This window comes from Amblyomma americanum, chromosome 5, assembly GCF_052857255.1.
Source record: "Amblyomma americanum isolate KBUSLIRL-KWMA chromosome 5, ASM5285725v1, whole genome shotgun sequence".
Lineage (NCBI taxonomy): Eukaryota > Metazoa > Arthropoda > Arachnida > Ixodida > Ixodidae > Amblyomma > Amblyomma americanum.
Window position 1 is genome coordinate 84,308,375 of NC_135501.1, and position 144,179 is coordinate 84,452,553.

General features: G+C 48.3%; 2 protein-coding genes, 1 non-coding gene and 1 pseudogene across 4 annotated transcripts; all 4 read right to left on the reverse strand.

Moving 5' to 3' along the window:
* Positions 1-3,636: 3,636 nt before the first annotated feature.
* LOC144134018 (uncharacterized) lies at positions 3,637-4,863 on the reverse strand (annotated as a pseudogene).
* A 543-nt stretch (positions 4,864-5,406) lies between these two features.
* On the reverse strand, positions 5,407-5,478 carry TRNAP-CGG (transfer RNA proline (anticodon CGG)). Its single transcript has one exon. It is a non-coding gene; the product is annotated as a tRNA-Pro (tRNA).
* Positions 5,479-27,183: 21,705 nt separating this feature from the next.
* On the reverse strand, positions 27,184-99,781 carry LOC144132573 (peroxisomal ATPase PEX6-like). Of its 2 annotated transcripts, none has more exons than XM_077665065.1 (23): positions 98,630-99,781; positions 97,029-97,168; positions 94,344-94,571; positions 89,578-89,749; positions 88,341-88,474; positions 81,672-81,712; positions 77,526-77,571; positions 75,543-75,633; positions 73,871-74,022; positions 69,620-69,731; positions 64,432-64,504; positions 63,020-63,100; positions 60,657-60,811; positions 57,179-57,280; positions 55,633-55,703; positions 54,579-54,859; positions 44,125-44,209; positions 42,839-42,900; positions 40,171-40,279; positions 37,271-37,387; positions 36,415-36,492; positions 29,124-29,263; positions 27,184-27,417 (listed from the first exon to the last, which is right to left on the reverse strand). In XM_077665065.1, exons 1-23 carry the CDS (start codon positions 99,212-99,214, stop codon positions 27,257-27,259), a joined length of 3,216 nt encoding a protein of 1,071 aa, XP_077521191.1. In that variant the 5' UTR covers positions 99,215-99,781; the 3' UTR covers positions 27,184-27,256. The 2 variants fall into 2 exon arrangements, with proteins under 2 accessions (XP_077521191.1, XP_077521192.1); XM_077665066.1 differs by having other exon boundaries at positions 54,579-54,838; positions 98,630-99,774.
* Positions 99,782-123,274: 23,493 nt separating this feature from the next.
* Positions 123,275-129,316, reverse strand: LOC144134854 (BTB/POZ domain-containing protein 2-like). The gene is made up of 4 exons (XM_077667665.1): positions 129,290-129,316; positions 126,645-126,868; positions 125,742-126,050; positions 123,275-124,366 (listed from the first exon to the last, which is right to left on the reverse strand). The coding sequence occupies exons 1-4, from the start codon at positions 129,314-129,316 to the stop codon at positions 124,081-124,083; spliced, it is 846 nt and encodes a 281-aa protein (XP_077523791.1). The 3' UTR covers positions 123,275-124,080.
* Positions 129,317-144,179: the final 14,863 nt, after the last annotated feature.

Sequence of the window (144,179 nt, forward strand, 5' to 3'; positions counted from 1 at the left end):
GTTTCTGTCTCAGCTCGGCGTTTTCTGCCCTGAGCGTCTGAATTATTTGTCTTAGCTCTTGAACGTCCTCGTTAGCTTCCCCATTAGCGTTGTTACCTATCACTGTTTTCTGTGTGTTTGTGTTTTTTGGAGCAGTGGGAGAGGTGGGGAAAAGATGCTCTTTCCAGCTCACCCTGGTTGCTTCCTCCTTTTTTGGTGCGGTCTTCTTCTGCTCCTGCTTCTTTTTGGTTTCTGGATCCTCCCGGGTCCTGGACGCCGATCTCGACTTTGATCCTGATCTCGATGCCGATCTGGACTTGGATCTCGAACTGGAGTCCTCGCTGAACCAGCGTTTCCGGGCCCGGCCGCGTCCGCCGTTGTCTCCGCCGCCTGGTTCCTCTTTTTTTTCTCGTCCGTGGTCTCGGTTTCCTGAGGCGTTCCTTGCACTCCTTTGCCCCCGTAGGATGCGCTTCCGTGTATAGCACACCTGGGCTCGCAGGAGTGTCCGTCCTCGATCACTGGCTCGGTGCATTTAGAGCAGACGACAACGTCAGGTGTCGGGCATACGTCTGCCCTATGTCCGGCCTTTAAGCATGTATAACACACTTGACGCGATGATCGATAGAGGTAGCAACGTATCTCGCCGCCGTAGTAATAGACGTAGCGCGGAACGATCTTTCCCTCGAAGGTAATGACCGCGCTTTGGGATTTGCCAAGCATTCTTGCATAAAGTATTTTGACTCCTTGGGTACGTACCCGGAGATGCGATAGTAGTTCAGTTGGCGTTGTCCCGGCGTCCACTCCATGAATGACACCTTTGCACGAATTGTCCGGCGCGGCCACGTAAGCTGTCACTGCATAGTTCTTTGCAGCAAAGCGTAGACTTGAAATACACTGCACAGCACTGGCAGTCTCCATGCTTGGCGTGCTGAGTATAGCGATGTTGGATCCATTGTGCAGCCGTATAAGGAAGCTGCCTTCGTTGCAGATGTCTGGTTTTCCGCATGCTTTGGTTATAGCCCGGGCCATCTGATGCGTGCTCAGTTCGCTGATGTTGAATTCATTCTTCAGTCTAAGGATGACTTTGAAGTCGTTTTTTGGCAAAGGAGGTAGCTTCTCTCGCCGAACGGGATTCCACTTGAGTTTGGGTTGGCTCAGCGCTGAATTGTCCGCCGCGTCTGTCCCGGCCTCTGGAACGGCGAAGAAAGAAAGGGGAACTCCCTTCCACCTGTCTGCTTTTTCTCGCGTTTCGTGCAGCTGGCTTAGCCAGAGGTCGTCATTGTTTTTGTAGCATTCCAGAGGGACACCTAGTTACTTCGCTGGGGTGTTCACCCACGTCACGCTAGCAAATGTGTCTAGGGTTGTCGGCCATTCTCCATGCCAGAATCCCAGGCATTTACCCCAGTTAATTAAACTGCCCGTGAGATCCCGGAAACACTTCACTACTTCAACCGTTGCTGTAATACTTCCTTGGTCGATGCAGCATACGGCGACATCATCGGCATATGCTAAGAGCTTTACTTCAGAAGCTTGCAGTCGAAACCCGGGAATCGAATCATTCTGGATAATAGCCAAGCACAGTGTTTCAATGTAAAGACAAAATAAAAGTGGACTGAGTGAGCAACCCTGGCGTACAGAACGCTGCACGGCAATGGGGGGCCCCCAGACTCTTGTTTATGATAAGCTGCGTGGTGCAATTCCTGTACGCCATGGCCACTCCAACTTTGATAATCGAACCGACATTAATATGATCGAGAATAGCGAACAAAATAACATGTGGGACACAGTCAAAGGCCTTCTCTAGGTCGAGCTGCAGCACAGCGACACAAGCTTTCATGATGTCACAGCACTCAAGCACGCACCGCATCTTATGTATGTTAGTCACTATAGACCTGCCCCTGATTCCACATGTCTGGTGGCAGCCTACTAGGTCTTTAATCACTGTTTAGAGTCTTCTCGCTAAAACTTTCATTAAAATTTTGTAGTCAACATTAGTTAAAGAGATTGGTCTGTTATATGTCACCAGTCTAAGTTTTTCTGCGGCATCAGTCTTAGGTATAAGAACAGTGTGTGACGTACTATAGGACTGCGGTAAAACTTTCATGTGGTACGCCTCATTGAACACTGCCGTGAGCACTGCAGCCAGCTTTTCTTTGAAAAACTTATAAAACGAGGCGGATAAGCCATCGGGCCCAGGCGACTTTCCGTCGTTTAAGTTTTCAATAGCTAGGCACACTTCACTTTCACTTATTGGTCGCTCCAAGAATTCTCTTATCTCATCGTCCAGTCGCGGCATATGGCCAAGAAATGTCTTTTTAAATCCGTCCAAGTCGGCATGATGAAACGCAAATAGCGCCTGATAATGCTCAGAAAACTGGCGCCGAATGCCCTCGTTATCATTCATCACGACGCCATTCCGCTCTATCTCGGCTATGTGGTTTCGTCGGGCGTTTGTCTTTTCAATCCCTAAAGCCCGCTTCGTAGGTACCTCGCCTGCTTTCAGTGAATTTGTTCGTGCACGCACCAGCGCACCGCGATAGCGCTCTTCTTCGATCAACTGCAGTCTCTGCTTTACATTCCTGATATCATCTTTGAAAATGCCGGGCGTTTTGCACTCCTCTGCTATCAGTTTCTCCAATATTGTGCGCAGCTCGGTTTCCTTCATTTTTTCTTGGAAACGAATCGCACTGGCCCTGTCAATTGCTGTGACTTTAATCTGCTGCTTACATAGTTCCCACTGCTGACCCAGATTAAGGCTAGTGTTTGGTTTTATTCTGTTAATTTCTTCTAATGCTTTTGTTACAAATTGTTCGTCGCCAAGTAGCATAGAGTTCATTTTCCACATGTCCCATACAAAGTGTTTCAGTTGTTTCCTTGTTCCTATTGCGCATTTAACGAGGCAGTGATCAGTAAAACATATTGGTACAACATCGTAGCTACGGCACATCGGGATCATATCCAGAGCAACGTATATGCGATCCAGGCGTGCGTGGCTAGAACCCTGGAAATGAGTGTACTTTACCGCACATGCGCTCTGTAGGCATTCAGCCACATCTGCTAATTCCGCTTCGGCAACGACCTCAGCTAATAAGTCCGTACTCCTGTCTCGAAAAGCTATGCAGCTGGTTTTGTCCGCAGAACTCAGTACGCAGTTAAAGACCCTCATAATAATGAGGCGTTTCTCAGGCATCATGTACTGTCTAACATAAGCAAAAAAATTGTCTTTCCTCCAATGTGTTCGGCGCGTACACACAAATCACTCGATATTCCGCGTTACACAAAGGAAATCACACACTATTAATCTCCCAGACGGGCATGACATGATGCTTTGAACAGTAAGACCGGGCAACTTTTTCGGAAAGAGTACACATCCTGCTGACAGTCCTACAGCGTGGCTAACTACGCCGTAGTACGTTGCTGTGAAACGCTGCACCATGCTCCCGGTCTCCCCCTCTCCCTCGACTTTGGTCTCCTGGACGGCGAAAATGTCATTGTCATTTTCTGTTACCAGCCGATACAATTGACTTTGTTTTCGTTTCTGCCCTAAACCTCTGACATTCAACGTAGCTACACAGAGGGCTGGTTCAGGAGCCATTTCGGTTCGCAGTAGGCGGGAGGCCCGGAGCATGGTGCTCACCTTTAGCATCTAGCGTACCGCTAGACGCCTCCGGGGCCGTCCGGTTGTCTGCTCTCGCTTCTCGACGGCGGTGGCTTGTCGGCAGGCTTTCTTTCCGCGTTGACGTTTGGCCGTGGCTTGAAGGTAGCCCGCCGTCCTTGCACCGCTTTCACTGGCGGCTCGTCAACGCTGCTTGCGAGTTCCTGGTCGTCGTGGTCTCCGGAGACTTCGTGGGGGCGTTTCGTTGCAGTCCCAGTACCCGTTGTAACGGGAGCGTCACTGGCTGGCGGTTCCTGGCCCTTAGACGATAGAGACGGCAGTGCATGAGTACTCGCTCCGCTTTTGTCGACACTCTGCTGCACCAGTGGTGGACCAGGCGACGGTTCACTCGGACGTTCCGCGCTTGTGTCCTGCGGTTCACCAGCGAGGGCTGCTTGCTCTGCCGCAGCGGTAGGCAGCGGCTCGCCAGTTCCCTTCGCCGCGTCCTCTGCCTCGGTCGCGTCCATTAAGTGCTCGGCTTCATCGCTTTCCCCCGGGCCCATTGCTGAGGCATACGTGCGGACGCACTGGGAGTCCTCGTGTTCGAAACGCCGGCAGTTCGAGCAGCGCGGCACCTTGCACTCTCTTCGGACGTGGCCAGTGCCGTGACAGCGCAAGCACTGCATCGGACGACCGGGTGCCACGACTAAGGACAGTTATCCTCCCACCCGTATTTGATGCGGCAAATCTTCGACTGTCATGCCCTTCTTGAGCTTCAGGACGACCGTCCTCGTCATGGAACCCTTGTCGCTCATACCTTGCACACGCCACCACAATCTGCTAACGTCCATGACAGTCCCAAACGCCGCTAGTGCGCTCCGCACATCCTCGTCGGCCACGCCGTGCAGCAGCCAGTGACGCCTAAGCCTCACCTGATGATCCTGCGGGTCGATGATGACGCAGCGACGGTTCTTCACCTTCAGTTCCTTAAAGGCGAGCAGCCGCCTTGTAGTCTCCGCGCCGTTCAGGGTGACTGCCCACACGTGGTTGACCTGGTAGGCTCCCAGGGCCACCACGTCCGGCAGCAAACCGGTAGGCACGAGAGCATCCCTAAAATCTTCGACCCGGTAGGGCCTCGCTCGCACGTCGCCGTGCAAAAACACGGTGTTCAAAACGATGCTTCTTGTTGGCAGTTGGGGCAGTATCAGCTGATAATCCGTGTCGTCGCTATCGGTGATCCTGTTTCCGCGGCCAGCAAGGGCCGCCGTCGCCGCTCCGCTGGAGCTCATGATTCTGCGTCCGTCACGCTCGGTGGCCGGAAGTAGAATGTCCCTAGACCAACGATCCGAGGACGACGCCGTGTGTTGGCCATTTAGTTTCATGGAATGCATTTGGTGGCTAAAGAAAAAAAGACGGGCTCGTCCGGGATTTGAACCCGGGACCTCTCGCACCCTAAGCGAGAATCATACACCTGAACCAACGAGCAGAGGACGACGCGGTGTGTTGACCATTTAGTTTCATGGAATGCATTTGGTGGCTAAAGAAAAAAAAGACGGGCTTATCCGGGATTTGAACCCGGGACCTCTCGCACCCGAAGCGAGAATCATACCCCACACCAACGAGCCGAGGACGACACCGTGTGTTGGCCATTTAGTTTCATTGAATGCATTTGGTGGCTAAAGAAAAAAAGACGGCCTCGTCCGGGATTTGAACCCGGGACCTCTCGCACCCTAAGCGAGAATCATACACCTGAACCAACGAGCCGAGGACGACGCGGTGTGTTGACCATTTAGTTTCATGGAATGCATTTGGTGGCTAAAGAAAAAAAAGACGGGCTCGTCCGGGATTTGAACCCGGGACCTCTCGCACCCGAAGCGAGAATCATACCCCTAAACCAACGAGCCGAAGACGACGCCGTGTGTTGGTCATTTAGTGTCATGGGATGCATTTGGTGGCTAAAGAAAAAAATTACGGTGATTTAGCTTTGGTTAAACCTGGAGTGACGTGATAGCTACAGCTGGCCAAGTGGAGCTTGGTCACGTGACCAACCACGTGATCAGCCACGGCGCTGCGCCGCCGGCAGCTGCTCCGCACCACGTGACCAACCAGGTGACAGCGTGGCGGCGCAGCCACAGGGTGGTGGCGGCGCCACGCTGAAGGCTCGAAATGCTACCGTAATGTAGCTATCGCTACAAAAACGACGGGCTCGTCCAGGATTTGAACCCGGGACCTCGCGCACCTTAAACGAAAGTCATGCCCCTAGACCGAAGAGCTTTTTTTGCAGCACTGTATTACGGTGATGCAATGTTTTATGTACATGAACTATGTACAAGCGTGAGAAAAACACTGCCAAATCAAAACTATGCATAACACGACACACCTTAACAAACACAAGAGGCAATTCAAAGCAACTAATAGATCACAATATGATACACCAAGAAACAAAGGACTATAAAAAAGGCAGTGAAGATCCCGCGGAATCAAGAGTGTGTGCCATCCGGTTCAAACTCGGTCTGGGCATACTCTTCTTTTAGGTGTACACTCACTCTACTGAAGTTATTTTTTTTTTGCAGAAACAATTCAGATTCACAATGTTGGTCCATCATGCGTGTTTTCAAGAGCCTGTGCAATCCTATTAGAAAGAACATATCTAAGGGTTCACCAGGAAATGGCAATGCAGGGAGATATTGTACAGAATGCGGTGTTAAAATGTCTGTTTTTTTCAGTGTCGGTTGCATGATAACCCATAAGAGTATTGCATTTTTGCACTTGATGAAACAATGATCAATCGTTTCGGGAGTACCACAAAGGCGGCCACTTACCGCAGAGACAAAAATACCCTTTTTGTATAAGCATGTTTTAGTGGCTAATATCTCTTATAAAAAAATGTTTTGTACACAGTGAGAGGGACATTTTACATACTTTTCCGTACGTCATGTCCCGGTAAACCAAAGTACATGGAGGGATCAATTAGCGCAGGGAAGAGCATGCAAATTAAGTTCTTCTACAACCGTTTCTCTGGCACCGAAAAGAGGAACTCTGGGGAAAAACGAACAAGTAGGAAACGAACAGCCAAACACACCTCATGCATGAATTCCGACAAACACAGACGATCAGCAACATTAAAAGACACAATGAAACTCAGTGCAGCATTTTCATTCTTTCACAGTCAAGCAAGATTACAAAGCTATCGTCACTCGCTGCTGTGATATAGTGTGGGTTCATCGTCGCACCAGGGACATTTGTCCGCGCATATCATAGGGTGCATTTTGTTTAGTATGTGTAGGTTTGGGCAAAAACCTGTCTGTAATAGTCTCCAAGTGATAGCTTCCTCTTTGTTGAGAGATGCGTGCGGCGGGCGATATCGAATTCTTCTGCCTCTATAGTTTTGTAGTATGGCCAAGTATTCCTTGGGTGCTGGCACGAGTTCCAGTATCTCGTCGCATGCTCGGAAAATAGTGTATCCTCGAGCTATCTTGTCGGCCTCTTCGTTCCCTGCACTCCCGCGTGTCGCACTTCCCACACAATTGTGTGTGTGGTGTTGTCCTTTTCTTCTTCGTTGTTTTTAATTATGTCGCTCGCTGCGAGGATTACACGGAGCATGTGAAGACGTATCCTGCCATTCATGTAATTTCGGCAGGCTGTTTGAGAGTCCGTGAGTACTGTTAGCGACCGCCCGCTTCTATACCCCTCCGCTACCTCTAGAGCAACGGCTACTTCCACGACCTCTGCTACCGTGTAGTCTCGCATAGACGCGCTGGTGATTTCGAGTATGGACGAATCGACCACCTTGGCCACTGCAATTTCGGTGTCTGCCCCTCTCGAGGACGCGTCTGAATCACATGGGCCTGTCGAAACATAGACTTGGTCCCCAAATTATAAAACCCAAGTGCGGAGCAGTGGGAGAGACTGCTGTCCAGCGACCGCTGTGAAGGTCAACAGGGTTTATTACTCAACGGGCGGCAGTGAACTGAGGGCAGCCGATCCGTGGTTAAAAGTGGACAAGGACCACACCGGACTCCTGACTATAAAACCTGGGAGAGAAAATCTCTGATGAAGCCCCAAAACCACAGGGCACAATAAAGTTTTCTCTTCCTCCTCCTCACTCGCCGCCTAAAGTCTTCCTTGTTTAGCAACGAAGAATTAAGATTCCACAACGCCCAATGTCGCTGAAACGTTGGACGGGTACATCTCCAGTCCGCGCAATGACAATGAAAATTGGTTTTTGAGGAAAGGAAATTGCGCAGTAATTGTCTGAAATATCTCGGTGGACACGCGAACCGAGCCTTAAAGGGGCCATGACATGGTCGTTCTTCATATTGCAGTTTTTTGCTTCAGTAACTAATGCAAGAGTTTATGTTTCAATTTCCGAAATTTGGCTGCCCTGGACGCGCTGTGTTTTCCAAAAAATACAATCGAAATTGAGACCGGAAGACTCCTCCCACCGGCAGCGACCGCCATATTGAAAGCTCTCGTGAGGTCACTAGCACATGCATGGAGCAACGTAGTCTGCTCTCGTTGCTGCAATATGGGCAGCGAGGTCTCATTCCCCCCTGTAATTTCGCGGGCGATCGAAGTAGCAGTCGTCCCCCATGTATGAATGACTGGTACTTCAAAAGCGATAATAACAGCGACGCAGTTTTTCTTCGGTATAGTATGGTCCGGTAACACTATAGGCCGATGCGACGGCGATCGACGGTCGGTGGGCTGGTCGGTACGCAAATGCCGTCGCTGACGCACTGGTCTGCCACGCTAGACCGACGACTACGCCAGCACGAACAACGATCGCGCATCGTAGTAATGTTAAAGAGTCAGCTTAGTGGGAACCAGAAAAACTTAAAAAAACAGCAGTTGTTAACACTGGGCCACGGTCCGCGGCGTATTACTCCGCTAACGAGTCACAAAAGTGAACGAAATCAGTTTTTAATATTTGACTTTATTAAACAAGCCAGGTATCAAAATTCTAGAGCTTATAACATTTTTCTCATGGTTAGCTTCTTGTTTAGGTGGTGGTGGTGGTAGTGGTTTTATTAAAAATAATAGTAAAAAGGAAGGAAAAGATTTTTGCTAGCCCCGGCATCTGCCATCGATACTGAAGCACCTGAGCTGGGGCAGCGGAAATAAAGGACAGCAGGCAGAATGGAGAAATGAAATGAAAGAGGTGAGGGGACAGGAATAGAGGACAGGGGGAGAAGTAATATGTACAAACTATTTACACAATAAGAAATGTGTCCAGGTTGTGCGCGTTATTAGTTCATTTTAGAGGAATTAAATCACACACGCGCACAGCACTGTGTAGGTTACAACTGGAGTGGGGCGTCCAGTTATTAATCGTTCAAGGTAGAACTCGCGGAGCGTTCGGTCACTGCGTGTAACTACCTGACGGAGAACAGACGGGACGTCAAGCCCGTGTGTTCGAGGAATGCACAGAGGCTCACCAAAGTTTGCTCACGAGTGCGCGCACTGCCCTGCGGCCACAATAGCGTCTTGATGGAGTCTGGTAGTATGCCCTGCGCCCTATAGGCCGCGAGCATATCGCGACGAGCATCGGCGAACGCGGAGCAGCGAAGGAGCAGATGTTCTAGTGTTTCCACTGCACCGCATCCGTCACACACATCACTCGTCGCGATTCCGTGACCCACCCGTCGTTCCCCGGGCCACACGCAGCCAATGCGCGCGCGGAGGATCATTGCACGTTGTGACCGTGTAAGTGCGCGACAGCCGGTGACACTGTCGATGCGCTCACCTCCCGCGATGCGTGGGTCGGGGTGCTGCTTTCGGAGATGGTCGTGAATGGCCGCACGCACGTCCTCCAGCGCAAGGGGCAGATCGCTGGCAGGTAGTTGGTGTGCAGCGGTCGCGAGGTCGTCAGCTTCTTCGTTGCCGGCGATGCCGCAGTGACCGGGCACCCACTGTGCACGCACGGCACAACCTCTCTGCGCGAGGCGCTCGATGCGCGAGCGAATTTCCCGCACTAGTGGGGTACCGCGGCCATTAGATTGCAGGCGGCTGAGGGCGGCGCGGGAGTCGCACAGCAGAGCACTCCTGGCCGGCGGAGGGCCTAGTGTGAGCAGCAGGTCCAGCCCGAGCCGGATCCCCATCAACTCCGCCGTGGTGGAGGAGCCCAGGAAGGCTGCGTGTTGCTGGCTGTGCAGTCGCAGGGCGGGGATGGTGGCCGCCGCAGCAAGGGAGCAGCTGTCGCGGGCCACTGAGCCGTCGGTGTACACGAGGAGATGGTCCCGGAGCTCCTCGTGTATGACGGCTCTGGCCAGCTGCTGCACAGCGCAGAGGGGTGTGCTCCGCTTTCCCGCGATGCCGACGATCTCTCGCTGTACCTCCGAGGCAGCAGGCCAGGGCGCGCAGGAGCCGTAGGGGGGTGGGCCTTGGGTCAATTGCTCATACTCAAGCAGCGCCGCGCCCATTCGTGAGCGCGGGTGCGAGCGCATACGCTGCAGAAGCGAGCCGCCGTCCGGTGCTCAGTGAAGCCGGTCGATGTGATTCAGTGCCCTGCGCGCTGCTTGGAGCTCAAGGGGCCACGCTCCTGCCTCGGCCAGCGTTGCGGCGCACTGCGAGTTTTTGGGCAGGCCTAGGCACACGCGCAGGGACTTGCGGTGCTGAAGCTCGAGCTTCTTCTAGCACGGCTTGCGCACCGTGACGAGCGGCAGCGCATAGAGCACCGCCCCCAAAGCTGCGGCATTGTATAGACGCAGCGCGGCTTGCTGGGAGATGCCCTGGCCTCGAGCGGTGAGCTTGTGCACGGCGGCGGTGATCCTCTTCATCTGCAGACAGGCCTTGGTCGCCGCAGGGCGGAAGGAAAGGCGCCAGTCGATGTCCAGGCCAAGGTACCGCACCGATTTACGCCAAGGAATCGGAGTCCCGTCCAGTGACAGTGGCGCAAGGTGCGCGCGCGAGCGCGAAACGCAGGCCATGGCCACCGATTTGCCCGCACTCAGCGACAGACAAAGGCCGCGCAAGCTGGCATCGATTGCGGTCAGGGCCCCCTGAAGGCACCCCCGCACGCGGAACGCCTCGCCCGGTGGTCCCCGGCACCACAGAGCTATGTCGTCTGCATATATGGACATGTACACATGGTGTCGCCCGCTCGTGGGGAGGGAGGCCGGCACCACCGACATGGCCACATTAAACAGAAATGGTGATAGGACAGAGCCCTGCGGCACGCCCATGTCAACCGGGCGAGGCTTAGAGAGCTTACCCCCTACTCGTACGCGCATGGTGCGCCCGCTCAGGAAGCCATGAACGTATCGCAAAAGGCGGCCGCTCACACCGGCCCCCTCAAGCACCGCGAGAATTGGTGCGCGGTGATCGGTGTCAAAAGCGCCCGAGACGTCCAGTAGCAGCAGCAGCGCAACCTGGCCTGCTGCCCTGGCATGCTCCAGCGCTGTAACAACGTCCGATATAGAATCAGCCGTGCACCGCATCCCACGGAAACCCGTCTGCCGCTCGTCAAACAAATCAGCCTCCGCAGCCCGCTCGTTCAGACGCTGCAACGCCATATGCTCCATGAGCTTACCTGCCGCCGATGTTAATGCCACTGGCCGGTATCCGCTCAGCTCCGTAGGTGGGCGCCCCGCCTTTCGTATGGGACAAACGACCGCGGTTCGCCAATCCTCCGGTAGCTCCCCGCGTTCCCACACCAGGTTGATCTGCTGCAGGAGGATCTGTCGTTGCTGCGCATCCAGGTTTCGCAGCATTTGGTATGTCACCCCGTCCGGTCCGGGCGCCGAGCGGCGGCGGCAGCGCTGCAGCGCATTGTTCAATTCCGCCGCGGTGAACGGCGCATCACATGGACCTTCCGAGGCGACGGGCGAGGGACTGGCGTCGCTTCTGGGGCTCTCAGAAGCAGCTATGTTAGCGGCGTTTGCGGTGACAAGAGAAGTTTTAACAACGACCTACATTTTTGTCGTGGAGGAATTCTGTGCGCCGGTCCTGAATGTTGACGGAGCTTCATTGCAGACTGAAGTCGTATCCGACTATAGTTGGTATTACATTCTATAAACTTAAGAATTTTAAAACTTATTCGACCTCATGCTAGCCACGGCGACATATGCGAGGTGCGTGCACCAGCGAAGATGTGCTTTCATTCAGTGCCTGCGCATAGAACTGATCGGCGAGGCAAGCGACACGTGCACAAAACGCCGCACGACGGTGCCGCTCGCCGCCGTCGCCTGGGCTTGTGCGGCAGAGCGAATGCTTCACGCCCGCTGAGGCGACGGCTGGAAAAACTGCGCTTGTGTACCTTATCCGTGCCTAAAAAAGCGAAACAAGTGGCTACATATCATATCTTCACACTTTGTTGCTAATCAGTGAGGAACTTTTGCCATATTCTTGAATTTCGGTTGACGGTGGACCGCCGGCCCATTTCGTGACGAGGCCTATAGCGAGAACGCAGGATTCGTGTGTGTGATTTCGGCGATTGCGGAGAGCGAATTCGCAAGTTTTAGCGCCTGCAAATAGCTGTCGAGCGTAGTTTTGACTACAGTGCCCTCAAAGAGACGACTGCCTACATCGCAGGACGCGAGTACAATAAAGGGGAAGTGCCGATATATGTGACCCGGTCTGCATAGCATGAGCAGAAGGCAGCCGTCGGCGTCGACTGTGGACAACAAATCTGGTTGTTTTCATTAATTCAAGTAATGTCCGAGCGTATTCCTAACTAAACAGGTCTAAAATTAAATTTTGGTGACATAAGAGACAGCAGATACAATTAGCGGAAAGCGCCGGCATCCCACGCGAAGCGTTTCCCCAGCAGGCGATATAGCATCATCGGCGCTTAATGCAGTGTTATCATGGTGTGTAAATGAGTAAAAGTGCAATTTGTGAGCAAGAGTACACCCGCCGCGGTGGCTCAGTGGTTAGGGCGCTCGACTACTGATCCGGAGTTCCCGGGTTCGAACCCGACCGCGGCGGCTGAGTTTTTATGGAGGAAAAACGCTAAGGCGCCCGTGTGCTGTGCGATGTCAGTGCACGTTAAAGATCCCCAGGTGGTCGAAATTATTCCGGAGCCCTCCACTACGGCACCTCTTTCTCTCACTCCCTCCTTTATCCCACGGCAATGTTCAGGTGTCCAACGATATATGAGACATATACTGCGCCGTTTCCTTTCCCCCAAAACCAATTATTATAATTATTAGCAAGAGTACGTAATATTTAAGATAAGGATAACCCACCTGGCGTTTTATGCCACGCAAGCGAGCAGTACTGTTTGCGCACAGCCATGTAAACAACCTCAGCGCTGGGATGCAATTGTAATCGTCGCACTCCTGGGGCACAATGCGCACGCACAGTGAAATGGTGTACTATTATTTCGAAGCACACATTTAGACAGCGGCGACTATTCTTGACAATGAAAGCATTCGAATCACGTCGGGTTTTGCAAGCGGCTTGGTTCCTGCAAAAAGGTTCTATGAGTCGAAGGAAATGTATGTTCGATTTACAAACGGGGCGGAAGTCTCCGCACTCGGCACTTTTCTCTGCCCTTTTAGTGCCTCAAGGTTACTGTAGTGCACCTTTTGATTGTTGAGTTTAATTATCGAGCGACGAATAGCGGACAAGAACTTGGTAGCTATATATACAAAACGCCGAGGCTTTCACGGCGCACATCGGCGAAGGCATGCACGGGAAGTGCCGCTTTTCACATACTGGAGCACTTGACCGCTAAAAAGAGACCACACTCATAACATACGAACCGCATGCTTCTAAGCGTAAATAATAAAGCAGGCGTTCATGAATTTCTGTTTCCTCAACAATCAGAAAATGGGTGCCACGAGCAAGTCCGCTTTCCCAAGGACCACTCAGCTCGCGTACTAAGTTGAAGGCTTCCCAAAAGAGAACACGGAAAATGCATTTTATTTCGCTAGGCTAAAAGAAAAAACTTTTCGAGCGACTGCTGTCTACTGTGTGCATGCAAGCACCTCAACAGCTCGCAGCAGACGACGCGTGGCGTGTATGCGCTCGTGACGTCAGCGATCAGAGGTTGCCAGACCAGCAAGCAGTTCGCAAAAAAAAAACGAAAAAATTTTGATTTAAAAATATTTATCGCACAGAACCAACTGAAAACGGGGGGAATTGTAATTAAACCTGTTGGGAATTAAAGGCGATAAGCAGGGTATGCGTTAAAATAGGCTGTCATGGCCACATTAAGGAAAGGGATAGAAGGAGTGAAAGAATAAATGAAGAAAGAGGTGCCGTAGTGGAGGGCTCCGGAATAATTTCAATCACCTGGGAATCTTTAACGTGCATTGACATCGCACAGCACGCGGGTGCCTTTTGAAGCGAAAGCTTCTCTACGCTAGGCAAAGCCGATTTCGCCGTGCGTTGCTGGTTGACCTTTAAGTAAGCCAAAGGTGAAGTGTGGTTACAGGCCTTACCATATGTGATCCACCATGGTGTCGCACCGCTTGACCTTCTAGCTTTTGATTCACCAGTAGAGGGCGGTAGAATAGGCCGCAGCGTTCATTGGATGACCAACCTCTCGCGATGAGCCATTGCTTTAACTGCCACTTGCCAGGGCGTCAGGGTGGGCGCACTGCCTATTCAGTGTGCGCAACGCACTCAACGTTACAGACGCCAAGCTGCGTCTACTTGCCCGATACACCACAGCTTTCGCTCTTTAACCAGGTTCATCATGATCATCATTAGCCTGGCTACACCAACTGCAGGGCAAAGGCCTCTCCCATGTCTCTCCAATTAACCCAGCTTCAGCAGTGGTTAAACCACAGATAATTTTTTGCGTTTCGCCTCCACCGAAACGGGGCCGCCGTGGTCGGGTTCGAACCCGGGTACTCGGGCTCAGAGGACGAGCGCCTTAACCACTGAGCCACCGCGGCGGATCCATGACCAAGGCATGGCGAGAGAAATAAAGACATGACATCGCAGGACATTCGCCTTTTAAGGAGACCTGCGGCAACGTAAATCCGATCCAGACGCGAATGTGAAGCTCCTCTATACATGCGAAGGTGGGTGACAATCCGGCATCAATTAAGCCAGCGTTTTTTATGTCTGCGATATAATACCAGGTATCTTATCAGCGTTTTCGCTAGGTCCTGTATGGTCGAGTGGGTCACACACGTAGTTAGTCACCCATGAATGCTGCATACAAGATCACAGTCTAGAAGAGTTGCAGTACCCTGAAAGAAAATTTTTCGCTGCACCTGATTATTTGAAGCATACAAGTTGAACCTCCATGATTCGCCATGCAGCCGAAACTGACATATCAGGCGCCCTTGTGAGTTTCGGCTGCATGGCGAATCGTGGCGAAACGCTAAGGCGCCCGCGTGCTATGCGATGTCACTGCACGTTGAAGATCCCCAGGTGGTCGAAATTAATCCGGAGCCCTCCACTACGGCATCTCTTTCTTCCTTTCTTTAACTCTCTCCGTTATCACTTCCCTTGCGGCGCGGTTAAGGTGCCCGCCGATATATGAGACATACTGCGCCATTTCCTTTCCCCAAAAAGACCAATTTTCATTTTCAAGCCGGTCTATGCCAACAAAGATGTTACAACTTACTATCAAGATATATTCATCGCTTTTACCCTCGCCCGTGTAAGGCCCCAAGAAGGCGGATGAGCGGCTCCTTCTCTGCCTTCTCAATACATTGCTGTGCCCGGCAGCACTAAAACATTTTGACTCCTCCTTTAACGGCAGCTGCCCCCCCCCCCCCTGTGGAACGGTGTCTTCTGACACCTATCACATGGTGTGGGCCTGCCCATCCAACCCGGTTATCTCCCCCATTCCCAACTCAACCCGGGAGGACTGGGAGGAGACCCTGCTCGGCTGCCACAGCTGAAAGGCCCCACAAGCCTTAGTCGGGCGTGCTCGGGCGGCGGCCACCGCCACTGGGGTCCCAAACTAGTGCTTGTAAGGATCGGTGCCTTACGGGTTGATCCAAACGTACCCCCTGTCCCTTCCTACTACATGTTTTCACCACCACAACCACTAACCGCACCGTAAGAAAAAAAAGGGAGGTGGGAGTGAAAGAAGAGAAATAGGTGCCCTAGATCTGATTTATAGGGTTTAACTTCCCAAAGCGACTCAGGCTATTAGGGACGCCGTAGTGGAGGGCTCCGGATAATTTCGACCACCTAGGGATCTTTAACGCGCACTGACGTCGCACAGGACACGGGCGCCTCTGCGTTTCACCTCCATCGAAGCGCGGCCACCGCGGTCGGGTTCGAACTCGGGTACTTGGAATTAATGCACAGAGCGGGCCAGCTAGCTAATAAATATCGACGAGGCTTTCCTCGGGACACGAAAGCTACGGAGTAAGAAATTAGCAAATTGTCTCTAGGTAGTGCGCTCGTCGTGTGTGCGCAGCTGGAGCAGAAGACTACTCGCATTGCCAGCCGTACTTCCGCTAACACACACACGGGCATTTATGCTATCGCTTGTTCCGCATGTATTTGTTGCACTGCAGCTTTCCGAGCTTCCAAAGTCTAATTACATATGACCATGGCCACGACCTCTCCTTCGCCAATATGCATCCACAGCTGAAGGGAGCACGATGTGATTGACCTGACAATGCGACAGAGAAGACGCCAAGGGGCCGAGGAGCAGCGAGAGTGGCGCGAGTCTCCCTCCAAATCTTATTCGGAGGGAGAAATTTTGGGAAGTGACTCGCAAATTGCAGTCGCCTGTGTAAAGACCACGTCACTCGGCGCGTCACGAGTCCACCATGTAGTAGTGGTAAAAGTCTTTTTCAGGTGGAACTGGAGCATAGGGGCTGAAGAAGAGATATAGCTTCGGTGGTCGGTCTTCCTTAAGTCCAAGATCCCGTTGGCCTCCGAAGCCGCCTTGGCCCTTGCCACCAGCATGAGCTGAGTGTTCGAGTCGGAGTCGGTCAAGATGGCCCTCCGCTTCTCTAGACCAGAGTTATTAATCTTGGTCAATAAAAGGGTCCTTTCGCAGACCCAGGTGAGGTGGCACTTCGTGGCGTAGCCCTACACCACATGCATCCTTTCATGTATCCAGTCAGCCAGATTTCATGAAACATGACTCAACTTGGAGATGTGTGTTTGAAATCACATGAGCGTGGTTGCCTGCTCTCCATTGACGTAACAGGCCGGAACCGCGCTCTCAGGAACGGCTTCCTTTCTTCCTCGTAAGATTCTGGCATGCTGAAGGGTTCGACCGGCAAAACTGCCATCCAGTTCGTGTGCCCTCGGACAACGGTATCTATCGTGACATTTCTCTCAACCCCAGTGTATCGAATTTTTTGGTGTGTTGAATTTTTTATTTCAATTGGAAACACTGTAGAGAATGCCCACTGGTAAAGCACTACTGCTAAAGCTAGGATACCGGGCGGAAGACGGGGCAAAGACAAGATAGACATTGAAAGCAATATAAGGGGCACTTTCCTGGTGAAGCCGGTGCCCATCAAAATAGGACTCGAATAACCATGAGAGGAAAAGGGTGGCGAGATCGTCAGAGTAAGACACGTGCCTCAAGAAGAAACAGATGGTTCCGTATGTGGACGCGTCCAAGTAGAGAAAGGAGGAAAACGCGAGGGCGGTAGCAGTAGTGAACACCAAAGGAAAGGCCATCATCACCGGTGCGTCTGTACGCACAAGGGCCGCAGGAAAAGAACGCCGCAGCCCTGACTCCGACGGAGGCTAACCGGCAGGGACTGAGCTGCTGGATAGCGATGGATTCTCACGCCGAGACGAGGGCATACGGGGACGGAAGGATCGGCCGCAAAGCTGAAAGGACCCTCTCCGATCGAAAACAACCCATACAAAGAACTAACGACGAGTCGACCAAAACCAGTCGTTTTTCGCTAAGCGGCAGAACATTCGCAGCGCCGCCTGAACACCGCAGGTTCCCTCGAGAGAAAAGACGACGATCTCCGCAAGCAGCGTGCGTGGCGGGTGCAAAGCACACATCACGCGCTAAGTGGATGCCTGCCTGAAGATGGAGAGTGAACAGGCGACGTGGAAGCGACGAAACATAACAAGAGACGGCCCAGCTACAGCAGCCACCATGGACAGCGAGGTCCGACATTTACCAGGGGGCGGGAATACAGGTTGTCCTTCACTGCCGAGTCGTCGCGGCTGATTACAGCAGTCGATTGGCGCGCCGTGCGACCGACATGGGCCATTTCGCAGCCCAGACGGCTTCTGGTGACTTGTGACGTTCAGCATTTCCCGATGTAAGTAAGGGCAATATGTGCTGCATATCACGTCCCCGGGCAGAATACGACGGTCCAGACAGCACTCTATATGGTGCGGATGCAGGACCGGCGACATCACCTGTTTTGCCAGCAACACCTGCACGATGGTCAGGATGGCGCCCCCGGAGTTTTCAGGAGCGGCAACGTCTTCTGCTGCACAAAACTCATGTCGGGCAGCTAGTATAATCTGGAAATGAAAGGACGAGCAACAAAGCGCACACAAGCGGACGCACAGCTCACCGCCGTACGACCTTCATAATGTTAGTACAACAAGCGGCAGAAGATGCACCGAAGAGAAGTCGAAGCAAGGTGTCATAGGCACACTGAATACAGGACCAGAGGTCGAAGTGAATCCAGGACCAGACGGCGCCGTGAATCCAGAGCCAGGCTGCACATTTCGGCGGATGTTACAAAGCATGTTAGTAGGGCCATGAATGCGCCACCTGTTTCTGGAGCACCACAGGTCATGGAGCACAAGCCCTCAGATGCTACGAAACCGTTTGTGTCTGCTCACCTAAAGACACACAAGCATTGCCGTAGTAGACAAACTCAAAGCAAGGCCCACAGGAATAATGGAGAGAGGAGTGGCGCACTTTCTGACGATACTGCAAAGCAAGCGTCAGGGAAGAAAAAACTGAACATATCTGGTCCCTTACGAAGGAATTAAAAGTCGCCCTAACCAATGAGTATTCGCTGTTTTACCCACGGCGGCGACAAAGGAAGACTGTTCTCGTATTTAAGATAATGGCATAGAACAAGCACAAGATGCCGGCAAAGCTTACGTGCCCTATGATGGTTCGCACACCTTGGAGCGCACCATTCTCACCAACGGGTCTGGCCTTTAAGCTTATCCATGCACCTTACTTCTGAAGGTTTTGTAGGCTCCAACAGTTTTACCTTTTCTCTGCCTTGTCCTATGACACTGATATCTTACGCAGACGCGCAGCTTGCGAGGGCGAGAGACATGATCCAACAGTTCCTCGCGCCACTCCAGCCGATGAGAAGGCTGCTGCAACTCAGCTTATGAATTCCCGAAGAACCTAGCTAAACGTACGGGTCGCTCAGAATGCATTCTGAGCGATATATACCCCTCTTGCTGAACTGCTGTTACCATTCTTCAGAAGAGCGGGAGACGTGAATCCCACGGTTAATCAGTGCCTGAAGGGTTCATTTCCTGGCGAAAACGGTGCACGTGGCCGGCACGTAGGTAACCGAGACCGGTGGTGAGGATGGGGGGGGGGGGGTATCTCTGAGTAAAATTGCCTCTATCCGTTTGGTGTGGATGGATGGATGGATGGATGGATGGATACGGCTGAACCCTTTACATCGGGCGGTGGCTCAAGCCACCTAGCCATGTCTTGTGAAATTTTACTCCTGTCTTGCTTTTAGCCACCAATCAGATAACCTTCGCTTGGTTACTTCTAACCTCTTAAAATCCACTTTCCCTTCACTATCCCTAAACCCCAATGCCTTGGGTAAGTCAGCTCCGCTGCCTTCCACTGTAGGGTGAAGCCCTTTACAGAAAAGTATCAAGTGTTCAGCCGTTTCCTCCTCCTCTCCGCACGCAATGCACAAAGTGTCTATCTCCTGGTACCTGACTCTATACTTCTTAGTCCGCAAAACTCCAGTCCTGGCCTCAAACAACAAAGAACTTCCCCTACAATTATCATAGATATTTTCTTTGACAATTTCCTGTTTAAAGGTCCGGTATGTTTCTAGTGCCGATTTCGTCAGCATCCCTGTTTTCCACAAAGCTCTCTCTGTTCCTTTAACCTTTTTCTTAACCGATAATTGCTGATTTGCCCCCTTACTGCTGTCCAGATATTTGCTTGTCAATTTTCTAGTTCGCTTTCTCCATTTCGTGTCAACATTCATTATATACAGGTATCTGAAAACTTTCCTAGCCCACCGCTTTTCCTCCATCCTTCTCAATCGTTCCTCAAATGCTATCTTACTGCTAGCCTCTCTGCTCTCGAAAGACGCCCATCCCATATCACCCTGTACCCCCTGATTTGGTGTATTGCCATGTGCTCCCAAAGCTAACCTCCCTACTCCCCGTTGCCTAATTTCCAGCCTTGCTTGAACATCTGGCCTCATACACAGGACCGCATTCCCGAAGGTCAGGCTAGGGACCATCACCCCTTTCCAGATCCCTCTTACCACCTCATACCTATTGTAATTCCACAGTGCCCTATTTTTCATGACAGCTGCATTCCTACTAGCTTTATTCATTACATATTTTTCATGCTCTGTCAGATACTCAGCACTGTTATTTATCCACACCCCAAGATACTTGTACTCATTCACTACCTTTAGCACGAACTCCTGTATTCTATGCTCGCCGCCCTCTTCATTAAATGTCATGACTGCAGATTTTTCCTTACTATACTTGAAGCCTAATCTATCTCCCTCTGTACTGCATATGTCTAACAACTGCAGGTCTTCCTTGTTGTCAGCCATTATCACTATATCGTCCGCATATATTAGTCCCGGTAATGTCTGTTTAATCAATTCCCCTTGCTTGAAAAAAGATAGGTTGAAACCTAGTCCGCTCCCCTCTAGCTTGGCCTCCAAACCTTGCAGGTACAACATGAACAACAAAGGGGACAGAGGACATCCTTGTCTAAGCCCCCGCTGTATCTCTACAGGCCCTGATACATTTTTTCCCATTTTATGAGCACTCTGTTACCTCTATATATATCTTTTAAAAGATTAATTACTCCATTTTCCACATCCAATGTGCCCAATATGTCCCACAAATGCTCCTGAGTAACGTTGTCATAGGCTCCCCTAATATCCAGAAATGCTAGCAATAAGGGCCTATGTTCCTTTTCCGCAATTTCTATACACTGTGTCAATGAAAATAGATTGTCCTCCAACCTCCTTTGTTTCCGGAACCCATTCTGTAGTTCCCCTAGCACCCCCTCGTTCTCCACCCAAGCCTGCAGTCTATCCTTTATAATTTGCATCACCACTCTGTAAACCACAGACGTCACTGTTATGGGGCGATAGTTACTTACGTCTGCTTTGTCCCCCTTTCCCTTATATATCATGTTCATTCTACTTAATCGCCATTCATCGGGGACTTTCTCATCCACTATCATTTTGTTCACTACCTGTATTAATGTTTGCTTGCATTTTGGTCCTAACTTCTTTATCAACATAATCGGGATACCATCTGGTCCTGTTGATGTGCCACTAGGAACCTTCTTCTCTGCCCTTTCCCACTCTCCTTGCTCAAGTGAAGCTATTGCTGTAACCGGTCTATCCTCCTTCGATAAATTATGTACCACGTGCTGTGCTGAAAATTTTTCCGTCATCCTTGTTCCTATGTGTTTTATTGCTTCATCCCCTTCTAGTCGAATACCCTCATTGGTAACAATAAACCTTTGTTCTAGCCTAGTTTTATTACTCATTGCATTTAGATGTTTCCAGAATTTTTGGGCTGCTTTTCTATCCTTTTTATTTACTTTTGACATCCATTGGGCACCCTTTCTTCTAATTTTCTCATTAATCAAATAGGATGCGTCCCTTCTACACTTTATGAAGGTATCCCATTTTCTGTCTACTTCGGGTTTTGGTTCCCCCCTCTTCTTGGAATATCTGTGTTCCCTGGATGCTTCCTTGCGCTTTTCTATTGCCCTCTTGACCTCCTCATCCCACCAACTCTTGGGTTTGCATCTTTTCCCTTTTAGCTTTACTCCCACCTTAGCTAGCTCTAGCTCCAGTAATCGAGTTAATTTGGTATAAGTCCATTCTGTTTCACTATCCTCAAAAATTACTTTCTCGATTACGGCCCTCGAGCGGCCAAAATCCGCATGAACCCTTGACCATCGTTCCTGTATGGCATGGGCTGCTTGGCTGGCGGCATGTTGCTCCATTGGATGCGTATCGGGAACAAGCTCACCATTTCCTTCAATGTCCCGGTCGAGCCCTAGATAGTAGAAGAGTGCGCGAGTGGTCTAACCTTTTCATCGCTATGGTTCCCTGACGTCTGTCGTGCAACATGTCTGTTATTGCTTGCCGCGCGGCAGTAGGTATAACGGCTCGATGACAAATAAGTCCGTGGTTGAACGTTACCTCGTCTCTTTTTTTAATAATCATGCAGCAGTTCTTGAGACGGCTCCAACTTTCGAGGCCAGCCATTCAGTGTGCGCTCGATCACTTGCGTCATTACCACATCGCAGGCAGTTAGCCCTTGAAGACTAAAGTGCGGAGTTGGCACCAATTGTATAAACACGTACAGGTGCGGCCAAAATATCGCGGAGCATGCTTCGGCGTTTGAAATTTGTCTCACGTGTTCTCAAGAACGACATTCAGTACGTCACAAGGCCAATAAATGACCGCAGTTCTCCCACGTAAGTTGGCCTTATCGTCACAAGGCTGATAAACGACAGGAGTCCTCCCACGCAAGTTGCCCTTGGCGTTCTTAGAACAGCACGTTACCGCCCTTTGGAAACAAGCCCTCTGTATTGCTACGGTGGACTAAGTACTCGATTTCCGCCAATCTGAGTATGCACTTTCTGGATGCAACTTGACCTGTAATGACGGAATCTGCTGAATACTTCGCGAAAAGTGTCTCAGTTTTTCTGCTACCACAATGCCATCCAAGTAAGCAGACCTTGTGAAATTTCTTCCATACACCTCTGAAATACCGCCATGGCAGAAGCCACACCAAACGGGCATCCTGTTGGAACAGTATAACCTTTTCGGGGTATTTACCTCCAAGCTTTGCTTTGAGGCTTCATCCAACGGCAGTGGATTGTAAGCGTCCTTCAGGTCAATAGAACTCAAAACCTCGTCGCCGTTCAAACCAGCAACAATATCGCGGACTCTGCGGCGTGTGCAGTCACCTTTAAATCCCCACACAATCGCAGGGACCTATGTTTTTTTTTTTACTACGGAAGCCAGAGGCGTCGCCCATGGGGCACTGGATACTGGTGAAAGAATGCCTTCTTTGACCAGGCGATCCAACTGCTTGCTTGGAAAGCTGGTCGCGCATTGCGTAAGGCAGTGACAGTGAAGCATTGCGTGAAGCGTCAGGCTCTGCTTGAAGCACCGAAACTCTGAAAGCGTGGTTTGCCATATTCCAGGCCTCAAGCCCCTTTCTAGCCAGAATAATGTGACATGCCGCAAGCCTTTGCTTTGTAGTCGTCCATCATTCGTAGCCTGGTTCGGGAGAGGACGGCGCGGCCGGAGTAGCGAGCCGGACGATGCTGGAGAAGACTGCACAAATTTATTTACATTTTTTAGAGTAGTCAAGCTCGGAACGAGAGGAAAGGCGAGAAGTAAGCACATGAGTAGCACGCCATACTCTCCACAGTCCCTCTGCTTAAATATAGTCCAAGAGTCTGAGTGGGGAATCTCTGCACTCGGTCAACGTCCAGTCAAGGAGCGATTCCTCAGGATGACTTGGGGAGCCGCCCACTACAGCAGGCCACGACTGCCCTCTTGCAGCTTTCTCGCGTGAGGGCGCGCACTTCCGATGGCGATGCCGATTCTGTTGGTTTGCCCGCTTCGCCGATGGTGGCGGAGAGAAATTCAGTACTACATGAATAAACGGCGCTGGGTGCATTGGTCGTTGCCGAAGTTCAACTGGAAGTACTGCGTCCCGCAAGGCCACCAACTTTCAACCCCGACGATTCGTGGAGATGGGAGGCTTGGAGCTGTCGTTAATCAAGGAAGAGGGATGGTTGGCTTCCCACACAGGGCTTCTCCCAGCGACGCTATTAGCCCCGAGCGGTTACGCAACGGAACGTCCACCTCGTCAGGCTACTGGTCGGAAAACCCTTCCTCCCGCGGATAAAGGAAGACTCATCCGTTGTTGACACTGTTAAGCCCGGCGTGCCCTCCAGACTAAAAGGATAAAGGCAAGGACTCCCTCATACGGGCCGGGCAACCATGGCGGCGGCAACAGCAGCAGCGTCAAGTGGCCGAGTCTGACATCGGCTCGCCATACGGCGTGATGCTTAGTTGAAAGGTCACGCTGGAGATGCCAAAGGCGGCTACGACCTCGACAGAGATCCCGTGTTTCGGACAACAGGCGGGAAGTGCAAGGTTGTTCAATCACCTGCTGGGAGACTGCTTGACATTCCTTTCCCTCGAACGCTCCGAAACCGCCAGAATGCTGAAAGAGACGAGTGTTCAATGGTCTTTTTTCCATCCACCTGCCAAGAATCGGCATGCCATTCCTTTCCCACGGAGGCATCGACATGACTGCAGTGAAGACGTCAACGCGACAGTGTTCAAGAATTCCCCTTTCCTTCGACCAAGCTGCGAGAGAGCATCAGCACCGGCCCCTGCCCTGGGTGGCACCACCAGTATCTACATCTGCGCTGCTTGATTGGACATCGTTCTGCAAACTTTATTCCCCAGTCAGGGATCTGGGGAATATGAAGGGTATTTAACAGGCTGCTGGTTTGTAACCGAGGCACTCTCGTTTGTTAAGAAGTTCCTTTAACTGAAAGCCATTCTCAGTTGCTCTTACTTGTACATTATGTAAATAGTCTGGATGTTCTCCTTTTCTCTTCGTAACCACGTCTCCGATAATCCTAATCTTTTTTCCAGCCTGACCACGCTCCTCTGAGTCCCAACAACACCACTGCTGTGGGTGTTGGCTCCACGCTGGCGCCTATTTTAAGCATGCCTATTGACAGGCCACGGGAGGTCCAGCTTGACAATTCTCTTTATTCTTGAGCTCGGTGCCCGATCATAACAGCCTTAAACCCCTGCCTGGCCCGATGCGCCAGCCATGTCGCAAGCCCTTGCAAAGACCCAGAAACCCAGAAAAAAACCCAGTCGGAAGCGAACACAAAAGCTCTCCTCTGCAAACAGAATGCTTCAGGTTCCAAAGCTGCAAGTGCCATCTGTAAGCTCAACAGCTGGTGCCAACGGTGTCTTTCGCCCGCGTGAGTAGGAGTTCGGGTTTCAAATAAAACTCCCAGAAAAGCGCAACCATTCTGGCCAAACTGGACACTGTCAGAATCCGACCCACCTGCGAAGAACTTGAACTGTCTGCCTAGAGCACGTGTACTGATTGCATAGCCTCTTTGGTGATCTTTGGTTTTGCTTTGGAGTCTTTCTACTTTTGTATGTTGCTAGGAGTACGCTATGCCACAAGGTACTTGTCTATAAAAGCTGGGGTCATACAGACCTATTTTCCAAGCATTTTATCCCCCCCCCAGGTCGAGCACCATGCTAAAGGAAAGCTTGTACCCATTCTAGTACCACCGGTGGCTACCGAGCACTGCTCAGGATGGAACTCCACACCTCCTGCATACGAGGCAGATGCTCAAACCACTAGGCCACTGCTGGGGTCGCTGTTTATGTGTTATTGTCAGCTTCTTTGCCATATGTTCCACATCATGCTTTGGCGTTTTGCTACTTTTCCCTAGCCTTCTGCTATTCCTTTGCTGTGCCCCTTTTTGGACCCCAGTGATAGAATGGCACTTTGGCTGGAAAGGGGGATTTGGACGTGAGATGGCAGCCCCCTCTAGCTGCCCATCCATTCTTGGCCAAGAGCCCACTAGATGGCAGCAGCAGTATTTGCCCTTGTGCTTCCCGCCACTTAGCCCGCTGAGACGCCGCGAACAGTCATAGCCTAACCGTCGAGACGATGGTCTCGCGTAGCCTCAGCCTTTGACTTAGCGACAGCCCTTTTGCCATGCCCAATGTCACTGTCCACTAAACGATGCCTAATCAAGCAGCTTCTGCCTTGGTTGTCTTCACATCTGACACAATCATCAGCCCAGCCCTCTTGTTCACCATTGGCACAATCGCTCACAATAGTGCGCCACGTATCTCCAGCTTGAATACAACGAAGTAAATTTTGCTGCACTTTCAATGTAACGAAATTGCATTGCTGACTATAAACGAACCCAATGGAAAATTGCACGGGCCCGAGGCCGGCAGATGCACAGCTCATAAGCAGACTGAAATTCAATGGTCCAAATGGGGCCGTGAGGCAAGGATGATCAAAGTGGGGCGCCATCTGGGGCAGCACAAGTGTCGGTGCAGCCAGCCAGTAGCTCTCATAAGCTCTTGCCCAAAATCTGCACCGAGAGTCTGTGCGCCACGTTTATCGATCCCTAAATCTCGGCAAAAAAACTCTGCAAAGGTCACTGCCATTGGTAAATGCATTGGCTGCAAAGGCATAGATTAGTACAGCGTGACCCACGGCTGCGGAGCGCCACTATGCATGCAGAGAGCACCCCTACGGCGCGACCAACCAGCATGTGCGCACTGGCAGCGTGCGGAATCAGATTGCGCAATGCTAAATCTCTCATTTTACGCTTCACACCTCACAACCTCGTTTCTTACTCCAACAATGCACGCACACGCACAAAAGCGCATGAGATATGGCATAGCGCTATCAGTGTTCCACTACTGTGATCCACTTGAGAGGAGACCCAGCGCAGTACGCATGTGTAACCGCTTCTGGCCGCTGGAGTCCATCTGCGCATGCACAAAGAGCGCTGCGCTAACCGCGGTATGCGAAAACTCTTGCGCTTACAGTGGAAAAGTGACAAGGCGCGGAATGGACCTGATTTCATTTCATGACAAGGGCGTTCTTCTCGCTCTCCCTGAAATTTAAAAAAAGGGGGCGTGGGCGTGGAGGTGGTGACGAAATGCACCATCATGGTTTGCTGCGTTGCAATGTGCTCTGTGCTCGGGGACACGTAAGAAGACGAAAAATGCAAAACCAAAATTTAAGGCAGGTTTGCCATTTCCAACATCCGCAAGGTGCTTTATGTGATATACGTGCTGACGCGAGCTTGCAAGACACCATGGAATTTCTATAGTCATGCAAACGACGCGTAACGCCGTTGAAGCATCAATGGCGAGGACAGCGTGTAATTAACAGCCTACTTTCACTGCAGACAAAGTCTTTTCCAGTGGGTGATCCAGAATAAGTTTTGAACGATGTTTTGCATGCTACAAGATGAACCTCAACGTAACGAAATTTCAATGCAGCATGTGAATTTCACTGACTTCGTTATATCAAGGTCTAACTGTACACACCTTGAACTTCTGGCTGTGCGAATGCGACATGCACTACTTTCGTGTACCATGCAGATAACATTTTTTGCTGTACTTTGTTATTTGAGACACTCCCATGAGGCAATTATTTTGTGCTTTTCAATTGCTTGTGTAACAATGTGCCATTTGTAGGCATCAACATCTGTGGAGCAACACATGGTGCAAAACATTTAAACCAGACACTAGTGAGGAATACATATAATTACATGTTTTGTCAGGCTCCTCCACTGCAGAAATTTAAAACACACAAGAGCAGGCAACATGGCAACAAGGTTAAAATGCACGATCGCTAAAATATAAAAAAGTTTGCCACAACTACAGTAACACTCTGTAAATGTTTTAGGAAGTGCTATAACTGGCTCGAAATTGACACAATGCATCATCTAAAAGAGTAATCAACACCTCTGTATTATACAGAAAACCAACGTAATGAAAAACATTCTAGTCTTCTGTGCTTTTACGTAGTCACGGCAACTGGTTTTGGCCCAGCCAACTTTTGCTGTATGTCTTGGTAGCGTGCCAGTTCAGATGGTGAGACGGAGGGCACAAGCTCTTTCAGGGCAGCCTGGAAGTCTTCTAGGGTCACCAGAACATTGTGATCGTCCATTGGTATAACACCTGCACGAGGAAAGTCGAGAGAAAACAAGACAACGGAAGCGTAAACTCCATTGCTATCTACAAAGCTTGACATAATATGACCAGTTTCTAATCTGCAGGCACTCGAAGCGTACTGTGCAATGAAGTGTCACCTGGCTGCACATACACAACATGTTCCGAGAAGGAAAAACATAACGGTGGCATGTGTTTTATATTCGTTTTCACATGGCTCTACTTCAGGTAAGCAGCGTTACCGAGCTGGTCGTCCAGCGCTGGTCACCCTGCAATGTTATGTTACTTGCACAGATCCTCGTAAAAAGTGATTGGCTAAAAAATAATATAAAACCCAATTCCACTAGAATGTACGACGATGACAAACCAAGAAGAGCAGGCAGTTCAGAATTAGCACAAGCCAACAGACAGTCAAGAAGCGTGCTAGCTTGTTTTGGAGCAGCAGGGTCTCTTGCGGCAGGCAGAAGCTCACTCCACAAACAGCACGCTTTCTTGCCCGTCGAATACAACTCTGTGAGGTCGCAACAAGCAACAGACAAATCGACTTTGTATGCTGTCTCTGCTGAGATGCAGTAGTGACAGCAGTAACATCTGAGGAGCACAATTTGCTTCCTGCCATGTGGAACAGATCATGGATAGACTGAGTGATGCCATTATTGCTACCAACAAGGAATGCATTTGTTCCCTTTCTCATTTTATGAAGGTCTACGAATGCAAAACGCAGAGATGTTAGCAGTGCCACTTGATCAATGCGATGCCATGTGCTTAAGCGGCTGTTATGGCATATGCACAGGATGCACTGGACATGTCAAAAGGTGGTTTGGGTGTTGCTAAAAAGAAGCAACGGAATGAAGAAAGCGTTTACAAAGAGCAACGCCAAGGCACAGGCTACTTGGATTACACAAGGTAGCACAAAACAAAGCAAAGCAAAAAAACCCATTGTGAAAAGTAATGAACGAAAAGAACCTAATATGCTATTCAAAAAGTTTACTGAGTCCCTTAATTATGCACAAAAGAAAAGCACATAGGTGAGGTAACTAATGACTATACTTGGTTGCATACATAGCAGTCAACGCTGCCGAAGTTAGCATGCCTGTTCGCACAGGCTAGGTAAGTCCCCACCCGAAAAGTAGTTCACCCTACAACCAAAGTGAACGCATGCCTATTTCGTTGCTGCAAATCTCAAGTACCACGACTGGCAACCTTCTGCAGTTCATTTTACCTTTCGTCACAATTCCGTAAAGTAACTAATTCAGATTGCAAGAAGTAAGAATGTCATGTGGCAGTATGGTATGCAGCTGGTAGGGAGAATCACTTAAACTCTATCCACACCTAAAAAGTAGTTCACACTCAGTGAATATCACAGCCAGAGGGCCAGAACGCAGAGCGCCTCACAGCTTCGACCGTGGTTCCCAACGCTAGTACTCAGTTTTATACTACTCTTTGTTTTCGTCCAATCATTCGCTGAGGCTTGGAGAGGAACGAATGATACGTGGTGGAGTAACAGCATGGTTTTGCAGGCACACTATTTCCACAGCGTTGACTGCTAAGTATGAAACGAAGTACAGGATTGCTTTAAGCATTCCGCCTTCCTTCTTTCCTGATGTATGATGACTCATTGTTATGCGGTGTGAATCCGTATTGCTGTTGTCAACTGGGTGTCAAGGAGCTGCCATTAAAGCCAAGTGAGCGTGATTCTGCCAGAGTCGGCTCACCTTGTTCTAGTTGATCAATGTGCCTTCGTGTGGCATGCACCACGGCGGCCGAACAGAGAGAGTAGAAGTCGGCACCGGTCAGATTTGGTGGACATTCTTCCACCACCGAGGCCAGATCCAAGCGCTCGGCCAGTCGAAACCTTCAAGGGAATGGTATATTTTACATCTGAAACTGGCACCAAGGTTATGAGAGATTTAGCAGTAGTGCAAGGCCCTAAATTATTACACTCACTTATCTGGGGAGTTCCACGTGGTGCGCCGAAATCTCACCAAGGCTGCTTTGGCATTTTGCTACTATAAAATGTCTTTACCTAGCCAGGCATCACACATGCCACCTCATCACGCTCAGCAGCCGAGCACGAAAGCTACCAAATAAATGTGCCACACAAAATGCAACGAAAAATCTTGCCCTTATGTTCGGGAGGAGGCACTGAGTTGTAGTGGTGTATCCCAAATTAACAGGTGGGTTATGAGAAATGCTGTTGTGGAGGGCTCTGGATGAATTTCAAGTTTAAAATGCACTGACATCACACAGCACACAAAGGTGCCTTGCACTGGCACATTGTTCTGAATGACAGATATTTGTTTGTGCTCTTTATGTTCACCTGCTCTTTTATCACCAACTTGCACACTTCCACACAGAAAGTACATGAAATGCTTATATAACCATGAACACATGAACATGAAGACTGATATCACTATCGTACACATAGTAGTATCTCAGTGATACAAACACGGCTGATAAGAATTTCAGGACGACATAAATTCGTAAAATCCCTCAGTTGGACAGTGCTACGTACAATGTGCCCAATTTCGGATGTCCCATACACTCTCTCAAGCCACTACAGATGACACGTATGCACAAGCAGTGACCGTACTCTCGAGCCCTAAGTGCTGCCCATACATTGCTGACTCCGCAATTGCTAGTTGCACTGCATGCACCGCTAACAGTGAGCGGCAGCATGCGGCCCACACATCACTGATGTTGCAATCACCAGTCTCGCTGTAAGCACCACAAGTAGTGACTTATGGCCAAGAGACCATAAATAAATCCCGTCAGCCATAAAGAAATATGAGTGAATTCATTTCCCATGCATCTGTATATGGAAGAAGAAGAGCGCTGCGAACGGCAGCATCTCTTGATCGAGCTCCTGTTTTTTTGAAATACTTTGTGCTTCTGTAGCCTTCAAGGCAACCTCGCCGTCCCAGGCGATGGCGGATGACCCGCCGCCTCTGCTGCCTTCTGTGGCTAGCAGTGTGAACTGCACAGATCAGCCTGGATGCAGTATGGATCTCCCCTCAGAGCTCCCGGGATCGTCCAGTTTCTCTGACTCGGATGACATGGAGTTCGACGGAGGCTACACCGAGATTGTGAGTCGGCGCCTGAAGAGGAAGCTTTCCAAAACCCCGACTGAGTGTGGGCCCAGTGTGTGTACGAAGCGGGCTAACAAGTCCATTGTGCCAGCGAAGATGCCTCACCAATCCAGTGTGAGCAAGAAAACAACCAACGAGGCCAATGTAAGTGAGCAATCTCTCACTTACACAATTTCATACATGCCTGTTGAGGAAGAGAATCTCAACTCCATCAACAGGCAGACTTTGACTCTTCTTCTTGAACGACTGGTTCCGGGCCAAGTCAAAGAAGTGCGTATTAACGCAAGAAGGAATATCCTCTCTGTTGATGTCTCTAGCCGGGCAACCCTGGATAAGTTGAAGACCGTGTCTGTCCTTGGCAACATACGAGTCCGCTCGTTCTTCGCTCATGGACTTAACACTACTGCTGGTGTGATTTCTGACGTGGACATACAGATCAAGGATATGGGCTTGGTGCAACTGCTATCAAGTTCTGTTCGCATAACTGACATCCATCGTTTCGGCAAATCACGGTGTGTCAAACTAGTGTTTGAGGGTACTACTTTACCATCGCATGTGAAAGTGGGTTTTGTGAGGCACCCAGTGCGTCCTTATGTGCCCCGACCGGTGCAGTGCCGAAAATGCCAAAAGATTGGACATGTAAGTGCTGCGTGCACGAGCACGAAAACATGTCCGCGTTGTGGTGGCGTGCACGATGGACCTACATGTACGATTGAGTCTCCAGTTTGTGCCAACTGCAAAGGTCCTCATGAGGCAACATCTAGGGAATGTCCGAAGGTGAAAACAGACATGAAGATCTTGAAGAAAATGGTGAGAGACCATTCTACTCACCGAGAAGCAGCAATCGCAGTACGTCACTCCAGGAGGAGGACACGAAGTCGGCAGAAGAAATTGAGCTCAGTAAATGACGTGTCAACACATCAGGAGGACCGAGACCGCTCTGCCGCGCAAAAGCCACTGCCTCCAGCTCCGCAAGAGCCAAGACTGACAACCCCCCAGGAGGACCCCGCAGAGTGGCCACTTCTACCATCGCGTACTGTAAGCTCTGTGACACGTCCGCCTGTGCGTCCGCCGGCTGTGTCGACAACAGATGATCAAATCAGGGCGATGCTGAAACAGCTGATAGGCACCTTACGGCTGATAATTGCTGGAGTGGACACGCCAATTGCTAAGGCTGCTGTCCAAATTTTAGACGCTATTGAACCGGTGCTTGCCACCCTTTAATAGCAGTCAAAATTATGGCTCTACCGTCGTCAGCACCCTCACTGCAGGAGAGAATCTCTCGATCGGCAGTATTACAATGGAATGCTCGAGGTCTGCGAGGCCGCCTAGCAGATCTCAGGCAGAGGATCTTCAAATACCGATTTCCGGTGCTTGTAATATGTGAGCCTAATATCACATCTCCTTTTCGACTGTCCGGTTATGAAAGTTTCCTCTCTGAAGCGGCTGGGCATTTGAGCAAGGTACTACTATGCGTCCGTCGTGACCTCACTTACGTTCGGCATCAAATTCCTGGGGGCAGTAGCAACGAGTATGTAGCAATCACTGTGACTTTGAATGGGCGCACAATCTCTATTATAGGTGGCTACATACCACCAAGGGGTCGATTTGATGCCCTACGACTACAATCGCTACTTGACAGCGTTTTGGAACCCCATATAATAGTAGGAGATTTCAATGCGCATCACCACGGCTGGGGAAGCGCCGTTACGAACGTTCGAGGACGGGATATCGCCACGTTCATGAACAATGCAGGTCTCGTTTTGCTCAATGATGGCACGCCGACATTTCTACGCGGGACTACCTACAGCAGCTGCCTGGACCTTGCATTTGTATCCAGGCACCTGTCATCGTTCGCAACGTGGTGTGCTGATATTGAAAGTTATGGAAGTGACCACATACCGACGTATGTGCAGCTACGGTGGTTTCACCGTCTTCCAAATGCCAAAATACGTTGCACCGACTGGAGTGCTTTCCGCATTGTTCTAGAAAAAACCTGTGGGAAACTCGCTGATCCAACAGATGTGGAACAGCGTATTATTTCGGCCATGCACGATGCAACACGCAATATCTCAGCGCCAAATTCCACAGCACCAGTGGATGTGATCTACGCGCAGCTTCGGGCGATTCGTCGGCGCGCAGAAAGAAAATACCGGAGGACAAAGGATGTCTCGGATCTCCGGGCCTCTCGACGTGCCCAGAAGCAAATACAGCGCTATTTGGAGAACCTAGGCAAACAACGGTGGCGGTCATTTTGCAGCAGATTGGATCCCCGCAAACCACTCTCCACAATCTGGCACGTTGTTCGAGCACTGCCGACATTTCCCCAGCAGAAACACCCTTTCCGTGCATTGGCACTTCATGATAGACGGCAAGAACTAGAGGTGGCGGAGGATTTCTGCTCGAGAATTGCCGGAAGCGCTTCTTTACCTCGGCAGCATCGATGTGCTCCCCCCACGATGGACGATCGACTGGACATCCCCTTCACAATTCAAGAACTGAAAGCAGCTCTTTCTGCTTGCACGCATCCTTCATCCCCAGGACCTGATGGAATAACATACAATGCGCTTCGTCATCTAGGCCCACAGGTAATGGAAGCCCTCTTAACATTGTTCAACCACTCTTGGGCCTCTGCCACTGTACCACAGCAGTGGAAAAGAAGCCGCATTGTGGTCTTGCTCAAACCAGGGAAATCGCCACTCACATTAACATCCTACAGACCAGTAGCTCTGGCAAGTTGTATTGGCAAGACGATGGAGCGTATGGTGCTAACCCGTCTAGAATGGTTCCTTGAAAAACATGGGCTATACCCTTCCACAATGACGGGTTTCCGCAAAGGCCGGTCTGCCATCGACAGTGTAATTGATCTCGTGTCAACGGTAGAACATGAAAACCGCCGTCACAGGTTGACTGCTGCTCTTTTCCTCGACATAAAGGGCGCATTCAATAATGTTCAGCATGATGCAGTACTAAATGCACTCGAAGAATGTGGTATAGGCGGACGTCTACACAATTGGATTGCAAGCTATTTGACAAACCGGACAGTCTACATGGAGACTCTTGAAGGTGACACAGCAGATCATCATGTTGCTTGTGGTGTTCCTCAGGGAGGAGTGCTCAGTCCAACGTTGTTCAATCTCGTGCTCATTGGCCTTTTGAAACAACTACCGAAGACTGTTTCAATATCCGCCTACGCAGACGATATTTGCATCTGGACATCAAGTGTCACGCGTCCCCAAGTGCAAGCAAGATTGCAGCGTTCGGTGTCCATTACGTCTGCGTACTTGCGCCGTCAGGGGCTTGAACTTTCGCCAACTAAAAGCGTAACATTGGCTTTCACACGCAAGATAATGGCGTGGTATCCGGTCACAATCGACGGGCAAATTGTTCCATACGTAACACATCACAAATTCTTAGGTGTTACGATAGACCGTGACCTGTCCTGGACGAAGCACATTTCTGTGCTCAAGAAAAAGCTCGACAGCTTTGCAAGCATTGTGCGGTGTATGGCAGGAAAATGTTGGGGTCCCTCTGAGCGATCTTTACTACACGTGTACCAGGCGCTGGTAGTCGGCCTTCTCAGATACAGTGCACCCGTTCTCTCGGGGGTCAGACTATCAGGCCTGCGTGTGCTTGAAAGCGCGCAGGCTTGTGCTTTAAGAGTATGCTTGGGTTTGCCATGTAAAACTTCTACATGGGGCACATTTTATGAGGCCCGCGCCTGCCCAGCACGAATTTATTTTCAACAGGAGCCACTTCGTGTGCATTTGCGGCATCTGACCAGGCATCGTCATCACCCCCTGACTAACATTAGTGCGGTGCGTCCAGATGCAGCCTTTTCCAGAGCCCTTTGGATGCAGCGCAATGCGCTGCCTTCGAACTACGCGCCACACCAGATTGCGGAGGTGCCACTTTGGGCAGTGCCAAAACCATCTATACGGACAACAATCCCAGGGATAACAAAGAAAACGCACATTCCAACAGTCGGACTGAAACAGCTGGCGCTGTCATACATTACATCTATGTATACTAACACCCAGCATGTTTTCGTGGACGGATCCGTTACGACCACTTCTTCAGCTGCAGCGGTGATAGTGCCAGGAAATGCCTCATGTCACCGTTTCAGGCTCATGCACAAAACGTCCTCTACGGCAACCGAATTGGCAGCCATACGAGAAGCCGTCCTTTATATTGGTCACCAGCCAGCGCAGCAATGGACTATATTCTGCGACTCGAGATCGGCATTACAGGTCGTACAAACTTATCTAAAACCAAGAGCATGCGAGCAGCTGGTTCAACAGATTGTGCTTTTGTTAGCCGAGGCTTTCCACCGCGGCCATATCATAAAGTTTCAATGGATACCGAGCCATTGCGGCATAGCGGGAAACGAGCGTGCTGACGCCGAGGCTCGGATGGCACATAGTGATGGTGCTTTCATTGAGATAGCCTTTTCAAGATCAGACATTGGAGCCTTGTTGGCGCATTTAATGCAGGCGGCAATGCAGTCGCACTGGCATGATCCGAGTCATCAACAGGACTGCGTGTGTAAGCTTGACGCTGGCTCACGATTACATTTCCCCTCTGTGGTGGTGCGACGTCATGGGACTTTACTCCACCGGCTACGGCTTGGCGTTGCCTACACCAAACACTATCTTCACAAGATCGGCATCGAAAGTAACCCAAATTGCGCACAGTGCAACACACCAGAGACTATTGGACACCTTCTTTGCGCGTGCCCGAAGTATACTTCTGAAAGAACAACATTGGAGGCGACCGTGAAAAACCTGGACTCTCGCCCTCTCTCTGAGGAAACTCTTCTGGGCGCAAGGACGAGACGTTCTGATTGGTGGCGTGTGACAAAAGCCCTGCTCAACTTTTTGTGTGAAACAGGCCTGGATACTCGTTTGTGACCGCCTGTGCACAACCTACATGGTTAATGACATGTGTCGGTGTTGTGTTGCAGACACCAGTTTTGAGTTTTATGTGTGTCCAGTAACCGCGATGCGAGCGCCAGCCAGTGTTGTGTGTGTGTGTGTGTGCGTGTGCATAGACATCACCCGTGAAACTCATTGTATTATGCCATCATCAGCCTTCATTCACACTTTCCTTTTCCTCCTCTTCCCTTTCCCCTGTGTGGAGTAGCAGGCCAGGGCCCTGTTACCACCGGCCGACCTCTCCGCCTTTCTTTCATTAAAATTCCCTTTCTTCTTCTTGTTCATTCTGGATGATTATAAATTTCAGAAGATACGAATTTTTTTCTGGGCCCTACGAGATTAGTATCAATGAGATTGTACTGTATATGATAGTTTACTCTCTTGCATTAGGACCACACATCGAAACAACACTGAAAACATTATTTCGAGACGCCATCTAGTTGGGCACCAGGGACAAGACTGGTGCTTCAATACAAAAACATAGAAGAAAGCACCTTTGGCAAACCCCGAAAGGTGGCGTGCTCTTCACACCCTTTGTTGCACTCCACTCCTAGTCAGCAGTTCTGCTAGCAGTGGCATACAGCCTCCATGCACAACTATACCGGTTGTACAGGAGCAGGGCTTCTGATGCACGGGCATGGTTGTTAGCATCTGATGCTGGCATGCTCTGTGCTGAAGCCCCTCATGAGTCCCATCTTGCATGTCTACACAAATAACTGAGCCTTCGTCAACCCAGGGATCATAACCTTGGTGGATATTTACAAGCTAAAACAGCACAGAAATCGAACTTCTACAGAACTAGGCGTTTTTGGGTAACACACATTTGGGGAACGCTGTGGTGCAGCCTCTTCACCAGAGCCCCTGTCTCATGGGGGCTCAGATATTTCAGGTGCTTTGTTGATATACTAATCAAATTGAAGAAGGACCACATGGTACGCATTAGGAACAAATATCAAGGAACAAACGAAAACCAGACAACTTGCTTTCTGGTCAGGGCCTTGAGGATCTTGAGCTGCGAGTCCTTGTCAGAGGGAATGCCCACGTACAGGAGCTGGTCAAACCTGCAACATGCAGTCGTGGACGCAATAAGAAAGTGGAGACTTCCACCAACCTTAACACACAGCCAAGCTTTGAAACTGCCAGCCACGTGAATGCCACAGCCATTTGGCACCTCAGCCACTCCCGAAAAGACATACTACAGTAGGAAAACTGCGCTCAAATGTGTCCATTTTACAAGTGATCAGCACTGAATGGCAGGAATCCTGGCTGAAGAAATGAAAGCAGGCTCACAAAAGTGACTGCTCTAGTACAGAACATCAATTCTCACTGCCACTGCAGATGCGCTATGGGGATTATCTGGATGCTGAGCACACTGTAGGGCTCTGCCACCTTTGCTTTCAAAGTTGGTATAACAGGCACGTGACTAATTTACATCCTCAAAGTTGTTGCACACCTATCCAGTGTTCACTTAGAGTGACAATCAGAAGTTCAGACTTGAGAGGAAGGGCGAATGACAAAGATATGAGAGAGTAATTAGATTTACCAGGGTAGTTCGTTCATACTGACAACAGGTGTAACTGCATGAAAGGGTTAGGGCAACACGAACGAACAGACACGACATATAGATTGCTCAAGGAACAGGTGGATAACATGTATGGCACCTTATCAGAGCATCACAGAGAGCACTAAAATACACCTTGCGCTTCAAAGTGCCTTGTGTGTTCCTTTGCGTTGGCCTAACCCTTTTTCGCAGTTCCACCTTTCATGAGAGAGTGCCTTTAAGCAGCAGAGCAGCGACAGCAGCTAGACAGAGCAACGACAGCATCACTGCACACTCGCCTCCCCGGCCGCAGAATGGCTGGGTCCAGCAAGTCGGGCCGGTTTGTGGCGCCAATGACAAACACGTCCGCCGACTTGTTGAGGCCATCCATTTCGGCCAGCAGCTGGGACACCACTCTGTCAAAGAGGGAGAAAGAAAAAGAAAATCCACCAGATTGATACACTGTGGCATGGCCATGCAAAAACAGGAACTCGCTGCCTATGAATGACTGCGAGTCAACAACCAGATATCAGCTTGTGCACTGTCCACATTTTTTGTCTCTTTATTTCTTTGGTGTATGTTGTTGCTCTTTGCAAGCAATCCTGCTACATCTTCTATTTCCCAGCATTTCACAGTGAGGTACCTTGGTCACAATTCACAGTTTTGTTTTCAACTAGATATATGTTGCTATTAAATTCTAAATTTAATTACTTAGCATCATCAACCATTACCTTTTCATTCTGACCATTTTGACACCTTTGGGCCCTCCTTATTCCAATTTTTTTTTCATTCCTTCAATTAGTCAATTAACTGCAATGATTTTATTTACTTGTCACCGCCTATCACACACCAATCACTCATCAATCACTAGAAGCACAAATTACCATGATACCATTTTTTTTATGCAGCCACCGATTATTTCCGATACACAGTGCTGATGACTACTACGCCAACGACTTTTCAACCGAACAAGCTATATACGCTACCGTGCAATAAATATGGAGGATATGCCAGTGCAGAGCATGCAAAATGCAGTAGCACCTGGTCATGTGGATTTCAGCATCCCAGCACAGCAGCTGGCTTTGGGGCCAATACCAAGCCAGGACATTACTGTGCACGAGACTCTGAGTTCATCTCCAACACAGCTAGGCTCCACAAGGGCATAGAATTCGCACTGCTGCATACTTTATGCTTTGCAGATAAAATTAAAGACGTGGCAACAGTTTTCATCTGCACCAATTGACAGGCAGCAATTCATTTAACACATGTTCCATTATCTCTGCCATTATGTCATGTGCACATTGCTCCCAGATTTGGGAGTGCATCTTTTTGAAGTTCATTCAATCCACGTGAATATGATAACACTTAAGAGTAAAGCATCATCATCAGCTTTACTACCCCCACTGCAGGGCAAAGGCCTCTCCCATGTCTCTCCAATTAACCCTGTCCTGCGCTACAGCCACTGTATCCCTGCAAGCTTCCCAATCTCATCCGCCCATGTAACTTTCTGCCGTCCCCTGCCACGTCAGCCTTATCTTGGAATCCACTCAATTACCCTTAAGGACCAGCGGTTATCTTGCCTTCGCATTACATGCCTTGCCCAAGCCCATTTCTTCCTCTTGAATTCGACTAGGATGTCATTAACTCGCGTTTGTTTTCTCATCTACTCTGCCCACTTCTGGTCTTCAAACGTTACACCTATCATTTTTCCTGCCATGGCTCACTGCGTTGTCCTTAACTTAAGCTCAGCTCTTTTCGTTAGCGTCCATGTTTCTGCCCCGTAGTCGGTACCGGTAACGTAGAGTTGTGCACTTTTCTCTTGAGGGATATTGGTAACCTGTCATTCATGATCTGGGAGAACCTGCCGTATGCGCTCCACCCCATTCTTATCCTTCTAATTATTTCCCTCTTATGATCCAGATCAGCTGTCACTGACTGCCCTAAGTAGACCTTTACAACTTCCAGGCTCTCGCTACCAAATGTGAACTGCTGTTCCCTTGCTAGGCTGTTGAACATTATTTTGGTTTTCTGCATGTTAATTTTTACGCCCATCGATCTGCTCTGCCTGTCTAACTCATTGATCATGATTTGCAGTTCATCTCCTGAGTGACTCAACAAGGCAATGTCATCGGCAAATCGCAGATTATTTAGATATTATCCATTAAACCTTATTCCCAACTGCTTCCAATCCAGGTCTCTGAATGCCTCCTGTAAACAGGTGGTGAATAGTCTCATGTAGTGGTGACGGCATTCCGCCAGTCACAAAGCCAGAAAAAAAAGGGCTTTCAAAAGAAACTGTTTCTTGGGCTAACTCACACCCACAAAAAATGTCAGTGCACTTTAAAGTTGACCAGGTGGTTGAACTGAATGACTCGACAGCAGCATTAGCAACAAGTGTACTCAGCGGTTGCAGAACGGAATGCCTATCGCTCTCCGCCACAGTGAAGTGCTCCGGAAATTTCTACAACCTGGGGTTCTTTAATGTGCACTGACATCGCACAGTACATGAGCCTCTAGAATTTCGCCTCCATCGAAATGTGACCACCACGGCTGGGACTGAACCAGTGTCTTCCGGGCTAGCAGCCAAGCGCCATAACCACTCAGTCACCGCGGCGGCCAGAGCTAAAAACAGTAGCTTGTAGATTATCAGTTAGCATTTAAAGGGTTAAGCAAATCAAACTGTGAATGGGAACTATGATAAGTATCTGCTCTTCAATAACAATATGAGATCGTTCAATAAACATGAGCATTTTTTGACTAAGGTGCTTCTCTTTTTTCAGCACTGCGAGCTAGCATGGCGGAAGGTGGAAGCTGTGGTGCTGGGTCAAGCCTATAACATTATGCTGCTTGTATTGTATCTTCTCTTTCAACCAATGCTTCATAAACATGCCTTCTTTCCCTCCCAACAAGATAACTCTCAGTGGCAGAACCACACCTTCAGTGAAGCAATGAAGTCATGAAGGACAGCAAGGTATAGAAAGGGCCAAAAAGCATTTTCCATTCACCGCCCAAGCCAGTGCTTGAGAGCCAAAGAAATGCGACACGATAAAAACACAGAGTACAGGAGAGAAGCTTTTCAACACCGCAATGGTGCAACAAACACACTGTTACCAGTTTCCTTCCCATGAAATAGCACTTCAACACATGCAACTTTGGCAAACCAACACTGCCTTGAGCCGCATGCTGCATGAAGACCCACCTGTCCATGACGCCTCCAGAGTCTCCACTGCGGCCACGGTTGGGAGCTAGGGAGTCCAGCTCGTCGAAGAATATGACGCAGGGAGCCGCACTTCGGGCACGGGCAAACACTGGGAAACACAGAGCACACAAATGTGGCGCTCCGATTTTGCAGCAATAGGAAAAAAAAAAAGCAAAGTCCACGCTTGGTGGAATGCCAGCAATTACCTTCCTTCAGCCCTTATTCTTGCAATAAGCTGTGCTGATTTCCAGTTCACAACAATCGCGGGCATGTGCCATAGGGAACAAAGTATTCAAGTGCAATATAACTGGCACAGCATCATGCCACCCTGGCCCAGCATGCACAGTTTTGGCCTTACAGGGCAACACAAGAGGTGTTCAAAGGTTTGCGTAAGATAAATGCTTGTTGCGCACTCTCCTTTTCATGCAGATAAACTATGCAGCTGTCAAGTCAACTTTCCCCCCTCTGGAAATCAATTTCCAAGACTGGTACCAATCAATCGCACGTCAATGCGTCAAATGGTCGAGTGTGGTCAGCACCGCCACCACTCCTGCCACCTGTCACCCAGAAGTATTTCTGAGCTCTTGCTCGATGAAAAAAAATGACACACGTGCCTGTGTTCAATCACCTTATGCATTTCACGGATAGAGACTATAGTTCCGGTCAACACTGTAGCCTATGAGTGCCCGCACAAGACCTTTTTTCTACCATGCCGCCCTATTTGGTTTTCGGTTGTCTGCTTAGAGCTGCTTTAGCATTGTTTCACACAGTATTTAAAAAGAAAACACTACACTTAAAGTAACAACGGAAGGGAACTCCAAGCAGTGCAATGCAATCACACACTCAAAATGACTGAATGAGAAGCCTGTATAAAACACTCAAGCCAATCGTTGTGGGTAAACTTTGGTTCCTGTGTGATACAACTACACCCCAGAATGTCGATTGATGGTGCCCAATGTCATAACAACTACGATGGGCCCAAAACACTCAAGTCCTATGTCGTCAATAGGCACATAGCAAACGCAAATTCCATTAAAAGCTCACAGCCAATGAAATTTACAGTGGTGAGGTTCCGTTTAGTGAAAGAAGCCCATTTTTTAATGATAGCATGAACCAGTATTAGCAGCGCAGTAAGCATTTTGTTCACAATGAAAAAATGGCTCTTGCAGCACACTCTGAATGAGTAGCATAGCAAGCTCCGAGATTCGTAATTGTGAAATGATCCGGTAACACAAATCTACACGATTCGCACATGCCTTTACAAGATGGAACCAGAAGGAAACTTTCACAGACAGCGCTCATGTCTGCAACTGCAGGCAATGCAACAAGCAACAATGTCTCAAAGACCACTTGGTACACCTAAAATAGCCTAAATTGGACAGCCTTGTTTGGTATTCTGCTTTACCGAATCTAAAAACCACCAGCAAAAACTAATTATTTTGCTGTCTATAGCAAAGGCCACTGTTTGCTTCTGTGTTAAGCCTATTTGAAAACAACAGAACAGCAATCAAGAGATGTCAAATTATCCCAGCAATAAAGAAAGGTAGCACTGCTCTCCAGTCACATTCGAGGCTAAGGCCCGTTTCCTATGCTGCGACTGGACCGAAAATACTCGGTGCAGTCAGTGAGGTCACACTGCGATTTTGGGTCACTGCTTTCATATGCAACACCGACACAGCGAATTCGGTCGGAGGGACAGGCAATGTTTCTTGATATTTGCATAGGCAACCCATTAATAAATGTGGCAGAAACATTACACGGAATGTGTTGATGATTTTATGACCAGCATATTTTTAGATACAAGGCAATATTTCTTTTGATTAGAATAAACAGTTTTGCTTCCACCGCGGCAACAGCTACCATGTGATCCGAAGTTGCACGCCGTCTTGGCGCTCCCCACTGGTCAGTCGCAGACCGAACACACCAACGCTGCGACTGAATACCAACCGGGCGGAACTTGATCGCAAGCTGTCTGCGGCTAGACCGACGGCCCTCCCCAGTCGCAGACCGACAGAATTCGCAGTGTCGCAGGAGAAAATTGCATGTGAAACGGGCCTATTACACTTCTTCAATAGACTATCATACTCTGGCTATAAAAGATGCCATGTAGAAGTGAATCTGATCAATTATGACATTCCTAAATTTTTTCTTCGGTGTGTTGCAATGCATTACACACCAGTGAACAAGCAGTCTTAACCTAGAATTTTGGGCTTGCTGGTCACACTGCAGGACGAGGAGAGGTAGTTCGGACAGACAAGCACAAACACAAACCAGACGACAGGACAGGTGCCGTTTCATAGCAAAAAACAGACACAACTCATGTTCCTGGAAATTACTCAGAGATACACTTGTTGGCTGTGGCCAGGCAGGTGTTGCAGAGAGCAGGCACAATGGACGACCCAGAGCAGATTCCAGTCTTTTGTGCCACCACGTTGTGTTATCGGTTGAAATGATTCTTTCTGCTTCCGTTCATATATGCACCCATTGCAGCTGGATGGCAATGCATCACTCGTGATCTCGCCAGGACCTCGAGCCTCTCAATCCACGATCTCAGGCTTGGCAGAATGATGTCACAGCCCCACAGCTACAGCGGCGAAATTTTTTTCTGCTTCATTATGCTTTCTTGTTTTTCCATTCCTCTGTTTTCTGAAAGACGACGGGGACTCACCGGCCCGGACGTTCTCCTCGCTCTGCCCAACGTACATGTTGATCAACTCCGGCCCCTTGACACTGCAGGAGAGAAGAGGGAAAAACAAAAGAACGAAAGCCAAAACATTGACTGCTGTTTGGGAAAAAGACTCCGGTAATAAATCATTTGTCTCAGCCTTTTTGAAACAGATGTCCCTGGGGTGCAAGCTTATCTCAAGAATGAGAAGAAAAAACTGCTGAGTGATCAATAAGCTCAGGAAAGCGACACTGCGAATGTTTTGTAGTGATAGCTACATTACGGTAGCATTTCGAGCCTTCAGCGCGGCAGCACCGCCACGCTGTCACGTGGTGCGGAGCAGCTGCCGGCGGCGGGGCGCCGTGGCTGATCACGTGGTTCGTCACCTGGTTGGTCACGTGACCAAGTTCCGCTCGGCCAGCTGTAGCTATCGCGTCACTCCAGGTTTAACAAGAGGTAAACCATAGCCAATTTTTTATTTACTCATTTACGTAACTATCTGAAGTGTGCTCTAAAGAGTAGATAGAGCACCGTGGCAACAAAAAAGAAAGTGGTTAGCAAATTTATAGGTAACCATTTACAATTTTGTCCCTTGAACCTGTATCGACAGACCGGTGTTTACACTTCTCAAAGTTTGTAATATATCCTGCAGAAAGAAAATGCAACAAATGCCCATTAACAACCTTATGTACTGCGCAGCTTTTAAAAATTTTTTAGGAAGGTGCCACCTTCTAAACTATGTGTTATTACCCAATTCATGACGCATTTGTTTAAATTTATTAACACTATGCATCATACAACAAACTGGCCTAGCCATTTGCGTAGTATCCCTGATGTCTTTTAGGTTTAGTCACCAGTAATGTTGCACCTCCTCCGTTCACTAACCTCAAAAATAGTGAGTAAGCAATAATGCAAAAACCACATGGCAATTGTCTGGCTTAGCTGTCACACCAACTGTTTTGCACAAGGATGGCTTACATTCCTGTCACAACAATATCACGCACTTCAAACCTTATTTTCATTTCTTTTGTTATTTTTTAACAGCCTCAATATAACCTTTGTCTCCAAGCCCCGCACCTTTAACAATTCCATTAACAGCCAGACCCCTTACATAAAGAGAAAACTGCCCCGCCACCTGTAATGCAAACTAACAGAGTTTAGCTTCAAAGCCATGAAGTCAATGCAAAGAAGAGAAATATGAGGTGCGAACAAAGATGCTTACTCTACACCCAAAACCTCCCTCAGATGCACAAACAATGCGGTGAACAAGTCCAGGGGGGGCAACCTGCCTGAGAAAGCTGAGGGCACACTCGGTGGCGACTGCCTTGGCCAGCAGCGTCTTGCCCGTGCCAGGAGGACCGTACAGCAGCACTCCTGCATCCCCACACCATGGCCACTGAGGTAAGCAACGGCCTCCAAACATTGCACTCAAAACACCTACCGGTTTCTATTCCTGGAAAACCTTACGCTAGCAAGTCACTGCATGCTGCACACTTTGGAAAAGCACGAATAGAAGAGCAGGAAACTTTTTTTGGTCTCCCTCGAGGTGACAAAGACGGGGAAATACCTGTAGTACACCCCTGTTCACTGCATGCATCCAATTCTAAGGCCACTGCCCGACCAGAGCCCCAGACTTAAAAGTCTGAGCCTGGCCCAGGCCCAGGCCTTCGGGCAGTTATATGAAGGTCTTTTTCTGGTGGTTCTTATGAAGATTCAAATGTGCAGTCATTAAGATTAACACAAAGCAGACCAGATATGGACTGCCTTTGGTAGATCCGGTGGTATGTGCTCACTGATAGCTGAAACAGCCCAAGCCAGCAGTGCTCTGTACTTGAGTAGACAATTGCACTTGTGCAGATGAGCCATGTGTAAGGTGTTACAACGGTCTACTAAGAATGCCGCAGTATAGCATAGCCCACTGCTGCATTTTGCACTTCAGACCCTGCAAGAGCAGTCTTTCGATGCAGGTCTTCAATCACTGAAAAACGTAGCCTCTCGTGTATCATTCAACATGGCCAAGCATGCACATGCGCAGTTACCTGACTCTGATTAGACTCAGCCCACAAATGATGCAGTTCAAATTTCTTTCATTCCATGCAAATGACAAACACCCTGCAAGGACTCTAGCGCAAGGATTCTTATATGTCCAAGACATTCTGGACCATGAGGAGAAAATAATAATAATAAAAAAAACATTGTCTAGCTGTTCTCACTTGTTCGAGAAAAATGCAACCATAACAGACACTATAAATAAGTAATTAAGCACTGAGTAATTTTGTTTCTCAGTTCCCATCATGGCTGTTTCATCCACGTCATTCACAGAGCACCCAAAATGTACTTCATTTTGCAATGATCAATCAAAAGCCAGACAAAGGACCTCTATGTACGGGCCTGAGTCCACCCCAGACCCACAGCTTCAAGACCAGATCCAACCCAGGGCCGGCGAAACAGCACATTTTCCAGCCTGGCTTTCTTGGGCCAGGGGAATTTTATTCATGAAGTTACAATTCTGCACTTTAGGCTCATGTAAAACAAGTCCTGGTGCACAAGAAATTTTGCTGCATGGAACATATGAAAATACATGACATTGGTTTGTCTTGACATCAAAGAATGCAATCATATAAACTTATCATCCTGCTAGTCACAGAAGCTGAGTTATGAGGTTTTAAATTTGCCACTTCAGAAACAGGGGAAAAATTCTGTACTATTCCTGTGTCTGGAGTGGCAACTTGAAAATCCTATAAAGCAACTTCTATGATAGGCAGGATGCTCTTATTGCATTGATGACATGAAAAAGCAGCAATGGCATGCATTTCTTCAAGTTACTTACAGCACAATCTGTTAAAAGCTCCTGACAAAAAGTTACATAACATATTACATCAGTGCACAAGTATTAGCGTTACATAAAACTAAATGGCACATGTACCGTATTTACACGATTTTAAGTCAACCTATTTTTCAAATTTTGAAAACCCAAAGTGGGTGGTCGACTGAAAAGCGAAACCAAAGCATCGCACCATTAAATAAGGGCAAGACAAACGAGATATCAGGCACGCTACGGCGTCGTTGCATTTTTTTTGCTGCGCGGCTCCGTCGCATCGCTCTTGGCGCTGGCCTTGAGCAGCTGTTAAGTCAACGCGCAGAACCAGCATCCCCACCACGTGCGAGGCGGCCGATGGTGGCTGTCGATAAGCAGAAGCCCACTCCCCACACGTGGCCACAGATTGCGTCTGCTGATAAGCAGGGGCAGCCCAATAACACATTCGTGTTCTACTCTTAATAGGCGTCGTCAAAGTTTTTTTTTTGTTGTTTACTTTCAAACCTCAAGGGAGCACTCAAGGGAGCGTCGATAGTTGATGGAAGGGCCACTGTTCCAATGGTGGCACCACCCCCACTCGGAACTGCAGCGGCGCTGAGGAGTGTCGGTAGCCAACAGAAGAGCCAACGCCACTCACGCGTAGTTTCTCTTTGGCACTGACGCATTTGGCTACTGCCGGCCGCATTTTGAAAAGTTTTTAATGTAGTGCTTCGTCATTCGTTATTTGTGCTCCGAGTCCAGTAAGCAACTGGTGCTCGTTCACAGCCACATTCAAGACGGCTGTCATTCTTTATGCCGACCAAATGAACAACTGTGCGCCGGGCCACAAGTTTGACGTTCGCAACGGGTGATCAGATGTGGCAGCTGCAGCGAGGCAAAAAATTTTAAGCTGTTCCACGTGATGTCATGATGTGGCTGTTTGCGAAGTGCGGGATTTCACCGCACGACGATGTTAGAACAATGAGCTGTGGGACGGCAGCAGAAATCACGACGGCAACGCTAGTGAGGATGATGGCGCAAGCGTGGACGAGTAGTCCAGTGACTAATACATTTTCGTTTTGAAATGTGCCCACAGGCACTCCCGCGCGCGGCAGCCGATAGCCGCTGGCGATAAGCGGAGGCCGCAGGATAGTGCTATCATGTTCTAATATTAAAGACATTTTTTTTCCAGAAATGTGGTGTGGGGGGGTCGATTTACATTCAAATCGACTTACAATCGTGTAAATACGATATCTGAAATCAGCATACAAAAACATGCTCCTTAATATTTTAATAGGTGTGACAATGATTTTAGCAATATTTTTTAAGATCAGCCCCTCAATTAAGATAAACTCCAACTGTGTGATGATTACGTGATGTAACCGAGTGACATAATCTAAGCTTTACCTTAAAGGGACAGTGAGGAGAACTCTATCAAATTTTTTTTGTTACCAAAATCTGATAGTTCAACATTTCATGACTTTGTTGCCGCTTGTCCGGGAGTGAAAGATGCATTTATTTCAAAAAAATTTGGATTTCAAGTTGAAAAAGTTTTTCCCGCCGCTCCGATTCAAACTCGGGGCACTCTTGTGATGTCACGGCACCCTCTTATGACATCATAGGACGGAGTGACGTCAAACGTGACATACACGCAGACTCCGTGATTTCTGGAAGCTAGTGGTGCAGTCTAGCAGCAGCCGAAATGAAAGCTACTGCCACCGCACGTTGAAGGCATCTATCGGGTGTCGCTACCGTCGCTTCGTTTAAGTTTGCACCGGCGTCTTGCCAGCGTTACGATGCATCCCGTTCCCTAACCCGACGAAGTTCTCGCAAAAACTACGCCCTGCATTTCAGCGACCTACGCCCTACAGAGCGTGCGATGCTTTTGAGGGTGCACGGTTAGGTTAGGCGCCGACGGGTCGTTTTCCTCTTCCGCCGTAAGCAGCCATTGCTAAATATTGTAAACTCAGTGCGGGGAGTCGCGAGGGGCGAGGACAAGGTCGGCGCGTCGCGCCCATCGGAGGCTGGCTGGGGCTTTGGGGCCAATGGATTGTGATTCCTTGAATAGCGCTGTTGCACGATGCAGCAGGCGGCGTCGAGGAGTTTTCCCACAGTTGCAAGAGCCAGGTTATCTATTTATTTTTTTTCCAAAAAAAAACCGGATGGGTGCTCAAGGGTGCTCGCGTTTAAAGTTGGCGGCTTCAAAGTAAAGCCGACGCACGACGCTTCAACGGGCTCCGTGCATTTCCGGAGGAACGGGGTCCACTGGATCGGGCTCTTCGTATGTGTACTGTGAATGGATTAAATTAGCCGAGAGCTAGAATAGAACAGCTGCGCCCAACTGCCGAAGCTATTGAATGGAGCCGCAGACAAACGAGTTGGAGGAGAGTGGAGTCACGGTCTCTGCAGGTTCCAAATCTCTTTTTCTTAACCGCCTTGTATCTTGTCTCCCGCCCCTAATAACTATTTCCGTTAAGTAGTTCGAAATTGACTGGCACTGCCGGGAACGTTTCGCCAGGAGAGCGCACGAAGACACAAGTGCTCTTTATACTGCTAACTACGTTGTATGATCACCAACCATCATGGCCTGAGCAGCCTTAACAGGCTCCTTCAAAGGTTAACTAGCACTTGAAGCGGCACTTGGAGTTTCTCTGCTGTTCGGTGCTTGTACATCGCGGCGCGTCAAAACCAAAACCATGGAGTACTGAAAGCTCATCAACGCGAAGCGCCATAAAAAATCGAAACTCCCCTGGCCGCCTGTGGCGCCGCCAAGCATCGGTTTTCTTTACTTCCAACATTCAGGTTGTCTTCTGTCTGTCTTCCTTGTGTGATAAAAGTGCACTATCGGTTTCAAAACAAAACTTACTTCAATACTGAACCACGCAACCTTCCTTTGTCAGCCTCAGAGATTCCATGTAGGAAGGAAAATTCCTCCAAGGTGGCATCTCTTGTCCTATGACGTCATCACGCCTGTACTTGCGAGATTTGCCCGTGGCGGTGATACCTGTACCTTGATTCTTGCTATTTTCTACCTTACAAGAGCATTGTTTTCAGTAAGAGCGGCGTTTTTGTGATCAGAAGCTGGTATTCTATCGATACAAGCCAACTTCAATTTCTCCCCAGTGTCCCCTTAAGGTGGATAGAAGGCTCAAGAGTCAACTTAAGCACCACAGTTCAAATTTCATCATCATTATCAGCCTGACTACACCCACTGCAGGGAAAAGGCCTCTCCATTGTCTCTCCAATTAACCTGGTCCTTTGCCAGCTGCGCCCACCCTATGGCTGCGAACTTCTTAATCTCATCCGCCCACCTAACCCTCTGCCGCCCCCTGCTATGCTTACTTTCTCTTGGAATCCACTCCGTTACCTTCAAGGACCAGTGGTTATCTTGCCTTCGCATTACATGCCCTGCCCGAGCCCATTTCTTCCTCTTGATTTCGACTAGGATGTCATTAACACGCGTCTGTTCCCTCACCCACTCTGCCCGCTTCCGGTATCTTAACGTTGCGCCTATCATTTTTCTTTCCACGGCTCGCTGCGTTGTTCTTGATAGAGCAATTTATAATAGAGCTTTCAGGGACCATGCATCTTTATGCCATTAGAACGCAGCATAAATTCTAATACTGTATCCTGAGTGTCAAAAGCACTCACATCACAATGAGCAAGAATGTCGCGGTTTAGGAGAACTTATTTTACAGATACTGCTAATGTTTCCTTTTCCTTGGCACATTTTCACCCAGAAAAGTCCCTCATACAGAACAAGTTTCAGACATTGTTTCGTGAGCACATTTTCTGAAAATCACATGACTTAAAAGCAACTTTGTTTTTTGATACCACTGGTGACAGTGCGCCTTTTTTACGAGATGTGGCACCCTCTTAGGAGTGTGCAAGAACTCCTGCTACTTGCAAAATTGGTTGAAAACAAACACACAGTGGGTGACTCAGGTGTCATTGAGGTGCCAACTGCACCTGCGAAATGGCAGCTGCTGCCACGTGATGCTCACACCCGTCACTAACAAGAACTGCGCATGCACAATAGAGGCAGGCAGTTTGTTTTCAACCAGTGGAGATCAAGGAGGAGGCATGTGCACAGCAGTATATACAGTCGAACCCGGATATATCGAACCCGCATATTTCGAATTATTGGCTATATCGAACACACAGATTACCCCCTTGAAAATACTATGTAAAAGTATAGGACAATTGCGTAGTATATCAAATTCCATTTTCGTTGGACATTCGATATATCGAACGGCGCGCTGCGCCGCGCCCCTGGAAGGTGCGCTTTTCCCAAAGACATTCGTGTCCGGTCCTCAGAGGTAAACTTTTCCGCAGAGTCAGTCAGCAGGCTCCTCCTCTGCGCATGCGCGGCCGTCGTCTAGCGACGGAGACGCAGAGCCTTTCTCCCGTTCTTGCGCCCCACCGGCGCGAGCTCTCTCGCTCCTCCTCTACCGCCGGCGTGTGCATTGGGCAAGGGCATTGGAGCTCATCGAAGAGAGTGGGCGGCATGGAGACGCGGCGACGTTTCCAAGCCACGCTTCCTGGGAAAAGGGAGAGAGAGAGAGTGAAGGGTCGGCACGGTCGCTCGTGGGCCAGGTGAGACGAGAGAGCCAGAGAGGGCTCAAAAAACGAACATAGCGCCTTCGACGGCATATTCCGCAGATCTTTTTCCCCGCTCTCTTCTTTCTTTTCCCTTTGTCGTTCCTTCGCAGCCCCGTTGACTGTCGCTCGAACAGGCTTCGCTCGGACTGCTCCATCTGCACATCGTGCGTGTTGTTGTGCGTACCTCTGTTTCAACGTGCCGTGTGTAGCGTGTGTGATTGCAGTCATCTGGTGAGCTATGGCATCCGCGGACATAAAAAAAGAGGAAGAATCTGGACTTTGCAAGAAAGCTTGAAGTAATCCGGCGTGTTGAGAATGGAGAAAAGAAGTCCTCCGTGGCAGACGCATTCGGCATTCCGCGGAGTACTTTAAGTACGTTGTTAAAAAACAAGCAGGACATCAAGCTTAAAGCAGGTGAGGAAAGTCGCTCGGGAGCGTGTCGTGTGCGCCCTGCTGCTCTTGACAAAGTGGAGAAGGCACTCTACATGTGGTTTCTTGAAATCCGAGCGAAAAATATTCCCGTGGATGGCCCGACCTTAATCGAAAAGGCCAAATGGTTTGCTACGGCTCTTGGCGAAGAGAACTTTTGCAGTGGCACTGGATGGCCGCAATGGTTTAAAAACCGCCACGGCATTGTAGGAAAGGCCATTTCAGGCGAAAGTGGGGCTGTCAGCAGCCAGGAGATGCAGCAGTGGCTTTCTGAGGAGTGGCCGAAAATCACTGAGAAGTTTTCGCCTGCAGAAATCTTCAATGCAGATGAAACTGGTCTCTTTTGGCAAATGTTGCCGAATAAGACACTCGCTCTTCGTGGAACCACATGCCACGGTGGTAAAATGAGCAAATTGCGTGTGTCGGTGCTGCTTGCAGCCAACATGGATGGCTCGTGCAAGCTACGGCCATTCGTGATCGGGAAGAGCAAGTCACCGCGCTGCTTCAAGAACTTTAAACAGCTTCCCATCCGCTACGGCTGTAATAGGAAGGCCTGGATGACACGTCAACTTTTTGTTGAATGGCTGCAGGCTTGGGACGCTGAGTTGGGCAAGTCGGGCCGCCGAGTTTGCCTTCTGGTAGACAACTGTTCGGCCCATCAAACAACTTGCAAGCTGCAGCACATCGAATTGAAGTTTCTCCCGCCGAACACCACAGCGAGACTGCAGCCCCTCGACCAGGGTATCATAAAGGCATTCAAAGTAGGCTATCGGAAGCGACTTATTCAACGGCTCCTCATAAACCTCCGCATGGGAACTGATCTCAAGATTGACCTGCTTGGCGCGATCCAGATGATTACCGGCGCTTGGGGCGACGTGAAGCAGGCCACGGTAGCCAACTGTTTTGGCAAGGCAGGCCTTGAAGTGGCCAGAGATGAATGTCCGGAAGCTTTAGATGACGATGAGTGCTTGGAGGACGCGTTCCGCGACTTGTCCAATTTTTCCGGCACCGTCCCGCCCGAAGTTACTGTTGATGACTTCATTAACGCTGACAGCGAAGTTCAAGCGGTAGCCGACCTCGCTGATGAGGACATTGTGGCCAGAATAGCTGGCGTTCAAGACAGCGATTCCAGCGACAACGAGGGCAACTGTGTTTTCGAAGAAACGCGTCCGTGCACAGCCACTGAACTGGCGTCAGCGTTCAGCCTGATTCGGCGCTGTTGCAGCGAAATGGAAGGCACTGGGCTCTCGCACCTAGACAGTCTCGAGAAGATTGAAACTAGTGTTTTAAACTTCATTTCCCAGAGGAAAAAGCAGCCCAAAATTAGTGATTTTTTTTCCGTGAAATAAAGCGCTTTCATATTGTGTGCACATGCTATGTGATTCGCGGCTGTTCCAATTGGTAAGCCACAATTTTTTATGATTGCGAGTGCTTTTTTGGCCTTTATCTGTATATCGAATTTTCGCTATATCGAACTATTTTCCGATCCCCGTCGAATTCGATATATCCGGGTTCGACTGTAGTGTGAAAAAGGCAACTGAATGCAATAAGTAGATAGTCTTGTTCTTAATAAAATTCTGGTCTAGAAAGCCCCTCTGACGTTATATTTTGGCTATACAGTACAACAGTTTCCCTAAACATTCCAAAAATGTTCAAAGATTTGTACATCCCTGATTTTATTTTCTGAGCTTTTTTTCACTGCAACAACTGAAAGCCCTTGCTACTAAACAGGTACGACCTCCTTTGAGGCAACGCTTCTCAGTGGCAAGTGCTCGTAGTTCTGTTTCTTTTTCCTTTCGCATACGATCTATGCAATGAGTTTGAGAGTGCTTGGGAACATGCGGAAATAAGTGCTCTCGACAGCTATTAAGCTAGGGTTTTATGGAGAACGTAATGTTAGTGTTGCTCTCTTGTTTTAATTCCCTCCAATCTCTCATCCAACACTGCTCGAGAAGTGAACAAACAGCTGTTGCATATTGCAGTTTTTTTGTGCCTCACATGGTCTAACATCTGCTTGCAATGTCACAGTCACGGCTCAACTGATGAAACTGAAACAACCCTAGGGAAAATTCTAAAAGCAGAACTAACATCCTATTTGCTTATCGACAGCTAATTAAGCAATTAGTGTAACAAAAATCAATAGAAAAGAAAAACGGTTAGGCTATTAGATTTTCCGATGCTGGGAGGCAGCATCTGCAAGGCCACTATCGTGACAGAGACGTCCGATTGAAGAACAAGTGAATTAGCGTCCTCTGCTAACACAGCGGCGTCATAAAGACATGCAGAGCTTAAAGGCACACTGAGGAGCCAGGTCAAATCAAAGACCTGGCCTGTATCAACAAAATACTGCATTTTTAGACGCAAAGAGAATACTCTCATTGGAAGCGGAGCTTTTATAAGGTAAAAAATAACAAAAGACATAATACAGGAGGTGCCATCGCTCCCCAGTTTCACAAGTAAAATGCGTGTGTGGATGTCGATTTCGGATGTCGTCACTCACTTCAAAAGATGTCACGAGTTTGAATCGACTCATGGGAAGTTTATTAAATCCAATTTTCTCAGCGATAAACGCATCCTTCGCTCCCGGAGAAGCGGCAGCACAGCTAGCAAGAGCCAGGGAATTGATTTTTTACCAAGAACAAGAACTGGATGGAGTTCTCCTCGGGATTAATTTTAATCCTGTAGCTTAACAGTGCATAAATAGGGCCCTTCATTGCCAGGTCAAGCTCAATTTTACGTGATTCTTGCACCCCAAACACATTTTTCAAGAAATGAATTAAACATGATTTCTACATGAAAATTCACCTTTTGGAGAACATCATTCCCCAATACACTAACTGAAGCCACCTTTCGGAGTGGTGTTTTGCAGTTAAATGGTGTTTTGGACATCTTTTAATGCCTATTTTCATGATGTGGTTTAATTATAAGGCAAGCTTGAACAGTATGCCACAAAAGCAAGAGGCCAAAGCACAATTACTGACCAGACATCTTACCAGCATGTACAGTTGCGAGCAAAAGTGGTGTACAACACGCACCCAGTGGCGGAGCTCAGGAAAACTGCATTGCAACACCATCTAGCAACAGCTATCTAGGATCGAGACGATCGTGGTGATGCTCCAATTTATCAACAAGCATGTCAGTTAGCTCAGCTCGATGGGTAGTGCTCCATCTCGCCTAAATGCTCCAACGCGATAAAAGTCACACGGGTGGCATTTTTCTTCATATTTCGGTTTACACTGCATGTTCGAGATATGGCAAGGTAACCGGCGCATGACTGCCGCTCGCCACTCTGCGATATTGCTAGCGTAATGGTCGTTTGCGTGACACTAACTCGAGGAACAAATAGCCATGTCTGTGGTGTTTAATTTTAACTCAACGTTTTCGCCAACGTTACAGGTACGGGTACTGCTGCAGCACTGCTCGGCATTTCACCGAACAGGAGCACGGCACACCGAAGGGGCCAAATGGCATGCCTGCAGATAACATAGGTTGCCCTTGAGCTGTCTCGACCCGTCGCTCTCGCTAGGTGGCATTTCGATGCAGTTTTCAAGAGCTCCACGACCGGCTGGGTGTTGTTGTACACCACTTTTGCCCATGACTGTACATTGTAATTGCACGTGCTGCTGCTTCTAAGACTAAGTGAAATCCATTTAAGACTAATCCAAGACCTACACGGCAAATACAGGAATGGATTAGACCAATACATACTTGTTTTAAAAATTTCGCTAGTGAACGTAACAGCGGAAATTCAACCATAAATTATTTACTGGGTGCAGGCAAATTCCACATGGTGATGCATGTTTACTAATGCTTCATGCATACTTCCGAAGAAAAAAGCACACCATAAATTATTTGGCGTCTCTGCCCCCTTCACATGTCCTGTAGGTGGGGTATGCTCTATCCCCTTCCCCTTACCGGATCGCTTCAGTCCCGCTTCGAGCAGCTGTGGGTGGCGCAGGGGCAGCTGCAGGGTGTCGGTCAGGGTGCGCTTGGCGTCCGCCAGGCCCCCCACATCCTCCCAGTGGACGGCCGGAATGCGGGGCGCACCGACTGCCTGCGCCTGAGTGCCCTGCAGCCACTCCAGGGACGACACCAGGTCGCCCTGCAGCAGGAGGGGGCCTGCCACACACAGGCCAGCCTCCTCCTCTCCTCCTTCCTCCTCCCCTCTCCTCCTTCTGCCGAGAACATCACTTCGGCTGCAACACAGTGTGAGAGAGCTTTCCCTTCAGCGGAGACATCATGGTCGCACACTTCATTTAATTCAGAAACAAATGGACTCCTCAGCATCATCACTCTTTATTCTGTGGTGGTTCCAACTGCTTCACCTCTGCACGGCTAGAGAGAGCCTCCACCCAGCCCCACAGATGACAGAACTGAACCACATGAATACATAAGCAACACTCTGACTGAGGGGCAGGTAAATACAGAAGGGCATCCTCTTCGCTGGTGAGAAGGGCATGGTCTCAGTGCAGTGATGTCAACAACTTATCACAGCTTACAAACAACCAACGTGCAACCAGCCAAAGAAAACAAAAAAGCAGTGGGAGAACAAGACTTCAGGACTGCTCCAATGTTGTCCTCCTCTAGGCGATTCTGCTCGTCTTTCCCATTTCGCTTAATGTGGACAGAAATGTTCACAGAAACACCCATCTCATGCTTGCTATGCACCATCCATAGCCACTTCATGTGTGCCTTCCAATTTCCAAGTCCTTCCTTGCGACTGAATTAATTTGTGGCACTAAAAACACATGGAGGGGCTTGTCTCTGTGGCTTCGTTTGATTCCACGTGACAAAGGAAAGCTTCGGTGTCTGCAAGTGTAAGCCGGGCCACCTTGCCTGAGGCTGCACCCTTGCCCCATCACCGAGGTAACAATGTATGCAAAGTCTCAGAACAGCCAGCTGGCAGGCCCAGCGGAAGCAAAAAGGAGCGACGAAGCGAAACCACAGTGCAAGGAGTTTGCATACTGACCCTGTGAGCCTCTCGTAAGCCTTCATGGTGGCCTGACCGACCAGGGCGCACAGGTCACCCAGGTTGAAGCCCTGCAAGAGACAAAAACACTAATTCAGGTGCTTGAAGGAGCAAGCAGTCAATCAATGCGAATTCTTCGGAGGACACACTGTAGCCGAGGCCTTTCATGCATGAAAACCTACTACAGTCACAGAAACCATGGAAAGCATAGGGGACCCCTACTTTACAGTATCACTGAAATGGTTTCTAAAAAATGCGGGGCAAAGTACATTACCTAGGAAACCGTATGATCCAAAACAACTGGGGTTCTGAAAAGGGCGACTCAGCAACAACTGCAAAGGCATATAGCCGGTCACCGCTTGTTGGCGCGACATCTCAGTGTTTTTTCTAAAACTTGTAGACTTCTACCCACATCTGAGTTGCTCTCATAATGAAAGAAATTTGGTAACACATGCAGTCTGGTGGACGCAAAGGCGTCAGTAGCCAAAATCTCTTTGTTCTGACGGTCGTTGTTTTCAGATGGTTCGCCTCATGGCACGTATTGCAGAGAAGCCACTCTGGTAGCTGACTACTACTGCGGCCCAATGTTAGGTTAACACACTGTGTTCATTTTTTTGGACGCTTCACCCCACTGTACTTTGCTACTGCTACTCTGCAGATCTCTAGTTTAATTTCAACCCTTCCAGCCATTTTATTGCACGCTTGCATGCTGACATTGTGCACACGGACATTTTATTTTTTGCACTTTGCTTCCATAAAAATGGGGCCTTTGTATCAGGATAAGAACCCACAAACTTGTGCTCGGATGCAGAAAGTATGAGCCATTGGACAAGACTGGTAGGTACCCAGAGGACCACACCAACGTCAGTCTCCCACACATCTTAGATGTACAGAGAGGTAACATAATCAACGGCATAGGATTATGTGAATCACAGTCACTGACCCTGTCTGAGAATGAACGGACGGATGTCTTGGAACCACGTCCGTGTTACGTTGCTCATTGAGCAGGACAAGGCATCATCGTCACTTATGTACTACTGGGGACAAAAGATTCCGAGACTCATGTTCTAGGAAAAACGTCTATAGCAGCTTCACCTCGCTACCCAGTCGCCTGATATTGTGAAGAAAAGGAAGGAGCATTTAGGCCTTTAATGCCTTCATACAATATCAGGCGACTGGGTAGTGAGGTGGAGCTGCTATAGACGTTTTTCCTAAAACTCGTGTTCCGGAGCCATTTGTCCCCGGTAGTACGGAACACTTCATGTAATGAGCATAAGTAGCCCTTCCGTCTGGCTCATCGTAGCCGGCATTAATCATCAAGCAGATGCCAGCTACAATGAACTGGGCAAAGGGGAATATTAATGGTCGTCTACGGGCCTTCATTATGTTGCACATGCAGGTGGAAACAATGCCCTGTCCTTCTCAGTGAATAAGGTATTCCCGTGAGCAGTTCCGAAACGCCGGTCCACCTTCAGAGCGGGTCGGCAATCGTGATTCCCTCAAGCCCACAGGGTGAGGAGAGGAGATGGGAAGAGAGCGTCCTCACGGCCGTCCTCTGGGCCAGGTAGGAGATGTCCACCGAGTTGCTCTTGGGCAGGCTCCACAGCAGCGCATCCAGCAACTGGGCACGCCCATCTTCGTCAGGGTACTGCACAGCGCAAAAGCACACCCAACTCTCAACTAGCGTGCCAGAAGTGAGCACCACCCACACGCTCAGACCAAACAGGTCGTGGCACAATCCTGTGATGACCGGTGGCGGTGGAAGACAACGCCATCCAACTGTTGCTCTGAGTATAAATCAAACTTTAAGCTCTCTATGGGCATGCTTTTTTGGCTTTTGCGATTTCTTCAAATTTGCTGCTCACAAAATGGAACTAATACTGCAGAAAGAAGTCCCCCCCCCCTCTTTATTCAGGAGGCGTGTGTATAGTATACACGCATGCTAGCTCAAGGGGAGCCAGGCTGGTGGCACCATAACTGAACTGTGGAAAACTCTGCGGGGACAATTATTTGTTGACACTGCATCAACAGAGAATTTTGTGCATAAATTGGAAATGCATGTTAAATAAGAATTTTGCTCCCTTGCATACCTGTCAGTTCAATGGTTGTCGTCTAGGCATTATTGTCATTCCAGCCATTCCAAACTGACTAAGCACCACAGAAGAAGAAGAAAAAAAGAAAACATGACATGCACAGAAATGTAAACTGCTTCATTAGACAACATGTAACAGTATGCAGCCTATAATGTGGTCTTGAACTTACACATGACTGGCAGCCAAAAATATCATGATCACAAGTAAAACCTCATTAATTTAGCCTCCAAAGGATCAGTAGAAATGCCTGAATTATTCGAAGGTCACATTGTCAAATTCCTCCCCCCAGTGAAAAGAAATTTTTAAAATACCAGACAGCTTACCACGGCTAAGAGAGGAATATCATGCCGTAACACTGGGGCCTTCAGCGTGAAGGCCTTTAACATAATGCTTCTAAAGGCACTTGACCTAAGGGCCTTTACTACAAACGCCGTGAAGGCATTTACCCTGAAGGCCTGCCAGGTGTACACACCTGGTAGGTTACCTACAACCTGGAGGGCCACCTGCCATAAAGCAGGGTTCAGACACGTACGCATGCCCGTATTTCAAAAATGTGCCCAGTAGTGCTACCATACTCAAATTACCAAAAATGCAAAAATGCACTGAAGCCTTGTGAGTAGCCTCCATCACACAAGCAGTGAACAACCCATGGTGTACCTACAGTTTCAGTGTGCTACGACAACAATGCAGATGCAGCCGAGGAGAATGCACATTGGCATTGAAACAGTGAGGCTGCTTACAACAATCTGTCAGTTGGTGTCCAAAAGCAGTGCACAGCTGGGTTTGGACAGCTGTCTAATGTGCGGCCGTTGACGCGGGTAGGCAGCAGAGTTAAGAAACCAAAAATATGCGGCCAGGCTATTTTTTGACCTAGTGACAGGGGCCTGCCATCTTCATACCGCCTGCTGTTACACACACATCAGAGTTGAATGGGCTACAATGCACCACGCAATAGGGGGATTTTTACATGGTCGTTTTCCCAGCTGGAGAAACCTGGACTGGACCCCCTCTGGAGAGCCCTGTGTGAAATTCCGCTAGCTTGATTTCCCACATACACATTTGACCGAAACAAGATGGCGTAGCTCAAGCTAGAAGTGTTGAAAGCAACAGAGTGAGTGCCAGCGGTGTGGGCGTTAAGTATGAAACATATTCCGGAAGGACAAAAGGAGAAACTGCAGGCTTCTGCATTGCGATTGTCTGCAGCGGGTGGCCAGCCACCTAGTTTACGTGAAGTGCACAGTGTGGGGAGAAAGCCCACTGCAGGAATTCTGCACGAGGTCTAAGCTTAGCATAGTCTGAATCTGACCAGTCCACTTGATAAACAACAGAGACCAAAGCAAAGAGGACACCTTGGTGGTGTCTTCCTGACACTTTTAACTGGACTTTCAAACAATTTAAAAAAAACGAAAATTGGTTTTGAGGAAAGGAACTGACTAGTAACTGTCTAACATATCTTGGTGGACACCTGAGCCCCACCATAAGGGAAGGGACAAATCAGGGAGTGAAAGGAAGGAAGAAAGAGTAGTGGAGGTCTCTTGAATAATGTTGCCACCTGGGGATCTTTAACGTGCACTGACATCAACACAGCACAGGAGTGCCTTTTGCTTTACACCCCCATCAAAACACGGCCCCCATCGAGTTCGAACTTGGGTACTACAGCTTAGTGGATAAGCCCCTTAAGGGGGGGGGGGGGACACTGGTCTTTGGGACCAAAAAATGACCTAAAAATCAATTTTTTAGAAATGACATTTTTGATGCCTATCGCTATTATTGTTCAACTCTACCAGTTTTCTCCATCAGGAAATTTGTATTTCGACCATAATATTAAATTCATATCACTGTGTGGGCTCAATTTGTGCAGGAGCAGGCGATTTAACACCATGAAAATTTTGGACACCTGGCTGTCTTAGTACGTCAATATCTCAACGTCTAGGACAGATAGACATGTTTTATTGTTTGCTAAGGGAAGCTGAAGGGACATTGTATGCAATAGTCGAAGCACAATTGTTCAATCATGCTTCAAGAATTTATAATTTTTCAAAGTTTACCCATGCATGATATTCACACTTTGAATGCTGCTATTCTAAGTGCTGTAAAATTACTAATGAGGGTAAGATGAAAAAACTGCTGTGATTATTGCACTCTTTACTCACCAAACTATGTAGCCATGGGTTAAAAGTTCTTTTTTATTGAGCTATTTCTTTTGTACCGAGGTACTAATAAATAATTAAGATTAATTATCTTAGGAACTAACAAATTAATTTAAAAAGCAATTTCATATTTGAAATCAGTAAAAAAAAACTGACCAAGTTGATACAGTTTCATTAGGATTGGACTAAAAATAAGGAAAATAGGTATAAGACCAGTATCCCCCCTTAACCACTGAGCCACTGTGGTGGCCCTGATACTGGATCTTGTCTAAGTTGAATTTATGAAAGTCAGCAGCATTGAGTCATTTCCGAAGATTCCAAAGTTTTTGAACATGGGCCTATCCGTTTCTTGAGTCAAACATAGACCAAACAACAAACATGGTATTCAACACATATTCGAAATTTTGAATATTCACACACCCATCACACCTTGACGTGCCTATGATAATCTTGTCATTGTAACTGGTGTGTGCTAATTTACATGTTGTATTACTGCAACACATGTTACGCTGTGTTGCAGTGTCAGGTGCACCAGGGGGGGATGGGCCTCGTCAGGCTTACTATGCCTTCCCTCCCTCTCAAGTACGTACACATGCTTGGAGTAAAGAACGTCCTTCCTTCCTTCCACCCTGGAATTTGTGTCACGTTTTCAGTTTGTTTTTTGTCTATTCTCCGACTGCAGAGCAGCAGGATTGCCACAAGTGAAGAAGCAACAAGCCTGCCAGCACAGTGAATCGAAACACGGCAACACAGCAGGTGGCAGCAGGCAATGATGGCTCACCGGAAGGGCGATGGAGTGGAGGAACAAGTGGGCCAGGTCGGGGTGAAGCGTGTCCAGGCTGGCGGTGGTCGTGGCCACCACAACTGCGGGCAGCTCGTCCGCAGCATCGTTGATCATACGCAGTGTCTCGCCCAGGCAGCGAACCCCACGGGGATCTGCAAAGAGGTTCACAGAAGGATGCTCGACGGGCTGTGGACCCAGTGGGATGGCAGCTCACCCAAACCGCTGTAATCTTGAAACAAAGCAAGCCAATACCACTCCTCGCATGCACAGTTCAACAAAACTTGCAACATTTACAGCTCCCATTTCACGCAAACGAAAGCGACGCAAGCATGCCTATGTACAGCAACAGTTCGTTAATTCGAATTTCAAGGGGACGGAAAAAATAATCGAATTATCCAAAGTTCAAGTTATTGAACGACCTCAGAAAAAAAAAAATACTGACAGGAACCGCTTGCATCACAGAAAATTTATTTCGCGAAAGATTGAGCAGTGGTCGCCAGCTTTCGGGACGAGAACAGTGCGACAATCACATTTTTCTCACACCAACGCCTTACTGTGTGCACACTGTCGGAAGCATCAAAGCAGAACTGCTCCGGAATGGTAAGGGCCTCCCTGGCAAATGGCACATGACGCTTGAGCGTCAAGTTTCACCGCAGTGGAAGAATAAAAGAACCACGTGGACGGAAGCGTGGGAAACGTGCAGCAGCACCAATCAGCACCCGAAATGGCACGCAGCTGAGCATGGTTGGCTCCTTGACGCGCTGGCACAAGCCACCACCATGGTCTGACTTGAAGCTCAGAAAAGCAAAGCCGAAATTATGCTGTCGGACAAATCTCGGAGACGAGGCTGTCCAGGGCCTGTCCCGATTCTTGTCATGTCTTCCATTGCGTGCACATTGGCAGTGCAAAGGCGACTTTGCAGAATGAAATTCAGGTTCGACTAGGGATATTTTGATGAGCGCTTGCTGTGCCAGTCATTTTAAGGTGCGGCCTCCCTTTGGAAGCTCAATCGAATTAACCGCGGCGACACCCGCTGCATCCAAATTCGCAAGCGTCCAACGCCACAGGCTTACATAGGCAAAAGCCAGGACCGTGCTGGGAGTTAGGATTATCCGGATTTCCGAATTAATGGGGGTCAAATTAATGATCTTTTACTACATACATATGCAGTGCATCAGCAATGAGACAAAATGAATGTCTGCTAACAGAGAACTGATGTTATGACAAGGAGAAAGTTAAGATGCAAACTCCAGTGTGAAGCCGTACCGTGCCAATGAAGATTTCACTGCAAACATGAAGTGCCAATCCTTGATGGTGGTTGTCGTTAGTGCAAAGGCTGTCAAAACATTTACTATTGGCAATCTTAGAAAGGGAATGAATGCCACATATGCAACAATGAAGTATGACCACATCGCTAGACCCGCTTTGAGAACAAAGTGTCTCACTCCAAAACTTCCTTAGCAAATAACCCAGCAATGTGTAAAGAGTAACACAGAAGAAGGTGAAATCATTTTTTTTCTTCCTTTTACTCTATCACATGCACTGCTTTTTTTACAAGTGCTGGAGAAAATATTCTGACACACACCACAATAATAAGGACTTTTCTGTAAGAACTTCTTTTTCAGATTAAATGAAGAAAATACGACAGTTGTTTGACACGAGCACATCAGTATGATTTGCTGGCATATATACTAGGTAGTACTGCCTAATTTTCGCCAGGCAGGGCGTGAAAGGAGTTTGATCATCAAAGCATCATCCACATTATTTTGACCACGACTGTAAATACTGGTGTTTTTCAAATGCTTCCATGTGCTTCTATATGTAGTAGGTTTCGTTTTAATGTGTTTAACACCCCAAGGCAACTCAGGCTATGAGAGCCGCCGTGGTGGACGGCTCCGAATTATTTCGCCCACCTGGAGTTGCTTAAAGTGCACCAACATCACACAGTACATGGGCCCATAGCATTTTGTCTCCATCGAAACGCGACCGCCACGGCTGGAACCGAACCCACGTCTTTCAGGTCAGCAGCCGGGCGCCATAACCACTGAGCCGCCACAACGGGTACTTCTATGTGTAGTGGCTGCATCCCTATAAAGCCACAGAATGCCATTTCGACCTTCACTCCCATTGCTTCCTACGCCCTAACCCTCCTCCCAGCATTGAAAACACTGCAACAGGCCAAGAAGTCCCCGCAACACTTTTCCTAAATGCATTGCCCCTAATCCAGGCACCTAACCAAAAAAAAGACACTTGCATTCATTAGATTAGCAGACAGGATTCCAAAGGCACTGGGAAGCATTACACCCCATGCATGCACGGTGTCAGGCAAGCCTTGGATCTGCCCTGAGAGACACACCCACCTCCACCAGAGCCCATTTCTCGGTCCTGGCAGAAGACCTCCACGTTGCAGAGCTGGACAAGGCAGGGCGTGAACTGCTGGGCTGCAGGGGAGACACAGGAGGCACAGCTCAGCATCCATGGGCAGAAAACAGCAACGACCGTGGAACTCTAGAGGTACAGCTAGCTTAGCTCCATCTGGTGCAGCGCAGAGCAGTTAAGTTGGTATAACTTACCATTACTTGAACTGGAAATGGTTACAGGAAGTCTTGCTAGGGCCCATATTCTAACTGATACCTGCAAGGATTGAACCCCAGAACTGTGCACCAACTGGCTGAATAAGTGGAAGTGTCCCGGCATTACAATGGCAGCAACAGTTCACAGCAGCAATGAAAAACATTGTCTGACCGCCAGTCAAAGGCATGAAACAGGTATTAGTAGCCCGATGAACACAATGTAATTCTCCTGCCCAATGTAATTTTGCTGCAATCTCACAATCTCAATGATGAGGCGATACGTTGGGAAAACCACTCAGTCATTTGAATGCATTTCTGTAGCGGTTAAGGTGCTCAAATGCTCCCATGGCTGTGTAGTAGCTGCAGCTAAAAACAGTGTCTCCAAACTGTTTCTTTTTGCATATGAACAGCAACATGTTTCTCAACCTATTACTTGAAAGAAATGGCCACAGCACAGCGTGGTCCTCCCTTAGGAACAGAAAGGTCACAACATGCAATATGCCATATACTGCCGCGTATAAGCAGACGTTATATTACAAAAATGATCATACTAAATTGGGAGGTCGTTGTATACGTGGGATCGACCTATAAGCAGGATCTAACATAGTTTCACCCAAGCCACGGGTAGTATGCACCCTGTGCCGATGCCCATGCCCGGAGGATACGTGGAGCTCCACGAGTGAAAAAAAGATGTTAAATTCATTTGTAAATTCGTTCCAGTACCTAACTATCGAACTGTTTCGGTTTGCTGCCGGCAGCTGGGCCGCATTCGAGGGTGCCATTTAACTGCCTTTTATCTCCATTTGCCCCCCACCGCTGGCTTTACAACTGTATCGCTGCGCGTTTATTGCTTTGAGCTGCGCACGTGCAGACTAACCATCTCGCCGGTCAAAGGGAGGGTGGGGGAATGTTTCGATTTATATTTGGATTCAACTTTTTTTTTTTTTTGGCCAGCCTGGGATGCGAGCTGGGAGGCTGATGTATAGGCAGCAATATACGGTACATAGTACTGCATGTTACGACCATTGTAGTTTTTTAAGACATGTTCAGGAAATTTCCATGTAATTTGCACATCCTCTTTCTGAAGCCTTATTTTTAAACTAAAAAAGTGGCCCTCTACTAATCCTACCGCGCTCTCCTGCGGTACACCCTACGCTTATGTTCAGTGCTTCACAAACAAACCAGCCAAGAGGGATCACCTTTCAGCAGAGCATTCCTGATGCGTGTCTCAGTGGCAGCTGGTGACTCGCCCAGAAGATCCTGGCATCGGATCTGCAGGTAAGCAGGGGGAGGGGAAAGAACAGGTTACGCAGACACAGCCAGCGCCGCCAAAGTGTGACACCAATCATAATGCCTGCATGAAAACGCCTCTCTCAAACATCAAGCAGCTGCATCCTCCTCTGTTCACCTGATTTTTATTTCATTACAGGATGAACAAACATGCTTTCAGCCGACAACACAATTGGCTCTTTGCAAAAATGGTGAGAACTGGCCTTAGTAGATGTTTCACAGTGGTTCAACGCGCTTAACTTTTCACGGAACGAGATGAAGACACAGCAACACAAAGTGCGAGAGCTCTTTACACAGAAGCTCAATGGACATGTCAACGTTATGTTGTTATATTGATAATGCTATTACGGAAGAAGCTAAGTAAAGGGTGAAGAATGGAGCTGCACAGGTCGCAGTGCACCATCGTGGGTGATAGGCTGGTACGGGTGTGCGAATATTCGAAATTTTGAATACGAATCGAATATCTTAGAATCGAATATTTTAGAATCTAATATGTTTGATATTCGATTCGTATTCGAGAAATTTATATTCGAGAATTTACGAATATTCGAAAATTCCCGAATACTTGCCAGCGATAGTATACTGTGCAGACTTTCATAAATTCGACCGTGGCAAAACCACAATATCTGGGCAAATTAGCCGATGATCCAGTTAAAAATTTCATGAAAATGATACAGAGGTCCTATTCCCTTCCTTTTCCGTCGTTTATCATGTGGTCCGATCCCGTTCCGACGCTGCTACGCTTGACCTCAATAATAACAGAAAATAGGAGCACTCGCCAAACAAAGGAAAAAAGGAAAAACAATTGCCGTTTCGGGGCTTGTACAGGTCCCTTGTTCACAATGGCAGCGGACGGAGAAAGGTGGTGACTTATGTACGGTGCAGGTGGCGTAATGAGCATGCGTAAATCTCAGGAAGATTACCCCGCGTTCGGTTCGAGACAAGTGGTGTCGTTTGAATGTGAAGTGATTCTAGAAGTGGGACGATAAATACTTCTCCATCGCGATGACTGAGGTGCTGTTCCAATCGATGGCATGGGATGCAGCTTGATAGTGTCCAGCCAAGGCATTTTCTTTTGTGCGGCCTTTGGTGACTTCATTTTGATGTTGTTTTAAGCGCCTAAAGAAATTGCTTTATTCGCCGATGTATACAGCTTTGCAGTCCTTGCAGGGAATTTTGTACACCACTTCGGGAAATCTGTTTCTTTCAACCCGGTCTTTAACTCTGACAAGTTTTTTCTTCAGTTTACTTGGTGGCACGTGGGCGATATGGACATTGTAGTCCTTGAAGACCATGGCTAAGGCTTCGCTGACTCCTGGAGCGTAGGGGATGTTTGCCCGCAAGATCCTTCCTCACGGTTTTTAGTTCGGATCAGAGTGTCCTCAGGCTTGAACAAAGGCGGAAAGCGCAGCCCACCTCTGTCCTTCCGCTGCCATTGTGAACAAGGCAACCGTACGGCCCCGAAACGTCAATTGTTTTTTCTTTTTTGGTGAGTGCTCCTTTTTTCTGTTATTATGTCTCCTCCTTGCCAGACGGGATACCTTCAAACACTCGACTAGATAGGCTTGACCTCATGCGAAATTCCGCAAGTGGGCTTTCCCACATATCATCCATGCTGCGAACATCCGTTTTGTAAACTACGCTATACGGGAAAGCCTACTTGCGGAATTTAGCAGGAGCCTAATGAAGGGGCACGTCGAGTTGTCACAATAGTACAAGCGATCCTGTAAAAATCCACGCCTATTCCATGGTGCATTGTAACCCGCGCACCTCCGAGCACCTCTTTAGTGGGCATAACGGCAGGCCTGACAACGATCGGAAGGCCCCTGTCGCTAGGTAAAAAAATAGCCTGGCCGCGTAGTTTCAGTTTCTGAGCTTCGCTGCTGCCCCGCGGCAGCTGCAACTGTCGGCCCGCGCATTCGCCGGTAGTCCAATCCCAGCTCCACGCGGCTTTTGGACGCCGAATGACGCGTCGCAGGTGATTTATTTTTCCTTTTTAGAAGCCGTCGCGCCGTTGCGACGCCAGTGTGTGTCCCTGGCCCCTTGTGTTGTTCTCCAGAACGGGCGGCTAGTCACGGGCTTACAGGTGTTAGCGCGATGGAGCTGCCTCATACATCACAATTTCGGCAGTTTTTTTCAGGGGCGCGGGGAAGTTTATAAACCTAGGCCTTCGGATAAATTTGGCATTTCATCTGGTGGCTTGAACTACGAATGAATGAGGTTTTACTAGTCATCATGCTATTTTTTGTTGCCAGTCTTGTCATTTTATGGATATTGTTTTGCATGGCCTCATTACAGTTTGAATACTGTTATCCGGTGATCCATAACCAACTCCCAACAACTGGTTTTGGTTTTTGATACGGTTATGCCATCTCATCAACAGTATACATTTCTGTGCGCATGTTTTTTGATACAGTACTGAGGCAGTCTAGTTTTCTTTATTTTAGCTGCAAAGACCATACACTATTTTGAAAAAATGAGGGCAACAACATTTGCTTGTTTATCATTTTATGAAATTTTTTTCGTACTGAACAGATATTCGATTCGATATTCGAAACCATTTTTTCTTCATATTTATATTCGATTCGTATTCAAAAATTTCAATATTCGCATAACCCTAGTTAGAAGCTAATGACAAATGCATTAAGATATGCGTGCCAGCGGGCATAGGCAGTGCACACTTCGCGGAAGTAAGCAGTGAAAAAAAAAAGAAACTCACGAAATGCGAGACTATGTACCCAACATTACAGTGAGAATTGTTCACAATGACATTATACAGGTGGTTCTAATGGATGTGCCCTTAGAACAAAAAAAAAAAAAGCGGGTGCCTCAAACCCAGATCAGACAACTGAGAGGCAGCCCTAGCTGCTTCTGCTCTTTAGCTTCGATGCTGTATCAGTGATGAGAAGCAGCCTTTTGTGAATTTTATTCATTATAGTACTAAAATTTGTGAACGGCTGCTTATCATTTCAGGTGTGCCCACTCTGTTTACACCAAGTTGCTGATTCACTTGCTTGGAAAAGACACTGCAGGGTTTTTCAGGGGTTAATGTTTTTAACCACTTAACTGCCAAATTAATTGCCAAAAAGCGCACCAAAATAGCCAAATTCTTTTTGTGGCTTTTGACGAAAACTGCAGTCAGGCTTAAAATGCGCTAAAGGTGCAAAACGTCTTTTGTAGACAACTACCACCCTGTAGTGTTGAAAACTGTAGCCAAAACAATTGTGGGCTGTAACTCGTCTTTGGCAGATGGAGCACCGCGACATTGGGAGAGACGAGCAAGCCTCGTCAATGACAATATTGGTACGATCTCCAAGGACGAGTACATCTCGGAGTTGGTGGCTGAATGGTTAATGAAACCTTTATTGTACATCCTCCACTCTGCCCTCACAATCTCCGTCAAATTACACAGCTGCAAGGCATTTTTTTTTTTAGAGTGCAAATCAGTCATTTCATGGCCTCAGTCCAAGTAGATCGACGGGCAGCACTTTTTGCTATGCCATGAACATTACTTAGCCATTGATCCCTGCTCTGCGCTCACTGAACAAAAAATGCTGGGCCTGTTGTCAGTGATTTCAGACAAGTCATACGACTCATAACTAAAGCAATTACCTGCAGCTGGAAGTTTAACCACGTACTCAGCATGTGTACAATAATTTGACCGATAACATTTCCGACATCACCACTTCCCCACACGAACTACTCGCAGGAGTGCTGGCCAGTCTCAATTTTTCAGTCTGACTTTCATGTTTTAATGTTAAGACTGTTTTGCTCAGTAGTCAAAATTTTTAAATTCGGACTTCAAGAGACAGGTAAAAATTCCCCAATTATCCTCAGGTCTGAATAAACAAACTTCCGCCAAACAAACTGTCAGAAACTGTCCGCATTATGGTAAATTTATTTAATCTGAACCTCTGAGGTGGTCACCCACTTTTGAGATGAAAATTGTGTGGCAATGACAATTTTCCGCAGTTCAGTCACTTGCTTTACCAAATCAATACTGTCAGGAATGTCAACACAGAACTACTCCAAAATGGTAAAGGATTCTGCAGCTTTACCATTCTGGAGTGAAGTAAGGCTGGATTTATGGGTCGGGCGGTCCCATTTGAACCACACGTTTTTCTGAATTTTTTGCCAAAAAAAGGGGGGGGGGGGCTGAGCATAGTTACCCTTTGTAAAATTTCTCGCCTGCAGTGGAGCCTCCTCACAAGTAGCATCTTTGCATGCAAAAGTGCACCGCCACACAAAGTGGGAGAAGCGCTTGACGAGCATGCAGTTTCAGCGCACAGGAACAATGGAAGAACTATGCGGATGGAAGCACATATCAGTGCCAGAACAACGAGGCAGCTTCTAAAAGAAAAAATACCAGCGACGCGCCAATGAGTGTCTAAATGGTGCGCGGCTCTGTTCTGCTGGAAGGCCAATGGCCGGCCGACAGCCGCCACCGCCGCAGACCAGCACGAAGACTGTTTTTTGGAGGTGGTACCCACCTATTTTCATCATCCCTTAAAAGAAGCCCTGAAAGCACTGGATCCCCTTGAAAACGGCACAAATACAGACGGGCACCTGCCGGTAGTCCGGGTTAGTAGGAGAAATCACATCAGTCCAATCGAAAGTAAGATCAATGGACATCATCTTTTTGCACAAAGGTGTCGCTTGCGCCTAGACAGTTGAGTGTGGATGCTGCAAAATTGCAAGAACACTGTCGGTGCTGTGGAGGGTCACAGTGATGAAGGAGACGCTACATCAGGTGCCATGCTTGCACAATCCCTTCGTCTTGACAGGTTTCCGTATGAAGTTTAAAAATAGTCCTTCATGCGGCTAAATCGAATTGAAAACTGAAGTACAGTTCTTTTGCAACATACTGACTGGTGTTACTTGTGCAGATGCTGCCCAAAGTGCTCAGAATGGAGCATTTTGAACAATCGTTCAAAGTGAAGGATTTGAATCGGTGCAGTAAGAAAAGAGTTAAGCACCCCATAGTTTCCTTTTTTGTTCCTCTTTTCACCATGGTCCTGATTCCAGAATGCATGCTTGTAACTGGCCAGTGGGTTTCTTAAACACTGCCGTAGGGGAACACCAGCCGCAATGACTGACCTGGTAGTGGTGCAGGCCCAATGACCGGGTCAGGGCGGCCAGGGTGGTGCGCTTGCCACAGCCACGCGAGCCACTCAGCAGCACACAAGGGGGCATCCGCTGTCGCAGTGACCTGCACAGGGTGGCAGCTTGCTTACCTCAGCTGCTCCAGTGTCGACTACGGAACATACAACCAAACAATGCCGGGATGATCAGACATCTGATGCGACATAACTACGAAAGCAGCAAGATTTACCCTCCTTTGGCTGCACCCAGAAGCACGGCCGCATATAGACGAGGAGAATAAAGATGGCGCCAGATTGTGGCGCATGACGCAATGGCAAGGCAGTTCAGCTCTGCTCTTCATGCGTGTCTGTGTTTTTTCCTTCGCACTTGAGACATAATGATTACTTTGATGCTTTTACTCTAAGCCAAGGCTGAGGCCTCACATGCAACAGAATTTTTCTGCAGGATAACGGTGGGCCGAGGTGGGGTGGAGAGGTTGGGTCCACGTGTGGACGTGGGTGGGTGGGCATCCACCCACTTAGGTGGATGCAGTGGGGAGGTGGCTGGCAGGCAGTGCTGCTGCCACCGAGGCATCCTGGTGTGTTCTCATAGAGTGACAACAGCCCTGCTTCCACAGTAAAAAAATTCTATTAATGCAATAGCATTAGAGGCCTCATTCTCTAGAAGAGCCGACGTCTGCCTGTCTGTGTCACAGAAAAGTAGTTGGCCCGCCCACCATGGTGGGCAAGTGAGAATGAAATTAATTCAAATAAACTAAATGCAACTGACACCTGTCCACCGCTGCACTCTGCATCAGCCCACTGGTCGGGAGATAGACAACCACCTAAAGAACTATTTGTGCAAAAATTAGTCTAACAAGAACTCGGGAATAGCCAGGCGGGTCTGACAAGCCCCACCGGTGTCTGTGCTTGAGACAGCAACCTGGAGGGGCAGTGGCACATCGCTTAACTAGTAGTGGCATGAAGACACCCCACGATCTATGAATGCATGAAAGAGAAGGAGTACTTCCGCGGGAGGGATGTCTGACGCTATCGCACTGTACTCTTAATGATAGATTAAGATTAAGCATCGTCCAAGTTTTTTATTCATTTATTTTGATGGAAACAAACGCCTAATCAGCTATGGTGCTTGGAGGTGCAAACATAAAAATTGATTCAGAAGCACTGTAGCCCATTCTACCTACCCTGCTGCCTCTCATATAGGTAATGAATACAAAAGGTGCTTCGAGTGTCTCCTCCTGTTGGCCTGCCTCATTTTCCCCATGGGCCGCACAGTCAGTTCGTTATGAGACTGCCAGCTATGGCCATGAGACTTGATCCAAGGCTTCACGCTACATCATCACAGCACACATGCCTTGCATAAGCCTTCAGGCCGCACTAGCGCAATCAGAACTGCAATGCTGCAAACACAAGAGGACCAGCAACAGTGTTTTTGCAATCTATTCCACCACCCTGGCCATATAGTTGACAAAACACACCCCAGTTTATTCCATTATACTAGCACTGCACGACACAAGCCCTAGAAAAGCTGATGTGCCAAAACCTGGTCACCTGCTCACAACCACGAGTGCAAGTCGGTTTCCAATGTTGGCAGACAAAAATGGATCGCAGATAAACGCTATCAGGCACTCTGCTACATGGCTCTAGGCGTGCCACACACACAAAATTGGCACTAACCCTCAATGCCCATATCAAGCAGGCAATCTTGGCTGGTTCTTAGGCCAAGGGCCATCAAGATTCTCAAATCTATTGAACTTGAATATGTTTGCTGCTACAGGACTGTCGAGAGAATACATAGACTTGCTGCATTTTCACTGTCAATAATTTCGCGAGCACACAAACAATCAGCTCGCAAATTTAACTAGTGACAGAGTAAAATTTTCAGTTTGGTTTATGTGGTTTAACGTCCCAAAGCGACTCAGGCTATGAGGGACGCCATAGTGGAGGGCTCCAGAAAATTTAAACCACCTGGGGTTCTTTAATGTGCACTGAAATCGCATAGTACACAAGCCTCTAGCATTTCACCTCCATTGAAATGTGACCGCAGGCAGCCGGGATCAAACCTGTGTTTCTCGGGTCAGCAGCCAAGTGCCATAACCACTGAGCCACCGCAGCAGCTAGTAAAATTATTGTACATTACAGTGTATTAATTTGTTTTCAAAAGTAATTTCGTTTTTTTTGGAGAAGCTCGCACTTCACTAAAGCACTACAGTAAAGCACTACAGTAAAGATAGTGAACAAGGGAGCCGTAGTGCTCCCGAAACGTCTTTTCATCTTTTGACTTTGGCCAGTGACCAGCAGTCTGCATCACTACAGTAAAGCACTACAGTAAAGCACTACAGTAAAGCACTACAGTAAAAGAGTGCTAACTGGGACTTGAAGGTACCGGAAAATTATGCTCAAATTATCGAATGACCCCCAAAAAAACTGTCAAGAACTGCTTGCATTATGGTAAATTTAATTGGTGAAAGACTGGGGCAATGGCCGCCTGATTATAAGATGAGGACAGCAGGGCAATGACTGTTTTCCACATTTCCATCAATGCTTAATTGCGTACTGTCGGGTGCATCGAAGCAGAACTACTCCGAACTCGTAAGGGACTCCGGCACACTACACAGTGAGAAGCGGTGGAGCTCGAATGCTGCTGCACCACACACATCATAAGCAGCACTGTTGTGTGTGAGGACGTTTCACCACACAGACGGCGAATGGCACGTGACGAGCGCGCAGTTTTGATGCGCTGAAAGAACGAAACCATGCGGGTGTAAGCAAAGGAAGCGACTCAGCAGCAATGAAGCGGCGAGAAAAAAAAATGACTGACGATTTATAAAAAAGCATGGTTAGGCAAAATGCAAATTAGGTTGGCTCACACTTCAGTTTCGGTTTGCGGCTCTGCTTAAGAGGGCAGTGCACTGGAGGTGTGGTCTGGATTTACTGCACGTGGATGGAAGTTGATGTAGATGACGACCTCCATAGCACAGCGCAAGAGAATGGCAGTTAAACAAGCAGAAACTTCAGCTGCAGTGATGACGTAGTAGTCTAATGCAGAAGCCAGCAAAGCTGATCTGTTTGCGCCACTGCGGGTTCGAAATCCACTTGCGGCCTGAGAGCATTTTGCCATCAAGTGTTTTGCATAGATGGCCATGAAGCCTGCTGGCAGGTTGCCCACAACCCGTCTGGCAGGTTCCCACCTAGCTACCGTGGCAGGTGGGCCACCTGCCAGAGACTCCAGCCAGACAAACATTGGCAAAACCCGAGATTGGGGGTTTTTGTGCTAGCGCACCATAATGGGGGCAAAAATACCAGCGACGCGCCTACCAATGTCCGAAACGGTGCTCAGCTGGGTCACGTTGGCTGGTAGATGCTGGCTAATCGAGCCACCATCGTTGTGGGCCGGCATGAAGCTTAGAAAAGCGAAACCAAAACTAAGTGGTGGGACCGTTCTCGGAAACAGGGCCGCCAGTTTGCCATCACGTATGCTGTCGTGTGCACATCAGAGATGCTCGAGTGACTCTGCGGCATGGAACTCGGATTGTAAGCAGGGCAATTTTCATGATCTCTTGCCACGCCAGTCATGCCTCAACCAGCCTGGACGTGGCCTTCCTCCAGGAACCCGTTCGAATAATTTGGTAGGAGACCCATGTTGTCCGAAATTAGCGAGCGTCTGACGCCGCCGACTTACATGAGCATTGGCCAAGAATGATCTGGATTTTACGAATTAACGAGGGTCAAATTAACGAGCTGTTACTGTAACGCACTTCTGGGAAAACAGATGTCAGGTATGCTGTACAATTGGCAACATTCACATTGTTGTGCAGCCGGGCTACTTTTTACTTCAGTTTCCTACCTAAGCTACGTTAATACTTGGAAAGTTTACTGTTACAATTCTGTTTTTCAGCATGCAGCTGTTAGTTCTCCATGTCTCATAGTGCATGCTGCTGACATATGAAGACCCTTGCAATCCTGAGTTTTGTGTTGCTTGGTTAACTTGATTGAGCACAGGCTTGATGACCATTGGGGCCACCCATTCAGCAGTGCTTGACTAGCAGTTGAGCCAATAGACTGGCACTTTGGGGGCCTCAAAACTGCTCCTGTGACAAGGGTTTAATACCTTTGTGGTTTGGCGTATGCCCTTTGTGCCCCTTTGCTTTTAAGTTGCACAATTTTGATGCCACAAGTGAGAGCTTTTCAACACCTATTAGCCTTCTCCTTCAGTGCCCGAGAGACAGCCTCGCTTCCCGCTCACCCCGAGTGCAGAAACGGCAGCAGGATGGACTGGAGTCGCTCGACCACGGGTGCCAGCTGTGGCGGCTGAGGCGTATCCCACACCGGGTGCGGAGGGCATCGCAGGTGGTAGGCTACCATGGCTGCCGGTATGTATGAACCCTTGGTGCCCACCTACAAAGCACAGTGCCACAATTTGCCCCATCAACAACGCGAGCACAGTTGTGCCTGCAGGAGGAAACAGGCAGCCCTTCCAACATTTCCCCTTCAGCACCTGTCCTGCATCAGCAGCGGCCACCCCACACTATATCTGTGGAACTCTTGAATGCGTCACTCCTTTCATTTCTTTGAGTACGATGCAATTTCCAGACAATAGTCCACACCAAGTGTACTGAGTGCACGGCTCAATTCTAACTAAAGACAAAAAGTTTCTTTTGCGATGCCTTTTCTGATGCAGAGAGCAAGAGCCACTTTTTTTTTTGTTTAGGGGAGGGGCGCCACAGACATGTTTAACAGCAACAATACAATGGACTATCAATAATCTGAACTCGCTTAACTCAAATAGCCGAACATATTCAGGTGTTGAATTGGTGCTTTGGTCTCATCAACAGTGTCTATTAAAAATACCGTATTTACACGATTGTAAGTAGAACTATTTTTTTTATTTGAAAGCCGACGCGGGGGTCAACTAACAATAAAACCAAAGCATGGCACTATAAACAAAGGCGAGACAAACAAGTACCAGGGATGCCACACAATGGTTGAAATTTTGTCTGCTTTACGACTCTACACAGTAGCCTCTGGCTATTCTGCGCACTTGTGCAGAAGGATTTTCTCTTTTTTTTGCTTTTAACTGCACACTCGGCACTGTTGGGAATGTCAATAGTTGAGGGAAGGGCCACTGTTCCAATCACAGCAGCACTGCCACTCGGAATGGCAGTGCTTCCAGGGAGTGCTGGTACCTGATGGAAGAGCCAACACCGCACAAGCATAGCTTCTCTTTGGCTCTCTTTCGACTCATTTAATGACTACCAGCCATGTTTTACCAGTTTTTAATGTAGTGCTTCGTCAATCTTTATTTGTGTGCTAGGGCCAGTAAGCGTTTGGCTCTTGCTCACGATTACATTCAAGATAGCTTTCATTCTTTACGCTGACGAAACGAACTACGGTGCGCCTGGCCACAATTTCGACGTTTCAGAACTAGTGATAAAATATAGCGGCTGCTGTGAGGCAATATTTTCGGCTGTTCCACGCAATGTCGTGGTGCGGCTGTTAGCGCAGTGGGGGATTTCGCTGGACAATGATGTTAGAACGATGTGCTTTGGGACTGCAGCAGCGATGATGATGGTGCAAGGGTGGACGAGTAGTCCAGATACAACACGGCGCATTCTGAAAAAAAGACACCTAGTGTCACCTGAGCCATAATGTGACACACCGTTTTGGTCAGTTGTTAGTCTTTTTATTTCTAGCTAGGACACCCCAGTTAAGCCTTGCTGTGTTTATTTTTTCATGAGCATCATTTATCCCCAACTGCCACCCCTAACCGGCTGCTGAAATACCCAGGCACGTTTTACACCCCAATCTTCCCACTTGTTGTTCGCACCCATACGTCCGGGACATCAAAGCAAGCATCCTGGACTTCACCTGGTGCATCCCTGGTGTGCGTGGGCAAAACGGGAAAAACGACAAATCACCTGATAGAGCCTGGTGTTGACGCTACAGAAACAGCCAGCAGCATTGTTCGGGCCCATCAGCTGAGTGACCTTGAAGAACACCACATGGTTCCTGTGCAACAAACAAGAAGCCAGTGTGGTGCTTACCACTCGCAAAGCTGAACACTGGAAACACTGGAACACTGGAAAAAACTTAATACTGAAATCTCAAGTCTTTCATTCCACACTGAGTTCATTTAAAGGAAGATATTTTGCCACTGAGTTTCATGATGATGATGATTTACCATTGAGTTTCAATAAATGAACTTCAATACGTGAATGGCTCAGCAAATCAAATACCATGTTCAAGATCACTGCAGCATTCTCCCACTTTCCATTTACCAGAATAGTTGATGCAGCAACAGATTTTTACATGTATGCCTTGTTACACATGGACGCATGGTTTCTTTACACAACTTTACATAGGCTTGCATACAGTTTCATACACTCATATGCATTCAATGAATCGGTAACAGGCATTGGCAGCAAATAAAATTTTTCACTTTTCACATAGCAAGTTTGTACAGTACTTGTAAACGTGAGCCCATAGTGACCTTGTATACTTGTACAGTAAGCTTCTGAATGTGCCCACACACCATAAGGGGCTCTGAAAAAACATTTAGGCCAGAGCACAGGCCACATTTTTAAGGCTGTGTACTACAGCGGCATTGCTAAAAACGAGGGGGATCATTGCCCTGCCTGCCAATTCAAAGCTGCAAAGTTGCAAGAAGTGATCTCTACCAACGTGGGTATAAAATGTGCACCTATAAATGGAAGTCATGAATGTATACACAAATCATACATATTTTTACTGCGACCAGGACAAGAAACAAAGAACAGAGACAAACACAAGCGATAAAAATAGATGCGCACCCAGAACACACCAATACTAATGCACATCCTCCCTACAAACAAAGATTGCCAGTCTAAAGAATAGCATGCAGACCAGACGCCCATCAGAAACAAGCACCACCAAAACACTGGGGCTCTTCTGCAGTGATAGCTACATCAGGAAAGGTTTGCAAAGTTTGCAGCATAGTTGTCCGCTCTCACACACAGTCAGTGCAGTATGCTGCAGACAAGAGCTATCATGCCGACTAGCTGGAGATTACAACCCTACCACTTAAGTCTGCACTGTAAGGCTAAGGACCACCCTCACTATGGGGGCGTGTGACACCCCCACACAGCACTGCTGTGTGGGGGTGTCACAAGTTCATGAGAGCGTCACACAGGCATGAACTTGCTGTGACAGAGGGTCTCCTAAACCACCAGGTCTCTAGGTAATAATGTCTGGCTGCATAGTGAAAGACTCTGCAATATGCAGCCACAGGATGATTAATCCAAAGTAAATTAGATCAAGAAGAGGTTGATGCACACATCAATGAAAGCGCTTGGGGAGCCCGACAGGCCCATGTAATCCTCTTTCCAAACATATGCGCTACCTAAAAAACACTAGAGGACAAAATGACATACGACACAAATGCAAACTTGCAACTCCTTATTACTTATCGAAGGGGGCACACCTCAGTAAGCAATAAACGGTTGCAAGTTTGCGCTTGTTTCATGCGTCATTTTGTCCTCGTGTTTTCTATGTAGCGCATACGTTTTGGGAACAGGATCAACAAATTGGCCTCGTTGTTAACATTGTCAGTATTGATCCACGGAACACAGCTTGAAAACCTCTGATCTAGTGTGGAACAGCCATCTCTAAATCAAGTTATTTACTAGCCTCAGTAAAGTAGGCATTCAAGGCCAGATCAAATTCAGCTCGTTCTTCTGAGATTCACAGTGAAGAACATCCACACAATAACTGCTCATGGAAAGGCTATATACATGCCCAGCAGCTGAATATTCTCCCTCTTCAGATCGAAGCACTCAAAGACAAAGCTCAGACGGCCCCACACAGATTGCATGAGAAATACGCACGCACACATCTTCACAAGCTTTCAAACGTGAAAAGCGCACCTTAGTGATGAACCATCTGGCAAGTATTTCTCCGGGCAGGGTGAGCCTGAAAAATATTGACGCACACCTTAAGGGGGAGACATGGGCATCACATCGCAAAGATCTTGAATCAAATTTTGGAAAACATCAGATTTGGCATCTTTACGGTCTTTTCAATTGCATCCCAAAAACAGCCCAGATGCGACTTTAACAAATGTTTTTGTGACCGCAGGTAGCGAAATGTGGCTGCTTGTGCAACTTCAATGCCAGTTTTCTCTAAAAGTATTTTTTGGCCCGACTTCCCTGCTTGCACAAAGCATAGCATGAGAATGGCTTCACAGATTTTGATGTGGTTTGTCGCATTTTGTTCCTTTATAAATTATTTATACAGTGACAATCTCTATTTCTGAATTACTTCCTTGATTTTTTACCCTGCAATTAGTTCACGTGACGATAACAAGTGCATTTATACAAGCACGACTATAAAGATACATATTAAAGCGGAAATCTGGGCTAGTTGGAACTCATTCACAATCATATTTGCTAGTGCTTGTTTCGACACAAGGACAGAGTAACACATACACACAGGACAGACGCCAGTCCTGCGACCGTCCTGTGTGTATGTGTTACTCTGTCCTGTCAAAACAAGCACTAGCAAATATGATTGGGAATGAATATAATGGTCAGTGTAGAAAAAAATATCAGGTTGGCAAAAATACTTGAAGAATGTCACCGCACGAACCATCCCTCTGGCTAAAATTGAAGAGCAACTCTAGGCAAGCACAAAAAAAAATTTATAATGTCAAACTGCTGGAGAAAATAACAAAATTTTTCATCCGAAACCCCCCCTTAACCTGAATGCCTGGGGGACCACCTTACCCGCCACAGTGCCTGTCCCATTCTGCTAATTATCGTTAGTGTGCAGATACAATGTGCGGCTACTACAGTCACAACATTTAAAAATGGAGATAAACTGCAGGAACAGCTGTGTGCCAATATTTCACTGCCCACTGAAAAGCCCCACGTGGTCAGAAGGTCAGGATTATTGCGACACCTTCGACTGCAACATTCCCCAAATCTCTTCCCTCAGCTAGGACAAGTAAGGAATCTGTAATTAGTCACAATTAGTACTAGGGTGTCAACTTGTGGAATTTCAAGGGGCTACTTGTCACAGTGGAGAACAAGATAAGCAGAAGGATTCCAGTTAGACAAGGTTTGTTCCTGCACATGCAAATGCCTATATCGAATATCACTTTTGACCCTTTCACTGCATGGCAGATGCATGGCATTTGATTACACCAGCCTTAATTTCAGCTATAAGAAGGCCACCTTCATGCAAAATGTGGACATTAGCCCAGGTGAAGTTCAAGGTCCCTACCAGGAGGTCTGCTTCCTAAGGCCAAGGTGCCACTGTCAAGAAATGTATCAGTGACTCTTGGCTACAACGGCCTAACACACTACTGTCATGCCAGCATTTCTGAACTCAATTAAGGTTCCGAGCTCATTTGGCCTGCTAAGAGCTCGTTTGGCCTGCTAAAATTCCTGGAGGCACTGCACGTACGCGCAGTTGCACAAATGGTGGCAAACAAATTTATTCATTACATTTTTAGGCAGAAAAGTAAAAACAAAACAGCCAATGCGCACGGCAGAACACAATGTCATTCCACACACCAAACAAAGCGAACATATCTGCCAAAGCAAATGAGGCAGAAGGTAGCCTAGGTCGCCCAACTGGGCCTTGTTCCCAAATGGGTTTGTAATTGAGTAAAAGTAAAGAAAAGCACTTCTGATCGTAGGCGCGAGGGTGTTTCGAGACGCACTAAATAATTCAAAGTATACTTTTAAAATTTTGCTATTCTTGTGAACACCTTCTGGAGGCTTTATATTTAGTTTGACTTTAAATGTTTCCTGAGCACGAGGGTAGCAGCCCAAGACAGGGATCAAACAGTTCGACGACAGTTCAAGATCCAGTTTCCAGGTTTCTCTAGATAAGGCTTGATTGTGACTGAACTGGACCTGCAGCTTGTACCAGTGTCAGATCCATGTAGAGTTTGATGTTGATCGACTCAATCCGAATGCCAGCAAGACCGACTTTTGTTCACCCCCAAAAGTAGGAGTCAGCCAACGCGTGGAGGGCCTTTTAGCCACTCGTGTGATGGGTTGCTGCTCTGCCATCAGTGGAGTGACACACAAAGCAGAGAGTCCGTGGGCCCAATTTGCAGCTATGTTGTCTGCGACTGAAAGCTGTTTATTCACGAAAACCTAAAAACACAACAAAAGCGACAGCGAAGGTGCCACGCAACTGGCTGAACGGAACTCCACGCATTGGTTGATCCTCCTACTCTCAGAGGCCAGTTAAAAGAAAAAGGCAGGAGCCGGGATGTTTAACTTGATTTAGCAGGGAAATTTACCACAAAGGACAACAATTTCTAAGAATGCTTGGAGCATGTAGATAGAGTTCCCGCGGTAAAAAGACGAGCTCAAAATCCTCTCTAGTGCACCTTTAACAGTGCAATTAGCCCTGACAGCAACGTCGACCATCGAGTAAATACAAACAAAAGCTAGCACCTGCATTACTTTGGCTACAAGGAACTGAGCTCACGTGGCTGCCTGGAATGTTATTGTTATATGCCAAGAAAAAGCAGAACAAACTACTCTACAGCTCTTGTCCACACCGTCTGTTCTGCTTTCACCCGGCAAATGTTGAGACTGGTTCAAATGGCTACGTGGGTTCAGTTTCCCGAGACCAAGCTCGCTGGTGACTGGTTTTTTCATTTGTACAGATAAGGCGCACAAGCACAAATGTCAACTGCCCTGTTAAAAAATAAACAAACTGCAAAATGTGACTAACAAATGCGACTAACAATTGGGAAATGGGTGCAGCAATGGCAGAGGGTGCATGCAGAGTAGTTTTCAAATGCTGTCAACAGAACGTATAGCTATGCAAGGATGACAGGCTTTGCTACGACACCTGCAGTCACAAACACCATCCGCACCAAATACAGCAGGAGGCATATGCCCTCAGATATTTTTGCTGACACGGACTCCAAAATGTTGAAGAAAGTAAGCCAGCCAGAAATATGAAACACAAGGCTCAGAGAGCCATGCAGAAGAGGATGAGCTGACAGATACGGCTTTCAAGCTTAAACCAAGCAAACAGGAAAAGAAAACCTTAGTTTGTTTCTCAGTCTTCATCGTATGCCAATCTTTGTTTTCAATTTTCATCTCTTCAGCCTTTAATATTAAAAGTCATACACAAATAGTCTACCATTCCGCGCTGTTACAGAACTCCAGATTTCACTGGAGTTCTCCCTAAAATATTTCGCGATATCTTACTGCATGCAATATGCAAGCAGAAAAGCAAGTCAGGCAAAAAAATGGCTGCAGCTTAGCTCGGTTAAGCCCGGTTATGCAAGCGAAAGCTTTGTTATGCGTGGTTAAACTGTGTTGCCAAGCCGGGTCAGACTCAACCTCTCCGTCCATCGCCAAAGTCGTGGCAGAGGCAGAAGCAGCAGCGGCTGCCTCCAAAGCTGTTCGCTGCTGCCTTTTGGCATCTTTCAGCCGCAGTTGAGCCAGTAGACGCTACCGTTCTTCGCTGGTCTCCGCCACTAGCTTGGAACTTCCCTGCCTCTAGCTAAATACTAAGCATGAGTGGCAGCGTGAGCTGGATGATCAGACTCAGCCTGTCGTGTACGAGACCAGCCCAACGGCGTAGACTTTCCTGACTGACTTGCTTCATCCATAGAAAGAAACTGCGAGGCGGCAATGTGTGTGTATGAATGGGAGAGCGGCGCCATCTCCCCTCCAAGTGAATGGCAAGTCACGTGGTTAGTCACGTGAACACAGCTGGCGAGGCGACGGCAGCGGAGCGTGGCTGCAGCTACGGCGAGTCACGTGGTATGTCATGTGGGTGACACACCTCCACTTGCAGGTAAAATGTAGCGCGCCAATGACCTTGGTTAGATGAGGCTAGTAAAGCTTTCACTTTAAAAAGTTAGGAGAAACTAGAGAATCCCGCCTACCACAAGAACCACACAAAAGCATGCACCATCTCAGAACTGTCACTAAACAGGCGATCAAAGTATTCTGACCGCTCACAGCTTGTTTAACTTTTGTTTTCTGAAGTACGTATAAGTGAAATGCAGAGAATTCAAAAGCAGAACTCACTGTGAAGGTCGACGGTGACGATGTCACCCTTACAGATGTATCTGGAAAGAATCGAAAGGCCCAGGAATGAGCAAGTCTTCACAGCCTGCACATTCTCAAAGTTCAGTGGGGAGCAAGAATGAGCCAAATATTCCAGCACATAGTCTACTACAGCTGTGTTAAGAGAGATGTTAGTACAGTCGCCGACCGATATTTCGGAAGCGAAGGGACCCAAAAAATGCTCTGAACAATCGAACAGCCCGAAAAATTCGTGAAGTACAAAAAAATCACTTTATTGTGATGAAATATGCTTTAAAAAGTCACCGATTTTACCTTGCAGCAAATTTCTCTTGCTGACAACAATATGCGCCTGTATATGGACAAAAGTTGTGCTTTCACTGTATACACGCTAGACAGCAAGGTCATGGCATTCAGCCGAATACTTCCCATGCTTCTCTGACAGACCCGGCGGGGCCATGTTGTCCACAACCCGACTGTGCGCCACACCACTCGTAAAACACGCAAAGACAAGGCGCTTTTCGTTCAAAGCGGTGGAACAGCCGGACGCAATCACAAAACGGCGGACGGATGTAACTTGGAGAAGACAGAGCGCCACTTGGTCAACGTGGTCAGAGAAATCAAAGTGATGAAATAGCGAATGACAAATGTATATGACCCGCCGTGGTGGCTCAGTGGTTAGGGAGCTCAGCTACTGATTCGGAGTACCCGGGTTTGAACCCGACGGCAACGGCTGCATTTCGATGGAGGCGAAACGCTAAGGCGCCCATGTGCAGTGCGATGTCGGTGCACGTTAAAGATCCCCAGGTGGTCGAAATTGTTCCGGAGCCCTCCACTACGGCACCTCTTCTTCCTTTGTTCTTTCACTCCCTCCGTTATTCCTTCCCTTAATGCCCAGTGTCAGGTGTCTGCCGAGACGTGAGACGGTTACTGCGCCCTTTCGTTCCCCCAACCAATTTTCCAATTTTCAACCTATGAGACAAGTGATAAATGCCCGCGACAATGTTAGCGACAAAAACAAGTTGACGGCAATGACGATCCTACTGCCACCTCGAAGTGTCAGGGATCGCAGGGGCCTCTAATGGCAAAAATGAGGTACCGAAAGTATGCCAAGCCAATCCAACTGCAGAGTAAATACACCTCAATCCAAGATTGCGGCTTTTTTTGCGCCTTTTGTGCCGGCGAAAAGCCAATAAGATGGCTGATTTTGGCCCACAGGCGACTGAAATTAGTCCGAAAAATCGAACTTTCAGACTATTAAGGTCCGAAATATTCGTCGCGAATATGCATGCACTTCTCTGGGATGACTGACAGTGCCTCACCGAAGTCCGAAATATCCTACAAGTTCGAATTATTGGAGTCCGAATTACCCGTCGGCTACTGTAATTTATGTCAGCTGCTATGTGCACCTGTCCTATCACATGGCCTCATCTGTGAGCTGGACACTCGTCAAAGAAAGAATATATATAGGGTACCAAACACATACAGGTGGCCTCATGGAATTATGACAATGCAAAACCACTTGGCAGTGCACAATGATCATTACACGAAAGAAAATGTAAAGGTGTGACGAAAGTGAAATTTCCCCTGGCGCAAGATCTGCATCAAAAAACAGAATGGCACAAAAAAATAAATTTAACCGAAATTTGTATATTGAAAACTGCATGCATAGAAGTCGAAAATTAATGAACAAAACAGCCATACATCTTCACAAGTCGGCTGCGATGCAAGGTTAACGACATTATGCACAGCACGCACACAAAGCCTCAAGTTGCTTGCTGCCTTAATAGGTACTACTAGAACTTGATGCTTGCCAAACAATCGCACCTTATTTGTGAATTAAATACTGTGATGATAATTAGTGGTTTTTGAGAAACAGAAACGGTGCAGTAACTGTCTCACATCTCGGTAGACACTAGAACCAAACGCACCCATAAGGGAAGGGATAAAGGAGAGTGAAAGAAGAAAGGAAGAGAGAGGTGCTGTAGTGGAGGGCTCCGGAATAATTTTGACCACCTGGGGATCTTTAACATGCACTGACAGTGCGCAGCACGCCGGCGCCTTTGCGTTTCACCTCCATCGAAACGCTGCCGCCGCGGTCGGGTCTGAACTCGGCAACTCCAGCTTAGTAGCCAAGCGCCTTAACTACAGAGCCACCGCACCGGTTACGGTGACAGCATGGAGTGCTGCTGCACTGTCAAAAGCTTAACAGGCATGCAGACTGTGCACATGTTTACAGAAATGATTTTGGTAAATGCGACTGTGTGCTAGCCAAAACATGCTACAGGTAAAGTGACAGTGATGGAGGTGACGTCTGTTCGACAGACTTTGGGTCCCCAACGGAGCGGGACTACCCAATGCTAAAGGGAAGCTGAAACGGTTTTCAAATTGCATGAAATGCTTGTGGTTGGGAAGAAGGGACCTTGAAAATCATGTGTGTAAATTTTTTCCCGGTTCTGTCCGCAAACAGAGCTGCAATCGCTTCTTAAAAATCTGCCGCCGACACGCCCTCGTCATTTCCGGAAGCGCCGGGTGGGGGGACGGCAGAGAGAGAGAACTGGCGGAAGTGATGCCATTCATGGAGAGTCGGCCGGCCGTCCGGCTGCACTTGCTTCACTGCGACCCGCGCTTTGGCGAACCACAGATCAACGTAACCTTCTGCAGTGCCGATTGCTTTTTCTGGCTCGGGCGTTCTCTGTAATGCCTGAAGCCTGTATATAAACCAGTTTTGGCACGGTACTTCTTTCGAACAGCGCTCAGTGCACAGCTTGGTAGAATCCGTCGGTTGTTCTCCCCCAGCCTGTTCCACGTTAGCAAGACAAACTAGCGGTATGCGGCATACCGAAACTGCCTGCACAAAATATGTACATCAATATTTCTCTTTTCGTAATATTACTTCCTTACCTGTTAATAAACTTTTTGCCTTTTCCAGCTGGTTCGCATCCAATGTGAGCTAAACCCACTTCCAGCACTGCCATACTGAGGCACAGTCTTGAACTCTTCTGAGCTTGTTACGCACTGTGTGCCTTTTTGCTTTTTCCTGATTGCTCACACCTCCTGGCAGCAGAAACCATTTTCTTAATCTTTCATCAGCGAGCAGCACATGCAGCTGTACCTAACTTACCAAAAACCGATTATATCAATTTAGTACACTTGAGCAATGCAAACATTTGCCCTCATGAACGCTTGGTCATGGCTGACGATCGACAATGGCATCAGAATTCAGGCAAATTTGTCCTTGAGTCAGAACGGCAAAGTCGTTGAGCCGCGGTACGAATATACCTGCCAAAAGTAATTGTGCTGGTTGCCTCGATACACAACAGCAGCAGCTATATCTCGCAGCACACTAGTTTTGATGAGCAGCACTGCAAGCTCTGAAATGCAGACATAATTAGCGTTCAAAAGCGTGTCCAGCATGCGAAAAAAAAAAAAGAAACGCACTGAGGTAAGTGCAGAAGTTTCGTGGTTTAACCGTAGCCCGAACATGCGACAGAAGGAATAGTGACCACGAGAGCTTCCTCCGTCGTCTCGTCTCTTCGCGCTGCAGTGAACCCACTCTAACTCATCCAGTTCTGGCATTCTTTTGCTGCTCTAAGAGAGCGACGGGTGTAATTAGGTACGTCACTATAAACAAGTGAACAGACAAATGCTTTCCCTCGCGTGACTCATGTAAGCATGCCAGTGATCTGAATTCGATCATGTTTAGAGGCGTTACAAGAAGTTGGTGGCCAGGATTTTATGCAGAAGCGGTAGACAACAACATTTAGACGCAGTTTTATTGCTTTTGCACACGCACCTGCCCAAAAGATATGCACGCGCATGCACCTACGCAAAACATACGTTATCAGTCAGCACCGCGGTGGCTCAGTGGTCATGGCGCTCGTCTACTGACCCGAAAGACGCAGGTACGATCATGGCCGTTGCGGTCAAATTTCGATGAAGGTGAAATTCTAGAGGCCCGTGTACTGTGCGATGTCAGCGCACATTAAAGAACCTCAGGTGGTCGAAATTTCCGGAGCCCTCCACTACAGCTTCTCTGGTAGCCTGAGTCGCTTCGGAACGTTAGACCCCCATAAACCAAAACAAATCGAGATTTCCAACACGTGAAAATGTCGCGACTTGACTTTCGATGCCAGCGCACTCTGTACCATTGTTGGTTCTGCCGTGTTCTGAAGCTGCTGATGGCTCGAACATGTATGGTGAGAGTCCACACTGTTCAACACTGCTTGAATTATCTATAATTTTAAAACTTAGTTCTTAAGCCAGCTGAAGCAATGCGCTACACAGCAATGCCGCAGGTACTGGCCGGAGATCCCCGTGGATGACGTCACGACGGTCCCAGCCAATCGCGGGCAACAGCGGCGTTCGCTCAGCGCCCTGAGGTGATGGGGCGAGTTTTCTTCTAAAAAAAACAGCTTTCTGGGTGTATTTCCATTCTGTTTGAATGGTATATTCTTTTTCCGCGGACTAGAAACTATAAAATGCCGCAGAGAACTAATTTATTTTTTCGAAAAGTGCATCAGCTTCCCTTTAAGTGTGTGGTTTGTGTTACAAATGAGCCTTTTCATTTATGACGCATTTTTGCATCTCACTCAGCCTTATGGCTGGACCTCATCAAATGCTGTGATATACTCCTTTCAAAAACATAGTGTTCATTGAAAAGTCCAAACCATCTCTTTGTCATAATTCAAATTCCTTTTAAACCGAGAGCATTAGTACCCTCACGTCGGAAAAAAAATTGGCGGTGGTTTAGCTCTGGTTAAACCTGGAATGACGCGATGGCTACATCTGGCCGAGTAGAGCTTGCTCAGTTGAATAGCAAAGTCAGTCCTTCACCACTCCGTTTCATCTTCGTCCCACTTGACACGGCGCATGCGCACAGCTGTGGCAGCTCGGTTTCGCCGCCACTCCGCCGGCAGCAGCAGCTGCTCCGCACCACGTGGCTGGTCACGTGACCAACCGCGTGATCAGCCACGGCTCCGCGCCGCTGGCAGCTGCTCCGCATCACGTGACCAACCATGTGACAGCGTGGCAACGTCGCCACGCTGAAGGCTCGAAATGCTACCGCAATGTAGCTATCACTACAAAACTGTCTGGTGTCGCTGACCGTTTGAAGCCTCGCAGTCAAAGCAGCCGGAGCCACTCTGGCAACCTGCCCATCAGACTGTAAGCAACCTGACTACCGTGGTATGTGCCCCATTAATTAATGTTTGTTTGCAACAGGTTGCTCAGGGAGAGCAACCTGGGCTGCACAAGCCCCACTGGTGGCAGCTCCTGCCATCGCAGGGCAGTGGTACACCGCTCAACCGCTGCACCACAGCGCCAGGAGTGGCAAGAGGACTCGCAGGGATCTATGAATGCAAAGCAGAGAATGACCGATTCCACACATATATGTACATTAACCCATTAATGCTGCCGAGTCATATGCTTAGATCGAACTACAACAGGATCAGGAGCAACAGAAAATTCTGACGCATTTAAGCAATCCACCAAGGATCACCTATGAGTTTTCGTTCTAAAGTGTTTCATCACCGTGTGCTTTCTTTCTCAGAAGGCAATGGCCAACAACTTCTGTTCTAAAGCCCAAACTTGGCAGAAAACTTCATTCTCACAACTGAAGAAGTGGGCAGCGCTTCATGTGTCCAAATTTGTGCAGTAGAGGGTCGCACCAGAGGCATGCCGCCACCTGACAGCATGGTCGCAAGGCTGCTGTTTTCGACCAAAATGACAGTACAACCTCATCAACTCGCAAATTCACACTTGGGAGTAACGGAAGTGGCACAACTGTTTAGGTACAAAAGAGAAAGTGGCCAGGACATCCACATATGCATTACCCAATTTTCCTGCCAAAACTGCCAAAACAATGAGCATGCTTTTTGGCAATATCCTGTTCCCATAACACACCGGCATCGACTTCATGCATGGTTTCAATATTCTCTTCAAGCATTAGGACACTATAATTACCACAGACAGAAGACATTTCTAAATCACTACACCATGGCACACCGTATAGGTTGACCACTACAGCTGCAGCCAATTGCATGGAATGCAACGAAAAATGCACTGGAAAGCCGAGGCAAAGGCGTGCAGCAAACTTCAACGAAAGCTTCAATCTATTCATTTCACAAACATCGTGTTTCCTGCACTACCGCAGCTTCACAGACGCTGCAATGTTTCTGATTCACTGTAACTTGTCGCTGTTTGCGTGATTCATCATTTAACAGGAATAGCTAGCACAGCAAGCTACTGAAGCCTTCAAGATCAACACTTAAAACCAAGCCAGGTACAAATCTCTGAGGTCATGAAGTTAGCTGCCACTGCCATGCAGGTGCTAACGTGAAGATACAGCGCCCCCATCCCCCGTTTACCTGGCCTCACACCTCACCTGCCAATTTTGAGGCAGCGCAGCCTCACAAAAGCATTGTTTTGTTCACCGCGTGCCCAGGCCACCAAGGCGTAGTGGTGCAACCCATTCACATTCAAATCAACAGGCTGTGGTTTGTACAGACTTCAACAGAGCATAAACTGAGCAAGTCATACAGGTCAAATTATTCAGAAATTCAAATTAATGAAGTTCAAATTAACGATTTTTCGCTGTACAAAAACTTATGCCGAAATGCATATGCTCACGAGAAGCAACAGTGACCGTCCTATGCAGCAGAGCTGTCTCACCTAGGTCGTGAGAAGTGGGCTCTGAGCAGATCCACGCACTCAATGGTGCTGCTGTATGCTGGACTGCGGACAATAGCCAGGGAGAACTCTTGGGCCTCGGGTGGGGCCGCACTCTTTGGGCCAGATGGGGCCTCCTGAAAGGCAGAGAGAGAAAGATTAGAGAAGCACATCTGAAGCAAAGATGAAATGGTTCAGATTGTGGTGCCTGGGCGAAGCCAAGTCCAAGCCCCTGTTTTGTGCAAACAAGAGCCAAATGCAAGACAAGCTGGTCAGAACTGTTAAAGCAAAAGCCAACTGACTTCTTGAGTGGTGACAAAAAGAAACACTTGGACTGCAAGAAATGTCAATTCAAGCTCAGGCATTTGTCTGATGGCAGTAATAATAATAAGAAGAAATCCCCTATATACTCAGGTACTGAAAACACTTTTTCAAGAAAAGTTGACATCAATTCAAGGAGTCTCAACAGATGTTTTTGGGAGTTCAAATTTTCTATCATACACCCGCCCGCTGGCCTGCCCGACTGTTTGTCCATCTAGCACCAACAAAAACAAGCGATCAGATGCATATATGCCACTGGTATTTAGCATTGTTCACTTCGAAATGCTGTATCCCCACGCAATCCAACGATGGGCTCAGAACTGGTCAGTACCTACCTGGTCATGCAGGCATTCTGCACAGAGTCCGAACATCTGTCCGAACATCTCGGGCCCGACCTGGTCTATTCAGCTGCTGCGCCAGTTCATGCCACCCGAATGCACCTCCCTGGCATTTTCTCAGCTGTCACGCAAGAAGTTTCCACCATTCGATTTCACAATCCCTGCCCTGTAGTCCTGGCTGACCACAGAAACACGGTCTGTGTTCCTCGGTCAGGACCTGGGCTCATGCAGCTATGCATCTGCCTAGCATGTTCCCATCCGCTGACCCTTAATATTGGACCACAACAAACTGTTTCAAGTGCAGAGTCACCAGATCAGGACATTCATGCTGGACTTCAACAGCCATCAAGACGTTATGTCAGCCAACCAAGTCAAACTGGCTCATATTGATACCACCACAGCCACTGCCATGACAACGACCCTTACCACATTGTCTCCCATCCTCAGCTCCAATGGGACCTTCAAGTTAATGTTAAGCAATTAAATCATACTGGAAACATGCGCTTCCCCGTGAACGTTCTTGGCATCACAATGAGCACAGGAAAGCATTTTTGGAAAAGGAAAAATTGCCAAGTCAGTACCAGGCGGAGCCGTGCCGTCGGTCGGACAAGCAGGATAGGTCGGTCCCGGTTGTGCAGGTGGAACCACAGGTGGGGGCCCATGTAGACCACATCCTCCGCCACTGCACCGCCACTCGCCATCTCGCTCTCCAGAATTTGCAGCTTGTCCAGGCTGTACACCACCACCTGCCGGCTACAACAGGAATCGAAAAACTGTAACCAGAGGTCTGCTACTGCTCGGGCGAGTGGCAGCAGCAACAGCTTCGGTGATGTCCCCCGATACTAAGGTTGCTCAGCACAAGACGAGCACAATGTTAAGTCGAAACACGAAGCCATATTGTTTGAAATATGCAACAAATAGCCCAGCAGCAAGTTTTACTCAAGTACTTTTTTTGTGACGTCTCTGCTTGTCAGCTATCACAAACAGTTTGCATTTGAAGGTGTTTCTACATGAAGCCACCTGGCCATCTTGTCTCATTTTAGAGCCCAGTTAGACACAGCACAATAAAAATATAGGTTGCATCAAACCCAACAGACAAAACACATGCAGCGTGACAGTGACACTGTTCGAAAATTCTCATATCTCCTTTCGTGTTGTCACCATGCTACATGTGCTTTTAAAGTCTAAAAGTCAGGTTGAACCAACTAACCCAGCAGCAACTGTTACTGAACTGCTATTGTGCAGACTTGAGGAAGGCTCAGACAAGACGAGTACTTGAAAGAAACGTGGAAATGACAACCGACGCTTGCCACGTGCAGCTACACTCATTCTGCTGCTGTGGTTCATCAGAGCAGAGCTTGGTTTAGCAAATCAAGGGATACACTGAAGTGTACAGGCTTCTCTTTCACTAACCCGGTCTTCTGATGGCGCAATAAAAAAAGAAAGTATGAAACTGATGCATTAGTCACAGTGACAACCTCTCCGCATGCCCCGTTTGTAATTTCACATCACAATCTTCTGAGCATTTGTAATACAACTGAAAAGCAAAACTGCACATTCTGTGTGCTTGCAGCATCTACAAAAAGCTACTCCACAGGGAGCAAGAGAGAGGCAGGAGACAGAAGAGGAATTGAGGATGTTGACCAGGCTCAGGTTCTAGTATTTGCGAACATACCCAAGGGGGAGAAAGTTGCCAAAGGGATCTTAACTTTCTTTACACAATTCTAAGTCAGTGGCAAAGATATGCAAGCTTATACTAAGCCTCACATTTGCATGTTCTAAGTGGAGCTTACACACTGCCAAGAACCCTTCACCTCTTCCCTCCACATCCTCTCCCTCTGCTCGGCGGAGCCTCCCCCACATGGCGCAGAGGACCTCCAGACCTGGGAGGACTGGGAGATTCTGCTGCGCTGGGAGGACCCGGCCGTGCAGATCATCGCCGCCGGTCGGCTGCCAGTGTTATGAACCTTAGGGACATAAACACTTGAGTGCAGTGGTGTGGAGCAGGGACCCAAGGGTGTGCCTCGAATTTCTCTTCAATAATAAAGTTTCTCTCTCTATCTCTCCATTTACGTAATGCAGTTTTCCTTTAAGTACTATACTTCATTATTTCATTCCAGTGAGATTAACTGTAAGTATTGGACAAACAGGGAACAATCATTGACAGATTAGTGGGAGAAAAATATTGAGCTCCTGTGTGGGGACCTGCCCTGCTCCCGTACTCGTCCCGTCCGGCCTGCGGAGTTTATATCCCTTGCCCTAGCGCGGGCGAACATTCGCTCGGAACCTTGCTGGTGAGTCGGACGCCCTCGATTCATTAGCGTACCTTGTTGCTAGCTGGCGTTATTGTTTCTGTAGCAATAAATGCCTGTTTGTGTCAGCCAATGTGTCATTCCTTTGTTCCCCCAGAGCAAGGCCCGCCATGGTCGGCGAGCGCTCGGTAGCGTACGCGATCACGGGGTGGGGTCCGGGCGGCTTTGAACCGTGTCAGCCGCGATTGAGTGGGGAGAAAGTACTTATCTCCCCATGTCAAACCCCACATTTGGCGCCCAACGTGGGGCCTGCTCTTGGAACATTGGACGACTGTCGGTTCGGTTCGAGGAACGCTCTTTGTCCGGACTTGACAAGTGCTAGGCCTAGAGTGAATTTTGATCGCTAGGACCTGCGGCATGCTTTCTTGAGTGCGAGGTGTATTGCGCTGCAGCATGTTTGAACTTTTCGACATGCTCAGCACATTTTTTTTTCCTGGAGTTTCTTCGTGAGAATGACTTGGTCCGCATCGAGGGAGTTCGAGGCCTAGCACCCGCGGAGTCGCCGAGCCCGAAGCGAGTGAGTACGGAAGCCGTGTGGGTGGTCCGAGTTTCTGTATATATTTTCTCTACTATCTCTTTTTCGACTCTGGGAGTCGCGGCTCCGGGAGCCGGGTGGCCTGGGGCCACGGGTGCCGCTACGAGCTCGCTGGTATTGCAGCTCGGCACCGGGCGCTCCGACACCGTCCGATACGGTGGGCGCCGACCGCTCAGAAGCTGCTTTGTGCAGTGAGCGGGGTAGGACCACCCCACAAAGCTGATGTCTCCTCGCGGCTGCGCGCACAAAACCCGTTTCGGGTCTTTGTTGTGGTCACGGTCGTTGTCGGAGTGGTCGTTAGGCCTGAGGCTTTTCGGAGCTGCCTGCACCACATTAAAAGAGACATGACCACCGGACCGTGACGTTGAGAGGGGGCGCACTTTGCTGCCCGTCCGTTTTTTTTGTAACCTCGCACGAACTGAGCAGTCTCGTTCAACTCAAGAAAGGGCTTTGTTCACTCGAACTTTGCGTTTGCACAGCCGCCGACACGTTTTGCTAGCGAGTTAGGCATTGTGCCACGAGGCCCTTGCGGATGCCGTTTCCCCTCCCGTGACCTACGTTAAAGGCACGCCGAGAGCGTTTCGACAATTTTGCAGATCCGGTGGAGCCACCCAGGCTTGCTGACCGGTGCACATCGTCTCGCTGCCACCTGCTGCGACGGAGCGGCCTGTATCCTGTTCGCCGCATCCATCCGGGGCAGCTGTGGCGAGACCAGTCAGCAGTCACCTCCGGCTGCTGCTGCCCTGGCGACTACTGCAGGATCCTGGCCTGCAGTTTTCCCACCGGCCTTCGATTCGCGGGCCTGCGGACACGGTAGTCCGCGGGCCATACGAGTCATCCCAGCGGAGACCTTCACGCCGCCTTCGGAATCCCGCGGAAGTCTGCGTGGACGCTGTCGGCGTGACCTCAGCTGCAAGACGTGCCTCAAGGACATGAAGACCAGGAGACTCCTCCATAGCATGTACTTTCAGGCGCGTGGGTCTATTTAAGGTTGGGGGGATGTGGGGACCTGCCCTGCAGCCCCCTGAGTTTGCTTTCCCGCGAGGCACCGTGCAGCAGCAGTCTCACCCCGAGGATGAACGCGTTCCCTTGCCAGTTACATTAACTGGCAAGAGAGGGCGCCAGCGTCGCTGCGCGGGAGACTGCTGAAGCCCGCCCGCGGTAGATGGGGGCTCTTCGGCCGGGATAATGAGCCTGAGCGGACGCGTCGCTCGGGGCTCCGCTCTTCGCCGACGGGGCGAAGAAGCGACGGGGAGACAGGCTCCCGTACTCGTCCCGTCCGGCCTGCGGAGTTTATATCCCTTGCCCTAGCGCGGGCGAACATTCGCTCGGAACCTTGCTGGTGAGTCGGACGCCCTCGATTCATTAGCGTACCTTGTTGCTAGCTGGCGTTATTGTTTCTGTAGCAATAAATGCCTGTTTGTGTCAGCCAATGTGTCGTTCCTTTGTTCCCCCAGAGCAAGGCCCGCCGTGGTCGGCGAGCGCTCGGTAGCGTACGCGATCACGGGGTGGGGTCCGGGCGGCTTTGAACCGTGTCAGCCGCGATTGAGTGGGGAGAAAGTACTTATCTCCCCATGTCAACCCCACACCTGATATAAATGAGCAAAGCTAAAGCTAACTGTGAGATCCTTGGACATAATGTTCAGAGACCAGAAAGCAAGTGAAGCCATTTAACTTTAAGACATCACTGTTACAATTTGTGAAAGATAAGGAACCGTGCAAAATTACAGCTTTTTGCAAACTCCTCATAAAACAAAAAAATTAGCAGTGGCTTAGCTCAGCTATGCCAGGATATACGTAGCGTGAGCTACGCTGAACCGCTGAGCATCAATTGCCGTAGAGCAGCAATTTCGCTCTCTTTCTCCGTGGCTATACCACACTGGCAAACGCCCCGCTATATGTATACCCCCACTGATACCTCTGCGCATGCGCACAAAATGAGATGCGCTATCAAGCGGCTCGGGTGCGGCGTGAGACTTGGCTACTGCGCAACAGAGGCGGACAGCTGGGCACGCGTCGGAGCCAGTGTGTCTGCCGCGGCTCTGATGTCACTCCTCTGGAATGCACAGACCGGTGAGGCGCGCCCAGCAGCGGTGGCTCCGGCGCACCAGCTGTGTGCCGTGTGACGTCACTGCTCCTCGCGCATGCACAGCACGGCTCTCCAGGAGCCACGCGAAACTGCTCAACCTCGGCCAGTGTAGCTCACGCTACAAAAACTGCCAAGGAGGTAAGCCCAAAATCTAGAGCTCCACACTCTACAGTGCCCATTGCAGGCAGCCAAAACAACTGTGCAAAACTGCTCGTAAAGTTTAATGCCACAATGAAAATAGTTGATCCTTCAGTTCAAAAAAGGCACATATGCCTGCTAGCACCTAAAAGACCTCCCCAAAAAAGGTGAAAGAATTATTGAATTTTTACAGATCTTCATAACTGATGCTTTTAACAAACTCTAGGCGCAGAACTCCTAAGCTCCATGACAGCACTGATCTTAGTTCCTCACATCAGACGTTGTTCAGCTCCTACGGTGCCAGGATCATGCAGCCATGCCTTAGCCCACGATCCCTCGTCGAGACGCATGGCAGTCATGGTTGAGTTGGTGAGGAAGACGCAACTGAGTGGATCAGCCATCGACGGGATGTTGTGCTCCGGCAGCTGCAGAAGGATGTGCACCCGCAGAAGGTCTGGGGGCTGCCTCCGCGAAATCGCACTGGCCGCTGCCACCGCCAAGCTGCACAGTGGGGGCATACGTACAGAAATGGTCTCTCAGTGTTTGTTCACTGTTTAAAAAGCAAAACACTTTGAATCAGTGCTGTAGGGGTCTCGACGGCAAAGAGTTAATAAAATCAATCAACAGAAACGTCAGAAAAACGCTCAGAATTTCTCCACCCAACAGCTCGTCAAAAGAGTGGCCAAAGTCCATGGTGGGCACTAAACGCTAGCATCGAGTTATACTATGGTGTGGTACTAGCACAATCAATATGCAGTGGTACTGGAACCCAGCTCTGGTACAGCACTGCACCGAAGGCCTGCACAGCTGAGATTTGTAGCGCGAGATATTTGGGCCAGGGAGGAATGAAACATACAACTCTAATAGGAAATACAGCAGTGACCGCTTGGTAAAATGCAGCCAAGTTTCTTAGTTAAGTACCAGATAGTGCTAAGCTATCAAATGTGGCACAATGACTCAGTTAAAGCATTCTTGTCCAGGGCAAAGCCATTTTTGTTTGCAAGTGTTGGCCGGACAGACGGTGGACGTGATCAAGATGTTCATAAATTTTCATCAAGAGGAATAATTCAAATAGACATTGAAGGCAACTCCCACCAATTTTTGTTTTTAATAAAAGTCAATTCCATGGTTCTATGTAGGTATGGCGGCATTTGATGGCCAGCAAAAAATAGATTCACTGCCGAGAAAATTGCACCATTTACTAGTCGATTCGAACTTGTGATGTAAGCACTGTAAAGGACTCTGCGATCACCATTCAGGAGTGAGCGGCAGGGCCACCTAACATCTGGAATCTACATCTGAAAGACTGTGCGGATGCATCGCAGTTTACTTGCAAAACTGGCCAATGGAGGCGATGCGTGTATTTTGCTCTTTACTGAAGCCTTTCGAGCTCACAAACATTCTGTTTTTAGTGAAAGTAGCATCTCTGTCATTAACATTCCAACAGGCCAACTTCATATACAGCCAGACTTCAACTGTTCTTTGAGTCCTTCAATGCCAGACCGCAGTTCTGCGGCACATCTTGAGCCCACAATGCTTGAAATGCTGCTCTGCGCAATGACGACACCACAATGACAGAAAGCCGCATCTTCGAACCAAAATGCCAGCACTGTGGTTTTGCTGCTCAAGGTGACTCAGACTGTGCAGGATTTCCATAAGTTATAACGCGAGGAAACAAGAATTTTGTTCTTTGTCCTTTCCACTATTTCCATAGTGCGCTTGTGTCAAATACCTTGCTAGTGCAACTCATACAGTGCGATCAAAACCAGGCCTTTCCGGAGCTATCGTGGTTAACTTTTGTTTTGTTTTGAATGTTACCAAACCCTAGCTGGGCCAGCCTCCTCATGCAGAAATGCTCAAGGACCTTCATAAGCATTTGTAGACCCCTTGGATGTGCTGACAGTGGTTTGTAAACCTAACCGAAGAGGACACGGCCACCAGCAATTCATGAATCAAATCTTTACAGAACGGTCACCAAATTTACACACTCCACTGAACAGTCTACAATCAGGACAGATGTGAAAAATTAGAAGCTACAAAATTACTTCAAACCGGTCTTTGCCATTTGTTTTGGTAATGTCACAGTGCATAGCGGCCAAAGCATCAAAGTCTTCTGGTTAACTGCTGAAACTTATGCAAGGCCTCTGACAGCAATGTTATAGTTTTCTAAGGAGCACTGAAAGCTGTTTGAAATGAGAAAAAGATGCTCCTGTTGCATGGAAAAAATAAAAATTTGCTTATAAAACAAGACTAGGCCCTTGCACACCGTTATAGCAGCACTCAGCACCTACTCACCTCACACCTTGCTTACCACATACCTGTCTTGACCTGGACTCCTTTTTTCGTCCTTAGCTACACTTAGTACGTGATACATTTTAGAATATTAGATTATGCACTTCTTTTATGATAAACTGCCAAACAAGAAAGCTAATAGTTAAGTATGCTAAAAAGGAGCTTTAGCTGTTATATAACTATGTTTGCAAGCAGTCTGTAGACCAGACTAAAACTGTTCGAAATTGAAAATTTAGATGTGCAATTTGTTTCACCGTCCATTTTTATTGTTCACATCTCCTTCAAAGTCCGAAAAAGCCTTACAGTGTGAGTTGGAGCTTTTAAGGGAATGCTGCTGTTGACTGAAATGTTAAGGTTAACTGCTGCAAGAAAGCAATATGATATCTCAAGAGAATGAACAGCTATTAACTATTAACCAGTCTACGAGTCATATTTTAATCCAGTGTTAGCCATCAGAAGCTTTCACCATTAGAAATTCTAAACACAGCTCAACAAACCAATTACAGGCACCGTATTCAGAATCGAGTTATCGATACTGTTTGCAATGTTGACTCACAACGTCCACTTCACACAGCTTTGGTTGTCTACACCAGGAGGATTTTCTCAGATTCTAAAATTTCTCAAGATGCCTGTAGTATTGCGTCAAACTGGTGGACGGCTGCCCACCTGTCATGTTTGCTCCAGTGAGAGGACTGAAGGATTCTGCTGGTGTACAAGATGGTCCCAGCCAACTTCGCAACATCATCACGCGATGCAACAGACTCTGCACCTGGCGAATGCTCCAACGATGATCGGATGACCACAACCTGCATGGCATACATGCACCGTTTCTGTTCTGTGAAGCAGACTGAACTAAATGTGAATCACACAAAAGGCTTCGTAGCTGATTTAAAATAACAAGAAAGAACCACTCAAAAAAAAAAAAACTTCAAACACGTATGAGCAGCACAGAAAACTCAAATAGCTTTAAATATGCTTATAACTTTCCTTCGAGCTTCAGTCGTTTTTGCCATCTTTCTTATTTAAATGGATTATTTCTAAAGGATCACAACTGTAAATTTAGAGACGCTATATCGCCTGTGTCTCTGACTAGTGTGCACTTGAGCATACAGCTGGAAATTCATCCTGAAGTTCTTATTTGCTCCTTCTGAAGCAGAGTACTACAGAAATTCAAATTTGCTGCAGGATTTAAGAACTTAATGTGGTGAAGCGTTCTCTTCCCTCTGTGGAAGTTTGTGCGCAAATGTGAACCTGTAGTTTTGCCCTTGTCCAACAATACACATCTTTGTCCTTGAAGAGCTGTGCTGTGAAAAAAATAAATTGTCTCCTAAGTAAAGCCTCTAGAAAAGTACTTTGAGAATGTGCAACTTCAAGAAAGATGCACCCCAAGCCCAACCATGATTCTGCGTCAATGTGGTGACAAGAGTAACTCTGGGAAGATGATGCAATGTGCATTCTGCACACAGCTTCCGCAATGCACTTCGAAGCAGGTTGCAACAAGCAATTTGGAGAAATGCACCGCTTTCCAGTCATTTCACATGCAAGTGAAAACGGTAGCGAATCTTGCCGCCGCAGCACTAAAACTTGTTTTGAGTTGTTGCAGCTGCCGAAAGCTCGAGTGAAGAGGTTCCAACAAAATGAAAATAATTTGCTGTGACGCACCGCTCAGTTGCTCTGCATGTGAACCAGCCTTTACTCTTGGGCTCCAATTTTCAGGCCACTATTATTTCAGTGCAAGTCATTCGTGGCCATGAACAGCTGCTGTCAACTGACTAGTGAGACTCTAGGCACCATAACACTGTTTATGCATGCAAAACATTTGGTCTCAAGGTGCCTTGCCACACAAATGATAGCTCACGTGGTACTGCCTGCAAAAAAAAAGGCTGACCCAAGTAACGTCTATAGTTCCTAAGGTTTGCCCAATTTGCTGGCATGCCTATCTTTCCTTTGAAAAATTTCTACAGTTTCAAAGGTCCCATAAAGCCTAGGATGGAAGGTGACAGAGTGATGAAGTGACGGATAGCATCACGATAGCCGTCAACCTCATAAAAATATGAAACGAAGAGAAGGACTTCAATGCTATCTATGCAACCTCTAACTGGAGTTCAAAGACTCGTTTCATCCCAACGTAAACGACGTACTCTGGAAGAACTCTGGAGCAAAAAGGACCACATTCTTTATGCTGCCCGTAACAGCACACTGACTTCCTTAAAGTTCGCATTCTTTAGAAGCATTCGTTTTCCGCCCCTAGCGGAGAGCGGCGGCACCTGTGTCTCCGGCACGATGAGCCCCTGGCGGGTCGGTTCGCAGTCGACCACGAGCACCGAGTCGCCCTCGAAGGCGGCCAGGCTGTCGTCCATGCGGCACAGGATGCCAGCAGCACCGCGCTCGTCCCGCTCCCCGCCCCCCAGGGCCTCCCAGAGACGCGGGCCATTCAGCTTCTCGTAGGCTTCGGCGCCCCTCGCCAGCAAGGACACCTTCGCGAGACGCGGGCAGCGCACACCGCACAGCACGTCGACTTCGCGGTGGGCCCATTTGGGATGCCGCCTCCGGAACTCCCGCGTCACGAACAGCCTGACGGACTCCCCGGCCGACGAAGGTTCAGCCTCGGCGGCCGGCGCTCCGCCGACGATTTTGTAGTTGACGAAAAGACCCGGAGACCTCAGAGCGACGTTTTCGGGAGATACGAGGGCGAGGGTGCCGTCGTCGTCGGAGGGGTCAGCCAGTAGCTGGTCGGCAGTGGTTTTGCTGATCCTGACGTGCAAGGACTGACCGAAGCCGTCGCCGCTGGACGACTCGTCAAGGAGTTGCACCTTCGCTCGAACGCGCTTCTTCACCGCCGCAGGCATCATTTGCGGCCACTGGCGAGCCGCAGCTTACTGGCGTACAAACTCGAGAAACGAAGCGAAGTGGGTTCCCACTGAGATGGGGCGACGAGCGAAGAAGACTTCCTTGTCCGCGGAATGCGGGCCTAGGATAACATCAGTAAACGCAGCACAGCACTGACAGCTTCTCAGCTGAGGTTGGGTTCGTTGTGTTGAGCTGGTTTCACCGGACGTTATCTCAGAGTGTGTGCAATCGAGACGCGGAACTTCCGAGCCACTATCAAAACTTCCCGCACTTGGGGTGATGTCACGCACGCGCAGTGCGCGCATAAAATAATAAAGCGAACATCTGCTGAAACTTCGGGCACTTTGCACGTAAGAAACACAATCACGTGCGCACACACTGAGCAACAGGTGACCAGAGGAACATTTCGGAGCACATTCAAAAACGATCGAGACGAACTCGAAACCGCGGTATGTCAGCGGGGTGGCCGTTTACTTGGCTACAGTGCTCTAGAATATAATATTCTAGAATAAATATTCTAGAGCACTGTAACTTGGCGTAACCATATTAGCTGTCGTTGCCTGTACAGTATTTTAAAAAGGGCCTAAATTTAGCAGATTCTTAGCAAAAAATTACATGTTTGCACGATAAGTTTTTATGTTTATGCGCCAAGTTTAAAACGTTTTAGCACTGTAACGCGTTTTTTAAAATTTTTTGAGTACTGGAGTGCGTTTTATTTTTGCCTAAAGATCGGAAAATTTTATTAGGGCCCTGTTTTTGTGACACTGGCGTCGCGTAGCGGCGGAGCAGACAACGGCCATTTGCGCGCGCACATCAAATTACATGAAATCGGGGTGGGAGAAGTGCTTGAAATTGAAAGCGTTCAACGAAAGTTTTGAACTCAACAATCATCAGTAACACATATAGAGTGCTGATGGACGTTACCTGACATTTTGATACACCTGTTGCGCTCCGTCCAAGCGCCATTGTCCCAATTAAATTGGACACTCTGGGTACGTTCCCTGAGCAAATCATAATATCCTCCACATCGAGGTTCCATAGCGTGCAACGAGGGAGGGACGCAACACGAGCGCTAAACTTCCACTGAACGATTTTTATTTGGCACAAGAAGGGTACGATGATAGAAGCATACCAACGACCATCTTGTCAACGGCGGTGTGTCAAAACGTAAAAACAAAAGCAAAAAAAAAACTACTAGTGGGCACGTTTCACACTATTGCCCGCTGCCCTGGATTCAGGAAAGCTAAGTTATTTTTAAATATAACAGGTAACCAGTCCGGTTTCCTGACAGCACGCGAACAGGCCACGGGCCTGTGTTAAACAGCGGCCGCGTCTTTTTCATCACCTTTCGAGATTTTCAGCGCCATATAATTCGGTTAATAACGGCTATTTCAGCAATTTCACGTTTGGAGGCACTCATGTCGTGAGCGCACGTGAATGTACACGCGTTTTTAAAGTGAAAACTTTACTACTCCCCTCTGTAGCTTCTTCGCCATGTGCGCGAGTTTGAACTTGGACCGACGATAAACCACGTGACAGCTATGATGTCCCTCTAGCGCCGCCGCCGAAAATTAGTCTTTGGGGAAAGGAAATGTCGCAGTGTCTGTCTCAAATATCGGCTGACATCTGAACCGCGTCGTGAGGGAAGGGATACTGGAGGGACTGAGAGAAGAAAGAAGTGCTGTAGTGGAAGCATCCGGAATAGTTTCGACCACCTGGGGATCTTTAACGTGCTGCACTGACATTGCAGAGCACACAGGCGCCTTTGCGCTTCGCCTTCATCGAAACGCTGCCGCCGTGGTTGGGCTCGAATCCGGGTACACCGGATCACTAGCCGAGCGCCCTAAGCACTGAGCCGCGGCCGCTGCCGAAAGCGAACGCTCGCCTATGTTTCTACAGGCCGTCGGCGTTGTGTTCGTTGGCGTTGACAATGTTCTAGACTCCGGTGATTTTGAGGAAAGGAAGTGCGCATAACGGGCTCCCTGGAGCAGTGGACGCATCAATCGCGCTTTGAGGTACGCGTGGAGGTGTTGAGCGAGAAATGTGGGCTGCATGCATTAGCGATGACAACGTTGTGGCAAACACGCGGCACCGCAGAGGCTCTCTCAACCAGGCACCGGTGGCCTCCGATTTGGGGTTTTCACGGGAGCACATGCATTCATTCAGTGAACTGACGCAGGCCTGCAAAGCCGATCGTCGGCAAGGCTGGCCAAGCGATCGCTAAGAGCTTTGTACGCGTGAAGCCCAGTGCAACAATAATCAAGAGCAGGGCCGCGGCTCTGTGCAGTGATCTTGATTTAACTAAGCTGGCAAGATCGATAACTGATTGCAGGAAGAGAGCGTTATCGGTTTTCTTCACCGCAAAGACCCACAAGGACACAGTGCCGTTCAGAGCAATTGTTAGTGAGAAGGGTTCGTGGCAGTTCCTAATAAGCCAATATTTGCACAAGCATCTGAGCGGGTTACAAGTTGAGGACCCATTTTCCACAAAGACCTCCGGTGATGTTGTGCGCTTTTTGAAATCCAACGCCCCTATAGGCTATGCATTCTCTGTAGATGTGGAGGATTTGTTTTATTCCGTGCCTCATGATGATATGTTTGCTGCCGTCAGAGAATGTATTGAAAGGAATGGTGAAGTAAGTTTTCGAAACTCAGCCGGTGTGCCAGCAGACAGCTTTATTTCCTTGCTAGAATTTTATCTGCAAGCCACTTTTATTTCTTTTAACGATGACTTTTACATTCAACGACAAGGCATTTGCATTGGATCCTGCGTTGCACCGACCCTTTGCAATATTTTTTTAGCCGCTATTGACCGATCCCTGAATCAGGTGTTTAGTAACCAGGGTGTACTTAAGGCATTTAGATACGTTGACGATTTTCTAATTGTTTTATCTAAACAAAAAACCTTGACCCCCACTCAATCAATGGATAGCATTTTAACTCTTTTTAAACGTTATGGGAAGGGTTTGCATTTTACGCACGAACTTCCGAACCATGGTTCGTTGCAATTTTTAGATCTCAACCTAGAGATTGGATTGCATCACTTCTGCTGGCATTACGCACCGAGAGCGCAAAAAGGGCTTCTTCCCCATGATTCTGCCCACTCGAAGATAGTTAAGAGAGCCATAGTCAGCTCGTGCCTGGAATCATCTCTGACAAAGTCATGCCCGCATGCAATGCACGCCAGCTTTCATAACCAGATAACCAGGCTGCTTTCAGCCGGCTTCCCCTGCGAGGTCATCTCAGCTGTGGCCGAGAACCTTCTTCGGAAGGTAAAAAAAGGAAACCGCGCCAACAAAGAGGAGCGATTGCCGCGAAGAAAGACTACGGTCGTCCCGTATATGCACAAGGTGGCCCACAATATAAAAAAGTGGCTAATAGGCATGGCGTCCCTGTGGTGTTTTCGGCGCCACGCAAGCTAGCTGGGTTGTGCCCAAGGATCAGCGCGGAAGGCGCTCGACAAAGAGCATGCGTGATAAAGCATGCGGCACAATTTGTAAAATGCGCAAAGGGCGTTGTGTATCTCATCCCGCTCAAGTGTGGTCGCGTGTATGTGGGCCAGACAGGACGCTGCGTGAATGAACGCGCAGGGGAGCATCAGCGTTCAACTAGGAGTAGAGAAGGAGCAAATTTGCCTGTTCATTGCATTGCATGCACGGGTTGTGAGCCACTGCTAAATAATATCAGAATTCTGGGCAGGAGTAATGACAAAGTTTCCCGTGAACTTCTAGAGGCATACCACATCAAGGCAAGAGGTGATAACTGTGTGAGTGACACCTCCGTTTCATTGTACAACGCGGAAAAGAATTTTTTGGAGCGGTTTTGATGGATTGTCGCGCAGGGTTGATTTGCCTTCTTTTCCTCTCCTTCCCCTCTTCGTAGGCACGTGTGCACACTGCCCATAAAAGCGGCACTGAATCTAATAAACACCAGTTCATAGTTAGCGCTCTTTCAGTCTCCCTCGTGATTTTTCCTGTGTGTGTCTTTTGTGCGCAATTCGTACCTACAAGTTTCCCCTTGTGGTTTGCTTTCCCGAGATGCACCGTGCAGCCTCGCCTCGAGGAGGGGCACATTCCCTGGTTAGTTACCTTAACTAACAAGGGAGGGCGCCAGCGTCGCAGCGCGAGAGCAGGCTTGAGCTTCCGCGCGGGAGAGCAGGACCCTCTTCTGGCGCGTTCACACTTGGACATTCGGCGGCGAGAGGAAGCGGAATCCGCGGCCGCCGAAATGCTGTCTCGTTCACACTTCCCGCATGTTAAAGATCCCCAGGTGGTCGAAATTACTCCGGAGCCCTCCACTACGGCACCTCTTCTCTCCTTTCTTCTTTCAGTCCCTCCTTTATCCCTTCCCTTACGGCGCGGTTCAGGTGTCCAAGGATATATGAGAGATACTGCGCCAATTCCTTTCCCCCAAAAAACCAATTATTATTCACACTTCCCGGCCACCGCATCGCCGCTCATCGTCTGTGTGTCGTCTGCTCACGGCGTACACAGATGTGGCAGGAGGTTAATCGATGCTGTCTACATACCAAAACCTTGTGCACGCTTGCGTACGCTAAATGCAGCGATTTTTTCGGACGTTACCACATTTCTAATAATAATAATAATAATAATAATTGGTTTTTGGAGGAAAGGAAATGGCGCAGTATCTGTCTCATATATCGTTGGACACCTGAACCGCGCCGTAAGGGAAGGGATAAGGGAGGGAGTGAAAGAAGAAAGGGGTGCCATAGTGGAGGGCTCCGGAATAATTTCGACCACGTGGGGATCTTTAACGTGCACTGACATCGCACAGCACACGGGCGCCTTAGCGTTTGTCCTCCATAAAAACGCAGCCGCCGCGGTCGGGTTCGAACCCGGGAACTCCGGATCAGTAGTCGAGCGCCCTAACCACTGATCCACCACATTTATAACATTCTCACTTTTTTAACGCCCAGTGGCGCCATCTGGTGGTTAGGACAGGAACCATTGTTGTCAACAACTCGACGCTCCTCTTAAGCCTAAAAGGTGAAGAATCTTCACCCGAAATAAATATTAAAGCAAAGTTATCGCTCAAACGTTTTCTTATGGGCGAGATAAGACAAAGCGAAAGACCGCTGGCTCTTTTATGGCCTGTGAACGTGCTGAAAAAGGCAGTAACAGCGACGAATTCAGTCCGAAGCGAGGCGTCCTACATCGAAGGGCGCCGCCATGTTTGTCGCCGCGGGTACTCGCCTTCCTATTGGCTGACGAGATTCGGCGGATTTTTTTCCGGCGGCAGAATTCGGTCCTGGACCGATCGGCCTTTCCGCTGGGTATTTCGGCGGAATCTCTGCCGCGGAAGCGGATTCCGCTCGTTCTCGCCGCCGAATGTCCAAGTGTGAACGCGCCATTCCTCTGGGATCGTCGGCGCGAGCGGATGTGACGCTCGTGGCTCCGCTCTTCGCCAGCGGGGCGAGGAAGAGGCGGGGAGACTCGCTCCCGTATCTCGTCCCGTCCGGCCTCGGAGTATCCCTAGCGCGGGCGAACATTCGCTCGTAACCTTGCTGGTGAGTCGGACGACCTCGATTCATTAGCGTGTTTTGTTGTTGTAGCAATAAATGCCTGTTTGTGTCAGCCAATGTGTCATTCCTTTGTTCCTTCATAGCGAGGCCCGCCGTTGTCGACGTGCGCTCGGTAGCGTACGCGATTGCGGGGCGGTGTCTGGTGGTTTTGAACTGTGTCAGCCGCGGTTAAGCAGGGAAAACGTATTTACCTCCCAATACAACCCCACACTCTCTAACCAGGTTCAGCACTAGTTAAACCGCAGCTAATTTCTACAGCAAAGCTGCATACCTCTACCGTCCAAGAAAATTTGCATGTCAGCAAAAATCGCCAGGCTACCCAAAATCATAAATATCGTATATCATGCTGACCATAAGGCAGTCGTAATATAAAAAATAAAGAAAATAATATAATTAAAAGACAAAAAGTAAAAATTGAAAAATAAAAATATATACCAAAAAGTAAACAAAAATACATAAAGGGTAAACCTCCTTTGCTCAGTACTCGTTTTTATTAAGAAAATAAATTTCTGGTGGTTTACCTCTGGTTAACCCTGCTCGAAAGCGAACAGCTGCATCTAATTCCGTTTTTGTGGAAAGTAAACGGCACGGTATCTGTATAACATCTCTCCGGACACCTGAACCGCGCTGTAAGGGAAAGGGACATAGTAGGGACTAAGAGAAGAGGTGCCGTAATGGAGGGCTGAGGAATATTCGACCACCTGGGGATCTTTAAGGTGCACTGACATCGCACGGGCGCCTTAGCGTTGCGCCTCCATCGAAACGCTGCCACCGCGGTCCGGTTCGAACCCGTGCACTCCGGTTTACTAGTCGCGCGCCCTAACCACTGAGCTACCGTGGCGAGTAAAGCTGCATATCCCTGGCTCCGTTTGTGGTCAAGCGACTGGCGGGCTCCATGGCAGGCGTCGCATGGAACACACCTAGCGTTAGGCTGAACGCATCAAAGTGCACCGTGTTTTGTGCAGAACCCACTTCGATGTCCTGCGCATGCGTTTCCAGCAGACGCTTTCCCGCTCGGGCAAGGTAGTTACGTCACGGATGGAGTAGGCTGCACACCTGGGCTTCCTCATTTCCTCCTCTCTGAAACGCGGTGACGGAACGTACATTTGCCGCTCTCCACGGCAGGCGTCGCATCGATCACACCTAGCGTTCCGCTGAAGGCATGAAAGTGCACCGACGTTTTATGAACGTTGGTTTTCTTTGGTGCCCAGCCGCGGTGGCTCAGTGGTTAGGGCGCTCGACTACTGATCCGGTGTTCCCGGGTTCGAACCCGACCGCGGCGGCTGCGTTTTTATGGAGGAAAAACGCTAAGGCGCCCGTGTGCTGTGCGATTTCAGTGCACGTTAAAGATCTCCAGGTGGTCGAAATTATTCCGGAGCCCTCCACTACGGACCTATTTGTTCCTCTCTTTCACTCCCTCCTTTATCCCTTCCCTTACGGCGCGGTTCAGGTGTCCAACGATATATGAGACAGATACTGCGCCATTTCCTTTCCACCAAAAACCAATTATTATTATTATTTCTTTGGGGTTGGGGAGGGGGATGGCACAGTATTTGTCTCACATCCCTGCGGACACGTGAACCATGCAGTGAGGGAAGGGACAAAGAGGGAGTGTTTCACATATAGGAGGTATTCACTGAGGCCACGATACCAGACGGCGCTAGCATCGGCGCGGCAAACGCGCCATGTTTGCGGTCGTTTCACGAAAGCTCGCGCAGCGTCACGATACGCCGTGAGGTATCCGGCCTGAATTGTTGGTGATCCGTAACATCTTTGCACGTTGTTAAATGCGTCAACGTTCAATTTTCTTTGTTGAATGCTTATTGTGCATAAAGTTTTCAGCAAAATTCTGTGCCGTGATTTAACCGAGCTGCCTGCCGCAACTCTGCAGAAAAACTGGCCGGCTGCATTGCACGCAAGAATGTACACGACTTGCAGCTTTTAATATCAGTTCATAACTGTCAGCTACTCATGCAGGACACGTGGCGGATAACACAGCACATAATTAATTACCCATATTCCAAAACACGCGGCAGAAACTCATATTTCCAGCGGCCGTAGTCCGCGAACTGCCGAAGCCTGATTGCTTCAGCAGAAAGGCATATATTGCGTCATAGCTGCTTTATTTACGCGACAAAATGGTCGAGCAAATACTGTCATGCACTCGTAGCACGAATGGCAGACATAACGAGAATGTTTTGCAGGTTTGATTTTAGAAACGTAGCGTTGCTTCGAGTGCACAAGACCTGGAATCTGTAGGCCGGTTCGCAGCAACGCGATGAGCAGCGATTTCGCTACATTCAGTAGTAACACGTCACTTTCAGCAGGCAGAGATGACAAGTTAAGCTAGCTAAACGAACAGACACGTTTAACTACTCACCTAGGTGAAAAACGGCACTTCGGCCGTCGGCACCCTCAGCACGGATGTTGGGCTCGACCGCTTGTCAAGCAATTGCACCCTCTCATAGATTTGCATGCTTTAATTCATCGGACTGTCGGCAAACTTACGCCGTGCACAAGGCTGGCCTCAATATCTGTGAATTCAACGCACGACAGCCGTCTTGTAGTACGTCAAACACCACGCCGGCAACTGCACATTCCTACGGGTCGACGTTTTCACAAAGTGTAACCGTTTCGGCGTGCCCGCTCTTTTCTGCTTTGCGCAGTTCACGGTGTATCCACTCAGTCACACGGTGTTACGGGTCGGACAGAAATGATCTGCGGCGACACGCTAAATACACTCACATTTCACACGTCGTAGCAAGGTAAATGCTGCGGCTGCCGCGCGCGCGACCACCAACATGGCGAATGCCGCGCCGGCCGCTAGCGCCCCTTGTGGATTACGTCATGTGAATACCTCCTATGTAATAGGGAGTCTGAAATAAAAGTTGTTGCCTTCGTGACATCAACAATGAAAAAGGTTTGAAGAAGACGACGAGGATGGCGATAGGGATGACGTGGATTAACGAAGGCAACAGCAGCAACCGAAGAATTCAAAACCTTCTTCATCAGGTTCGTGAAAATTGCGGATGCTGTCTTCAAACCAAAAGGCATGACTTTAAACTGAAATAAACCCGCCAAGCAAGAAAAGACAGTTTTCTCTTTCGACTAATCTTCCGTTGGTATTTGCAATACCCTTAGCTAAGTCAGTTAGTTTTAGAAAAAAAACAACTTTTGTGAGCCATCTCAGCGAACACCACGTCCGCTCTTGGTATAGGTTTGGCATCGGCTACTATGATGTCATTTAGCCGCCGAAAATCTACACACAATCGTTTAGTACCGTCGGATTTTTTGACAACCACGAGAGGCGCATTGTATGCTGGCCACGACCTCTCCTTCACACCGCGCTCCAACATATCCCGTACCTCATTTTAAATTGATTCTTGAACTAGTAGAGGTAGTGGGTATTGTTTCACTCTGATTGGTCTATCTGTAGAGACCTAGTTTGCAACATATGACATCCGTTTTTCCCGGCCGGCCCATCCGAAAACACATTCTTCTTGCTTTTGGTGCATGGGCCTTTATCTGTGATCTTCTGTCTTCATTCAAATTGATGTTTATTAGCATCTTATCCCAACCTACAGTTTCCTTCACGCTGCACGTGGGCACCTCGGCAACATCATCTATCTCTTCTGCCACTACCGAGCATGCTACCTTAACGGCGTACCGTATGGGAATTCTTCGTATTTTTCAACTTGTTTGCATGGAAAACCTTCTTGGCGCTATTTATCAATAACTCGTAATCCATGTCAATTTTCTTCTGCGTCACAAGGTATAAGGGCCCTTCCAGTGCATCAGTAACTTATTACGATCCGTGGGTAGCAGGATGAGAACCCTGTCGCCCGGATTGATTTCTGTGAGTGGCTCTCTTGTCATAGTAGCCCTTATAGCGTTCGCGCGCCTTTTCCAGGCCTTGATGTGCAAGCCTGCATGCTTTTTCCAACTTGTCCCGCAACTCAAGAACGTATGTGTATGTTGTCTTGCGATCTGATGCAATCTCCTTATTAGCCCATAGCTCCTTGAGTATTGTAAGTGGACCTCTAACGGTTCTCCCATACAACATCTCGAAGGGCGAGAAACCAAGACTCGTTTGCGGTACTTCGCGGTAAGCGAATAAAAGAGCTGGGGGATATCTATCCCAATCAGTACGTCTCTCCTGGCACATTTTCTTGATCATATTTTTGAGGGTGCCGTTGAACCGCTTACAAACCCACACATGGGATGGTAAGGCGTCGTCAGTAACTGCCTCACTTACAAAAGGTGGTTAAACTCCTTCATTAGTTCCGATGTGAAGTTCGAGCCCCGGTCACTCAAGACTTCCCTCGGGAACCCATAACGCGAAAACATTTCCACAAGACCCTCCGCCACTTGGATACTGTCAATAGTTCTCAGTGGAATAGCGTCAGGATAACGAGTGGCCACGTCCACCAGACTAGGCACATATCTATTGCCTTTGGAGGATACTAGAGAGATTGGCCCCTCAATGTCAATAGCCACTCGCTGAAACGGTAGGTCGATGGCTGGCATCTTGCCCAGAAGTACGGGACCAACTTTTGCCTTCGGAATTGTGCGCCGGCACACGTCACACGAGCGAACAAAGTGCTTAACGTCACTTTGGACACCTGGCCAGAACTCCTCGGTGATCCTAGACACCGTTTTTTGAACATCCTGGTGTCCGGCCATAATGGCGTCATGTCCTAAGCGTAGCACGGTCTCTCGCATATCTCTTGGTAACACCAGCTGTTGGACCCGCCTTCCTGAACTAAATATGCATTCCCTGGGCAGAACACCATTTACCAATTTATATTCGAAGGACGTGCGACTCTCCTTTCTTTTCACTTTTTCCCCGACTCTTTCGAAGCAGGCTTTCAAGATCGGGTCTTCTCTTTGCCTAATTGCAATTTCGCCCGGTATTACGTTGAGGCACATCGTAACGGGAGTAGAGGACGGCCGCTGCGTTGCTCGTGCTGTCGCTTGAGCCCTTGTCTCCACGGCCAACGAGAAACTGATTGACTACCCCATCACTGGCCTGAGCTGTCGTAGGCCTTTCCTCCTTTGGGCGTTTTTCAATGTCGAGCATCCTCCACTCGGGTGACTTTCGTTGTTGCTTGTTTGAAAAGGCCGATTGCGTGCGTGCAAGACGGAAGGAGACATCTGCTTGAAGATGAAGACCTCTGTCTGACCGAAAGACCTTGTTAGAGCAATAAAGTGTATCCTATCCTATCCTCCACTCGGGACCGGGTTCCTCGACACTCCTTACACCCGTAATATTTCCCAAGATGAGATCGTAGAAGGGTTGCTCTACGCGTTTTGCCACTACCTGTCTAGTATAATATGGCGTGGACACTAGAATCCTGGCTTCAGGAAGGTACCTTACTGTGCTATCTACAAGAGTGACGGCCGACGCTTCTCCAGTGAGATCCTCGTCCTTCAGCAGGCTTCTCCCAACCATAACTGTTGGCTCCGCTGTCTCTAAGCACCAATATAGGACGGTCCCCTATATGCCCAACCACCACCGGCATTGCTGCTTTCGACTTGGGTGTTCCACTCACCGCCTCATTTTCCAGCGGCTTTTGCTCTTCTTTTAGCTGCGGAACTTTAGGTGGTGTGGCAAGTTCTGCGCGAGAGTCGACAACGCATGCAGCTCGGCCATGCGTTCTATATCGGCACTCATCCCGAGCATGACCCCTCATCTTACAACTTTGACACACAACCTGTTTCTTTTGGGGAACTCTACTAGTCCGACAGTCAGCGGCACAGTGTCCCACCTTGCCACAGAGGAAATACCTTACTGGAGCCTTAGATGCAGCGCCATAGGCTCTTGGTTTTGTCGCAACTGTCTCTAGGACTTTTGTATTTCCTCCTTTGCCTTACTCATATTTCTCAGCCCTTGAGCCTCGAGGAATTGGTCTGCAGTTTCGGCAAACTCTTCCAATGAACTCAGCTTACTTTCTTTCAGGAATAGCGCTAGCTTTGGACTGCAACTTGCTAAAAACTGCTCTGTCACGAGCTTGTCACGCACCCCTTCAAAACACTTTTCTGTGTTTCACATATCAAGCCACCTGCGAATCCTCAGGTTTCGCGGTGCGAAATCTCTCGCGAAAACCCCGTGCCGTAAGCCTGATTCTTTGGAGCAGTGCCTTCTTGACTTTCTCGCAGTCCATGGACTCAGGAGTGGGCACCCTTCCAAACACATTCAGCGCGTCCCCGACTAAACACATGCTCAATGCCGTGGCCCATTCACTGCGCTCCCAGCCTTGCCCCAAAGCTATCCGCTCGAATCGTTGCAGGTATGCGCCCAGATCATCTCTTTTGTCATAGAAAGGAGCCATCAGCTCTCTTGGACAAACTCTGGCCGGTTTAGGAGATTCTCTACGCGCTAAGGAACGCTGATCACTGTCCGTGATCTCATATCTTCCTGCGACATGCGTCTGTTTCCTCAAAAGAAATTCCTTCTCCCGTTCTATCCTTCTTTTCTCCTGTTCTGCCTCGCGAGCTGTTCTAGCCTCGCGCTCTTCTGCTTCGCGAGCGTATGCGCGTGCTTGCGCCCTTTCCTTTCTCTGCCTGTCTGCCTCTTCTTTCTGGGTCTTTGCCTACTCCTCATAGAGACGAATCGCCTCTTCCTTGCTTAACCCTAGCTTGAGCGCCAGTTCTAACGTTTTCGCCAAATCCATGGATACTTTCTGCTGTCGAGAGATCAGAAAGATCCGAGACAAAATAAAAAGAAACAAGGAAATGAATCCTGGCACAGGCTCGCCACTTATCTTTGTCACGGATCTCCCCGGAGAATACTCGGACCGAAAGAATGGACTAGGCGACAGGTGCACCCACACAGACGCACATTTAGAACACCCTAAGTGACACAAACACTAGCACACAAAACTAACAAAACTAACACAAAACACAGACTATCAATACACACGAACCGGGAACACTGCTACCAGCGTCTACTACTAGCGTTCTACTGTTAGCGGTCGGCGTTCGTGTTTACTGTTGGTTCGGTGCGGATGCGGCGTTGCATGGGTCCAGTAGCCAGCGTCGAGGTGGCGTTCAACGTGCTTGGGCTGGCGTCTCTGGCGGCGTCGCTGGCTGCGTCGTACAAGCTCCAGGTCCAAGCGCGCGTGGAGGTGATGCCGGTGATGTTGGCGCTGGGGGCACCACCCGGATGGGTGGCAACAGCGCTGGATACACCCCTGGCCGTAGCAGGAGGTAGCGTCATTCATTAACTTCCCGGAACGGGCTCAGGAACAGCAGGAAGTCCACGGTGCGAAGCCGTACAACTCGAGCTCACCGGAGCAGTAGCCGGTGTTGTTCTCTTCCAGCCGAAACCTCCCTGACCCCCCACCCGGAACCTCCGCTTCTGTGTTCTTCTCCACGTGCCTCGCTCTTCATCGCGCGTTTATAGCCTTGTTGTCGTCGTCTTCTCTTCTCCATAATCATCTTTTCCCACCTCAGCGAATACTTCTTCATCTTCTATATTCTTCGGTTAATCCACGAAATCCTTATCGCCATCCTCGTCGTCTTCTTCAACTCTTTCGTTCATACTTTTATTTCAGACTCCCTATAATATATGTGACAGAGCGAAAGAAGAAACGATGAAAAACGTGCCGTAGTGGAGGGATCCGGAATAATTTCTACTACCTGGAGATTTTTGACGTGCACTGCGACATCGCACAGCAGACGGGCGCCTTTGCGTTTCGCCTCCATCGAAACGCTGCCGCGGCGGTCGGGTTCGAACCCGGTATACTCCGGATGTGTAACCGGGCGCCATAACCACTGAGCCACCGCCGAGCGCTATAACCACTGAGCCGCCGCGGTGGCTCCGCGGTTATGGCGCTCGGCTGCTGACCTGAAAGACGCGGGCTCGATCCCTGCCGCGGCGGTCGAATTTCGATGGAGGCGAAATTCCGAGGCCCGTGTACTGTACAATGTCAGTGCACGTCAAAGAACCCCAAGTGGCCGAAATTTCCGGAGGCCTTCCCAACGGCGTCCCTCATAGCCTGAGTCGCTTTGGGACGTTAAACCCCAATAAACAAACAAACCAACTTTGCGTTAATGGAGTGTCGCTCCGGGAGAGGCCCCGCTGGGCTGGAGGGTATGGACACAGCTCGAGCCGGTAATGCTGGAGGTTGCCGGTGTATGCAACAAAGAGGGTATGAGTGCCTTGGGGACTGCAGTGAGAGCATATTGGGCTCTCAGCGCTTAGGGCCGTGCAGGCATCCACATGAGGACGCGGGTTCAAATCTCGGCCTCCACAACGGAGCATCTTTGTATCTTTCACATTCTGCATTCATCCCTTTCCTCACGGCGAAACAGAGGTGCGCACCGAGAATCGAGACGATTACTGCGTCTATTCGTTCCTCAGGCCGTTTTAATTCTGAACGATGGGAGAGCACGTTGAGACGTGTTTTGCCGCCGATGTGCCTCTGTCACACTCGGTGAGGGGTTGCGGGATTCTGGGGCTAAGATTGTGGGCCCCCTATTGATCGCACCAGTACAGTAAAGACTGAGTTCGAATCTGCGACAGATCAAACATAGAGTTGCAAGTGGAAACTTGCGCCAGCCATCGGTAAAAAGTGGAGCCGTAAACCAATACAAGCAAGAGTGTCTGTGAGAACGGGTCTCGCTATGGACAAGCGTCATACCGTGACGTCAAAGAGATGCGGCGGCACGGGGGTCAGCAGTGACTTTCTTTGTGTAGGCAAAAGCGGACCCATGCACGCCATTCCACGTGCACGCCATTGCAGCAGGTAGGAAAATCGGTACAGCAACGTCCGGCTCGATCGATACAATTAAGCTGAGCCGCTCAGTTGCTAACATTATCCACGGCACATATTTAATGCACGACAAGCAAGAAACATCGCGGCGCATAGCGAGTCAGGCGCACACCACTCACCTGGTCAACGTCCGCAGCATCGGAAGGTGACAGCGTAGACATCGAAGCGCGGAGAGCTTTCGCGTGCACGAGCTCCGTCAAAGCCACTTGGATCTAAACCACCCGAGCGTTTCCTTCTTATCACGTGTCTGATGTAGCTCAAATGCACTGCGAAACGATAGCTCTGACCATTGCTGTCACGGATATGCTTTTCGGGGGTCTCAGGAGAATGTCATTCACCTTGATTTCTTGCGAGATGCGGGGCAAGAACGCAGTTCCGCTTTCTAGCAGACGATAAAAATGCTCGTTGGTGCTCGTTTGTGCAGATATACGGAATGTGCGGATATACTATAATGCCAATTAAGACACTTCAACACTCACTTGTGCCGGGCGAATTAGCCCACTCGACCAATGTCCGAGCTTTAATGTGTGAAGCATTAATGCATGAAGCACTGGTTCTTGTCGTTCCTGGCGCCTCGCTCTTGCCCTGTATGTTATTGGACTGAATCTTTGCACACTCATAATGAAGCATTTTGCTGAGCTGAGAACAGTCTATTTTGTCTCTTTGAATGCCTCATAAAAGCCTTGGGAAGATATGGCGCCTTCGAAGCGAAAGTTGGTTTCGGTATTTTGAGAAATTCCTACGGTTTAACGCCACATCGCATGTGTTCGCATCAACAGGTGCAACACAGGGCGCGATAATAGTTGGTGACATCGCCACCTCCTGGTATTCGCAGCATATAACCTATTGTGACATTCCTTGTGTGCTACGAGGATCCACGTTCGACGGCGCGGCGTAGACGAAGGGACCCGCCGCCGTGACAGCGGCATCATCAATTACCCAGCCATGCTCTTTGAGTGACGACCAGAACAACCGGACCCGCCGCCGCCGCCGCGGGGAAACAGGCTTTATCCTCCCCAATTTCCGGGCACATTCCAGGACAAGGGAGCTGTCAGCGGGCCAGAGCGCGCCGTACCACAGCCGACGCTATGCGCTACCGCGAAGACAACATTCTTTCCCTCCTTCCCCTTTCGACGTGGGCTATCGCCGGGAAGGCACCCACAGCTTCCCGCCGTGCCTCGTGAACAAAAGCGCATTCCCAGAAGGGCCGTGACGGACACCTGTCATGGCGGACAGGCAGTACTCGCCAAGAATGTGGAAAGACAGGCGCTAGTGAATTAGCTCCGAAGAGAGAGCCTGTGTATACTCTCACTTGAGAGAGAGTGGTGGCGTTTTTGTTGTTTATTTAGTTTGTATTGTTAACAGACTCTGGGTTCGAGGCTAAGCCCAACCCAAGGGGTGGTCCCCATCTCGCATGTTATTTTGGATTGGAGAATTGATGCTTTGGGCGGGCCACTGGAAATGACCGCCCTTAGTCCTCTGTTAATCAAGTGCTTAAAAGCACATGTAAACGGATGCAGTCCAGTCTGAGCTGGGGCTCCATGCTTAGCATGTAATGTGATGCTACTTAGGCACTAACCTGCCCGGTCGATGAGTAAAGTAGTGCAAAGTTTGTTCTTTTGTAAATTCAGTTCTGCTTTTTCCAGTTTAACTCTCTGTATATGTATGTTGTAAAATTATGCTCTGCTGTCATCATCTACAAGCTCGCCTCCTGTTCATCTTCCAAGCCGAACGACACTAGAGGAAGGGTTTGTGAACCATCCTCGAAGAAACGGACTACTATTGAAATTCTACTGCATACACGCTCAGGACGACATCGTTCGCCAAGAGGGCCTTCAGCGCCGAAGCCCGACGGCGTGCAGCTTCTGCCAGCAACCGCTCGAGCCCAACTCCGGAGCCACTCCATCGCCCCCATGAAGTCGTCGGCACGTAAGCTCGGACGCCCCAGCCTCTGATGTATAATCTTAATCATGTGTAATTATTGAATATACCTGTTTGTTTAAACTGAGCCATACGGTGTCTCTTTGCCTCTCCGTCCCGTGTGGACCTGCGCATTATGGGGGTCATCACACTGGTGTCAGAAGTGGGGGTCTCAAAAGCAAATGTCCTTTGAATGCTGTGACATTCATGACTTCAAAATTGTAATCAAAAGGGAATCACGGGACTGATTGTGGGACTTTTACCCCCATTTGAGAGGCTTGAGGCACTGGAGGGCTTGAAAAAAAAAATGACTGTATCTGAGGGAGCTCCCACTCCACAGCCGTCGCTCGGAGCAAGCATGCTGGCATTAGGAAGCGTCATTCCGACGTTTACGGGAGATAAGACAGGGGTTCCAATCTGCGATTTCTTTTCCATGCTAGAAGAGATTGGGAAAATGGGGGGATGGTCCGATGCTCAAATGCTGGGAATGGCGAGGTGTAAGATGGCAGGAGCTGCTCATGATTTTGCCTGGCGAGACGAAAAAGTAAAATCCACAAAATCATTTGCGGAATTTAAGAAGCTCGCGTTTGAGCATTTCGACACTGAACCACGTCACGTGCGGGTACAGAGGTTCCGTGACGCCGGACAGATGGTAGGGGAGGACGTGCGAACATTTGCGTCGCGGCTTCAGCGCCTAGCACGCGATACGTTAAGCAGGGAGGAGGAAGGAGACCAGCTAAGGAAGAAATACGCGGAGGATATACTTAAAGAGGAAATGACCGCTTTGTTCGTGGCTGGTCTGCAAGACCCCGTGCGCCGGTTCGTGCTCTCGCGCAAGCCGAGCAATTTCGACCAAGCCGTGGAGGCCGCATTGGATGAGGAACGAAATGAGGCGTTAACGACAGCCGCAGCGAGAGTACGCGTCATAGAGAGAGCGGTGCTCAACCCTGAGGTTGCTCTCTTGACAGAGCGGTTAGATCGCTTGGAACAGCTGCTAACTCAGCAGGTAGAACGCCAGGTTGAAGCGCGCGCTCAACAGCGCCCATTCGCTGGAAACCGGAGACCGCCACAAAGCTACAGGCGCGGTATGCGAGATTTTGAAGAAATCGTATGCTTCGCTTGCCAGGGTCGCGGACACATCGCCAGGTTCTGCCAAAACGTGCGCCGTGGGGAGCCACAAAGAGAAGCAGGCGAGACACGCCCTAAGCAAGCCGACAGCGGGGCTCCAGATACCGAGACAAAAAACTAGTTAGTCCTCCCCAGCCTGAGGAGCGTGGGGAGGGAGCAGTAGATGATGAGGTGGTGGTAGTTTGTGTGGCCGACGAGGCATGCCCTGTTGTGCGTTACAAGTTAAATGGTTGTTGCATGGAATTGTTGATAGATACGGGGTCAAAGGTGACATTGCTTAAGGAGAGCAGTTTTAACACGCTTCGAAGGAAGGGGGACCGCGAGGTGTTGGAAGGGTCTGGTGGTATGGCAACCAAATTTGTAGGCATAACGGGGGATCCTCTTGGCATAAGTGGACTCTACCGGTTACACTTCTCTCTCGGCGGAATTGCCTTGGAGCACCCCTGCTACGTATGCCCGGACACGGTGTCTCTGCCAAACGGAGTGTCAGGTATATTAGGGCAGGATTTTTTGAGAAAAGGGAAGGTAGTAGTCTCATTCTCTGAGGAAGAGGTTAATGCGGGCGGCTCAAAAGTTCCGTTTTTGAACAGGAGAGGGGCTGAGATTCGCATTACCGATATTGACACCCGTCAAACAGTGGGATCATTGGAGAAGGTATATTCGCGGGTTGCCGTCCGGCTGGTCGAGGAGGCGGTCGTCCTTCCTTGGTCGGAGCACATTTTGTACGCGTTTGTGCCTTCAGATGTAGAGAGCGGCGCCGTGGGAGTGCTTGAGCCGGTCGACTCTCTCAGCAATGGCCTGAAGGCAGCCGCGTGCCTCGTGACAGTTAATGACGCCCACAGAGTGCCCCTACGGGTGGTTAACTGTAGCCAGCAGCCACTGAGCCTTCCCAAGAACAAAACATTGGCTTTCTTCACCTCTGCGATAGAGCAACGTGAGCCCACCGATACGGTACTCGCAACTGTAGAGCATGCTAGTCCTTCGGCTGCTCCAAAGGTGTCGTTCGATCTTTCTCACGTAAAATCCAGGGAGAGGAAGGCTCTGGCTGGTTTGCTGAACGACTACTCGGAGGTATTCGCCGCGTCCAACCTGGATTTGGGCTGCTGTGGCGTTATAAAGCACAGGATAGAAACCGGCACTTCATCGCCCGTTTACCAGCGTGCGTACAGGATTCCTTACTCCCAACGTGAGGAGATGGAGCGGCAGGTGCAGGACCTGATTGATCGCGGCATTGTCGAACACTCAAAGTCACCCTGGGGAGCACCAGCACTATTGGTGGAAAAGCCAGATGGCTCGTATCGATTGGTAGTGGACTACCGCAAACTAAATGCCGTAACTCGCATCGATCCATACCCCATCCCCAATATACAGGAGACGCTTTCTCAGCTGGGCTCTGCCAGGTACTTCACGGTAGTGGACATGGCGGCGGGATTCTGGCAGATAGCAATGGATCCGGCAGATGCCGAGAAAACGGCATTCAACACGCCCTCAGGGCACTATGAATGGAAAAGAATGCCGATGGGTCTGGCCAACAGCCCTGCTGTCTGGCAGAGAACCGCTGATGTTATCCTGGCAGGTCTTCTGGGGAGGCTGTGCTTCGTGTATATGGATGACATTATCATATACAGTGACAGTTTTGAGAACCATTTGCGCGATATTGAGCAGGTTTTGGTGCGACTAAGAGGAGCGGGTCTCAAGCTGAAGCCCTCTAAGTGCCAATTCCTCAAAAACGAGGTGAAATACCTCGGGCACGTTGTTTCAGCTGACGGCGTGCGACCGGACCCTGAGAAACTAAGGTGTGTCTCGGATTTTCCATCCCCGACTAGCGTCCGCCAGGTCCGGCAGTTTCTCGGCCTGATCGGTTACTACCGAAGGCACATAGAGGAGTTCGCCAAGCTCGCTAAGCCGCTCACCGCCTTAACAGCCAAAAATGTCGCCTTTCGCTGGGACGAAAACGCGGAGAATGCTTTTGGGGCCCTGAAAAGGAAGCTAATGAGTGCACCGCTGTTGCGCCACCCGGATTTTAATTTGCCCTTCGTTATGGCCACAGATGCGTCAAAGTTCGCAGTGGGTGCCGTGCTATCTCAGGTTATCGAGGGCAAAGAACATCCCGTTGCTTTTGCTAGCCGACAGCTGAGCCCCACAGAGCAAAAGTACGGAGGTACGGAAAGGGAGTGCCTCGCCGTTGTCTGGGCAGTAAAGCACTTCAGATGCTACCTTTACGGCCGCAAATTCAAGCTAGTCACAGACTGCCATCCTCTGAAATGGGTGATGAGTGTCAGGGACCCTAGCTCGCGACTCGCTAGATGGAATCTACACCTGCAGGAATACTGCTTTGAAGTTGAGCACAAGTCAGGAAAGACGCATCTGAATGCTGATGCACTCAGCCGCACAGCTGCCGTGGCAGCTATAGATGAGTTTGTCCCCGTAGTCGACCCCGCCGAATTACGCACAGAGCAGTGCAAAGATCCGGACCTGAAGCGAATAATCGAAAGCTTAGAGGACGCACCGTCTCACCCCGAACAGCTAGGTTATTTCATTGGCAAAGACGGCACCCTGTGTCGGCGCACGAGGCCAACCAGGAAAGGGAGACCAGAGAAAACCGCTTGGGAGAGAGTCGTCATACCTCGGTCGTGGACAGAAAGGGTTCTTCGCGCGTTTCACGATGCGCCATGCGCCGGTCATTTTGGCGTAGCGAAGACACGCAGGCGTGTGGAGCGTTTGTACTTTTGGAGTGGCATGCGACAGGATGTTAGAGACTACTGTGCGAAGTGTCATTCCTGTCTCGAAAGAAAAACACCCAAGGGACGAAGACCAGCTCCAATTCAGCCGTTCCCTGAGGTTTCGGCTCCCTTCGAGCGGACAGGTATGGACATAATGGGCCCATTGCCCACGACCACTTCCGGAAACAAGTACATTTTAGTATTTGTCGATCACCTTTCAAAATACGCGGAAGCGGTAGCACTCCCAGATCAGAAGGCAGACACGGTTGCAAGAGCATTTGTCGAACAGATCGTGCTCCGACATGGACCCCCGAGGCAACTCTTGACAGATCGGGGAACGAACTTCGTGTCGCAGCTAATGAGGAGAGTTTGCGAGCTGCTTAAGATCGCTAAGAAGCAGACAACACCGTACCATCCGGCTTGCAACGGCGCGGTGGAGCGACTGAACCAAACCGTGGCCGGGTTCCTGTCGCATTTTGTTTCGCGCGACCAGCGGGACTGGGATTTGTGGCTCCCGTATGCAATGTTTGCCTACAATTCCGCAGCACACGAGAGCACGGGCGAATCGCCATTCTTTCTTCTCTACGGCCGAGACCCGGACCAGCCTAGTGAAGTGCCAGAGGGCCCCCGTCGTGTCCCATACGCTTCACTGGACGACTATAAGGTTGAGCTAGAATCGCGCTTGCAAGTGGCGAGGGACATCGCAAAGGAGTCCTTAAAGAAAGCGGCGAAGCGCAGGAAGGAGGTGCACGATCGCAGTGCTAGAGACGCGCCGTTTGATGTGGGGGACAGCGTGTACATTGAAAACTGCCAAAGGCAGATTGGGCTAGCTCGTAAGTTCCAGACGAAGTGGAGAGGACCGTGCGAGGTTGTCGAGAAGCTTTCTCCGGTAAACTTCAGAGTCCGAGACGTGAACCGGCGTTTGATAAGGACACACGCAAATCGCCTCAAGTCGGCACCGGTTCAGTATTCACGAAATGAGGAAAGGGAAAGCGCGGATTTTGATGGGGACAGAAGTGAAGCGGAGCGCGCAGATAGTTCGCAAGAAACGCCCTCTTCTGCATTTGTTCGGCAGGCGCCCGAGGTGACGGCCGGAATGCCACCGGATTTACTTCATGCATTGCTAGAAGAAGAAGCGCGCGAGGTTGCCGCGCAGATAACGCCAGGAGAGGCTCCTGCCACGAGCCCTCGCGAGTCCCAAAGCAGACAAAGGGGCACAGACTTACTTAGTATGACTCATGAAGGCCGATATCCGCTGCGAAATCGGAAAGCTAAGTCGGACTAATGGCGTAAACAGAGCGGAGTTGTGAACTGGTTAGAATTGTGTAATGCAGCAGCTCATAACATTGCTATATGCGTATGTGGCAAGTTATCGGAGTTAATAGTTAAACCTTTCTGTCATTAAGTAACACCTTCACAGGAGAGCATGCGGAGCGCATGCGGAACCTGCCCTACTTCCTTTCGTTATCTATATTTTTTGTCTGTGCCGTGATCGTGCTAGAAGTGGGAGCTCCTTTGTAACTGTGGTAAATTTATTTCGTCCAGTTTGGACTAGAAAGGAGAGGCTTGGGTGCTGAGTTTCATGTTTATCTGTAAAAGACGATCAGTGCTGCCCCTGGAGACGCCAGTTATGACAGCGGAGGCATTGGTGTTGTGCAGTGGTGTTGAGTGCAGCGAAAAGTGTTTTGTCGGACGCACTGTGCGAGGCGATTCTGAAAGACAAGGGGAGCTGCAGGGACTCAAATGTTCGGAGAACATTCTTCTGGAGGGTGAGCGAGTGTGACATTCCTTGTGTGCTACGAGGATCCACGTTCGACGGCGCGGCGTAGACGAAGGGACCCGCCGCCGTGACAGCGGCATCATCAATTACCCAGCCATGCTCTTTGAGTGACGACCAGAACAACCGGACCCGCCGCCGCCGCCGCGGGGAAACAGGCTTTATCCTCCCCAATTTCCGGGCACATTCCAGGACAAGGGAGCTGTCAGCGGGCCAGAGCGCGCCGTACCACAGCCGACGCTATGCGCTACCGCGAAGACAACATTCTTTCCCTCCTTCCCCTTTCGACGTGGGCTATCGCCGGGAAGGCACCCACAGCTTCCCGCCGTGCCTCGTGAACAAAAGCGCATTCCCAGAAGGGCCGTGACGGACACCTGTCATGGCGGACAGGCAGTACTCGCCAAGAATGTGGAAAGACAGGCGCTAGTGAATTAGCTCCGAAGAGAGAGCCTGTGTATACTCTCACTTGAGAGAGAGTGGTGGCGTTTTTGTTGTTTATTTAGTTTGAATTGTTAACAGACTCTGGGTTCGAGGCTAAGCCCAACCCAAGGGGTGGTCCCCATCTCGCATGTTATTTTGGATTGGAGAATTGATGCTTTGGGCGGGCCACTGGAAATGACCGCCCTTAGTCCTCTGTTAATCAAGTGCTTAAAAGCACATGTAAACGGATGCAGTCCAGTCTGAGCTGGGGCTCCATGCTTAGCATGTAATGTGATACTACTTAGGCACTAACCTGCCCGGTCGATGAGTAAAGTAGTGCAAAGTTTGTTCTTTTGTAAATTCAGTTCTGCTTTTTCCAGTTTAACTCTCTGTATATGTATGTTGTAAAATTATGCTCTGCTGTCATCATCTACAAGCTCGCCTCCTGTTCATCTTCCAAGCCGAACGACACTAGAGGAAGGGTTTGTGAACCATCCTCGAAGAAACGGACGACTATTGAAATTCTACTGCATACACGCTCAGGACGATATCGTTCGCCAAGAGGGCCTTCAGCGCCGAAGCCCGACGGCGTGCAGCTTCTGCCAGCAACCGCTCGAGCCCAACTCCGGAGCCACTCCATCGCCCCCATGAAGTCGTCGGCACGTAAGCTCGGACGCCCCAGCCTCTGATGTATAATCTTAATCATGTGTAATTATTGAATATACCTGTTTGTTTAAACTGAGCCATACGGTGTCTCTTTGCCTCTCCGTCCCGTGTGGACCTGCGCATTATGGGGGTCATCACACTATTGTCACGTAGAGGGAATACTCTGATCAGAAGTGCCCACTGCTGAACGCAACGCCGTCACTCCCTGTCACCGCACACGGAGCTGAGAATAATGAAATGCATTATCAGCGTCATCGTCTCTTTAGGCGGACTTAAATCAGAAAGGTACAATTTTCCTCGCTGCTCATTCGCGAAGCCAGTTGCGTCACACAGCGCGTACACACCTCGAAGGAAACATGAAAATGTGATAGAAAACCAGACAGCCTGCAATTAAAATCGATCGTCGCCCAAAACCTGCCCTCTTGCAGTTAGGCGCCAGCAGAAAAAAGTTTTGTGAAAGCAGCGTGGTACGGTAAATGAGCGTTGTTTCTAATGCACTATACTTGAGTTAACCATTGGCGAATTATCTCCCTGCCGCATGTGCTCTAAAAAGCATTCGCTATAAAAGTTTTCTTTTAAGCAGCCCCTATTCCCCGACTACACACAGTCAAACCCTAGCGACTCTCAGGTTTCAGGCTGGCTTCTTTCTCACTGTGAACAAGGCAAGGGTATGCGAACTAGTAAACTTTAAATCTCAGCGGAGTACTATTGAGCCAATTACTAAGCACATAACTAGTCTGTAAGCGCCGGCAAATCGGAAGAGTTCACCATAGGAAAGTTGCTACACATCACAATATCCGGATTTCACAAAGCTATGTAAGCATTTGCCACACAATAACCAGCGGTTCAGCCTGCAAACAAAAATTAGCTGAAAGATATGACTAAGAGGCAGAAAAGGAAACATAGGAAGAAAGGGGGTAGCTGACACTGGGTATTATAAAAAGAACATTTCTTTTTATTCAGGACAAGAAAAAGACTGGCAAACATACTGTTCAGAGATCATCATTTTGACTATGTGGTTTGTGTGCGTAAAAACAAAACTAAACAACACACGCAACAAAGACAACGGCTCGCTCCTTCAGGTGATGAGTAAGCCTGCTCTACGGCTCCATTGGAAGACGGTTGTCTCGAGGGAATATCAGGGAGCTGTACACAACTTGTATCAGTTAGCCTATGCGCGATTAAAAGAAAAGATGCTTCCAGTTGTTTTTTGGCAACATCTTTCAAAACCGTTCAAGCTGAAAACTTGCAGGTGATACAAAAATAGTATATGAAACAGTCTTTAAAAACCAGGATAACAATGAGAACAAACACAACGGGTAATACACATGCTAAGATATCTCTTGCATCTTTCATGGGATAACCTTTTGCACGCATAAGAGGAAAACCTTCCATAATGCTCATGACATAAAAAAACTCACTACGGTTTGATTTCACATTCTAATAACTTTACCCTTCTATTTTAGTTGTTACTGATTTTCAAAACTTCTTCCCCGTTCACTGTCGTGAGGAATTTTTGAAAACCATTCAAACTTAAACTTGCAAAACATATAAAAATAGTATGAAACGGTGTTAAAAACCAGTGTAACTTTATGGAAACGAACACAGCTGGCAAAGCATATGCTAAATATCTCTTGCATCTTGCATGGAATTGCCTTTGGTGCAAATAAGAAGAAAAGCTTCCACGATGCTCACAGCATAAAAAATACTGGCTGCATTTTGATTTGAAACTCAAGTGAGTTTAACAGTCTTTTTGATTTTTACTGATTTACGAAATTCTTTTTTGTCCCATGGGCCGACGAACCTTTGGAAGCACACAGAGCGAATGCTGGGCAGAAGTTTACAAAGTACAACGTGCAACCTCACACTTTACGCGCGCCTTTTCTGGAAAACTCAAGTATGCGTTCTCCAAACACTAATAGCGGCTTTGTGTGGAGGTGCAGAATCCCGATGGAAGCGGCAGCGCCCCCTTGGACACGATGTTCCGCAGCACGCACATGGCCTCGTCGTTGTCCACGATGCCCCAGGTGACCGGCCCTTTGAGGAACTCCTCGGTGGTCATGGTCAGGAAGCGCAGTTTCGCAAAGAAAGGACGCATCACAGCTTTCAGCTGGAGTGGGCAACCCGAGCCGAGGCTTTTGGTGCACTGCTCCTGGGACCAGCGCATGACGGCTGTGGCGACATCGATCTCTCGGACGTGCCTAAAAGGACACAAGAGCAGTGAAGGAGGTCCTTTAAGGAGCAATGCGCACACGAGGAGACTGTGGGACGATTAGCTTTACAGTGAACATATGAACAGCTTATGCACCTGCGCTGCATCGTGTAAACAAAATACTACTGTTAGCATTGACCTAGAAGGCCGCAGTACACTACGAATTCGAAAGGTAGCCTAATTACCATGCACGTTGGACTGCTCCAGCGTCAGGGTGCTCTGAGGTGTCTGCGCAACAGATGACGAGGGAGCCCTAGACGGGCAACTGGATTGTGAAATAATTTATGGAATTTTTCGTATTTTCTGCGAACGAAGCTTACACGAGAAACATTGTTGCGAATATGACAAGGTGATCATGGGTGATTAAAAGCTCTGGTGAGACACCAGAATCGTTTGCTGGCTTTACGACACTACCGGCACCGAGATAAATTTACAAATTTTGAGCAAGCCCTGTGGTGCAGGAGTCGTATAGAAGGAGAGTGGATACAGAATACTAATAACAATAATAAAAAGAACGTGCACAGCTACAAAAAACAGAAAAAAGGAAGAATGAAACAAGAACGATAAACAAATAAGTAACAAAATATAGGAACAACAGTACTTTCTCATTGCAGTGATTAATATGAAAGAACAGCACTTTTACAATTCTATCATTATTGTAATAAAAGTGTTGACCTACGGACCCCAGACCAGCCAACAACTCATTGCATTCATAGACTTTAAGTGCAATAAATAAGAGTATTGATTAATTTACTCTGGAATTCATTGCACTTGTTTCGAAACAGTGCTCTCTTCTGTTCGACACAAAGTGGCTGCTCTGAAGTCATTTCGCTAGTGAGTGCCTTCCGAATTATTGCATTCAGTTCGAGTTTTTGCTTCTGATGCCTTGTACGCAATGGTTCCATTCCAAAGCATTTCCTTATTTCGCTTATGATGTCTAGAGTACATCCATGATATAAATATGGCTACATGATTTCGAACCGCAGTGGTGGTCTATAGTGATCTGGGCATCCGCCTCGCATGCGGGAGGCGTGGGTTCTATCCCCAGTGTTGCTGGGTAACCACTGGTGATACAGCGGGTAAAAGATTTCCCCTGCCTGGTGCTCGGCTTATTTAGGGTGAACTGCTTGGGAAATGGGTCTTTGAACCCACCTTGAGTAGAAAAAAAACCTTGTCCCATGGCGCTCTTTGGCCACAGGCGTCCTTATGCCATAAAAATTCATCATCATCATTGTATGATTCCTGCTATCTTATAAGTGAGATGCTGCTAGTGCTCCCGCCAAAGCGGTGTCCCGCATTTGCACTGCGGCTTTACCAGGGATCTATATGGTGCATCGTTATAAACCTTGAGGGGCTGCACATACCTAATGTTGTCGAGTACGAAGTGGAAGATGTGCTCTTCTGCTTGGGTGAGGTTCTTGAGAGACAAAGCGTGAAGTGCCAGTGACTGCGACCACGACTGCAGTACCACTGGGACGTAGGCATCCCTGTCCGGCTCGCCAGTCAGTGTATAGTAGTCTAGGTATGAGAAGAGGTTTGAAGGAACCAGGTTTTTGCGTATGTATTCGGTGCATCCGTTTCTTAGAGACGCTACGAGGTACTTCCTGGACGCTGCTCGGGCGTGCAGTGCGTCCAGTACACTGCTGATGCGGGCACAGCCAGAGTAGAGGTACCTGCATTGTATGCATGGATAGACGAAAAGATGATAAGAGCGCTGCCTTTGAAACGAGGCGGTGACGGGCACCTACAGGCTCAGGTTTTTTAGAGTTCTGTTTTTTCTTAACCATTAAAGGATTACCTGGAACAGCCACATCTACAAGGCCCCTCTTTCCTCCCTCACCCAACCTCATTAAAAAAAAAACTCAAGCTCACTCCTTGCCTCAATTCTCTTGACTGCTCTTGTTGGCCGGGAACTGGAGGAAAGCCAGACCATACCATCAGCTGCCCCTGTGTTAATTTAGGCATTTTTCTTGATAGCCAGTGAGAAACACAGAAATTCAGACATTTTTAGACCTTAAGAGGCCAGTGATCCACTTGTAGACGACCAGAGGCAGGAAAATATTATATACAGAGCCACTATCCTAATTTATTTTAAACCTTAGTCGATTACTGAAAACATTGACGGAAAAAAACCGAAACTTATTTTAGAGCTGTTTCATAGCGAATGACAGATGCAAACAAAGGAACATAATCTATCTGCGTGGCATGAGCGCTACGCAAGATGGCAGCTCCCTGGAGGAAGAGGGTTATGCTTCAGTGCTCCTCACCTGAGCATGATCTCGAAGCCCTTTGGGTGTACGTCCGTTATGTTGACGATGTCCCCTTCGGCAAGGTCGCCGAAGAACATGGCCTCAAACACTTCGCTCCTCAAGGCGAGGAGTCGCTTGTGGGCACGAAATTTGCGTTCGGGAACATCGGGAAACACAGCCGAGCGAACCTTGAACTCGACGTCTGTCAGGCGACCGCTGTCGAGAGAGGCCTCGAGATCGATCTATAACCAGATGTCAGAAGGTATTAAAGGGATGGGAGGGTGCAGTGGGAGAGCATGAAACAGAAATCAGATTCAGATAAAACTGCTGCTACGAGTCATGGTGGGAATGATACGAAGTTTCAGGACCTAATACATGATGCGCATATTGTCGCCTGACAGAAAACACCTAAGCAAAGCATGGAGGGCGTATGTGCTTAGTCTTGATTAACTAAGTCCACAGAAACCGGCGAGAATGTGTGCACTGCTGCTTTAGTTTTCCATTGGGCTTAAGTGGTAGCAGCAACTTTGCCTGTGGGGCTCTCTTAGGGATACTTTGGGGTCTTTTGATGTAGCCGAGTTTCATCGCAACTTTTAATACAGATTAGCCTTTTTGTCTTGAATATTTATCCCAAATTCTTCATGTGAGTATCCTTGTGCTTTGTTTCACTAGGCATGGACTTCCAATGACCACTTCGTTACCTCCACTTGGGTTGATCTCTATGGGGCACATCAATTTTGCTACACTACAATTAGATACTTCCTGTTGGTATTTACTTCTTGCCTCCTATGGAACGGAAGGTGCGTTTTTTTTGCCCTTTCAGAAATTTCACCAGAAGTGTTCTCGTTTACAGCTCCTACTTAAGTCTTTAGGGCACCAACGAGAATATTAATTGACGGTAATGTTGAAACATATCTCCACGTTATGCAAAGAAGTACTTTCTTTGACCTTGCTGCGCAGTTTCCATTTTTTATTCCTGGCTCCTTAAATTTATATTTCACCTTTCTGGAAAATGATTTGCATGAACTAAAACAGAGAACTTTCATACATATAGTCGAGTTATCCGCTGAAAGCGTTAATTGAATCACTTTTTTTCACACACTGACAAAGGTTATGTCAGGAGGAAAAAATTCTAAGGGCGATTACAAAACTCCCTAATCCAAACTCTGAGCGCAGCACGGTCTTCTCTGGCGGCACGAATTAAAGGTTCCTCTCGGTAGCGGCAACTAGCACATAACTTTCTGCTGCACTTGCCTTCCTTAGACTGAGTCCGTTACCCTTAATTGTCATCTGTTATCTCACCTTGGCATCACATTTACCAAGCCAATTCCTTCTTTATTTAAATTAGAGTGTCATTTATCTGTGTTTGTTCTCCAACGCACTCTGCTATCCTCCTCTGTTATTGTTACACTTATTATTTTGCTTTCCATATAGCTCGCTATACAGTCCTGAACTGGAGATGCACCCTTTTCATTACCCTCCATGTTCCTGCCCCCCAGGTGAGCACCGGTAATATACAGCTAACTATACTTTTATCTTGAGAGATATTGGTAAACTGCCATTCTTTATTCGAGAGCATATTTGTCAAATATGCTGCGTTCCTGTTTTTTCACTCTCATATGGTCCAGATCTGCCGTAACTGTAGAGGAACAGAGACTTAGTCCCCTACAAATTAATAGAGCGCGACGCGGACGAAGCGAACAGGCCGGGAACCAGGACTCAACTGCACTTATTCTACGCTGCACGTGACACCACGTAGCCATGTAGGGGCGGCGCAGCACTGCTGATGATTATAGTGCCACTACACTGCCCTATGTATACACGTATTCTCTTACCACTTCCGGTGTCTCGCTACCAATTGTAAACTGCTGTTCCATTCCAAGACTGTACAGAAGTTTAGTTCTCTGTATTTTAATTTTTAGACCTACCTATGCATAGTAATTTTTTTACACAAGCTCTGTACTATAGCACAAAAACATTTTTAAATGATGTCATTGATGAGTTTGAGCTGCCACGCTGGAGCGACGGCGATGTGGCATGCAATTAAGTCTACAGCAAAATAGTATCCTCGACAGGAATCTGTCCTGCCGCGACAGAACCCACGGCAGGAATTTGTTGCGCTAAACGAGGCATGCCAGAAGTCTGCCACGCGACTAAATCCACGATTACGACTGTGTAGTACTTAGTACCTTCGACAGAAATCTGTACCGCGACAGAGCCCTCGACAGGTACTTCTGTCGCGCAGTGGAAGCCACGACAGGCAGCTCTGTCGAGGCGCGCTGCTCTCGGTCACGCGGCACGAATCTCTCTGTAGCACAACAGTGGCTGCATCATATATCTGTCGTGGGACAAATCCTGCGACAGTCACCTTTGTCGCAGAACTAAAGGCAACAGGAATGTCCGTCGTGCGACACACCTCTCTGCAGCCATCTTTATAGCGCAACAGAATCCACGGCACAAGCCTCTGTCGCACGACAAGAACAAGGCACAAGGATGGATTTCTACAAGGCACAAGAATGGACGCTTTTTATACCAGAACCGGACTATCATGAAAGAAAAAATATCAACTTAAATTATGAAGGTTTCGCTAGACACGCAATATGACACCAGATTTTGGTTACATAAAACGGGCAGCGGTCAACATAAATTGAATTCGTGCTCACATTATGTTGAAAAGCGGGTGCAGCCATATTCTCGGGACCCTGAAAAATAGAAACGCTGATATAGAAAAACCAAGACAATGCTATTGAAAACTCCTCCTAATCATTAAAATCACGACATATTTAGTCCTCCCCAGAGACGAACTCTTGACACGGCACGGATGGATGCATGGACAGAGGGTAAGTGCGAGCATGTGCAAATCGGACGGTGGTGGAAGTCATTAGAATGAATCACTTTTCACTCTTTTTCTTTAACTGCAAAATGCGCTCTTGAGTCAATCATTCCTTTAACTTTTAGATTACAGCGCATTTGACTTAGGCAATCCTCTCTCCACGCCACGTCCTTGTTTATGATAAATCAATCAGCCATGTTTATTTCCACCTCCAAAATGTGAAGGACACGGGGAGTAAAACCACCACCGAGCTTGGCAGGCTTCTGGGCACAAAAAGTGCGCAATACCAGCACCAAGAATAATGAAAAAAAAATGAAGCAAGAGAAACAAAATGAGAGGGGGAAAAGGTGCAAAGAACCACAAAATGTTGCCTGCAATCAACTGTAAGAGCATTGCAATAAAACAATCACAAAATTATTTACAAGCACTAGAACAGATGGGGAGACTAGAAAGCAAAACAAAGTATAAGAAACAGGCATAACAATAGAAGCCCAAAATTATGTTACATAAAGTATTACGACTTCCACTGTGCAGAAATGAACGTACTGTGATGGTGCAAAAAAATTTAAAAAAAAATTAAGCTCCGCCTTGAGGTATGAGGCCACTTTTTTAGAAAAATTTAATACCAGATAAAAACAGAAAATTAGTAGACTGCCCTTAGAAGGATGTTGTTCTATTTTAATCAAATCGTAAAAAGAAATTGATTTTACTCTATTCTTAATTTTTAAAAGCATACTAAATATACATCTGACGTCAGCAATCACAACTTTTATTTCATCGCGAGACAAATTGCTTTTGACGTTATACTCATGAAGGTAAGAGCTGTGCAATGAACAAAAATAGTCATACCATCAATAGTCCCTGCGTAATGGAGGAATGAACAAGAACGATAATTTTCACACAGGCATCTTTCGAGAAAAAACGTAGCAGCAAGAAAGCAGATTGCACGACTTAAAATTTTTCGGGGCTTATAACACAGCTAGATTTATAAAAAAGTGTACCCAGAATGGAAAATTTCGTACAGGGGTAAAGCTAGGATTGCTCCCGTAAGGAGGAACGATAACAAAAGTGAGTTTCGACAAAAACGACAAAGAAGATTCGGAGAAGCTGAAAATACCATAAACCAAACGTCCCAAATTCCTAAACTCCACCATATTTGTAACTCCGCCATAGTATTGGTTTTCTTTGATTTTACGTGTGTGGAAGCTTAATTTTTTGTGTGAATTTTTCTGCGGCACCAAACACCAAGAAAAAAAGATTTCCAGATATGCTACTGGTTCCCTGTCAGACAAGCTTTCTGTGTTAGCGGACCAAGTTTGATCCGAATATGCTTCAAACAATCTAGCATACCTCTGTTACCACTTTTCAAATGGCACATGCCACCATACAACCCAACTTCTGTGCTCATAACCTGATATAGCTGTTTAATGTGTTCCGAACGTCCTGCGTTGCTTTTGTGAGCGTTTTATTTATAAATACAAATGAAAATAGGCGCAGATGGTTACAAACAGTTATTATAAATTTAAACTTAATAGCGATCAGGAAAAATAAAGGATGTAAATATTGGCTACTTATTTGGCTGTAAAAAGTTTAGTTTCGGTTTCGAAAAACGTTCAGGTAATTACAACCTTGGCTGTATTTTTGTAACGGTAGGGTGGCTAGAATGGGGAGGTGTTAAGATCGCGGCGCTTTCCCTCGGCCGCGCGTGACCCCTCTGCGCACCGATGTCGCTAGGGGGAATGTGGCGCTGCTACTAGCGGTGCGGTAAGCTCAGCCGCGTCGGCCTTGCACACGCTGTAGCAGTTAGTCAGTTCAGTTAATCGTTTCGTCAACTGTATTGGAGTGTCTGTAGCAGCGTTTCCTCATGCGAGGACGAGGTGCCTTCAACAGCGAAAGTGGCTGTGGAAAAAGTTGAAGTGGCTGTAGACCATCACAGGCTATGAGCGTGTTTGGACAACTCATTGTGAAGCTTGCAGAGCAGCATGTCTCTGTGATAAAGGCAGCATTCTCAAAGAACTTCCACCTGAGGGAACTAACGAGAGGGACCTTGGGGGCCTTTTATATCCGTCAGTACCATTTTACAATCTTGTGAACGTCCTTCAAAACAAACTTATAAACATATGCGCTCAGCTGAACGCGCTTGCATGCCGGAGCTGCGGCAGAAATTATACAGTCAATTGGTGATGTGCCAAAAATTGGTTGTTTTGAGCATTCTGTTGCGCTGACAGGATCAGTTGTACGTCTTTATTGCCTCACAAGGATTCGCTTTTTGCTTAACGATATAAATGAGGAGGATAGTGGGAAGAAAAGGAATACACTGAAACCTTGTGTTGTAGGTCAAATTCTGCATAAGTTTTTCACCTCACTTGTAAATAAACGATTTCATGGCCAGATGTGTTACTTTACTGTCTAGAATTGTCGGAGACTGCTTACATGCAGGGACCCCGGAACTTTTTTTTTGAGTGAGGGGGCAAGACATCTAGCTTATTTTGTACTTGCTTAATGCACATATACACAACAAGTTTTATATTTTTATTATTTATTTTTCAAAGTTCGAAGGTTGATGCAAACTGTCACGTTGTGCTGACGACGCTCCAGCAGTCAGGAAGACAGCGAAAAAGCTTACAAATGAAACTGTTTAAGGGGGTGACTCGCGCCCACAAAAAACTGAATCGCTCGGCAGCGGCGATAGCCACAAGCGAGCTCGGCGGTAATCGGACTGAATGCCTGCAGTACTTTGCCGCGCTCAATTTAAAGGTGGCAAGAAACCTCCGAGATAAGGAACTAAAAGCAACTACAACAATGTGGAAAAATGTTGAAGCATTTGCACGTGGCCACGATCAATGGAGATAAGTCTGGTCGCATCTCTCATTGCAAGACAAAATGAGTCCAAGGCACCACTGTCCCTGGCCATCCGGCATGCGTGGCTCACTAGGTCTCTTTGGACCTTGAGCTGGCTGCTGGTTAGCCGGTCCTCCCACTGCTCTGCATTTGGCTCTTTGTTATATCACATGGGAATGCATACACAATGTAGCTTTCCGAGGTAACAAAGTGTACCCTCTGGAAAAGTGTTGGGGGAAGGGGAACCGCCCCCTTAGCCCCCCCCCCCGCCCCCGTTCTGTGGTCCCTGCCTACATGAGGTCAAGATGGCATACATGCTACAGGTTCGCAAGCGGCGACAAAACCTGGTTTGTGTGCGTTGGGGCGCCTTCAACCAATGCGACTGCCGTTTTGAAGTCCGGTGGCACGCAATACATCCCGCTCTTCTCGCCGTAGTGGCTGCGCTTCGATGGCGGCGCAATGGAGAGAGTCAGTGCGCGTTTAAGAAGCCCAGGTGGTTGAAATTATTCCGAAACCTTCCACTGCGGCGTCCCTCACATCCTGGGCAGCATGTCGAAATGTGCACGCACAAAACGCGCTTAAGTCCAGCTATGCAATGCATACTGGGCTTGTGAAGCAACACATTTCAAGGGAATTTGGATGCGTGCTGACGAAACATTATTTTATGGTAAAGATTAATTCTTTGACACTCACATAAAACGCGCGATAAGCGAAACGGGCTCATTGTCACCTGAGTGGTAAAAATTTAGCGTACGCGGTGCTCTCATGTAAATTATGTAAATTATGACAGATTTCAGACGGCGCTGCGCTCTGCCCTTGCTTCAGTGTCTAACATCGCCGAGGTCCACTAGTCAGCAAGCATATGTCTGGCTATAGAGGAAAGCCGTAAAAAGTCGGAGTTCCTGGTGAGGCCAACAAAAGGGAATTCTTCTTACTGGTGGAATGCGGACTGTACAAGAGATTACAGGCGGAGGAAGGCGGCATGGAAAAAGCTTCTTCATAACCAATGCCCGAATAACTGGAGTGATTAGAAATTTATTGCAGCCACCTTTAAACGCACAGTTTCTCGCGCGAAGGAAAAATATGACTAAGAACACTTCGATTATCTTTCAAAGGCGGGCAACCGACGTGCACTATTCGGCTTTCTACGGTCTAGGAAACAGCTCATGTCCTCTCATAATTTTCACTCATTAGTTATGTCACCTGAAGAAGCTATCCAGGCGGTTGAATTAATTGCCACAGGCCTGCAAAAGCGGTTCTCGTCTTTACTACCTTTGCGACCATTGTTGTTTGCACCAGTCGTGCCAAATGATAATGCCTCACAAGTAAATTTATCACAGCTTTCACAAGTTGTCCAGAGATTGCCAGCTGCTGCTCCTGGTCCTGATGGTGTTACGACAAAGATGCTCAAGATTCTATTTGAAGAGTCTCCCAACTCCTTATTGCACCTAATAAACTACTCTCTCAAACACGCTTGGATACCTTCTGAGTGGAAGCTGTCAAAGGTGATCCCTTTACTTAAAAATCAGGGTGGAGGCTATGAATTGGATAATATTAGGCCAATTTCTTTAACATCAAACGTGGTAAAGTTGATAGAAAGGGTGTTACTAATTCGGGTGTCAGCCATTGTGGACCGCAAAACTATACTCAGCCCGTGCCAACTCGGTTTCCGGCCACGGTGTTCGATATGGAATGTACATGCTGATCTTGAGAGCAGAATTCTCCTTGCTCGTCGTCAACGCCTGGTCGCGGCTTTGGTTACGTTAGATGTCGCCAAAGCTTACGACAGTGTAGAACACTTCATCCTGATACATAGGCTACAGTCTCTTCAATTTCCAGATTATATAGTTGCATGGATATCTGCATTCCTTCAAAAAACAGGGAATTCTTTTGCGTCCATAATGGTGTTCATTCAGAGAGGTATAGACAAACGCGAGGTGTACCGCAAGGAGCTGTTCTTTCTCCAGTGCTCTTTAATATTTTGTTGAGCTCAATTCCTCTCAACCGCCATGTACGCACTTACGTCTATACGGACGACATTGCGTTTTTTGCTGCTGCGCCAGATATATATTCTCTGTATGGTCTGTTGCAGTCATATTTGAATACACCTGAGCACTGGTTGAGCGCATTACACCTGAAGTTAAATGTTGGCAAGTGCGGCACTCTTGTTTTCCCTCTATTCACTCCTGTAGTGGTCTCTCTCACTTGCCAGTTAAAAATAATGCCGCAGGTTCAATCCCTAAAATACCTAGGGGTCATTTATGACAACAAACTCACCTGGCGACCTCACATTGACCCTGTCGCGACGAAACGGGCTCGTGCCGTGGGCATGTTACGGAGATTATGTCATCACCGGTACGGCATGCGCAGAGATGCGCTATTAATGATCTACACTGTGTATGTCAGGCCAATTTTAGAATTTGGATCAGTGTTGTTTTCAGGATCGGCTACATATGAACTTCGCCCTCTCGTCCTTTTAGAGAGGAAAGCACTTCGCATGTGCCTCGGCCTTCCAAAATTTGTGGCTATCAATGTGCTGTACCTTGAAGCCCGCATTCCACCTCTCTTATCACGAGTTCAATTTTTAATTGTGCAAACTTACCTCAGGATCTATGAATCCCATTTCCACCGTTCCCAAAGCATTTTCTGTTCTCAGCCGACCTCCTTTTTTGGTGTCCCCTGGTCTCGTTTCAATTCCCCTCAGGTAGTGTTTGGGCAAAGATTACTTCAGACTTTAGATGTAAACATTTATGATATCCTTCCTGCGCTTCGCAATGCGCCCGCTATCTACATTGTTTTCGACGACATATTACCAAAAATGCAAAACTTTTGCCACCGAGTATTCTAAATGGTTTTCTATAAGATCATCTGAGGACCCTACCCACAGATGTAGTAATAGCCACTGACGCATCGCAATGCAATGAAAAAGCAGCTGTGGGAATATTTTGGTCGCGTTTAGACTGGTCCTTTTCACTGTGCCTTCCAAATTTCACCCCTATTTTTGAAGCAGTTTCTAGCAGTTGTACTTGCTCTACGCAAACTAGACCCCTCTATTACAGCAGTTGCAGTAATTACTGATTCTTTATCTTTGTGTTTGTCCCTCGCTGCCCATGTTGACGGTCCCATTTTAACAATTTTCTTATCCCTACTTCCTCCGCATTTGAGCCTAGTTCATTTAGTATGGGTTCCTGGTCACAGCAGTGTGCCAGTAAATGAGATTGCTGACAATCTCGCAAAGGTTTCCCTCAGCGGCCCCGTGTTGCCAATCATCCCGGCTACAGCCTATATTACAGCATCTAGATTTCGGCGACGTGTGTTTTTAAGCACGCAAGACACATCACTTTTAACATCGGTGGATTATGAGCACCTTAAATATTACTGGAACAGGAAAATTTGTTGCTCTCGGCAGCTTGAAGTATCACTGACGAGGCTGCGCTGCCGCATCCCCCCTCTAAATTTCTATTTACACAAATCGGATTTGGCGCTCTCTCCCCTTTGTGCATTTTGCCGTGAGCCTGAATCTATAGAACATTTCTGCCTGTATTGTCGCCGATTCAACTCTCTGGGAAAAAGCTTGCTGGAGGAGCCCTTGCAGCATCTTGGCCTTAGTTTGAGCAGCCCGCTCTTGCTATCATTTGGCGCCACCACATTTGGGTTCAGCCACAGATCTGTTAATACCACTGTTCTAAATTTCCTGATAGAATCTCACCGACTGCCTTGCTAAGAGTTCCAAACTTTTCTTTTCTATCAATTATTACATTTTGACTATATAATTAATATTTAATCCCTCTCTTTATTATTATTCTCAAAATTTTAAAATTAAAACACTCATCCCTTTTCTGTTCAAGACGAAAAATTCACCGGTGTTGCGCTCCCACGTGCTTTTCCTTGTTGTTAAGTGCGTTCAGGTGAATAGCCACCCGATTCTTGGCCGATCCCCTAGTGTGGGTATGTGCCATCTTTTGATAGGCCAACAACAACAACAACAACAACAACAACAACAACAACAACAACAACAACAACAACAACAACAACAACAACAACAGTGCTGTCGTGCAGTGGTCAGGGAAGTTGATCAGTATGCGCCGCCCAGGGTTCGAACGCCAGTCGCGGTAGACAGGTGAGTTACCGGCAAATTAGTGACGCCAGAACGTAGTTCGTTTACATTTATGCCAGTACACTGAAACAAGAGTTTTCGCGGCGCTTCTGGACTCACCAAGTGAAAAGGCTTTTGGAAATATTTATTTTATTTGCGCAGTCACAGCGGTCGTTATGGCTCAGTAGCTGACGCACGCTTGGACTGAAGAAGAGGCCGTCGGCTCGATTTGCACCGCTGAGGCCGGCACACGAGGTATGGGAGAGATTAAAAAAGAAACGGTCGTGCGTAAAAAATCTGAGGTTCTGAAGATAATACACGAGCCTCTAACTACAATGTCTAACAAAAAGCAAAATCAGCGCTAGTTTAACACAAACCACACAGAAAGACGGACAGGACAAGCGCCGACTCCAAATGTGTTTATTGAAGGCCACATGTTGCATACAAATATAGTCCGAAGATGGTGAACGCATGCGTGTGTTCACCTTTTGTTAGACAATGCTTCACCAGCTAGCCCAGCGAAACGAACCTATAACCACAACGTCCTTAAATCTGGTTTGGTTTGTGCGGGTTCACCGTCCCAAAGCAACTCAGGCTATGAGGGACGCCGTAGTGAAGGGTTGCGGAACTGCCGATCACCTGGGGTTCTTTAACGTGCACTGATATTCCACAGTACACGGGCCTCCAGGATTTCGCCTCTATAGAAATTCGACCGCCGCGGCGGGGTCGAGCCCGCGTCAGCAGTCGAGCGCCATAACCACTGAGCCATCGCGGCGGCCTTATTGTTTTCTGTATACCATGCGTCTTATACGTATACAAGCAATCAATAACTTCAAAAAGAGAATTCCCTAAGCGAATGAAATAATTGTGTGCTGTTGAGAGTCGCATGGCCTACAGTCAGCAATAATTTATGCGCTACAGAAAGTTCGTCAGTAAAGAAGAAATAGCCGAGTTTTAAGAACGGTGTCCGGAATAATGTACCAATACGTAAGTTGTGAGATACCCGGCTGAAATGTTTGCTGCGAGGTAGCCTTTACGCACCCATTTTCGCCACCTTTAAAGAAAGCCCTCGAAATACGAAATCTACCACGTTACAGGGGGGCTACTTCAGCGTTGTACGACGGGCCTTGGAACAACAAAACCCAATTTTCTTTGCGGGCGCTGTGGCCGACAGGGACAGCGCATAGAGAGGTACGGCGACGGGGAGAGGCAGCTTTTGTATTTCGCGGGCTACGTTTTAAAGACGGTAAACAAAAATACGTCAGTGGCACCTCGGTGCAAGAATGTCAGCTAGAGTCGGACACAACTTAAGTCTGCTGTGAAACTCCGCCCACGTAAGGCACCGGCGCACAGAATTCCTCCACGACAAAAAAATAGTCCATTGTTGAAACTTCTCTTGTTGGCTAAGCAAGAAGCTAATCACGAGAAAAAAGTTATAAACTCTAAATATTTGATATACCTGGCTTGTTTAATAAAGTCAGAGATTAAAAAAGCTCATTTCGTTTACTTTTGTGACTGGCTAGCGGAGTAATACCGAAGGCCGTGGACAGTGGCCCAGTGTTAAGAACAGACATTTTTATAAGTTGTACCTATAGTGTATATAAAGATGATTTTGACATTTATTACTGGTATCAATGTTTAATATGTTAGCTGATAGTCATTATATGTTGGAGATGGAACAAAAAATTGGAGGGGAAGCTTAAACTCCGCCTTAAGCGTTAATGAATTAATGCCCATAAATGAGGGATGGGCCATTCTCGACTTTACAGTCATATGTCCCTGGGAGTCTTCATGCCGCCCCTTGCGCAATGGTGCAGCGATTAAAGGGGCCCTGCGACGTAGGTGTAGCATGAGGCCTTTAATAAATTCCTTGCATGCAGAGTAGGAGACATTGTGACTGCTGAACGCCCGCCGAAAGCGCCGAAATCGTAATATTTTATATCTTAATCTTCTCCAGAAACGCTCGATTTCAGCAGATGGTGTCGCAACGCAGCGGCCTTTTCCGGCAGCGCAAATTAGGTGGCATCTAGATTGGGCGCTGCCACTTTGATTGGTTGGGCGTATGCATATTGTTCCTTTATACTCGCGAAATGGACCCAAAATACGATGTCTCTGAATACTGAACGCTTATCGCATGCCACAAAAACTGGAAAGAAGCAGTGAAAACGAACGAACACTAATAAGAATAACGCTTGGGGGAACATTTTCCATTCCGCTGTCAACTTTTGTGGGCGCGAGCGCTGTTCAGACGAAAGATTGTTCAAACCACACCAAGGAGGCAGCGAAAAAAAAAGGCTAGTTGACACACCTTGCCCAGAAATGTCAAGTGAAAGGCCAGACATGAAAGGAACAGCCAACAGCCTTCCAATCCTACCAAGATAGAAATATGGGCGCCACGTACACGCCTTCAAAATGCGCGGCCGGGGGCTGCCTCGACAAGGCGGCAATTGCATGCAAGCTTACGCAGCGTGTGCTTTATGCGCGGTGCTGACTGGTTGCGCCCAATCTCAGCACTCGGTGAGTGAAATGGGCGAGTGAAACGCGTTCTCGCCTGATCTTTTCATTTTAAATGGGAAATTTGCTTCCGTTGCATGCTCCGATTTCAATATTTTTTATTTTGCACTGGTCACTGGAACGCATGACGAATCTATGTGAAGGTATTAATCGGTAGTGTGGAAAGCATCGCGGTGCGCCTTTGAGAGATGCGCCACTGTCCTGCGATGGCAGGTGCTGCCACCGGTGGGTCTAGCGCAACCCAAGGTGCTCTCCCCGAGCAACCTCTCACCATCAGCCATTAATTTGACTGCCTTCTCCTAGGGTGGTTAGTTTGCTCACAATCCGGTGGGTAGGCTGCGAGACCCCCGGATCATGTGAGCTAGCTCGAACACCTTGGCTGCATCCCCGGGTGTGGCTGCCTGAGCCACTCTATTTATCGCTCACAACGCCAACACCGAAATTTGTGCGTAACGTGGTAAGCTATCGCGTTAGAATACTGCAGATTAGGCCAGGCGTCTCTCAACTGCACACAGTTGGTTTCACGGGGCTAGGACATCACGTCGACTTTTAAAATCATGCTTAATTTTACCATGGATGCCTCATAGGCCTTTGGAAAATAAAAAAAGAGTTGCCCTGCCACTCAACACGACCGCGTAGTTGTTAGGAATTGCAAAACCTATTGAAAAAAAAAGGGTGATGTGTCCGGAGAAGAAAAGTCTCTGTAAATACTAGGCGCTGTTTGCTAACAAACACTGCTGGCAACTGATGACTTCCGAGAACATTTCGAGTGGAAGCAGTTCTGTACATAACCGCTTATATCGGGCGTTTAAGTGAACACTCTCAACAATTTTCATAAGTAGGCTATTTGGGGTAAAAATATGACTTTTACGGCATAATATATACGGAGAGCAGAAAACCGGTGCAATGTCTTCAGTAGTAAACTAGTTAATAAACTTTTTCTCATTAACTTTATAACTAACAGAGTTAGGCGCCTAGTTGCAATTAGAGATTTGTAGCCGGTTGTTATACAAATAGACATATCAGTTTTTAGAATTTCGAAAACGCGATTACGCTCGGTGCTGTGGCTCGACAAAATTTGGCTTTTTCGACTAGTTACGTACACTGTAGGGGTTGTTTCGCCTGCATGCTTTATAGAGCACATGTATTTTCACACGATGCTGCCAAATTTTGTCGAGCCGCAGCGGCGAGGGTGATCCCGTTTTCGTGATTCTAACAACTCATAAGGCTATTACTGACAATCGGGTACAGATCTCTAATTGCCACTAGGCTCCTAAATTTACAAATGAAAAAGATAATTATTAAATATTAGTTAATCAGCTTACCGCCTCAGACGAGTCACCGGTTTTCTGGTGTCCACCAACACTTGTAATACTATGTAGGAAATGCCATATTTTTACCCCAAAAATCCTATTTTTGAAAATTTTTGAAAGTGTTCGTTGAAACATCCAATATTAATAAAGACAACATTTACTGCAGCATACGTTTAAGGTGCTGTGCTGCGATGTTCCTCCTACAGGGAGGGGGTGATGTCAAGATTTCATTAGAGTTCCATTTCTTTCTGATTCTTTTCTCTCTTATTCATTGTCCCACGCTCTCGCAGTCATTGGGACGTTTCGTGAGCAGATTTTAACAGAACCGGATGTATATAATTGTACGACAGCACCCTCATCATAATTAAATGCCTTCCTTCCTTTTGCTGCTTCCGAACACACTGAGTCCAAGTGGCGCTATTCTGGCGTGAACACATGACGCAAATAACGGCAATCTCATTCTTGTTGCTTTCCGCCCGTAGACACGTTCACAAATCTTTGCTAACAGTTGCGGCCACTGGTGATGATAACGCGTAAGAATAACAAGGGCGCAGCTTTATAAGTTAAAGGAGAAGCAACAGTGATTGGCAAACGTTTTAAGCTTGATTCCCTTCTGTGCAACCACCGTGAGAGCGCCCAAATTCGTACTCGTATCTAGTCATTCACGCGCTGTACAAAAATCCCCATCCGCGACCACATCCTCAAGCTTAAATTCTCTCCAAAGCACGAGTCAGCCGTTTCCGTCTGAGCTCACGGCGAACGCCGTCACGCACCTACCAGCAATATTTGTTGCTTCCCTCTCGTTTATTTGTTTATACACACAGCAAATAAGTTGCTATTTCGTCCGTAATCTGCTGTTTGGCCTTAGCTGTGTGATCAAGCCATATATACAGGGTGATTTCTTTAACCCTTTACGGGTACTTTCTATTTTAAAAACTGCGGCAGGTAATGCATCAACGCGGTCTGCAAGATGGATCGTACAGCTAGGCGGATATTATGTGCGTGCCAGAGCTCAATAATTAGACGAATATTTGCCTAAAATAAACCTTTATATTTTAGATTTTAAGGGGCCATGATACATTGCGAAACTGAAGTCCGTCAACACCGAAAGTGAGTCCTATTTAAATATTTTTAGTCGACAATGTGGTTCGAAATATCGAGCTTCAAGAATGCGCATTCGCGAGCTCAGTTATCACTCACTGCGACCTGTTTATACGTAACTGCTGCCGCCAATGAAGGCAACCCTCGCGCTGACCTTTTAAATCGTGATTAAGCCGCAGAATCCGCTTATCCTACTGTCCGCAGCACATTAATTCTACCATGAATGAGAGACACGCAGCCCCGCGGCCCAGGATATTTGACGCTCCTGCGCACAGACAACGCGATTAAGAGGCGCGCCCGCATTCGGACTCTCAACCTCTCAATTCTTGAAGCCTCGGCATCACGCGAGCGACGAGCGAGAAGCCCACTGTGAAAACGACCACTGCGTATGTACCAAGCTTCGAACGAGGCCATTTTCGAGGGAGAGAGAGGCGGCCGAATGAAGACGCTGCACTACATCCGTCCACGCTTCGCACATTCACCGGGCCAACGTGAAGTCCTCAATAAACGAGTTCGCATTTAAATTCAGTATCCAGCTACAATGCTGACACTTAAGTTGCACCAATTTGAACTGCACAATTATTGCACCGTCGGCGCCGTAATCTAAGAACATGAAGCAATGCACTAGCTGCCAGGCAGAGCAGATTATCTCAAGCGGAGGCAAACGTCAAATCAAGCCACAGCCGCGATCAGATCTGACCTGCAGCGCCCTGCACGCCACCACGAGATCCGCGCAACTGCTGACATTTCTCTGCCAAGTACTTTCACGACAGCCACGACGATGGGTCGTAACACGCCGCGGTGAAAAAACAGCACAGCTGCACATTACTCACGTATTGAGCCTGTGTATCACTGCCAGTTGATGTCAAGCGCAAGCGCTGAGCTTCGTCCCAGTTTTTTGCAAAATATGCTCTCCAAAGCCTCCGCTTTCGTTCTACGCGTGTACAAGGCACTCACGAAACACGCACGAAACGAAACTTTACGGTTACAGCCTTTTTGCGCAGCAGCGGCTCTGTAAGTTCACACGACGGGATAGAGGTGGCGCTAGCTGTCCAGGGAGAACAAAGAAACGGGAGCGCGGTAACGATGCTTGAGAGTGTTTGGAGATACTGTTGATCCTCTTCTGCCCTCAAAAGTACCGCGGATGCTACCGCCTTTTCGCGTATACAATCGCCACATCAGAATCAAGCAGCGTACGGTTTTGCGCTCAATTAAAGTCGCGTTCGGTGGCTTGCATATAAGGTTTGCGCACGTATGTAGAACCGAACAACTCCCCAAAACATTTCTTGAATTCCGTTGTGCCCCGCATCAATACACTGGAATCTAGAAGTGTGTTCTGTCCAGCGTGTGGAACCGGTGCCGAATCCAGTCATTTTGCCCGGAACCGGAAAAGGTTCAAAGGAACCGTTTCGAACCAGTTCTAGAGTCGGTTCAGCCCCGTTTTTCATGCAAAGTAGCATGCTTTTCATTTTTTTTTATCCAAGATGTGATGTGCTACCTCGTATCGTTACCACCGAAAGCAGTCTGTGCTATTCAAGGTGAAAATGGCGCCCAGTCTACGAGGCAACAAAGAAACCTAATTGGCGCTTCAATTATATGCGTTTTGCAAATATTAAGCGTTGTGCGCCAGCCAGGCTGATGTGAAATCTTGATTATTATTAGTCTCCCACTTTGACATGTTGGGAGATATTTTTATTCGAATTGCTAACACTGTTCTAAGACACTAAGCACCGACAGAGAATAGCTTCGCTTCCCTTGTGTCAAGCAGAAAAAATTACAATATAGGTGCAACGACCCAACCAGTACGCGCAACAAAAAAATTCGGAAGCATTCGTTGTCTCAGAAAGCAAATAGAAAATAAATCCCGGCACGATGGCTAGATTAGTGGCTGTGGCACTCGGCTACGGATCTGAAGGTTGCGGGTGCGATCCCGGCCGCGGCGGCCGCTTTTCGATGGCCTCGAAATGCACAATTACAAGTATGGTCTGCGATGTCAACGCACGTTAGAGAAACCGAGCTGCAGCTACCACGTAACACATAATGTCTTTAAAGCGTCTGGAAACAACTACAAACGACTATACACGTTTAGCGCTAAACATAAACGTGTGAAATGCGTCTATAGTACGACATTTATTGAACATATTTCTAAAACGTGTTGTTCAAGAACACGTTTAGAACGATCCATTAAAGGTAGCAACACAGCAGCCGTCTAGTTGCGAGTTATCGTCTGCTACATCGTCTGCTGCGCAAGCGCGCCGAGACGGCGGCCAAGAAAGAAGGGGGGGGGGGGGGGGCGCAAGAGGGGAGCGGCTTCAGAAAACATGACGTAACCGCCTCTCTTCAGTTCTTTCCTTCTTCCATGTCTTAGAAGGACTTGATAGGGAAACTAGCCAAGCCCAATTTCCGCACAATGTCCGAGTCTGTGTGGGCAACGGGAGCCGCTGACGGGACTCATTAACGCTGTCGCTTGCCACGTAAATCGAGGGCGTCTCTTGCGAGATCATTTCAACTGCCGCATCTGGTTTAAGATGTTTTGGTATAACTTTTTCTGCGGCACACGCCCGAATCGTCTGCGCTGCTCGCACTTCTGCAGTTGGGCTGACTGGATGCCTGCACGAGGTTCGCCGCAAGGTGCGTCGTTACATATGCTGCCGGTCGAGTTGTTTCCGCGGTGAAAGAATAAATTATATTCTTACACCGTGGTTGCTACCCTTCGGTTAATTGGGAGATTGAACAAATTCGTTTTCTTTATGCAGACAAGCTCCGCATTGGCTGACTTCTCTTTTTTTTTCTCGTTCATAACTGCAGTGTCCAACCGCATTGAAAGAGCATAGCTAATACCAAAACGAGATCTC

Coding starts and splice junctions, on each gene's coding strand:
- LOC144132573 (XM_077665065.1), bottom strand. CDS start 99,214: ATGATGCCTGCGGCGGTGAAGAAGCGCGTTCGAGCGAAGGTGCAACTC. Junction 77,572..81,671: donor CGTCACCGTCGACCTTCACA/GTGAGTTCTGCT, acceptor AATATTTTTCAG/GCTCACCCTGCCCGGAGAAA. Junction 37,388..40,170: donor TCTGGAGGCGTCATGGACAG/GTGGGTCTTCAT, acceptor CCTCTTTGACAG/AGTGGTGTCCCAGCTGCTGG.
- LOC144134854 (XM_077667665.1), bottom strand. CDS start 129,316: ATGGCTGCACCCGCTTTTCAACATAAT. Junction 126,051..126,644: donor GGCTTCGAGATCATGCTCAG/GTGAGGAGCACT, acceptor CATACAATGCAG/GTACCTCTACTCTGGCTGTG. Junction 124,367..125,741: donor TTCGTACTCGACAACATTAG/GTATGTGCAGCC, acceptor GTGTCCTTTTAG/GCACGTCCGAGAGATCGATG.